We start from the raw sequence: 144,179 nt of genomic DNA, 5'->3' as shown, positions 1-144,179 counted from the left end.
GCCATATTCAAAAGTCCATCTAATTTGAAAAATGTTGATTTAGATCACTCGAAAGTTCCAAGGAAGACTTAAATGCATTGAGTAGTCACTGTGAGTTGAGAAGAAGTAAATAGATTATCAGGCAAACAGGTCATCAAAAGCTAGTGCAGAAATTCAAAAAGGACTCCTGACAGTGTTCTGAAAGAATCATGTGGTATTATACCGCTAAAAGGATAGGGAAAGATGGCTGAAGTAGAGCAAAATATTATTTTCTTTATTAAACAAAAATAAAATTGTATGAACCATAAAAGGGATATGGAGAGTTCAATTTCAATATGTACAGCTTTATTTGGATTCATTGAAAGGTGTAGTACCTCCTACAACCAGGTAAAATTGCATTCGATATTAAAATTACAGTACAGTAAACCATAAAATTTACCCATGAGACTGGAAATGACAGATCTAGAATGAGTAGGGAAAATCTGCCACAGCTGACAGAGAAAATATATGACTTGAATGTGAATTTCCTGCGTATGCAAAAGAAGGTTTACTCTGAGTCCAGGAAGCATCATGGTCTATTTATGATCATAGAAATTTGTAGGCATCTGGCTTCAGGTGAACCTCTCTGATATTTGGCATCCATATTAGTCCAGGCACAAAGCTGTATTTTATTTTCTTGCAGGGCTTTCATGATGAAATGGAAAATAGTGATTTATGATCACCCCACCACAGATCAATCCAAACACATGGATTTTGTGCTTTGTTTTATTTAAAGGGCCCGATCAGAGATTGCTGTTTTGCTTTATATTCAAAGCTTCAGGTCAGTGTTTCCCGATGTCAGTGTACGTAAGAATTCCTTGGAGTGTTTATTAAAAAGGCAAATTCAAGAGCAATTCAAAACTAATATTTCACAAAGAAAATCAGAAGAGTGATTATGACTGGGAGGGACATGAAGAAACTTTCTGAAATATGTAAAATGCAATACTTTACTACATGTGTTTTATTTCATAGTTATAATTTTTGACAAAAAATGAATACAATTTTAAAATACAAACTGTTGGGCTAGGCTGTAGGGGAAAAAGTGCCACAAGTATTGAGCCTGTTTTAATAAGGTTGGGCCTGTTGTTGACTGGAACAAACTTACCTACCAAACATCAGGCATGAGTAACAGAAAAAGGGCGACAGATTTTAACTTGCTTCTAATCTTTTTGAAAGCCCCCACTCAAGCCTATTTTTATAGCAAGCAAAATCTCTGCTGTTTTTTTTCTACAGTGATCTCAGAAACTGTTACCTTATGAAGGCATCCAAATTAGTCAAATCTTGAAGGTTTTGTCTTTGTATAGCCAATAGACCAATAATTGGGTTGAGTTACAGTTCTCAGAAGTGCATAGTTACTGTCCTCCAGAACTGGCTTTTTAAGATTTCCTCTTATCTCTTGTCCATTTACTTTTTTAAGGTCTGCTGCAAAACCGAAACAGCTCCTGTTCACATTCTAACTGAGAGAACAGTTCAGACTTAACCTCAGCAGAATGGAAGTATTTTCACACCAACTGTTACTTCACTCAGATCTCCCCATGTGGTTCTCAGAACTCTTTGGTGGGCCCAGTCACGCCAGGATTTTATTTCTTGCAGACACGAGCTTATGTTCAGTCCCTGGAGGATATAGTTTGGGTAATTCTTGCTGGCAACACTCTTCTAAAGCCTGTCATGAATCTCATTGCCCCATCTGCAGAATACACTTCCAGAGGAAAGCCGCTAAAGTACTGCAGATGACAAATGGGACATTCTCCTAAGCTAAATAGAAAAACTACCCATCACCGCCCTCCATTGCTGAGTTATACACAGTAGAAATCATGTACAATGTGAAATCTACCTTGATAAATTCCACTTGTTAACCCAGCAGAGCACCTCCAGCAATGAAAAGGGAAGGTAAAGGAGAAAAAGTGACCTCAGAACTTTTTTATGTCTCTCAGATATGAACTCTTTTGCCTTCAGATGTTAAAGTTATTAATTTCTTCCCATCTTTAACTTGGTTTGGCTCCTAGTCCTAAAATGAAAAGATGTCATTTGAGGTTTTGTGCTGGTAGATTAAAAAAAAAAAAAAATCCCTCTGCACACAACAAGCACACATATTACAACCAGACTTAGATGCCTACGAAATAGGATAGGCTGAATTGAGTCACAAAGTAATGAGTTTTCAGTTGTCTAGCCAAGCTCATGTTTGTCTCCTTATTTGCTTACTCCCTGACAAAACAGAAACATCAGAGTAACAAGAAGATATCAGAAACTAGCACTGCTTTAAAAGGAGACACTATCTTTAGTTTGCTCATTTATTCAACATATATTTATGGGATGCCTACCATATGCCAGACATTGTTCCAGGCACTGAGGATACAACAGTCATCAAGAGACCTAAAAAAGTCCTGTTCTCCTACTATATGAAATGTTTTATGATTCATAATATGAAAATAATAGTAATGATGATGAGATGAGCAATATGATACACAACAGAATAAATATGTCTTTTTTTTTTTTTTTTAAGACAGAGTCTTGCTCTGTCACCCGGGTGGCAGTGCAGTGGCAGGATCTCGGTTCACTACAAGCTCCACCCTGCTGGGTTCAAGCAATTCTCCTGCCTCAGCCTCCCAAGTAGCTGGGATTACAAGTGCATGCCACCGCGCCCAGCTAATTTTTTGTATTTTTAGTAGAGACAGGATTCACTATGTTGGCCAGGCTGGTTTCGAACTCCTGACCTCAAGTAATTCACCTGCTCGCCCTCCCAAAGTGCTATGATTACAGGCATAAGCCACTGTGCCCGGCCAAGTTTCTTTCTTTTTAAGGCTGAAAAGTATTCCATTGATGTGTATATCACATTTTGCTTATCCATTTATCTGCCAACGGACACCTGGGTTGCTTCCACATTTTAACTTTTATGAATAATGCTGTTATGAACATGGAAGTACAAATCTATCTTCGAGAACCTGTTTTGAATTCTTTTGGTTATATATCCAGAAGGAGAATTGCTGGATCATATGGTAATTCTATTTTTAAGTTTTTGAGGAACCACTATATGATTTTCCACAGAGGCCATACCATTTTACATTCCCGCCAATAGTACACCAGTGTTCTAATTTTTCCACATCCTTGGCAACACTTGTTATTTTCGGGGTTTTTTGATAGTCATCCTAATGGGTAGTAAGTGATATCTCATTGTAGTCAAACTGTGTTTTTATTATTACTGTAAATGTTAGAAGAAAATAGAGGTGACTTGTTTTAGTTTAATTTATTTAGGAGACTGGATCTTGCTCTGTCACTCAGACTGGAGTGCAGTGGCATGAGCATAGCTCACTGCAGCCTCAAACTCCTGGGCTTGAGAGATCTTGCCTCAGCCTCCCGAGTAGCTGGGATTACAGGTACAAGCCATCACATCTGCCCTGGAGGTGTCTTCTAAACACACGAGGCTAAATGAATATGGATGCAGGTCTATGGTATGTAATCACCTGTAAACACCTGTAGCTTTCACCAGTCCTTCACCAGGAGTACCTATTGAACTTTCTCAAACCCTTCAGGTAAGCCAACCAAAAATTAGTAATCTGGAGTCCCTTTCCTTCATTATACCCGCTTACCAGCTCAGGGTCCAGACAGAATCCTTTTCTTGTTCTTGTCACCCCAACAACAGACACAACATTTTACTGTCTAGAGCACAATTTTCTCCATACGTAAGTTTATTATTGAAGAGAACAATAGGAATGCAATCTGTAAAATGGGAATTTTAGGCCCAAGTGGTTAACTCACTACTTAGCTTCCAGGCTCTGAGTGGGTGGCAGAATAGGCAATTTTCAGCCTCCCGAGCTCCCCACAATAAGTCAAACTTTTTATATGTCAACAACTTCTTACCTTGAACTGTGTAATTATATCAAATCCATTTCACTTCTTACTGTCACCATTCTTCACTTATCTTTAGGAAATGACTCAAGGTACCCATCATGAATTACCTTGTGACCATCAATGTATTCCTATTGATACAAAGATAAATGACAATAATTTTCTAAAATAAAGCCTGTTGGCAAATCTAAATCTCTTTCACTTAGGACCAACTGTCTTTTTACAATAGTATTTACTGTACAAGCATGCACGTGAACAATGACTTCCTAAGGCTTTTAAATTAAATTAGAATAACATTTAAAATTCAATTCCTCAGTCACACTTTATTTCAAGTGTTCAATATCCACATGTAGCTATTGGTTGCCATGGGTATGGAAATGTTTCCATCATCACAGAAATTTCTATTTGATAGCATTGTTCTAGGGCATTCATCTTTTTATAATTTATGCAGTTTTAGAGAAATTGGAATTGTCTATTTAAATTACATGTTTTAAGGTCAATTTGATGGTATCCAACAAAGTTAGTACCAAGACATTTCTGGGGCAGTTTTTGGGGGATTTGCAGTGCCAATAGAAGAGGTAGAGTAAATCTTAAAGGGCCTTCTTAATGCATGATATTTTGCTACCAATAAACTCTAACAGTTAATGCACAGTTGTGGGCATCTTTGGATAACCACTGATCAAGTCCACCTGGGACTATTCTCTAGTTTCTTAGTAGCTGAGGCAAAGAGGTAGACATAGCGCCTGAGAGGGTGGTAGCTACAAAAGTATATATCTGAATCAAAAAGTAAATAAAAGAGCTACATGATTCCGTAACAATGGGATGGTGTACAAGGAACTGAAATTGTTTACTGATGATATGTTATTATTGTCTTTGATTCTTATTCTGAATGGTAGGACCAGGGACATTTAATAAATTTAAACAGAAACCTATGTTGATTTCTTGACAAATGATTTGGTACATAATATTTTTCCTTTTATAAACTTTTCCGTTAGTAACCTGAACATAGTTAAAAAATTCAGATAGCATCAAAATCCTTTTAATGACAAAATAACAATCTCAGTTTCCACGCCCTCTGACTCTCCAGCCCAGTTTCCTGGAGCTTTTTAATTTGCTGCTTTTGGCAGTTATTCCCAAATCCCCAAATAATATGCTATTTGGCCCTTCTTTTATTTATCAATTTTAGACATCATTCATTAACTTTCTTATTATTTTAGATGATTTTGTTATATGGAGGCAATAACTACTTTTATATCTCAAAGGATGCTAATGGGTATGTTTTCTCAGACGCTAATGGGTGTGTTTTCTCTTTTGAAATTTCTTTTCTGTTCTGTGAACTGTCTGTTTTTTCCTGGGCCTTTTTAGTCTTTTAAAAAAAATTTTTCTTTTATTTGTTTGTTTTCCCCACTGTCTGTTTATATTAGAGGCTTTTCTCAAATGTCTGAGTTAGGGTTGATTCTTCATATTTACAAGTGATCACCAAAACCTATGTGGCTTGCTGACAGCCAGCTTTTGCTTTAGGTGGATCAGACAGAGAGTCAGCTCTTGCATTAGGGGCTGCTGGAATGTCTTGTCTCCAGAGCCACTCAGTTGCTCCAAGGAAAATACATTCAGCCTTCTGCTTGGGAGTACAATTCCTGATTACAGGTGCTCTCTATAGCAGAAGGGTTTGTCCAGTTGTTCCAAATACACAATCAACCCATTATATCCAGTTCTAGGCTTCACTTCCACGTTTCCACTCTCATTCCTGCTCCACTCTTGAACCTCTCCCAAGTTCTAGGAGGCAAATGTGCTCCTTCTTAGTCATTTTTTTTCTACATTTCATAAGGTTTCAGCTTTCTCCTACTTTATCAGATATCATTATTCCTTTTCCTTTCGTCCTCCAGAAACAAAAAGAATAGAAGTTCTTTCTGTTATTGTAGGTTTCTGGAGACTTTTTTTCTTTACTAATATTCCACCCCGTGCCCTACTGCTTTTTGTTTGTTTGTTTGTTTGTTTGAGGCAGAGTCTCTGCTGCCCAGGCTGGAGTGCAGTGGTGTGATCATAGCTCACCACAGCTTTAAACTCCTGAGCTTAAAGGAATCCTGTCTCAGCCTTCAGTAGCTGAGACTACATGCATGCACCACCACACCTGGCTAATTTTTAAATTTTTTGATAGACATGGGTTGCACAGGCTGGCCTCAAACTCCTGTCCTCAAATGATTCTCCCACCATGGCCTCCCGAAGTCCCAGGGTTAAAGGCAAGAACCACCATGTCCAACCTCTTAACTAATATTTAAACATAGTCTCTGGAAAGAGAGGGTACTAGTATTTGTGGCCAGCCCACCATCTTTAAAAGTAAGTCAGTGTGATGTTTTCCAATGATAACCATCATACTATGTTAAAGAGTTTGTCTATTTAAAATTTTTCCCGATATTTTAGATTAGAGTTTTCTTTTAGACAACTAGACATGTTGGAACTACCATGGATTTTAAAGTCAAACAGACTAGTATTATAATCCTGGTTTTACTACTTATTAGCCATATAATATTGGAAAAGTTATCTAATCTCTCTAAACCTCATCCTTGTAATAGGAATAATAATATTTATCTTGAAGATATTTCATGAGAATTAAATGAAACAGGGCCTATAAAGCATATAAAACAGTACCTGGCACATAGTAGGAACTCATTATCTTTATTAAGTGTATTTGTGAGTTGTTATTACAAACAAATTGCTTTTAACTCAAATATCAACTAATCAGACTCTGTAGCTTAGATAGCACTTTTTCCAGGAAGCCTTCCTGATTTAAGATTTGGACAGAGAATGCCGTATTTGTGCTCCTGCAGCACTCGTCATTGCCTGTTATAACACCTTTCAGTCACACTGTCGTGGAATTGCTTGTTTAATTGTCTGTCTTTCCTATTAGATTGTAAATTCCATGTGAATTGGGACCTAGTCGGTATTGTTCATTTGTTATCTCCCATGTCTATCACTATGCTTGGCACAGAGTTGTACTCAATAGATACTTGTTGAATGAACAAACAATATCATTCTACTTTTATAAAAATGGCTATATTAGATTTTTTAAATATAAAGTGTATTCTGTGCTTTAAGTTTCTTCTGCAAGATGAAATTTCTTATAGTACTATTTAGAAAGATAGTAGAATAATCATCAAACAACCAATATACACAAACTTGGAGGAACAAAAAAATTGAGTATCAAAGTGACCCTGTATGAAAGGCAAATTCAGTTAAAGAAATCAACCCCTCTTTCCTCCTCCCCACCATGACCGAGCACTGAGGCTTTGTAGCTAAAGAAAATGCAACAATTCATTCAGAAATCAGTATCAATTTTGCTTTTGTTACTGCTTCAAAGTCAAGTTTCCACTTAATTGCTCTGAAATCTAAATAATTCCTCAGTCAAAAAACAAACAAATAACAGCAGCAACAACAACAACAAAAAGCCCACCACAGTCTCTGGATGGTTTCAATTTGGTGGCATTGCCTGAGGCTATAAATAGACTGCTTCTAACCCAACAAATGAGTTTCCATTTCTCTTTTTGGAATGCTTTCTTCCTTAACCCCTTAACCCCACCACTTGGATAGACCTGCCATCATCAACTAAAGGAATAGTTAGGAGAAATGGGATACCTTTGTGGTTCTTGTCTCTGAAGGAGGAGGGAAGATTCTGCTGATCCTGAATTAACTCCTAAAATACCTAGAAGAATTAAAATCTTGGATGTTCAATCTATTTCAACTTACTAATAATCACAAAGCTACTGAATGTGGTCACAGTAAGACTGAAGCCCAGTCTTTATACATTCTACCACTGTGTTTGGTGGAATCATTGAGATTGGGGCTTTGTTGTTGATACTATTGTTATTACCTTTGTTATTTTTGATTGAAAATAATCTTAGTGATCATCATTCTAAACATTTCATTTTAACAGATGAAAAAGCGGAGACCCAAAGAGCTTAAGACTTGTTAAAGGTCAATTTCAAATCTATATAATAATGAGAACAATAAGAAATCTCACTAAACAAGCTGGACACGTTGGCTCACACCTGTGGTCCCAACATTTTGGGAGGCTGAGGCAGGCAGACTACTTGAGGTCAGGAGCTCGAGACCAGCCTGGCCAACATGGCGAAACCCTGTCTTAACTAAAAATACAAAAATTAGCCAGACATGGTGGTGCACACCTGTAATCCCAGCTACTCAGAAGGCTGAGGCAGAAGCCTCCTGAACCCGGGAGGCGGAAGTTGCAGTGATGCAGTGAACTGATATCACGCCACTGCACTCCAGCTTGGGCAACAGCAAGCTTCTGTCTCAAAAAAAAAAAAAAAAAGAAAGAAATCTTACTAAATAGAAATAATAACTTCTTATAAACAGATAAAACGTAATTGTATTTGAAATATTACCTTTAAGTTATTTACGTATATTTAAATATATATGATTCAAGTACCAAAACTTGGTGCATTAGTTTAGACCATAGTTAAAATATCAGTTGGTTTATGCATACTATGGGAATTATTTGCATTCAGAAATTCTTGCTTATATATGCAGTTTAAGATGTATTTTTTTCATATAGAGAAACTATCATGAATAGAGTAGGAAGTAAACGGCTTTTCTTCAGAGGATGTCTCTATTCTTATATCTCTGTGCTTTAAGACATAGAGGCAGAGGTGGTACATGCAGCAAGTCCATTTCTGAGTTGATAAAGTTGGGGGGTGCAAGGTGTGATATGAATTTTGTTTTTCTTATAGTTGCATCATTCAAATCCTGTAGAGATATTTTGAATAGACAATGGCCTAGTGACCCTCCCAATCAATCATATCACCTGGCAGGCCATCAAAACACAATTTGTAATATGTTCACTGATAGGGTCATTTTTTTCACTCCTTTTATAAGCTAAAAGATGGTTTTGGATTAAACTTAGATTTTCTTAATTCATTAGAATCATTTCTGCTTTACCAATAGAGTGAGCTCGAATATCACTTGGGTGATTTGTACGTTTCTTGATTTTGTTTTGTTTTGAGATGAAGCCTCACTCTGTCGCTCAGGCTGGAGTGCAGTGGCACGATCTCAGCTCACTGCAACCTCCACCTCCCAAGTTCAAGTGATTCTCCTGCCTCAGCCTCCTGAGTAGCTGAGATTACAGGCACACACCACCACTCCTGGCTAATTTTTGTGTTTTTAGTAGAGATGGGGTTTCACTATGTTGGCCAGGCTGGTCTCAAACTCCTGACCTCAGGTGATATCCGCCCACCTTGGCCTCCCAAAGTGCTGGGATTGCAGTTGTGAGCCACTGTGCCCAACTCATTTATTGAATTTTTAATCAAGGGCCTGCCTATCCATGATCAAAATTTTTATATAATGATAGTTTTCAGGAAAACAGTAATTCTTACTTAACCTAATGAGTGGCTGTCTTCATAAGAAAGCTAAACATTGTGTGCAAGGGCATGAGTTTGTGAAGAGCTATTATAGAATATTATCCCAAAGGTGGCAGAAAATCAATCACTTCGTAAGTACACCAATTTGTACGGTGATTAGGCTACTGAGATGGACCTAAGCATTCATTTTTCAGTGGGACTGAAGTGTTAATGCTGAGCAATAAAGCCTCCTACTGGGTAGACTCTCGTTATCTTAGAGATGATCTTTTTAGTTTTTCAGGAAGCTGGACCTAGTTAAAATCCTCTTGTAATTTTTATTTTCGAAGGTTCATAAATAATTTCTATATCCTTTGTATTTGATTTGTCAAAAATGAATGTACAGGAATATTTTGTCTTTTCCTAGTTGAGTTAAAATTTACCAATGATATTCAGCCCTGATGTTCTCCATTTCTAACTATTAATACATATTCTGAATGGATTGTTTCAGTGAGGATATTATTTGTCGCAAATAACAAAATCCGATAACGGGGCTGAAATAATCAGAGTATTTTATTTACATAGAAACAGAAAAGTCTGGAGGGTAGGTAGACTCAGGCAGTCCAGAATGACTCTGGGCCCTATTTTTTGCAAGGTTTTACAGATCTGCCCTGCTCGATGTTGGCATCATTCTGTGACTGGCTACCTGCATGGTTTTATTGCAGCTTCCAACACCAATGCCTTTTATACTTTCTCATTCATATCAACTGTGGGTTGCAGAGAAAGGGGCAGGGAAACTGGAAAGGTAAGAATGTTTTTGCCACAAGCAGTTAGACAAGAGTCCTGACCTTTGGCTTAATTGAATGATCCTTTATCAATCACACTAGCCAGGGCATGTCATTCTCTGACTGAATAAGATTATCAGAGCCCATGTTTGCAGGGGTGGGTGGAGAGGTCAATCCCATCTAAACTCATCTTGACCACAAAATCAGGGACAGGTAGAGTGGATATTATTGAGACAACCTTAATTTTCTCCCCATTGAGCAAGTAGGAAATGAATTCATTTTATATTATTTGCATTCTAAAATCTGAGAGATGTAAGGGTAACACTAGCATTTAATATGATGGTCCCAACACTTATTTTGCTACAGTAAATTAAGAGAAGGCATTATCATTCATCTTCTTGGTAGGTTTACATAAAATTATTTCTTTTTGCTGCAACTCCATTTCTTTTTTCACTATGGAGAGAATGTTGAAATAATGAGTTGTAAAGAAAACCTAGAATCTCTTTAATTTTATTGTCATCATACTTTTCTTGCATCCAATTTAACTGGCTACAATGTAGCAGAAGTCATGACATGTGGTTGAGAACCTCTATATTTAAGGTATAGTAGCAACTACTGGTTATAGATGGTATGAATGATTGCTGTATTAGACATAGACTAGACCAAAAGAGAAATATGAAGTCCTTTTTTTTTTTTTAAATGTTTTCTAAGCTTGACATAGTGTAGTAAAAAGAGTGCAAGATTTGAAGCAGCATGCTCCCTTAAGGACATGGGCAAAGACTGGGCAAGTCATTTTACTTCTCTGAGTTTCAGAGACATAAAAATACTTAAACTACCTACTGTGCAAGAGGTTGTTGAAAGCTTAAAAGAGATAATTTATATGAATACATTTTTTAAACTGTGAAGTGCTATACAGATTTCATCATGAATTAGAAGTTAAGTATTACTATTGGAGACTGAGAGCTCCTGGCAGGTAGTACTGTTTCTTTATCTACCTTCCTTTAGTGTCCGGCAGTATCCTGCCGATATTTGTCTAGCAACAACTCTTTGTCAAATAAATAATAATGTGAAAATGATAACAATAAGGTTGATAATGGTAATTAGGAAAAATATCATATGTATTGGAAAAAATGAATTAAATAGAAGGAAGAGAGTGTATTGGATAAAAAGTTTAAAATACTCAGGAAAAAATCGAGTTCCATAATTGGAGTTAATAATCTATTGACAAAATAGTGAATGCATCCCAAATTCCATTGTGCCACTGGGCTATCCACTGTTTTAATAAAAGTTTGTTTAAAAAAAGTTTAATAAAAGCTTAGATTTTTAGAAGATTTTGCCCCTTTGGGAAATATCCCTAACTTTTAAAGGACATCAAAGAGAAATGAGATTAGCTTTAAAGCTGAATTTTCTGTAAGACACCTATACTGTTTAGCAAAAATATACCTGTATTTTCTTTTTTTTTTTTTTTTTTGAGACGGAGTCTCACTCTGTTGCCCAGGCTGGAGTGCAGTGGTGCAGTCTCAGCTCACTGCAAGCTCCACCTCCTGGGTTCACGCCATTCTCCTGCCTCAGCCTCCTGAGTAGCTGGGACTACAGGCACTGGCCACTACACCTGGCTAATTTTTGTATTTTTAGTAGAGATGGGGTTTCACCTTATTAGCCAGGATGGTCTCCATCTCCTGACCTCGTGATCCACCCGCCTTGGCCTTCCAAAGTGCTGGGATTACAGGCGTGAGCCACCACACCCAACTTAAAAATATGTCTGTGTTTTCATACTCTGGATGTGGCTAGAGAATTTACACTATGGATGAAGTTCTTATAAATCTCTAAAACAGAAATAAAAGTCTTTGCTATTTCAAGTATGCACCTGTAGTTCTATAAAAATTAATGATACTCTTCATAGGAAACATGATGCTTTAGACACATGTGTTTTTACTCTAAAACTTCTTTCTGTAACTGAATGTTGTCACATGCCCCTGATTTATTCCCATCTACAAGCACTACAAATTGTGCTAGGATGTACATAGAACCACACTTAGATATAATTCCTGCTGAATTGGGGTGGGGGGAGGAGTTACTCCCCACAAAATTCTCAGCAAAGCATCTTCTGAGAACTGCAATAGATAACCCACAAATTTCAGCTACAAATCTTGGAAACTGTACTGTTAGGAAGCAGCACTTTAACTGATGGTCTGGTATTTCCAAAAGATAATGTCACCATGACATTTTCAGTCTTTTAATATCTTTTTATTGAGTCCCTTTCGTCTCATCTTAGACCTGGAGCCACTTGAGCCAGAAGAGCTGAAATGCATTTTTGTTGTTCACTCTGTTTTTGTTTTGCCTAGCTGACTGGGCCTTCACGGGATCATCCTCCAGGTTCTAAGTGGGAGGCATCTTGCTGTCTCTGTCACTGCAACAAAAATATTGCTTATTGCAAAATAGGAAAATGTTCCCTCTGCCATGGCTCTCTCTGGAGTAGAGAAATACCTATCACTAGTCCTCCTGAGTTGAACTGCCAAGCTCATTCCAAGTCACCCTAGAAGTAATGGAGGGCAGCAAAGCTCCCAAGTGTTTATCTCCCTTACAGACTCAAATGGGTATACTTGGCCAAGATTATTACGTGTGTGTGGCATTTGCCATATATACATAGACACATGTATATATACACACATGCATATATATATACACACACACATGTATACACACACACATATGCACACATCACCCAGACATATATATGTAATATTATATATTTATGTGTGTGTGTGTGTAAGGTGTCTAGTTTACCATATAGGAGGACTATGCTAAAAACTAAAAATCACCTGTATTCAGAAAAGAACATAGTCAAACAAAGATAAACATTTTAATTGGTTATTTTCTTTCCTACTTTAGAGTTGTTCCCATGGTTGCTGATCCATAATCTCAATGTCACAATCATCCCTTTGTCATAGTTCTCTCAATTGCTCATTTCTGTCTCTTCTAGATAAATTTATTAACAAGGGTTCCAGAAAAATAGAATCAATAGAATGTGTGTGAGTGTGTGTGTATGTATGTATGTGTGTGGAGAGAGGAGAGAGAGAGTGATTGATTGATTTGTTATAAGGAATTGATTGGTTCATGCAGTTATAGAGGCTAGCAAATCCAAATCCAAGGCTGGAGACCCAGGAGAAAATTTGTAGCAGATAAAGTCGAAAGCAGTCTCCTGTAGAATTCCCTCTTGGTCAAGGAAGCTGATCTTTTTGTTCTACTAAAAGCCTTCAGCTGATTGGATGAGGCCCACCCACATTATGGAAGAAAATCTGCTTTACCCAAAGTTCACCAATTTAAATGTTAATTTTATCCAAAACAACCTCAAGTTGTCACAGAATTAACCATCACAGATATAGACAAACTGTATCTATAGATATATAGATTTATCTTTTGCACTCTCTCTTTTTCTCTTGCTTGGTCAAATAGACCTGAATCCAAATTCCTGCCCGAACAATTAAGTATTACTCCTGTCATGTTATGGAACCTCCACAAGGGTCAGTCTCCTCCTTTTTGGAATGGAGGTACCATAGCTACTCCTTAAGATTATTTTAAGGGGCCGGGCGCGGTGGCTCACGCCTGTAATCCCAGCACTCTGGGAGGCCGAGGCGGGTGGATCACGAGGTCAGGAGATTGAGACCATCCTGGCTGACACAGTGAAACTCTGTCTCTACTAAAGAATACAAAAAGTTAGCTGGGCGTGGTGGCGGGCACCTGTAGTCCCAGCTAATCGGGAGGCTGAGGCAGGAGAATGGCGTGAACCCGGGAGGCGGAGCTTGCAGTGAGCCAAGATCGCACCACTGCACTCCAGCCTGGGTGACAGAGCGAGACTCCGTCTCAAAAAAAAAAAAAGGTTATTTTAAGGGTAATTGAGGTTACACATATAAAGTACCTGGTACCATGTCTGACACATAGTAAATACTAAACAAATGGAAACATATTCATTCATTCAAGCAAATGTTTATGTAACTTGATTCTTTCTACTTCCCTCTCTCTACTGCTATCATGCTGGTCAGGTTATCCTGATCCATCCCCTCAGTACTTCTTCAGTAGCCTCCTAAATTATCTCCTCACCTGGCCCTAGGGTGATGAAAGAAAGCCTGACTGATAAATTAAGATTTAAGAGAAGCATGGATATACCTGGAAAAAGTGTTTTGGTGGGAAGTGGAAGGGACAGAGGGGAGGAAAAAAATGTCAAACAGCCAGAGTGTTCAGATGGAAATCCAGTTCTGTGAGTTTTAAAAAGTGATATTCCTTTTATTTTGCTCAACAATGTGAAAACACTCTTGATAAGAATTCTTGACACAGTGAAAGTGAAATGTGTTATTTCTTTCTTCTTTTTGCCTGCCAAAAACAAAACATACGGATTGACCTATGAGAGGAAAGCATGTCAGTTGCAAGCAGAGCACACCCCAGAGAGAAGGCACACCAGGCTCCAGGCCACTCTACTATCAAAATCAAATGTTGACTTTTAAAATACTAAAGATGAAGGTTGATATTGAATCAATATTAAAGCAGGTGGGACACCAGGATGAGGTCTCTTCCATCAAGCGCTTACTTTTTATAGTTTAGTCTAAATAGTATTTAATCCTTCTGCAAAAACCTTTGGACTCCTTAGCAAATGAAATAGGTGTACCATGGCTTAGTAACCCCAAATCTGGCATTTTAACATTTTGATGTAAAATGACAATAGGGGTGAGTCAAATGGAGGCCTTTAACTCAAATCTACAAAAAAAAAAAAAAAAAAAAGCCATTACAATGCCTGCCTGTGAGTTATGATGGGAAGTGCTGAATTTATAACCTGCAAATGCCGAATTCATAACCTGCATGTTTGCCTGCACAAAACCAATCAGTTTATGTACATTTTCCAGTGATATGTCAATTTTTTCCCAAGTAATCTGTTGGTTTGGGTCTTCCATAGGCTTAAACTCTGACAAAACATGCAACATAGATTTTTGCTACGTAGGCAGGATATTAAAAAGCTGCTTTAATATGGCAATTAGCTATTTTATTTTTCTCCTCTATCTTGACTGTTCTGGCGGGGCTTAGAGTTTAGACTGTCCTTGCCCTCTAGGAAAAGGAGAACTGGCTTCTGATTAATTAAAGCTCTGGGTTTGATGGTAAGAAGGATTACTTTTTTTCACAGAAGACTTAACAGAAATTTGTATCTCTGGTCAAAATGCAGGCAGAAAAGAGGAGGATGTGTCCCAGGCTAGAAAATATTCCCTCGGGCTGAGGTGGAGCATGGGGAAGAAGTGGAGAGCTGCAACACCCTGTAGAAGAAAGGACTGTGAAAATGTGTAGGTAGAAGGCCTCATGGGTAACCTTGTCAGGACTCCTGCACCTCACATATGGCATGAAAGCCACCAAGGATACCATGAGGGGCAGTGTTCAAATGTTCACAAATGGGAAGGTCGCTGAGCACCATCCTTCATTCCTGCAAGTGTTGCCATCATTGGCCTTGCAAGCCCTGACCTGGCTGTCTACAGCCTTGCAAGCATGGACAGTCTACACCCAGGGATCTTGTTTGTTGCTCCTTTCATTGATGTGTCATTAGCAAGCACCTCTGCAGAGGCCAGGTACCAGGAGTGATGCTTATCTGTGCCCCTAGGCTTTATAGACCTTCTCTGAGTGGGTAGCTTTCCTCTTAGCATTTCAGAACACCCACAGAGCAACAACAACAACAACAACAAAAACACTTAGGTGAAGCAACTTCAAATCCTTTGAGCTTGGATAGAAATTAATGATGACTCCATTACACAACTTAATGAAGAATTTATATTGGTCCCTTATAAATACACATACATTGTTTAGCAAACCTTATTTGGCGGCACTCTGCATAAACTGGAAACTTCTTTATTATACTTTCCTCACAGGAGAGATTTAAATAATTATTCTCACTGAACCCCTAAATAGAACATTGCAATATTTAATACCCAGAGTCTTGAGAAGAATGAACCTCTTATTTTGCCTTTAGAAATGCATTTTGTTATAGGAAACCCAGGTTTTACCTTCAACCCCCTAAGTTCTCCCTTTTCAATTAGCAAGAAATGCCAACTATAGGATGTGGAGCTCCTGAACTGTTAAATATTATAAATCAGTGCCATTATTCTGATGATTTCCAAGGGAGATGACTAAGGGAAACTGCATCAAGATATAGGAAAAGTGATACTTACTGTGTGAACTTATTTCCAACACATTCTCTTGCAGTCCTGCCATCCCTCCAACCAGTTCTTAATGGTAATGCAGCACTGGGCCCTCCTTTTATCAATGGATTACCCAGAGACAGAGACATAGGGACTCAACTCTCTAACTCAGGTGGAGATAGTTTCAGGTAATATGGCAGATTCGGCTCTGTATCCCCATCTCCTTTGGGAATACAATACATTTCCTGTTGCTTTGGAAATTCAGCATTCTCACTGGACACAAAAGAGCCAGTATTTATACTTACCCTCATTGTGTCTTCACTGCCTACCTATGCCATCCCCTACACATACATACACTCTTTTATAAAAACCATGACAAAGTTAGGACTTTCCCATTTCCTGATAAATGATAAATCCAAAGTAAATAGTCCCATAAAGCTTTTCTTCATTCAAATTGTTTGAATCTTACAGATAGGTAGAAAAAAATCACTGTATCTGAAATAGGTTTGCTATCCCTTAGAGTTTAAACAAATAATGCAGGTATTATAAATTTCCTTCAACTCTCAAGGCAAATGTCTCCAAATATCCTAAGTCCTGACACCACCATCTTTTTATTTTCAGTAAAGAGCATGTACAGTTTTCCCACCCCTGATGCTGTAACTGGCTGGCACATAAAACCCACGGGTACCTGCAGGCAACTGATTATAAAGACACCTCCTTTCCCTAATGTATTGATTCCCACTGCAATCTGCCTGCATCTACTGTACTTCCTGGAAATTGCTCTTGCAAGGATTGCTCATGACCTTGCAGAATCAATCCAGTGAACACATTTTGGTCCTACTTTACTTGACATCTCCCTTATGTTCTTCTTCCTCTTCTCATTTGACACACTCTCCCTGGGCAATCTCAGCCATACTCTGGGCTTCAGCTCTCACAGACAGAATTAGGATTTCTTAACCTGTATTTCTAGTTCCAGCAGCCTACTAAATATTTCTACCTGGGTGTCCAACAGCATCTCCCACTTAACACATCCTAACCATATTCGAATATTTTTCATTCTCCTCTCCTTATAAACTTGTTCTTGAACTCCCCACCTGGTACTGTTCATATGTCCCTTCATTGGTGGGATTAGCATGATTGGAAGAGAAAGAATGATCCCACAGGGCCAGGCATGAGCCTGGAAGAGAAGTCTATGGGGAGCAAGATAGACACCTAAATCAGGTGCATGTGCAAAGCTAGTAATAAAATGGCAAGTGAGCTCTGAATCAGAGGGACGCAGACTGACTGGATGCCAGACCCAAGGGGACCTAAAAGCACGAGTCTGAGGGCCTGGAGAATGACAGCAAGACAGGACACCTGGAAAAACTGCTTGGAAAAGGCACGATGAACTGAAACAGGCCACTGTGTACTAGAATAAAGTGCAGGAAGGGAAGGGACAGTCAGTGCTTTACAAAATACTTTCATACTTTTATTTCATCTGAGAAATAAAACTCCGTTATAGAGATAAAGACTTGAGTGAAATAATCCCATATCACAGAGTTGGAAAGCAAGGGAGTCTGATCTCAAACCCAGGCTCCTGACTTCAGGTCCTAAGTCATTTCTGCACTTGTGCTCCAGCCACATTCAGGGCAATCCAAATAAAGGTGACAATAATGGTAATCCTGAATATGACATTAATATTTCAACTGCAGCTGTATCCTTGTAATGCTCTTATTTTCTGCTCTCTCCTACCTCTACCTTTGAAGGTGTCTTTGAAGTCAAAAGAAGACAAACATTTTACTTCAGTAGCCTCTTGCTATTTGCCAGTAACACTTTTTGCATGAAAAGCAACCAAAAAGGCATAGAAAGGAGAAGCTGATACACTACTTATGGGGCCAAAACTGATTTATTTTGCCCTGGGCTGACTACTTTTATGACTCAGGTTTTTTGTCTAAAATTCCCTGATCAAAAATATAAAGTGTTCAGCACCAAAGCCAATCATCACAAAAGAAGACAGAGAATTTTTCTATTGTCTTTTAATGTGAGTCTTAAAAGTGGTCAACTTTATTATGAGGTGCTATGGTCTGAATGTTTATGTTCCTTCAAAATTCATATGTTGAAATCCCACCCCCACCACCGACCCAGTAATGATATTAGGAGGTAAGCCCTTTTGGGAGGTGATTAGGTCATGAGGACTCTGCCCTTGAAAATGGGACTACTGCCTTATAAAAGAGACCCCGGATAGCTGCCTTGCTCCTTCCACCATGTGAGGACACAGGGAGAAGACACTATCTATGAACCAGGAAACGGGTCCTCACCAGACACTGAATCTGCGGGTTCTCTGCTCTTGGACTTTCTGTCCTCCAGAACTGTGAGAAATGAATTTTGTTGTTTATAAGCCACCATCCAGTTTGTGGTATTTTGTTATAGCAGCCTGAACAGACTAAAACACGAGGTGTATTTCTTGGCAATTCAGTTTGTTTTAGAACATGATGGGCTGTGATTCTAGAATAAAATATTTGCAAAGTGGTAGTTAACAAAACAGAACAAAAAAAACAAACGAACAAAGCACCACTTTAAACAATCAAATTACAAATTGAATACAAACTAATTACCAATATTCTCCCTGATGGATGTTTGGGAAGGCAAACATAGTTTCACTGTTCTACTGCATTTCATAAATTACAATAATTTATGGTTTCCAATGTGCTTATGAAGGCAGTGATCTTTAGGAGAGCTGGCTATTATATTGCCTAGATTGTTTAAAGCTGCAGGAGAATGGGGCGAATCCATGTAATGAACAGTTCTAACTGGATATTTTTTCTTGTTATTAGAAAAAAAATGGGCTGCTAAACAGATGTCTACAGTTAAATTATATTTCTCTTACACATAAAATACATTTTTGCTTTACTTTTTTAAAATTGTAGACATTGAGTTACATTACAGATTGAAAGCATTACATTACAACAAATAGCAATAGAAACAATAGAAAACAGAGACAACAACAAAATAAATCACATACTGTAATATAGCAACTATCACTTCCCTTCCAGTCATTTTTCATATGCATATATTTTACATGGTGATAACATACAATTCCATTGAGTAGATACATCATAGCTTATTAAATTGTCCTCTTGTTTTCCATTAAGATTCCTTCTGATTGTAATTTTATCTTAATAACTGGATTTTTTAAATGCATGATTGGCATTTTAAAATGCATGATGTTGGCCAGGCGCAGTGGCTCATGCCTGTAATCCCAGCACTTTGGAAGGCCAAGGCAGGTGGATTACCTGAGGTCAAGAGTTTGAGACCAGCCTGGCCAACATGGTGAAACCTCGTCTCTACTAAAAATACAAAAAAAAAAAAAAAAAAAATAGGCTGAGGCAGGATAATCTCTTAAACCCAGGAGGCAGAGGTTGCAGTGAGCCAAGATCATGCCACTGCACTCCAGCCTGGATGACAGAGGGAGACTTCATCTCAAAAAAAAAAAAAAAAGCATGATGTCTTCAGGGGGGAAATGTGTTACCCTTATATATCCTATACAAATGTAAGCCCAAATTCATGTATTGACAATGTTTTGGATATGTACACTGATATCCTCTGTCCTACAATGTGGTTAAAGACATGTTTCCCCCACTAAGTGTCATGAATCCCGAAATGGCTCTGCTCCAAAAGATCTGGAATCCTTTGTGTTAAGTGTTGCACACAAAAAATGGCAAACACCTGCAACTGTAATATAATATGCCCTACACCGCACCTACTTATTCTACTAATTGCTTGATGAAAGGAAAATCATATTTTTAAAACCCAAATGTTTATCTCAGTGTTGCTTGGTGGTAATTAATCTGGGTTTGGAAGCCAAGCAGACCTAGGTTCAAGCTCTGATTTTACTCCTTGCTTCTACTGGACAGGGCAGCTACTGTGTTCAACTCTAGGAACACATTCACATCAGAATCTATATGAATGGCACCCCCTGGATTAGGGACCAACACTACTTTGTGTAAGTGAAAGTGTAGAGCCACTTTCCTAGACCTCAGTTGGAACACACTCCTGAAGTTGTCCAAGGCAGCTGGTGAGGCTGTGGGTAAATTACTTAATCTCTGAGCCTCAGCTTTTAAATATGTAGAACTGGAGAGTGATAATATAGTAGCTAATTTATTGGGCTGTTTTGAGAATTACAGGGGAGAACATTGTAGTAAAGCATTTAGTATAGTGCCTTAATGTAGTTAAGTCTTCAATATGTATTAACTCCTATTATAATTTTCCCAAAATGTATACTTTTCAAAAGAAGGAATTAAAAAGATTGACTATTGACTCTTTTGCATGCTTTTCCATCATATGGTTGATTTCTGTTCTTGGTTACTACATCAGTCTAATCAATTCAGAATGGAAGAACAGCATGAAAATAAATAGAATAGAATAACCATCTGCTGTGATTCTCCATCCCTGAGCCTGAAGGCTGGATCTAATTTTATCTTAAACCCAAATCACAAAATATCCATGAACTAAGCTGCTTGCAATTCAAAGGCTCTTGAGAAATCAGCTTCAGGGATCTCTTTTAGCTTGGATGGGATTCAGTGAAGCCATAGCTACAGCAGGGACTCCTTAGCTAAAGAAACAGGAGCAGTTGGGACTAGAGACTGGGTAGAGCTGGAAGCCATGCGGATCAAGTTCAGAATGCTGTGAAAGGAATCTGAAAGGCAACCATGTTCAGGAGTGGTCAGAGAAGAAGGTGAGCACAGTCACAAGGGCCTGTAGAAAAATCATTTCAAAATCTAATAAACACTACTGAGTGTCTGCTATGTGCTAATTCTTGGGAATAAGGATGACAATTCACATGAGCAATAATACCATCATTTATTCTCATGAAGTTTCCCTACTTTTGTTTGTATCTTTGGCATGGGATGGAGGTAGATTTAGTCCAAGGGAAGAGTTATCACTCAGATACAGAACTAAGGTTCCAGTCAAATCACAAGTCTTAGAGCCAGCTCAGATGCTTTCTAAAGCAATTATAGATGTCTGGGTTATCTAGCTTAATCCCTCTGGTGGCTTATAGGTCAGGAGGGAATAAGAACTACGATGGGGTCAGCTAATGTGTCTTCCCTTGCTGCTGCTTACATCCAACCCCAAAGGGATTGGGAACAGATCCAGCTATTTGAAGACTGAATGGAGGAAGTGAGGTGATAGAGGGGACATGAAAAAGAGCTGTCCAATTAGGTCCACTCCCTCAAGGAACCAGTCTGTAATGAGTCAAACTGGGCTTTCAGACCTACAAATTCAGAGAAGGATGTTTAAGAAGAGATAAAAGAATCTGAAAGTGGACAATATGCTGCAAATTAAAAGATATTTTGGACATGAACTCTTCTCCACGAGATGACAGTTTAATCACACTGAATCCTCAGCATAAAATGTAGTTTTGTCAAATAGATTTTAACCATAATTTACTTTAACCACCCTGCTGCAGTTCTGAGACAGAAGACAGCCAGCTCTGTCAGAGTAAACTCAATTTGTCCTTTACATCATCCAAATGTTCTTGTCTCAAGTGAGAATCCCCAATAACCATGCACAGATTTCTTTATAAATTACTTATCTTTTAGATGCTGTATATTTACCACTTCATCATGTTCTCTTTTAGGTTTAAGTTTGTAGGACATGACTCATGTTATATTTCTAGAAGGCCAAAGCCAAGTGAATGTTCTTCAATATAGTAACATTCAAGGTTGCAATTAATCTTACAAGCTTCATTTAAGGAAGGTATAAACCAGGCCAATAATTCATTCTAAAGTCATCAGTTTAGGCCATCAAAGTCATTTCTCATTTCAATAATAAAAAGGATTGTTTTCTGGGAAGAAATAAAAGTATATACACAAAACTTCTAATACTGATATATTCAACTCTCCTATGGAGATCTTTATACAAGTGGAAAGTTCTTGTCCTAGGTCAGGTAGAATGCTTTCACAAGTGAATTAATATTTCCACACAATGGCAGAGAGATGACATGATGTGTAAAAGAAAGCTTGATGGGCCGCAGCTGAGGAGAGTTGACATGCCAGAAGAAGAGGACAAGAAGTGAAGGACAAGAACTGGGAGAGGAGAACTCGGAGGAGGAGGACAGGAGGATGAGAACTGGAGCAGGAGAAGGGAATGACAACTGGGAGATGAGAACTGCAGGAAGAAAATGAGCAGGATAACTGGAGTACAGCTGATTTCAAGATTAGGAGCCTATTCACAGCCAGTTATCAACACAGGCATATAAAGAGGTTCCGGATTGTTTTATATGAGGATTACTTGGTTACAAGTGGCAGAAACTTGCTGAGCTTAAGATAGGCTGGGGAGGGAGGGGGTGCCTAAAGACTCAAGTGCAAGAAGAACAGTCTGGTCTCACAAAAGAATGGAACCACCTCTGGAAAAGATCTTTATCTCTCCGGACCACATAGTCTCTCATCTTTGTTTGTCTCAAGGTTCCCACTCATTTTACTCTCTATAGACTGGATTTTTCATATTTTGAAATGCACAGGCCAAACATGGCTACCGGCCCCAGCTTTGCATCATTTCCAATTCTAAGGCTGCTATAGACTCACTGAGTCTCTGCATGGCCATGCCTCTGAGTCCCAAATCCAAATCCTTCTAAGAGAGAGTCTGACTGGTTCCATTTCGGTTAGATATCCACTGGGCTGACTCCTAAGGCTGGCTTCCCATTTAGCAAGGGTTTTTAGGGCAGAATCTCTGAGAAGGAGTATTGGGGTAGGAGGAATGATTGGCAAAGGAAATGATTTAAGAAACACAATGGCAATTTCTTAGCAAATTTTCTTTGCCTCTCTTTGCCTCTCTCTGTTACATAATTACATCCACATTTTAGTTCCTTGAAACAGACAAGAAAATACTGTAAAAAGATGCAAAAATCACCTCAGAGATGTGAATACATTAATCCACTAGCACCTATTTTAAGATTATATTACCAGAGAATCAGATTAATCAGTCAATAACCTATCCAGCCAGTAACCAATAGCCTACCAAGTCCCTGAAGAGAAACTGTCAAGGACAAATAAAGCATAATTGCAGTTCAGGAGGAGAATGTATGACAGATGAAGGTTACTGGGTGCCCACAAGCCTGACCTGTTTTGGCTCATTATACATCCAAACTCCCTCCCATCCTATACCTTTGTACATGGACACATTTATCCTCTTCTTTGCTGTGCTAACTCCTATTCTCTCTACAGTACTCATGGGTTTAATTGTATCCCCCTAAAAGATACGCTGAAGACTGCTCTGCCTATGGAGTAGCTATTCTTTTGTTTCTTAACTTCTCTGATAAACTTGCTTTCACTTAAAAAAAAAAAAAAAAAGATATGTTGAAATCCTAACCCCAGGTACCTATGAATATAACCTTATTTGGAAACAGTATTTTCAGATGTGATCAAAAATTGATCAAGTTAAGATGAAGTCATACAGGATTATGGCAGGCCCTAAATCCAATGACTGGTGCCTTTACAAGGAGGGTGAGATTTGGTGACAGGAAACACACAGGAAAGAAGTCCACGTGACAATGGAGGCAGAGATGAGAGTGATGCAGCTACAAGGCAAAGGACACAAAGGATTGCCAGTAGCTACCAGAGGTGAGGAAGAGGTGGGGAGGATTTCTTCCTAGAGCCTTCAGTGGAGATTGGCCTGCTAACATTTTGACTTCAGACTTTTAAGCTCCAGAACTGTGAGAGAATATACTTCTGTTATTCTAAGCCACTCAGTTTGTGGTACTTTGTTATGACAGCCACAGGAAGCTAATACAAGTGCCATGTGTGCTCAAGTGTTGTCATCTCAGGATCTGCTTCCCAGATTATTCAAAGACTGTGTTGGTGCCCTTTCTCTGTAATACCATGCTGTGCTTCTCGCTGCCATAGCTACCATCTCTACCACAGTAGAGATGACACTGGTCTATTATTGTGTAGTTTTCTCTCGATTCTCAAGATTTTAAGGTGCCAGAAACTGTCCTTATTTTTATGTCTAGCATATAGTAGGAAATGCTCTATATGTCTAGCATATAGTAGGAAATTCACTAAGTGCTTATTAAAATAAGATGATTTTTTTTCCAAATGTATAAATCTACAATGCTCTTGTGTAAAATATTTACATCTCAAGATTTTAATACATGCACATATAGAACAAATTAAACTCACATTGTTGAATATCCACATTTACATATGCTACAGGAAGAAATTAGGAAGCCAGATAATTGAATAATTGAGTGTACCAACTTCCATTTGGTTTCCCCCCAGCCCTGGCTAAAATAAGGAGAAAATTTTGAATTTAGAAGTATGTATACTGCTTTGAGGAAGAAAAAATAGGCCTCAGGTTGGTTTTATGAATTTAACTCTCCATAGAATCCCTTTCCAGTTAAATAAATTGTAATTCATGAATTCAGAAATGTGGTACAAATGCAGATGAAGATAAATAGCACATGAGCCATTTGAGGCAGGCAGATTCACTGGGGAAATTGGAAACTATCATCAGGAGAGTTAATGGAAAGTCCACTAATCCTAATTTTTAGACAGGATAAATGGAGTTGTGTGCTTCCTATCTGATTCACTCTCACATTAGGTCTGCTTCTCTGGAGAGGATGGGGGCGCTGGTTCCATTTCCCCCTGAAGTGGAATTTTTGTGCCATTTTGAGATATCTGCTACAGTGCCATTTTGAGATATCTGCTATAAATTTGGGACGTATTTTTATTTTTCTAAATAAATCGCTAGGATATTCTCTGTATTATGTTGGAATATTAGTTCTCTGTAGTGTGAATAATCACTACTTAATGTTAGACTATTCTTCAGATAAGTGGCAGAAATTGCTAGGCTCAGGAGGTGCTGAGCAGACAGTCTCATCAACATATTAAATGACATAATTACACATTCTACAATGCATGTTACTATGGTACTTTGATAGGAAGAGTCTATTTTTATCTTTTTTTTTTACACTCGAAAGAGCTTCAACTTCTAGATTCCAAACACAGTCTCTAGAATAAGATTACACGTATAGAGGCTGAGATTCATTCTTCCATTATGTGTGTAAGTGTAAGTGTTAGTGCTCACTTAACCAAGCTTCTGAAACTTGTTACTCACATTCAGTTCATAGATCACACACAAGTGTGTGGTAAACACTGGGCTGCTTTCCCAACTGTCATTCCGTTTTTAATGACTACCCTGATACAGGCCAGGGATTGGTTTAGAAATGAATGTGAAACCCAATTCTGGTCAATGAGATGTGAGAGAAGTTTGCTGGAGTCAGGGATGCTGGGAGGAGGGGTCTTCTAAGAAACTTGTCCTTATTCCTAACAGAGAGCCATAGGAAGAGATAGTGTCTCATCTGCCTCTGGACATTGTTTGTTCTGAATGTGAGATGTAAAACTGTTGCAGCCACCATGCCACTTGAGGAAGAAAGACTCCCCAAAATGGCAGAGCAGAGAAATGGAAGAACCCGGGCCCTTGATGACATCTTTAAGCCAATGAATCAAACTAATTTGAAGCCTGCTCTACTTGGAGACTTAATAATAAGTAATAAATTTCCTTAATATTTAGGCCAGATGTTATGTTCGTTTCATCTCAAGACATTCAAAGTGCCACACCCTGCTTAAATTCCACTGTAGAAATGGCAGACCTATGATGAAATTAAAAATCTAGTAATAGCTGTGTCACTGCCTATAGTGGACATGTACTTTTCTGTCTAAAGTTTCTTTGACTTGCCTTCCTTTCCAATTTTTATTCCATGTAGTTTTCAGGCACATCCCTACCTCTGCCTTCCCTGGTGTCTGCAACCCAGGATTTGACCATTGTGGTTACCCTGGCAGCCTGGCTGCAGTGACTCAAAGTAGACCAATGATCAGTGTCACCAGAAATTTTACTCTACCTGTTGGGAAAGGGGAATCTTTTTCTGCTAGAGTTTCTAAGCTGGTAGGTTATCATCTTAGAACTGCCAGTGGCCATTTTTGCCATCACATGAAAGGAACCTGAAAGAGAATGAAGCCAACAAAGAGGAAATAAACCAAGAAAGTTCAAAAGGAGGGGAAGCATGTGTGCCATGATGCTGTCCACAACTGTGCCAGAAGCTCAGATCTACACTTGGACCTTTCAGAGGCATAAGCCCAGAAGTTTGAGTTGGTTTCTTTATTGCAATAAAAAGAATCCCAGTTAATTCAGAATTACATTGATAGCTACCATTTTCACAACATCAGTTATGTTTCAGTCACATTATGTTCATTATCTCTAGGCTCACAAGGACTCTGGAATGTAATATGTATCTCCTTTACAGATGGAAAAGCTGAATCTCAGAGGTTTCAAGTGATATGCCCAGGTCTCACCCTACTGACAAGCAGAATGGAGATAAAAATCCAAGGTCTGCTAGGCTCCAAAAGCAGTGCTCTTTGCCTTCTCATTATTGGCATTAGTAACGCTCGCATTCATTTCAGAGAGCCTATCCTTTCTTTTGAAATGTGTTTATTTTGCAAATAATAATTGATCTTTTTAGTTAAAGAAAGTGATGGGTTCAAAATTTCATTACCATGTCTTCCCTTGTTTCCCAGTATTTTTTGTACACAGATAAAGCCGCTTGATAGAACAGTTGCAATTTCTCATCTCTTAACTCTTGCTGTTCTCTTCTGCAATTTCGTCTTGTTTCTACAATATCAAATCCTAAGCATCCTTGATGATCTAGCTCAAATGTCACTCTCTTCACCCAGCCTTCTCCAATATCTCAAGGTGAAAACCACCTCTCCTTTTAACTCTTCCTTTACTGCATTCCTGCCTTTCCAATGACAATCTCGTTTTGCCTGTTAATAAAGTTATTTAGTAGTCTTTTATCCCTTAATAGAATGCAATCTCCTTAAGTAATGTGTATCTGACCCTACTTTGCATCCTCATTACTTAGCATAGTATGGTTCTATAAATGCTGAGTGAGTGAATGAATGAATGAAAGACATTTAAAGACCCATCTTCACAGCTCTAGGATTGTATCAGGGTCCTTGAACCTCATATGGCAATGAATTTGAACGAGGTAAGCATCCAATAATGAAATGACTTGAATTAGCACTTAAACCCTCAAAGAGTGAAAATAACTCTATTATGTACAATACTTGATATCTTGTTTTCCATTAGTGGCATGCATTTGTTGAGTTGTAGCCACGTTTGTATTTATATTTTTCTTATTTACTTGCATCAAACAGCTATTATAGTAAAACGTGTCTTTGAGTTCTTATTTCATGTCTTCTGTGAATCTGTTCCCTCAATGACTTTATGTCATGCCATTGTTTCCCTCTTCCCAGAAAATCTAAATGCTTTATTCTAAGAATACACTTTCTACTAACATTAGGCGTTCTAAATCAAAATCAGTTCCATTCTTAATTGATGCTGGCCTATGCCTAAACTGTTTTTGTAAAAACAATGATGTACTGTGTTTTCTAAAGTCTCTCTTCTGTTATTACACAATTTGAACTCATATTAATTTTTCTGTCCATTTTTAATAGGCTTATGGATTAGTTTTCCCATACATTTTCACTTCTAAACCATCTTTATAAATTTATGTTTAAAAATGCCCCTACTAGCTAGAGTCTAAAAGTGAGGGAGGGGCGCTTCGTTTGTCCAAATACAATCTTTGGAAGACAATTCCATATCAGATATATTCTGTGATAAATTAAAATATGCAATACTGTGTTTAAATATTTTAATATCAAAATTACGTTATAATTATTGTGTTGAGATTTTTTTTTTTTTTTTTGAGTCGGAGTCTGGCTTTGTTGCCCAGGCTGGAGTGCAGTGGCTGGATCTCAGCTCACTGCAAGCTCCGCCTCCTGGGTTTGCGCCATTCTCCTGCCTCAGCCTCCCGAGTAGCTGGGACTACAGGCACTTGCCACCTCGCCCGGCTAGTTTTTTGTATTTTTAGTAGAGACGGGGTTTCACCGTGTTAGCCAGGATGGTCTCGATCTCCTGACCTCGTGATCCGCCCGTCTCGGCCTCCCAAAGTGCTGGGGAGATATTTTAAAAAATTAATTGTAAAAGCTTAGATAAGCCATGTTACATCAGTAATCTCATGTATTTTATAGTGTCATTTTTAGGTAACGATATTTGACTAACTTTTCCTAAAATATTTGTATGTATGAGCCAATTTATGGGAGGTGACTTTAAGTTGTGTGAAAATGGACAAAATAATTGGCATGGAACAATATACTAACTAGAAAAAAAAATACCCAAAGCCAATGTTATATAACTAGTTTTTTGTAGTTTATATAACTAGTTTTTTATAGTTTATATATATGAGATTAAGTTTTCCATGATACGTGGATTAACACCACAGTGATACAGGATTGCAGTCTCTTACCTCCTTATCCTCAAAAGCAGAAGAATGAAAGTAAACTTGTAAATTATCAATAATAGGCAAGCTTACAATAAGTTGTTTGCCTGCAACATTTCCTACTTTTTTAGTTTGGAATAACAGATAATTTCTAACCAGCTACCAGTAATCAAATTCCTCCTCTTTACTTATGTATGATCCTATGCCTAAAACATGTTTTTGTGTTTTGATTTTTGGTTTTAATAAAACCTGCTTTTTTAGGATCTCTCAAGATTACTGGCTACTTAATTTGAATATACTTTACTCTCTCCTTCTCCCCTCTTTCTTCCTTTTTAAAAGAGCTTTTGACTTCTGCAGTGTGGCATTAACAAGGAAAGAAAACCTAAAGCCCTCCTAAGATTTTATCCTTTTCCTCTCCCTATTTTTTATCGCCTGAAACCCAGGATTTATTTTCTTTTCTAACAACTCATACCACCACAGTTTAAACTTGGGGAAACTGAGGCTATGCAATAGTTAGCAGGATGGCGATATTCCAATATTAGGTAATGGGATATTTGAAGCATTCTGGAGTGTTAAAGTAATTTCATATGCAACATTAACAGAAAACCTCTTCTTAAAGTAAATCCTTGAATTGGCATCTTAGGATAGCTAAATTTCAGGTACTGTAAGAGGAAACACACTAGTTCCTGGAAAGAAATAATATCTTAATTCATGTCAGTAGGAAGCCAGAATCCAAAGCTCTACTTTCTCTTTTCCACACATAACTAGTTGTGTAGATGCAGGCAAATGACTGCACATCTCCAGGTGTAAGATTTTTTCACGCCGATCTTGAAACTGGTAACACCAGGATTCCCATTCTAACTTAGCACTTCCCTAAGTCGTTGAAGTAGTAAATTTCGAAGCCTGCTTCAGGTGTCAGCAGTGATGGTTGGTTAAGTCTCTGCTTCAAGGAGCCTGTGATCTTGTTGGGCACTGTTATTTTCTGAAGAAAAGTAAAGCTACCACATCGTTTATCTTACTGGCTATAAAATGCTCAATCTATCATTGCCTCTGAACAGTTGAACATCTCTGAGTATTTCCAGAGGCAGAGTGACTGTATTGTATTTTCTTTATTAACATTATTTCAGAGAATTTAATATGTACAATTCAATATTTTTAAAAGTAAAACCACATTTTAACCAACATGTTTCTAATATACACATCAACAAATTGCACACCCACTAGAGTGTTTTATAAGTTGAATATGATGTCACTAAATATTGTGATCTAATTGCCCTCAGATACATGTTCACAATTTGTTCTTTCCTTTATAGGTATAGTGGATGCCTCCAGTGTATGTCAATTTAGCTACAGGGCTAAAGCTTCTAGTAAACAAGAGTCCCCCAGTTACTCACTGCAACTCATCTGTCTGACCCACCACCTGGATTCTGATACACAGAGGCACATGTCTACACCAACGCAGTCATATGCACCAAATGTGTGCAATACTGTTTGAAAATGCTTTACCTGATGGAAGTCTTACTCCCTATAATAAACTGGAGCATCATTACCTTTTAGGAGAAAGGAGAAATGTACATCAATGTTCTTAATCAGCCACATTTACAAAATAACACTTGAAATCCTTAAGGACAAAAAAATCTCTCAACATTTGAAGAAGATATTCCAGGATAAAATCTGATAAAGTTTCTGATAAAACTTGATCTCATGTAATCTACCCTTCAAAAATTCTCAATCCTCAGACTATCAAAGAAGCATTTTTCTGTCTACAAGTGTCCCTTGCTCATTTATTAAAAATCATAAATATAAATATTAATCAGAAATATCATTGCATGACATTGAAAAACATTTAAAAATTATGGTTATTTATACTTTTCTACCTCATATATAAGTAATATACTAAAGCTTATTTTATATTTATTTATGAAGTGCAGTTTTTCCTTGGAAAAGACACATAGCCAATTATGATTTAATGTTAATATGATGTTTTAGTAGACTATGCAAATTTCACCAATTATCTCATTATGTTTATATATAAGCAAGACAAAAAATACTACTAAGACTTCCAAGACTTTAATCTTTATAATTAAGTGCTTGCTGTTATTTTTATTCTCTTATGTATTACTATAGCACTCCTCTGCTCATCGTTATTATGACACTCATCAGCTGTGTTATAGTTGTGTGATTTTTTTATGTCTCCCCACTATAGTAGAAACATTTCATAGGCGAGGACATTATGGTATGTATTCATTGTTTTAATCTCTGTGCATTACTTGATAGAGATGGGGTGTGTGTGTGAGAGAGAGAGAGACAGAGAGAGAGAGGTGGGTATCAATTATGTTCCATGTCTTTACCTCCAAAGTGAAACGTATAATGATAATTAAGTTTGATACTTTTGATAATCACAGTTAAATAACAATGTTTTCAAATAGAAAAACCAGAAGGCACCTAGGAGAAAGGGTAACAAAATTCTCAAAATACTAAAATTGATTCCTGAAAGGATCAATTCAAATTCACATAATATGTTTACAGAGTGTTTATAGAGCAAGTAAACTGTGTAAAAGTGGAACAGGGTGCTATTAGTAATTATGTCAGGACAATAGGCTTAAACGAGAACTGTTTCGGGTAAAGCAGGATGTTACATTATTTCACCTCTAGCAAATACAGATAGCAAAAAATGCTCAATTGGCGGGGCATGGTGGCTCACGCTTGTAATCCTAGCACTTTGGGAGGCTGAGGCAGGAGGGTTGCCTGAGCTCAGGAGTTTGAAACCAGCCTGGGCAACATGGCAAAACCCTGTCTCTGCTAAAATTACAAAATACAAAAAATTAGCCAGGCGTGGTGGTGCATGTCTGTGATCCCAGCTACTCAGGAGGCTGAGGCATCAGAATCTCTTGAACCCGGGAGGCGGAGGGAGGTTGCAGTGAGCCGCTGCACTCCAGTAAGGGTGGCAGAGCAAGACTCTGTCTCAAATAAAATAAAGTAAAATAAAATAAAAGCTCAATTGATAAAACCATTAAGAAGCACTAAGAACAAGCCAAAAATGAAAAGCAATATTTTAAAATAAAATTAGTCTGATTGGGATAAAAATAAGTTATGGAGAGTCAAATAGGTACCTAAATTCTAGGCTAGGAAGGACTAAAAGCTTTGACTACTTTGGGGTAACTTACGACTTGGAGAACTAGTTCATTTGGGCACAGCAAAAGGAGAAAGGCAGAGTATTGGGTTGGTTTGGGTAATTGTCTATTCTAGATGCCCAGGGTTTAGACAACTAAGAATCCTGATGCTCTTAGATTTGACTCTCAACGAAGGTTATTTCTCTGGTAGATACTTTTCTCCTTTGAGATGGGCCTGGTTATGAGTAAGAAAGAGAAATTCCATCACCAACTCTGAAAGGACCTTTCTAAGGAAAGTTGTTGATCTTGGTATTTAAATTATTTCATTAATTGGTTTCAGTGACTTTTTTTTTTTCCTAAAAAATCAGTAGTATTTTTCAGATAGTAACTATTAAAAAAATGGTGACTTGCTTTAATACAGATGGTTGAGCTCTGGATTAGTGTTGCAGACAAGTATTGAAATGCCAATGTAATGGTTGTTGTGAGCATCAAAAAACATTTTTTTATAAGTACTTCACAAATGCACCAACTCTGTAGCACTTTTTATGTTACAGGCTGTATTAGGCCATTCTTCTACTGCTATAAAGAAATACCTGATACAGTAATTTATAAAGAAAAGAGGTTTAATTGGCTCACAGTTTTGCAGGCTTTACAGGAAGCATGGTGCTGGCATCTGCTTCTGGAGAGACCTCAGGGAGCTTTCAATCATGTTGGAAGGTGAAGGGGAAAGCCAGCATCTCACATGGCCAGAGAAGGAGCAAGAGAGGGAGAGGGCAGTTGCCACATACATCTAAACAACCAGATCTCACGAGAACTCACTCATTATTACAAGGACAGCACCAAGGAGATGGTGCTAAACCAATCATGAGAAATCTACCCTGCCAGTCACCTTCCAGCAAGCCCCACCTCCAACATTGGGGATTTCATTTCAACATGAGATTTGGGTGGGGACAAGTCCCCAGACTGTATCACAGGTAAATGCTCTAAAAGTACTAGTGAGTAATAAATCCCTTTGGTACAGTTCAGGACAGGCTTAGCTAGCACTGAATTCTAGCCTGACCAAAGCAACAACATATTACTTTTTTATAAGTTTTAAGTTTCATTTCCTGATTTGATTTTCTAAAAAGGTCTATGATCTGGGCATTACCACTTTAAAATGAGAAAACAGGTTCAGAGGCTTCTCTAAGATCCAGGGCTAGGAGGGATTTGAAGCCCTTCAAATTGCAGGGATTTGAAGCCAGTTCTGATCCTAAACTGGGCTATTTCCCTAAGCACCTCACTAAGCCATCTTTATAAAAATATAGAGTCCTGGCTGGGCATGGTGGCTGACACCCGTAATCCCAACACTTTGGCAGGCCAAGGCAGGAGGATCATTTGAGGTTAGGAGTTCAAGACCAGCCTGGTCAACATGATGAAACCCTGTCTCTACTGAAAATACAAAAATTAGCTGGGTGTAGTGGCAGGCGCCTGTAGTCCCAGCTACTCGGGAGGGTGAGTAGGGAGAACTGCTTGAACCAGGGAGGTGGAGGCTGCAGTGGGCCAAGATCACCAAGATCACGCCACTGACTTTAGTCTGGGTGACAGAGACTCCATCTCTCTCTCTCCCTCTCTCTCTCTCTATATATACATATCCCCAACTTAAAACCTGCTTTCAGTCTAAACTCTCATTATCAGCCAGTTATTTGGAATTTTGAAATTTTGAATGCCTTATCGCCTAGAAACCATGTCACGAATGCTGTTTGGGTCCCTGTGCAAGCCCATCAAAAGCTGGGCGGCCTAAGAATGTACTTAATTATAGTCATGACAGTATCAGCCTGAGTTCTAACAGTCTCAAAAATTAGGAGGCAACCAAGGCTAGAGAAAAGGAAGAAAAGCACCTCTGCCTTGTTCCTGGATGCAACTTTGGTTCTGAGAAATGTTGGAAATAGACCACGATGGGGTCAACTCCTCTTGCATGTCCCAGGGCTCCTCTTCCCAGACCTCTGTCACCTGTGCTAACATGTGGGCTCTTGTCACCACCAGGTCTCACATATCATTCATTGGGATGGTTAATTTTATGTGTCAACTTGCTTAGACACAGTACCCAGATATTTGGTCCAGCATTTTCGGAGATGTTTCTGTGAAGGTATTTTTTAGATGAAGTTAACATTTAAACCTGTAGATCTTGAGAAAAGCAAGTTACTGTCCATGATGTGAGTGAGCCTCATTCCATTGGTTGAAGGCCTTATGAGAAAAAGACTGACCTTCCCAAATGAAGAGGGAATTCCACCAGCAGACTGCCTTTGAACTTGAACTGCAACTCTTTGCTGTCTCCAGCCTGCCAGCCTTCCCTGCCTCTGATTTCTGTTTCTCTGGGGACCCTTGATTAATACACTCACTTACTCACATAAACTCATCCCAACCTGCACATGTGGGGAAGCTGATCTCAGTCTAGAGGTAGAACTAGCCTGTAATAATATATGCATGATTGATAGATATTTAACTTTTCAAAAATTCTTTTTTTTTTCCCTGAAAGAAGAGTCCCGTTAATGAAAGAATATTTCAATTTCTAAAATTTCTGAGTTAGAAAGTAACAAAAATGTAAAATTTCAAATTGTAAAATTTCTAACTGAGTTAGAAAGTTAATTAAACATCCAGACAGTTGAGAGGAATTGGAAGGTGAAGTTAGCCATGGGAATCATTATGGCTAAAGGCTAATCCAGTCTGAACATTTGACCCTTGTATTATACATTCAAACCCCCAACTTAAAAAATGAGTACTAATTTACAGTTACACCTATTAATGTTTACAGGTTACTTCTTTCTTCCTGTGGGTCAATCTTGGGTGTTTGCTGGGTTATAGAATGAAGTAAGTCCTTGTAAGCATGAGTCTCTGGTGTAGTCTTGCTTGTTTCTTTGTACTTCTTGCCTTTGTACTCCACACCCAAATGACTTACACGTCTGCTTTGGTATTTGGGCTCATTCTGTCTTCCTAGTGCATAACTTCACTGCTTCATCTCCAGCTATCAAATTCCTACCAATTCATCTGTGCCCAGGTAACTCCCGTCTTCTCCCTGAAGCTTCCTGATCTACTCCAGCCCACAGGTATCACTCTTCCCTTTGAACTACTTTAGCGCATACTGTCAGAAAACCTGGCATTTCAAACACTGCTTTTATTCTGAGTTAATATTTCATGAATCTCTTATTTTCCTTGGTTAGGCAATATGTTCTTTGAAGATAAGGGCCATATTTGATTTTTCTTTTTTTGCATTTCATAGTTTACATATGTATACACATCTTACAGTCATTTAAAACAAATATTTATTGACTCTATTTAAACAGGCTAAGGAAGATACAATTAGGAATAAAACTAGTAATGAAATGTGAATTCAGATATAAAACAAATACTTCTGCTTCTGGAATTTAAGATTGCGTGTGTATGTATCACATAGAGAGGCAAAACTTTTATAACTTAAGTAATATAAGCATGAACTCTAATGATATAAGAAGTTATTCAAGATAGATTTACGAAAAGTGGTTTGGATAGGTGACTTTTCCAGGATTTTAATCTGAAGAAGATATATCTTCATGACTAATTATTGAAAAAGTAAAGGATTAATCAAGAAATGATTCCTATAGTTGGGGTAATGAATGTCATATTCTTGCTTTATACTACACACTAAAATAAAGTTCAGATAGTTTTAACACTTATTTATTTTTTAACCAGAAGAAATAAATAAAAAAATAAATATTTAACAAACCTCTGAGAAGAATACTTTCTAAATTTGAAACACTAGAAATTAGGGGAAAATTTTCCCAAATTTAATTCTATAAAAAATGTTAAATTCTGTATATAAATTGAAAAAATCACAAAAATTTGAAAACCAATAATAAACTAGAACAAATGTCTTTACTAAATAAAACAATGGTCTATGACAATGGGTATTATGCATAGGAGAAAGGACATGAACTTTGGAGTTACAGGCTGACATAGGATAAACGTTGCTATTTGCATGCCTTTGGGTTAGTTACTTACCTGCTCTATGGCTCCTTTTTCTCATCAACAAATAAGAAATGGCAGTGTTCTCTCAGATTGCCTTTTTTTTTTTTTTTTTTAAGAAATTACTGACTACATTTTATTTTATTTTTTTCTTCCAACTTTTATTTTAGATTCAGTGGGTACATGTGCAGTTTTGTTACCTGGATGTATCACATGATGCTGAGGTTTGGATTACGAATGATCTTATCACCCAGGTACTGAGCATGATATCCAATAGTTTGTTTTTCTTTTTCTTTCTTTGAGACAGGGTCTCACTCTGTCACTCAGGTGGAGTGCAGTAGCATGATCAGGGCTCACTGCCACCTCCACTTCCCAGGCTCAAGTGATCTTCCCACCTCAGTCTCCCAAGTAGCTGAGATGACAGGCATGCCCTACCACACCCAGCTAATTCTTGTATTTTTAGTAGAGATGGGTTTTTGGCATGTTGCCCAGGCTACTCTTGAACTACTAGACTCAAGCAATCTACCTGCCTCAGCCTCCCAAAGTGTTGGGATTACAGGTGTGATCCACCATGCCCAGCCAATAGTTTGTTTTTCCAACTCTTGCCCACTTCCTTCCTCTCCTCGTAGTAATCTCCAGTTTCTACTGTTGCCAGCTTTATGTCCATGCATACCCATTGTTTAGCTTCTTCTTATAAGTGAAACCGTGCAGTATTTGGTTTTCTGTTCCTGTGTTAATTTGCTTAAGAAGATGGCCTCCAGCTATATCCGTGTTGCTGCAAAGTACATGATTTTGTTCTTTTTAATGGCTGTGTAGTATTCCATGGTATATATGTACCGCATTTTCTTTATCCAGTCCACTATTGATGGGCGCCTACATTGACTCCATGTCTTTGCTATTGTAAGTAGTGCTGTGATTAATATGTGAGTCCATGTCTGTTTAGTTGTAGGAATTGTTTTCTTTTAGATATATACGGAGTAATGAGATTGCTGGGTTAAATGGTAATTCTGTCTTAAGTTCTTTGAGATATCTCCAAAGTGTTTTCCACAGTGAATCAACTAATTTACATTCACATCAACAGTATATAAGTGTTCCCTTTTCTCTGCAACCTCAGCAGCCTCACCAGCATCTGTTGTTTTATTGATTCTTTTTTTTTTTTTGGAGACTGAGTCTCACTCTGTTGCCCAGGCTGGAGTGCAGTGGCAAAATCTCGCCTCACTGCAAGCTCCACCTCCCGGGTTCACACCATTCTCCTTCCTCAGCCTCCTGAGTAGCTGGGACTACAGGTGCTCACCACCACGCCTGGCTAATTTTTTGTATTTTTTTTTTTTTTTTTTTTTTAGTAGAGATGGGGTTTCACTATGTTAGCCAGGATGGTCTCGATCTCCTGACCTCGTGATCCACCTGCCTTGGCCTCCCAAAGTGGCCATTCTGACTGCTGTGAGATAGTATCTCGTTGTGGTTTTGATTGTATTTATCTGATGGTCAGTGATGTGGAGCACTTGTACATAGATTTGTTGGCTACTTGTATGTCTTCTTTAGAGACATGTCTGTTCGTGTCATTTGCCATTATTTAATGGGGTTGTTTTTTGCTTGTTCATTTGTTTAAGTTCCTTAGAGATTCTGGATATCAGACCTTTATCAAATGCATAGTTTGCAAATATTTTCTCCTGTTCTTTTTACTCTGTTGATAGTTTCTTTTGTATAGCAGAAACTCTTTAGTTTATTTAGATCCCACTTGTCCATTTTTGTTTCAGTTGCAACCGCTTTTGAGGACTTAATCATAAATTATTTTCCAAGGCTGATGTCCAAAGTGGTGTTTCCTAGGTTATCTTCATGGATTCTTAGAGTTTGAAATCTTACATTTAAATCTTTAATCCATCTTGAGTTGATTTTTGCATATGGCAAAAGGTAGGGATCCAATTTCATTCTTCTGCATATGGTTGCCAGCTATCCTAGCACCATTTATTAAATAGGGAGTTCTTTCCCCATTGGTTATTTTTATTGGTTTTGTCAAACACCAGATGGCTTTAGGTGTGTGGCTTTATTTCTGGGCTCTGTATTCTGTTCTATTGGTCTATGTGTCCATTTTTGTACCAATATCATGCTGTTTTTATTTTTGTAACCTTACAGTATAGTTTGAAGTTGGGTAATGTGATGCCTTTGGCTTTGTTATTTTTGCTTAGGATTGCTTTGGCTATTTGGGGCTGTTTTTTGGTTCTATATGAATTTTAGAATAGTTTTTTCTAGTTCTTCGAAAACTGACATAGATGGCTCTTATTACTTTGAGGTGTGTTCCTTTGATATCTAGTTTATTGAGGGTTTTTATCATAAAGAGATATTGGATTTTATCAAAAGTTTTTTCCACATCTATTGAGATGATCATATGTTTCTTAAAAATTCTGTTTATGTGAATCACATAAACCCTTTGTCACAGTTTATTAATAAAAATTTCAATTGTATTTTGAATTCTGTTTATGGTGAATCACATTTATTGATTTGTGTATGTTGAACCAACCTTGCATGCCAGGAATGAACACTACTTGATCATGGTGAATTAATTTTTTGATGTGCTGTTGCATTCTATTTGCTAGTATTTTGCTGAGGATTCTTTCATCTACATTCATCAGGGATATTGGAATATAGTTTTCCCTTTTCATTGTGTCTTTGCCAGATTTTGGTATTAGGTTGATGCTGTCTTTGTAAAATGAGCTAAGGAGGAGTCCCTTCTCCTCAGTCTTTTTTAATGGTTTCAGTAATATTGGGACAAACTCTTCTTTGTATGTCTGGTAGAATTTGGCTGTGAATCCATCTGGTCTGGGTTTGTTGTTGTTGTTGTTGTTTTGGTTGGTTGGTTGGTAGGTTTTTTAAATTGCAATTCAACTTTGGAACTTGATATTGGTCTGTTCAGAGTTTCAGTTTCTTCCTGATTCAATCATGGGAGATAGTATGTTTCCTAGAATTTATTTATTAACTCTAGATTTTCTAGTTTATGTGCATAAAGGTGTTCCTAATAGTCTCTGAGGATATTTTATATTTCTGTGGGATCAGTTGTAATGTCACCTTTGTCATTTCTGATTGTGCTTATTTGGATCTTCTCTCTTTTTTTCTTTATTAATCTAGCTAGTGGTCTGTCAATCTTGTTTATCCTTGCAAATGACCAATTTTTGGTTTTGTTGATTATTTTTATGGATTTTTGGGTTTCAGTTTTGTACAGGTCCACTTTGATTTTAGTCATTTCTTTTCTTCTGCTAGTGTTGGGGTTTGTTTCTATTTTTCTAGTTCCTCTGGCAGTGATGCTAGATCATTAATTTGAGATCTAACATTTTTTTTTCTTTTTTTCTTTTTCATTTTTTTTTTTAGATGGAGTCTTGCTCTATCATCCAGGCTAGAGTGCAGTGGCACAATCTCAGCTCACTGCAAGCTCCACCTCCTGGATTCACGCCATTCTCCTGCCTCAGCATTCCGAGGAGCTGGGACTACAGGTGCCCGCCACCACTCCTAGCTAATTTTTTGTATTTTTTTTTTTTTTTAGTAGAGACGGGGTTTCACCCTGTTAGCCAGAATGGTCTCGATCTCCTGACCTCATGATCCACCCACCTTGGCTTCCCAAAGTGCTGGGATTACAGGCATGAGCCACCATGCCCGGCTGAGATCTAACATTTTGATGTAGGCATTTAGTGGAATAAACTTTCCTCTTAACCCTGTTTTTACTGCATTCCAGAGATTTTGGTATGTTGTGTCTCTGTTTTCATTTATTTCAAAGAATTAATTTTCTTGTTTGCCCAAAAGTCATTCAGGAGCAAGTTAAGTGTATTTTTGTTGTAGCAAGTATCTATCATTCTTTCATTTAATTTCCATCTAATTGTGTGGTTTTGAGAGACATTCTTGGTATTGATTTGTATTTTTATTCCACTGTGGTCTGAGATTATGGCTGGTGTGTTTTCAATTTTTTAAATTTGTTGAAACTTGCTTTATGGCTGAGTATGTGGTCAATCTTGGGGTATTTTCCATGTGCAGATGAGAAGAATGTATATTCTGTAGTTAATGGTGGATTATTCTGTAGATGTCTACTAGGCCCAGTTGGTCAAGTGTCAAGTGTTTAAGTCCAGAATGTCTTTGTTAGTTTTCTGCCTAAATGATCTGTCTAATGCTGTCAATGGGGTGTGAAGGTCCCCTGCTATTACTGTGTGGCTAAATAAGTCTTTCCGTAAGTCTAGAAGTATTTGTGTTAGGAATCTGGGTGCTCCATTGTTGTGTGCATATATATTTAGGATAGTTAAGATTTCTTGCTGAATTGAACCCTTTATCATTGTGTAATACCCTTTTTTTGTTTTTTTCTACTGTCGTTGGTGTAAAGTCTGCCTTATCTGATGTAAGAATCGTCACCTCTGCTTCTTTTTGTTTTCTGTTTGCATAGTAGATCTTTCTCCAACTCTTTAAGCTCATGGTTTTTTTTTTTTTTTTTTTTTTTTTAATGTGTGAGATAGGTTTCTTGAAGACACCAGGCAGATAGTTTTTATATTTTGTTTTTAATCAAACTTGCCACTCTGTGCCTTTTAAGTAAGGTGCTTAGACCATTTACATTCAAAGTTAATACTGAAATGTGACGTTTGATCCTATCGTGAAGTTCTTAGCTGGTTGCTTTGTAGTTTATATTGTGTGGCTGCTTTATAGGGTCTGTGGGCTATGTATACAAGTGTGTTTTCATGGTAGTAGGTATCATTCTTTCATTTCCATGTTTAGAATTCCCTAAAGGATCTCTTGTAAGGCTAGTCTAGTGGTAAATAATTCCCTTAGTGCTTGTTTGTCCAGAAAATATTTTATTTCCCCTTTGCTTATGAAGCTTAGTTTGGTGGGATATGAAATTCTTGATTGGAATTTCTTTTATTTAAGAATGCTGAAAATAGGCCCCCAATCTCTCCTGGCTCATCAGGTTTCTACTGAGAAATCTGCTGTTAGCCTGATGGGGTTCCCTTTGTACATAATCTGACTTTTTTCTCTAGCTACCTTTAAGATTGTTTCTTTAGCATTGACCTTGGACTATATGGCTATATGCCATGGTGACATTTGTTTTATATAGTATCTCGCAGGCATTCTTTGGATTTCTTGTATCTGGATGTCTATCTGTCTAGCAAGATTAGGGAAATTTTCTTGAATTATTTCCTCAGATACATTTTCCAGGTTGTTTACTTTTTCTATCTCAAGAATGCCAATAATTTATTGGTTTGGTTGCTTTACATAATTCCATACTTCTTGAAGATTTTTATTTATTTTTAAAAATTCCTTTTTACTTTTTTTCTGTCTGACTGGGTTAGTTTGAAAGACTAGTCTTCAGGTTCTGAAATTCTTTCTTTGGCTTGGTCCAGTTTATTGATAAAGCCTTCAATTGTATTTTGAAATTTCTTAAGTGAATTTTTCAATTCCAGAAGCTCTAATTGATTTCTTGTTCAGATGTTTATCTCTTCCTTTATTTTCTGGATTGATTTAGATATTTTCTTTGTGTGTGTTGATTTTCAATCTTGTCTCTAATCTCATTGAGTTTCCTTGCAATTCATGCTTTGAATTCTTTATCTGTCATTTCTGAGTCTCCATTTTGGTTAGAGACTATTGCCGGAGAGCTAGTGTGATCCTTTGGTGGTGTCAGTACTCTCAGATTTTTCATGGTATCATAATTCTTATGCTGGTTCCTTCTCATCTGGAGATGCTGGCACTTCTAAATTTTGTGGTTATTTTTTTTTTGCAGGTAGGATTTTTTTTCTTTTTCTTTTTTTTTTTTAAACATATTATTGGCTTTTTTTCTTTCCCTTTGCCTTTCCCCTCTTCCCTAGGGGGTGGTGGGACTGTAGAGAATGCTGCATAGGGTCTTTTGGCTTTGCTTCTATAGACATATGCAATTCCTTTGGCAGGTTTTATATTGGGCTGTTCAGCTTGACTTTCAAGCCAGTGGATGGCACTTATAGGTAAGAGCCAGCTGTAGCCAATGTGGCTGGATATATGCTTGATTTTTGTTAACTGACACTCACTCTCTGTTGCCTCAGGCAATGGGCTGATTTGTGGAATGCACAGTAGTCTGAGCTCCAGGGAGCATGGGGGCCAGGAGAGGCAGGACTAGACCGGGCAGCTCCACCTACAGGTCCACTGATGGCAGGCACAAGTACTAGCACAGAGGGAGAATTCAGTGGGCAGTCACCAAGAGCCCAGTGGTGAGCCTCGGTGTGGAGCTGGAAAACCTCCTTGGCCCCAGATTCTCTATATGGTGTTTGGGGTGGCCTAAACTCGTAATTCAGGAGAGTGGGCATTCTACATGCCTGGAGATCTGCCTGGGCATGGAGTGAAGAGGGCCCCCCTTCACGAAGATCTCTGCACAGTATGGGTGGGGAGACTCAGGGTGCTGAACCAGCCAACCAGGTGCTCTGAATGACTGGAGATCTACCTGTGTGTAAAGGAGAGAGAGCACGCCACACCAGGTTCTCTGCACAGATGCTTTAGGCAAGTTGCTGCTCCAAATGCTTAGAGATCTGCCTGGTTTGGAGTGGAGAAGGCCTCACTGCACCATGATCTATGTCTAGGAATGAGGGGGTGCATCTCAGGCTGCTGAACCATATAGTGGGTGCTCTGAATGCCTGGAGATCTATCTGTGCCTGAAGCAGACAGGGCCTCTCTGCACTGGGATCGCTACACAGGATGGGTGGGGTGGGTCAGGCTGCTGATTCAGGTGAGCTGGTGCTTCAGGTGCCTGGAGATCTTTCTGGGCATGAGCAGAGAGAGCCCTATTGCACCATAATCTATGCTCAGGTTAGCTTTAGGGGTTGGAAAAAACAAAGTATTCTCCCTTGGTCTGGGTTGCTTGGATCCCCAGTGGAAAAGTAAGTCACAGAGAGAGGCTATAGGCTCTCTGCCTCTCTCATATACTGGGGTTTTACTCACTTTATCAGCCAGATGCTATCATGAGGGCTGTTTGTTGGTATTCTCCTCCCCATGATCTGGAGTGTCCTTCATGATTCCCATGTATTCCTACTTTGCTTCTTGAATTAAAGCTCACAGAGTTGATGTTTATGGATTATCCTGCTATTTCTAAGTGGCTGAGGCATGCTAAAAGCCTCTTAATCTACCATCCTCAGATACTCTCTAAATGAAGTAAATGTATGTGCTTGGGACAATGCCAGGCACATAGTGGTCACTTAATAAATGGTAGTTTTAAATTAATTACATAAGAATCACTCATAATAAATAAAATAAGACCTCTAGAATGCAAGCTTCCTGAGGGCAGGGGGTTTTGTCTGTTTTGTTCACTGCTGTATCCTCAGTGCCTAGAACAATGTCTAGCACATATTACAATATGTATAATAAATATTTGTTGGATGCATTAATAGGCAGACCACTGAAAACCCCAGATTAATAAGATAACCATGTAGTTATTAGTCAACAAATACCTGAAAAAGTATCCAATCTCATTGTATCAAGTAAATTAATATTAAAGCCAAATAGTATACCCACCTCCACCTTCTCACTGGTCTTCCACACAGTAATTATCTATGTTTACCAGATTGTAATTAAATGAATACTTCATGCATTGCCTGTGGTAGTACGAATCTGTATAACCCTTTTGAAAAACATGTTAGAATGAATCAAGAGCCTTAACAATGTTCATATTGCATGGATTCCATAATTTTCCTTCTCACATATATTAATAAATAATCCTGTGACTTTAGAGGCTGAGGCAGGGAGATGACTAGAGGTCAAGAGTTTGAGATCAGACTGGGCAATATAGTGAGACCCTATTTTTAAAAAAATTAAAAATTAGCTGGATGTGGTGGCATGTGCCTATAGTCTGAACTACCTGGGAGGCAGGAGAATCACTTGAGCCCAAGAGTTTGAAGTTGTAAGTGAGGCATGATTGCACCACTGCACTCCAGCAACATCCTGAATCAAAAAACAAAAAAAAAGAATTCTAAATATGAAAAAGATTGCTACACAAAGGTATATGCTATGGCATTATTTACAGTAGGAAAAAAAGCAAAAGCTACCTAAGTGCAGGAACATTGTTATAAATTATGCTACATTTATTGGACACAATATTTTACAACTATTAAAGCTGATTTTGGAAATATGATACTGGAAAAAAGGAAATACAAAATTTGTATATACACAAATGTATTCATTTATATATGATATGTATATTATTCTGTGATAGTTATGTAAAGAATAAGATGAATAGAGAAGGTAATACACAAATTGTACAAGTGGTTTTCCTTTGGACCACAGGAAATTACTATTCTGTCTTTTGCTTACCTTCTGAATTTTACAGATTTTCTTTAATGAATATATACTAATTTTATTTTTATTTATTTATTTTTTTTGAGACAGGGTCTCACTCTGTCACCAAGGCTGGAGTGCAGTGACATGATCGTGGCTCACTGCAGCCTCAACCTCCCAGGCTCAAGCAATCCTCCCACCTTAGCCTCCCAAGTAGTTGGGACTACAGGCATGTGCCACCATGCCTGGCTAATATTTTTAATTTTTTTGTAGAGACGGGGTCTTGCCATGTTGCCTAGACTCTTCTCAAACTCCTGGGCTCAAGCAATCCACCTACCTTAGCCTCCCAAAGTGCTGGTATTACAGGCATGAGCCACTGTGCTCGGGCCTATAAAGCGGTGATTTTTCAGAAAAGCTTGTTTTCTTTCTTTTTTGTTGTTGCTAAAGAGTATATGAAAGGTTTTTGGCTTGGGATCTATACAAAAGTAATATAAAAACCCCATCTAAAATATTGAAGGACATGTTATCATTGGTTAAAAAATTTAAAACACTGGTTTACCATCCCATTCTAAACTACCATATATACAAAGAAATTTTTACAACCTCTGAACTTTAAATGTACATATTTTTGTTTTCCTGTTTTCTTAATCACATGAATAATATGTTCCCTTCCAGGTGGTAAGCTGTTAAGTCAGGAGGTGTTTGTTGTTGTTATTTTTAACTACATATACCATAAAATTTTTTTCAATAAAAAAAGAAAATGAATACATTAGACTTCACATTTGTCTTCAGTGAATTTCATATTTTTTTTTAAGTTTGTGAAACATAGTTATTTATTTTATAAATAAATGTTAGAAGCACCCCAGGAGAAGGAGAAAGACTTGATTTAGGCATCTATTGCACAAGCATCTGTGAACATGAAAATTTTTTAAAATGTGGAAAAAATCACTTGAGAGTATTGTTGAAATGCATATGATAGACTATGAATTTCTGAAAATGGCCCAGTTGTCCCATAGAACTGATGTTTATGTTTTCTTTGCAATAAACATAGAAATTGACCCTCCCAGTCTCAAAATGTGAGAAACTTTCATTTGTCTTACCTGAATTGCTTTCTCAGGAAATCAACAATTAGGCCTCCCAGAGAGTATCAAGGAACTGAAACTTATCAGATCATATTTGAACAATGAGACACCAGACCCCTCACCCATCACGACTACCCACTAACCAACCACCTGCTTCCTGCTGACCAACACCTATTACTTACTCCTTCCTAATTTATGTTTTCTCACACACAGTTACATTTCTTCCATGCTACATAAACTCCTAATTTTAGTCAGTTGAGGAGATGGATTTGAGACTGATTTTCCATCTCCTTGGTTGTAGCACTCTAATAAAGTCTTCTTCCCTGCCAATACTTGTTGTCTCAGTGATTGGGTTTCTGTGTGGTCAGGAGCAAGACCTAAACTGAATCCCTAATGGATTTTGTTTTCCTGACTGGGAACATGTTGCTTGTTGCTCAGCTGCCATGGGCTGAGTTTAAGAAGTCCTCCTAAGCAGCTTCCTAACCCTTTTTTTCTAGAGGTGGGTTTCCGTCTCTCTCTCTCTGGCCCTGCCACTGCTGGCCCAACCATACTCCTGATTGCTAAAGAAGAACAGCCTTTGAAACTTGTCATGTGCATCTAGATGATCAAGTGTCTTCTGTGGGCCAAGACAGTGGGATCTTCTCCTCTCAGTTTGGGACATTCCAAAGGAATTTCCATTTGCAGACTGAACAAGCTCAACCGAGAGAGGAAAGTACGCTGACTGTTTCAGTTTGGACATCCATGGGGCTTGTTTGTTGATGCAGTAGTTGGATTGTGTTTTGGTGATTGCTTGTTAATATGCATGCATCCATATAGTTATGGGATATCAGAAATTGACAAACTATTTTTTTTCATAATATTGTTTGGCTCCAATATACTTTGGAAATCTGGAGAAGTTTGGCCTCTCCGTGGGCTTCATTTTGCTATCAAATGGGAAAACGAGATGGAGTTCCATGTGCTCAGGCTTTATGCTGCTGTTCTAAACAGAGTTGATTCTGGCTAGTACATGACATTCTTCTGTAGTGCTGTTTGTCCCAGTGTTCTTTGGAGTCTGGGGAAGTTAGGCCTTTAAAAATCAAACTGCCATGGAAGCTGCCCCAAATTTTGGTTCACAAATTTGATTTTATTTGGGGCTTCATTGAATTACCTACTGGTGCAAACAAAGTTTAGCCATGTAAACATATTTGTAGACTAGTGAGTTTGCATTTCTATCTTATCGTTAAAGTTACAAGTTATTGGATTTTTGTTTGCATAGGGTGTATACATGTTTAGATGTGTTTATGTGTATGGACACTTACTATGTTAGAGGTCATGACTACCAAATTTGGTTTATAAGTAATAGAGTACTCATAGGTTAGGTAAATAAGTCCAAGCAATTCTTAAGTTTATCTGACTTAAGTAAATATTTAATAAACAAACTGACTTTGAAATTGTTGGTAATAGAAATGTCTTTGGAATTGTCAGCATACATTTTTGTCTGGATTCATATTTTGAAGTGTCAGAATTTGTCACAGAAGGTTATAAAGCCATGAACCCAGCCAAAACAAAATGATTTTTGTTTACGTGACTTTTTTGACAAATAAGACAAAATTAATGTTGATTAATAAAAATCACTGAATCTGCTATTGACAAAAACACTCATGTATTTAAGTTTAAGTACTTACTTAGGTAAATACCTGATATTCGCAGACTGTTTAAAAATGGTTAACAAGGCTGGGTGCAGTGGCTGACGCCTGTAATCCCAGCACTTTGGGAGGCTGAGACGGGCAGATCACCTGAGGTCAGGCATTCAAGACCATCCTGGCCAACATGGTGATACCCCATCTCTACTAAAAATACAAAAAATTAGTGGGGCACAGTGGTGCGTGCCTGCAGTCCCAGCTACTTAGGAGGCTGAGGCAAGAGAATCGCTTGAACTCGGGAGGTGGAGGTTGTAGTGAGCCAAGATGGTACCACTGTACTCCAGCCTGGGCAACAGTGTGAGACTCTGTCTCAAAAAAACAAAAAGGTTACAAAAGAACTAATTTGAAATTATGACTAGCTTTGTCTAATATGTCAGTTTTCAGAAGTAATCGAGATAAACTGTTTTTCAAAATGAAAAAAATGAGTAATGTAAATGAGATAAATGCTTGTAGATGAACTTTTTGTGCAATTTAAAATGTTAAAATTACTTTTGTTGCTTATTGGATGCCTGGGTCATTTCCAATTAAGAAAGGGTTTTTATATGGGGAAATATGTTTTTTAAAATTGTGGAATGTTCTCATCTAAAAAATACTAATATCTGATAGTTCAGAATTTCATGCTTCCTAGTCCAAGAATGTCATGTGTGGTCTGTGTAAATGATGTTTTGTCCTGTTTGTCTTTGTGTCTATCTTCATCCACATACAGAGAACATAGAAAGCTGGAAAAGTTTAAATAGTAAAATATTTTTTAAAATATGATAGAAAATTAGATAAATGTGGCTAATTAACGTTGCTCATAAAGCTCATAGTCTTGATGAAGATAAAACAAGAAATGTTGTAAAATACATTGGCAGTTTGGTAATTTTTTTTTAACATAGTTAAATATGAAGCTAGATTTAGCAGGGAGCCAAATTTCACATAAATGCTTGCATTGCTTTGTTCCACACTGTATTAGCTATTCTGCATGGATAGTATTAGCATTAAATATTTACTGGTCACATTCCTGAAGTAAATTTCTTAATTGCGCAAACTGTATGGTGGTGCTGGTGGATTTAAATTTATATATCAGGAATTTGTATATCAAGAATTAAATATCCATCATGTGTTTTGTTTTTGGTTTTCTGTTTTGGAGTTTTTTTAGGCTCTGGTAACACTGTAGTCTCCAAGGTAAACTGAATGGGAGAAAAATTGGGGGTTGGTTTCCTATTTATTTGATTTTGCTCTTAATTTTTATTTATTTGTTGTTTGTTTTACTTTGGGCTTTACTTGTACATACATATATAAAATCATGTTTTTTGTTTCTAATGGAAAGCTTGTATTTGGTTCTATGAATAGTCATTTTGTTTCCTATGCATTTCCAACAATTCATCGTTTGCTCTATTTATCTAAAATTCCTAAGCTGTCTTTGTCAAGCTACCAGAAAATGACAGTGCACACCAGCTATTTAAAATTGGATTAGGTTTGCTTACCTCTGATGATCTAGGGAGCTATCAGGGCTTTAAGATCATGGCAAAAAAAAAAAAAAAAAAAATAGAAGACTTATTTTTATAAGTTCTGAATAGAAATAGTACATAATTCATTTTGTTATTTTGAAAAGTACGTGAGAATAGAAATGTTTAATGGTGTTTATTTCTAAGGTAATTCAGTTCAATCAATAATCTGAGTTGGTTTCAGGTCTTTTCCTTTAGATAATGAGGAAAACCTGTGAAACTGTGATATGAATACAAAGTTCTAATGTCAGGAAATATTGGCCTTGTCCTTAAGAAAATTACATTGAGGAGGATTTCTCTCAAATTATTTTAGTTGTGTTTATCATTATTAAAATTAAGTCAAATTCACTTGGATTAAGTAGTAATAAAAAAGTGGCACTTTCTAGTGATTTTTGATCCCATTCCTTTTATCACTGTTGAGTCTTCAGGTGTGTACTTGAAAACAAAATATGTACAAATGTTGCACTGGTTTGAAGATTCTAGTGTTGAAAATTACATAAACAGTAGTCAGTACTGTATCTAAAAACCAATCTTGGAAATGTATAATACTCTTTTTTTTTTTTTTTGAGATGGAGTCTCACTTTGTCACAAGGCTGGAGTGCAGTGGCACGATCTTGGATCACTGCAACCTCTGCCTCCCAGGTTCACGCCATTCTCCTGCCTCAGCCTCCCGAGTAGCTGGGACTACAGGCGCCCGCCATCTCGCCTGGGTAATTTTTGTATTTTTAGTAGAGATGGGGTTTCACCAGGTTGGCCAGGACGGTCTCGATCTCTTGACCTCATGATCCACCCACCTCGGCATCCCACAGTGCTGGGATTACAGGTGTGAGCCACTGCACCCTGCCAATGATACTCTTTTAAAACAGCTGAAAAGAAATGGTTGTGTGCTTGTTCTTACTTTGGTATGTTGTATAGTATTTAAATAAAAGGAGATTATCCTCATTCTGAATTTCCAAAACTGAATTTTTATTTACCGTTTTCTGGATGAAAGAAAAGCTAGTTATCTTATTTTGATAAGTTTTACATAAAACCTGTCACATTTCTTATGCTTTTGATCAGAGTTTTGTCACTAGAATACTAGCCATTAGACATATGCAAGGAGTAACCTAACCACTTTAATACAGTGGTTTGAAGTGTTGGAGGCAGTAACTATTAGATACCAAATCACAGTGTTTTCACTTGTGATATGTTAGCATGATAGGACTTTCTGCAGTATAAATATCATCTTAACTAAGCCTTAACTTCATTGTGCTAAGTTAAGGCTTTGACTCTTGGGTCTGAAAAAGGCATCAACTCCTGCTAACTCCGGAGCTTTGACACTAGTCAAAGCCTCATCTTCTGACCCTGGAGAAGGTGACAATCAGAATGAACTGCTTTCGTGAGACACAGGGCCAGAAATTTAAAAACTATTTAATCCCTCTAGGCCCAGAGACTATCATCGAAGAAGTGGGCAGTTGAGATTGTAAGGGCCAATGTTGAGATAAAGTTAGGTAAGAGTTTTTCTATAATTAAACATTAATATTGAAAGCACACTGGTGCAAGGCCAGTATCTGGGCCCCTGTGTTAGAATGACAAAGTGTTTTTGGAGCATTGATCTGTTCTTTAATAGAAAATTGTAAAAGATTATAAAAGTTTATGGAAATTATATGTTATGGTCAAACTGATTAAAATTACATTTGTTTATAAGATTTATAGAAATTAACTTTAACATTAATAATACACCATATAAAGGTAAAATTTGGTTTTCTCTTTTGAACAAAATTCCTGTGAAATATTAAGAGATGCTAAAAAGATTTTTTGTTTACCTTTTGAGTAAACTGCAGGAAAAAATGAGGGGAGAGAGACAGATTTAGTTGGCCACATGCTGTCTTCATTAGGTCTTACTGTTTGAGAAACTGAGTCTCCTGTCTATCGAAGAGGAAACATGTTTGTTTAATCATTTTGGCTAAATGACTGACTATTTTATAGTGACCTGTGATCCTCTTTTGTGATATCAAGTGTCTTAAATCTTTGATACTTGACAAATTTTCCAAAAGCAAAATTTCAAGTGCTAAATTCAGTCTTCTTCTTTTTTTTTTTTTTTTTCCTCAAGCTAACTTTTTTTGGATAGTGGGTCCTCTGAAGTCCGACAGAGACATATTACATTTATTTGGTATGTTAGAACTATACAGGAAGCATTGTCAAATGTAAGAATGTAAGGTGGTGTTTACTTTTGTTTGGGTTATAGATGTATATATAGATATGTATTGTTAATGTGTATTTCAGGATTGTATGAGATTCCTGAAATTCTGATATGCTTTAATATATGTTGTCAGTATGTCACAGAAATAACCAAATTTTCTTGTCAATTGTGTCTTTAACTATGGCCTAAAACTTTTGTTATCCACAGTTGTTTTACTTTGATTCTTCTCAAAAGCAGCTTGCAATCAGCCACAGACCAGAGAGCTTGCTTTTTTGGGAGAGTTCATGAAAAGGACTCTTGAATGCAGGTTTCTAATAACTTTGGAGGTTGTGCCATTGGACCACAGAGAAAACTTGTAGGACTTCAAATTAAAAGGTGGATGTGTTCACAAAGATTGCTAACCCAATATGCAACATAGCAGGTGTTTAGCATGGACTGAGCTAATAATGGAGGACTGAAATAAATTTTTATGGCTTTTTGTGTGTTTGTTTAAAACACCGCTGATTTATTTTGTTTTGTTTTTCAGAGTCTGGAGAACTTTTTTCCTTTTGAGCTACTCATAATTTTTAACAATTGAGTAAAGTCCTCTGAACAAAATTTGAGATGTATTTCTGTCTCTCTGCCTGATTTCTCCAGAATTCAGCAACTATTTGTGAATATTCTTAATTCATGACAATGTGGTTGCTTGCATAATTTCAGTAAAAATCTGTTTTATTTTATAATAGGACACAGTTGGAAGAACTGGCTATTTTCCCAGGGCTTTGAATGGAATGGCATGTTTTCAGATATGAGCAGATTGCTTTGAGAAATTGACTTTATAGAGCCAATGAGAATCCGTTAGAAGCAGCGGCCTCATACCTTGTCTATGCAGTTCCTTCACGGGGTTTCTGGCCTGTGGTAAGTAGAGTGTCACTTTTTTTTTTTTTTTTTTTTTTGAGATGGAGTCTCACTCTGTCGTTCAGGCTGGGGTGCAGTGGTGTGATCTTGGCTCACTGCAACCTCTGCCTCCTGGGTTCAAGTGATTCTCTTATCTCAGCCTCATGAGTAGCTGGGATTACAGGCATGTGCAACCACGTTCAGCTATTTTTTTTTTTTTTTTGGATTTTTAGTAGAGACAGGGTTTTACCCTGTTGGCCAGGCTGGTCTTAAACTCCTGACCTCAAGTGATCTGGCTGCCTCAGTCTCCCAAAGTGCTGCGAATTCAGGTGTGAGCCACTGCACTGGCCTAGAGTGTCACTTTCTGACAGGCCCAGGAACTTCAAGTTGTTTTGAGACCTCATGAAGTGAGGGATTTGCCCAATCCATGTAGGTATCTGCAGGTGCAGAGCATCCTTGGCTTGACTCAAGAGGCTATTGGAGGTTGAGTCTGAGATTCTTTGTGAGAGGTTCCAGCAAAGTCACTTTAGGAGATCTTATATTGACAGTGGTTCTTGCTGCACTTTGTGTGGGTAATCAGGTCAAGTATAGTTGGACTGAAGCTTATTTTGCAGGTAGGTTGGTCCTGCTGTGATTCATCTTTGGTAGAAATAGGGGACTAGAGAGAGAAAGATTTTGTTTCAAAAGAAAACTCTAGTATTAGATTAACATTTGACTGTTGGGTGGCCATGTGTTCACCTATGATATGGAGCTGCCTATGATAACCCTCCTCAGCATAAAGCAGCCACAGATATTGACAACCAGATTCCCCAGGATTGAGGAATTTACTAACATAAATATAAAAGGGGGACTGAAACTAGCCCAATTGTCCCACATAACTGACATTTATGGTTTCTTTGGAATAAACATAGAAAGTGACCCTCACAATTTTAAAACTTGAGAAACTTACATTTGTCTTAATCTGAGTTGTTTTCTCAGGAAACCAACTATCAGTTCTTCCACAGAGTATAAAGGAACTGAAACTTACCAGATCACCACATTTGGATAATGAGACACCAGTCCCCTCACCCATCATGACTGCCTAACCAACCACCTGCTTCCTATTGACCAACTCCTCTACCTTACCCCTTCCTAATTCCTGTTTTCCCATACACAGTTACATTTCTTCCTTGCTACGTGAACTCCTAATTTTAGTCAGTTGAGGAGATGGATATGAGACTGATCTCTCATCTCCTTGGCTGTAGCACCTAAATAAAGCCTTCTTCCCTGACAATACTCATTGTCATAGTGATTAGCTTTCTGTGTGGCAAGCAACAGGTCCTAGACCAAACTCCTGGTGTTTCATTAACATTTCCAAAGAAAGCTGAAAGAGATGTAAGGTGACTGTGGCAGTACCGGGGAACCAGCAGAAACAGCAGCTTTGTGGATATTCACAAGTAGCCCAACAGTTGCCACATAGAGCCAATAAGTACGAAACTGAAATCAGATTATTATTCAAACAAAGTTTCTATGTTTTCTATAGATCCATTGATACTTTTGGATGTTTTTATGTGTACAATTGTGTCATTTGCAAATAATCAGAGTTTATTTTTTCCTTTCCAATCATTATAAACTTTGTTTTTTGTGCCTTTTTGACTGGCTAGGATCTTCAGAACAATGTTAAATAAAAGTGGTGTTCCCAATTTTAGGGGGAAAGTTTTAAATATTTTGCCACTGAGCATAATATTTCCTGTAGACTTTTACAAATAGATACTCTCCATAACATTAGGGAAATTCCTCCTGTTTCTGGGTTGCTAGAGGAGGTTCTCTTTTTTCTTGAGTAAAAAAACTGTGACTGCATATTGAATTTTATCAAATTATTTTCCTATGTCTGTTAAAATCATTCTATTTTTGTTCGGCAAATATGATGAAGTACATTAATTTGACTTTAGATGTTAATTTTTGCAACATTGGAACAAATTTAACATTGGCTTGTGTTTTTGCTTTCCTGTAACATCTTTGTCAAGTTTTGTTATTAAGGTGATACTGACCTAATAGGAAAAGTAGGAAGTGTTCACTCTTTTTCAATTTGCTGGGAGAGTTTGGTAGGGTTGGTGTTATTTCTTCCTTAACTATCTGGAGAAACTGCCTGGTGAAGCCATTTCAGCCCAGATATTTCTTTGTGAAATGTCTTTGAATTACACAATTTCATTATTTGTCATAGTATTGTTCAGGCTTTCTATTTCTTCCTGTGTCTTTTATGGTAAATTATTTCATGGTAAATTTTCAAAAATTACTTGGATTACTTTCTAACTACCGTTCACTCATACTACAAGGTAGTTGTGTTATTCCTTTGAAATAAAGTAGGATCATTTTTTCTGTCTCTATTTAGAGTTGCCATGTCATTCGATTTTTGATGTGTGTGTGTGTATTTCCTTTTTTTGAGGAAACGAAATATTAATATGGTTCTGAATGTTAGATTCATGTAGAAAGGTCTTTCAAAGAAAGGACTTCCCCAAGTCCTATCCTATTCCCACCACTCTATCCCACTGTATCTTTCTTATTCCCTTTTTTTGTTACACAAAAGGTAGCATATTTTGTTTTTACAATTTGATTATTCTACTTAATATATTCTAAAAATCATTTCATATCAGTTGATAGAGATCTCCCTCTTCCTTTTCTATAGCTGCTCAGCACTCCATTTTGTGGATGTAACAAGTCTGCATAACCATTCTCCCATGTATGAGCTTTTTGTGTAGTTCAAATATTTTTCAATTACAAACAATGTTGCAATGTGTTTGTGTATTGTAAAAAGTGTATCCTAAGGATAATTTTCTGAAAATGGGATTGCTGGGTCAAAAGGTATTAATGAATTTATATGTAGTTTTGTTATAAATTTCCACATTTCCTTGGAAAAGGATTGTACTCATTTGTACTCCCACTAAAAATGTATGAGTGTACCTGTCTTGTCACAGTTGTGCCAATAGAATGTATTATAACACATTTTAGTTTGTGTCAGTCTGATTGGTCATAAATGGTATCTGTATGATTGTTGTCTTTTTTCCTAATTATGAATAAGATTGAATATCTTCTCCCAAATTTAAGGGCCACATTTTAGGCCATCTTTGCATTGCTATATAGGAATACCTACGGTGGATAATTTATTTTAAAATGAGGATTAATTGGTTTGTGGTTCTGCAGACTGTTACAAGCATTGCACCAATATCTGCTCAGTTTTCTGAGGTAAGGGCCTCAGGAAACTTATAATCATGATAGAAGGTGATGGTGAGCCATCATGTCATATAGCAATGGCAGGAGCAAGAGAGAGAGAAGGAAGAGATCCCAGCCTCTTTTAAACACTTGGATTTCACATGAACTGACTGAGCAAGAACTCACTCATCACCAAGGGGATGGTTCTAAGCCATTCATGAGGGATCCACCTCTGCGATCTACTCACCTCCCACCAGGGGCCACCTCCAACACTGGGGATCACGTTTCAATGTGAGATTTGGAAGGGACAAATATCCAAACCGTATAAGGCCATGTGTACATATTTTGTTTATATAAATTGACTATGTATTTTGCCCATTAATTTAACAAAGTTTTTAGTCATTTTTGCCTCAGTTTTGAACAGTTCTTTATATATTAGGGATATCAGCTTTTTGTGTTCTGTTGCAAATATTTTCTCCCAGTTTGTCAGAGAACTTTTGACTTTGTTTATAGGTAGTTTTTTTCTTGCCATGTAGTTTTTTTTAAAGCTTTTTTTGAAATCCAAGTTATTGATTTTTTAAAATTACTACTGGATTTTAGGTCATAGAAAGTATTCCTTTCTACCTGCTATAGAGAAATTTACTCATTTTTTTTTTTTTTTTTTTGGTAGCGTTTGTATGGCTTTATATTTTTTACATGTAGGTCTCCAATCCTTTTGGAGCTTGTTCCTGTGTTTGATGTGATACAAAGATATACTTTTATCAGTTGTCCCAGCAATATTATTAAGGTGATGGGCTAAAAAGTTCATCTTTGCCCCAGTGATTTGAGATGCTACCTTTACCATATATTAAATTTCCATGTGTACTTGGGTCTATGTCTTAACTCTCTATTCTGATACTGGTATGTTTGTCTAGTCATGTGCCAATTCCTCAGTGCTTAATTGTAGAGGTTAATGGTATGTTTCTTTTCTTTTCTTTTTATTTATTTATTTTTAGATGGAGTTTCGCTCTTGTTGCCCAGGCTGGAGTGCAATGGCACGATCTTGGCTGACTGCAACCTCTTCCTCCCGGGTTCCAGCGATTCTCCTGCCTCAGCCTCCTGAGTAGCTGGGATTACAGGCGCCCGCCATTACGCCCAAGTAAATTTTTTTGTATTTTTAGTAGAGATGGGGTTTTACCATGTTGGCCAGGCTGGTCTTGAACTCCTGACCTCAGGTGGTCCACCCACCTTAGCCTCCCAAGGAATTACAGGCGTGAGCCACCACATCCTGCCGGTATGTTTCAGTGAGCTTCTTTTTAATATTAAAATTGATCATTTGATTCATTTGTTATTACTTTTCCTAGATTATCTAAGTGCTCTGTTGTAGGGGAGTAGTGGCAAGTTTGCTGTTAATCAAACCTAAATATTCTGGTCATGCTTCCAAACACTAGGTGAAGATAAATTCAGGAAGTCCAGTTATGTGCCAGATATTTGCTGCTGTGTTTTGGGCAAAGGTCAGATGACGTTTCTGAAAAGGTACCTCTACAATTCCAGTGTCTTTGTGACCTGCTGCAGTGATGTTGCTGGTGATCTACAGACTGTGTTAGCCCTAGGGTTTCCTTAAAATAATGCAGTTTTGTTTTGCTGTAAGTGTTTCTTCAGGTGAAATTAACAGAAGTGAGATTCTTGGCTCAAAACGTACATGAGTATGTAATTTCATTGCTGTTGCCAAATTCTCTTCTAAATTATTGTAATTATACTAGTTGGCATTCTTACCAGCAATGGATAAGAGCTCTTGTTTTCCCACAGCTTTGCCAACAAAATACGCTGTCCTACACTTTTTAATTTTTGCCAGTCTGATGGGGGAGAAATGGCAACACTTGGCTGCAGTATTTTGCCCTCTGTAGATGCAGGATTGGGCAGCCGGGCTTCCACCCCAGAACACCCCAGTGCAAGTGCATTATGCCACACTCCCTTCACTACCTGAAGCATCCCTGCAAGAGGCCCTTTGTGTCATCTTCTAGTAGCAAATCTCAGGCAGGAATATTCCAGCCCAACAGAAAGTATCTTGTAATGACCTCAAAAGGCAAGTGGTCATAGTCTTCATTCCAGTTCTCCCAAGGATTGATTTCTTTGCAAAATTGCTTAACCTCTACTCACCTTCCAATTCACAAACCAAGAAGTACCAAAAGGGGAAGACATAATAAAGCACACAAGTTCCTGATATACCCTTGTACCAGGGAAATGACTTGACTTTCCTTGACAGAAATAAGAAGGGCTATTTCCTGACTTTTTCAAGACATCTCTGTGTACTAGGAGAAACAGCAACTACAATAACATTAAAATGGTGTTCCAGTTTACTGATTACTTTACTGGTCCAAAAGATGCCACTTGTAGAAATCCTTTTCCAGCAGCAAGTGCCAGAGAATGTCCCAGATGGGGGTGCCTCTAAGTTAAGTACTACCCTCTAAGTGAGATCTATGGATAACTCCCAAGCAGTCTGGGGAATGGAGTGTCTATGAAATCACTGGCTGATGTTGGAGGAAATGATGGAACTTCTGAGAAATTGGGTGACATGGCCTTTGCTAATGTCTGCCCTCAATGTATTTAATGCAGAGATCTGCCGGTTAACACAGACTGAGCTTTTCACCCACACCCTACCTCAAGGCTCTGGGACCTCAGATGTTCCTCTCTTCAATGAGAGTGCAGGGGAGACTTTGTTTCCTGCTAGTTGTAGCATCTTTCCTTGGTTCTCCCCATCCTACTCAGCCAGTTCCAGATCCCTGGCAGCCCTGTGTGAGCTAACTTATTTTAACCCTCTCATGCCCTGCCTGGTCACCTTCCCCAATCTTGCAAGATGCTGAGGGATCACAGCAGTATACATCTTCTTCTATAAACAGAGAATTCTGGAATGGACTCCCCCACCTAGCAAGTGAATAGCTTCCTGGGAGACTTTTTAATAATTAAAATAGTGGAGCAGAGAGGCAGGGAAGAAGACAGTGAAGTGGGAGGCTTATAGGATATAGCATGCTATAAAACCTTCTAAATTCACTGGTGACCAGGCATAGTGGCAACTTGCCTAGTTGATTTCCATTCCAATCAGTTCTTTATTACTAAGTTGAGTATCCAGTTGATAGATGAGCTGAGACCTTTAAATCATCCAAATTCTTGCCACCTGTGAAAGTTTTGTAGTCTGGCAAAAGGAACAATAAAACCAGTAACAAAATTGAGTAATTTAAATTGTTTAGACATTTTCATTATCCCCATGTCTACTTTCAAATATCTGTGTCTGGTGTATGTTAAATGATTATGCAAATGTAAAGTATAAAACTAACCAGCTAATTTTTTGGTACACGGTTTGAATCCCACAGATTAATAGTCCAGTTTCTCAAATAATAAAATACCAACACACATAAGCTAAGTACCTGGCACATAGTAACCACTCAAGTGATTTTTGGAAGAGCTAGAATTTTGTGAAAATTTTATGTATAATTTTATACATGCCTTTTCTGGGGAGAGAGTTTATCATTATTTTCAATGAACTATTACTCTGCTATCCCCACCCCAAAGGATAGCAACAACCAGGTTAGAGTATGGCATTATTTTAAATTTGTGTTAAATGTTACACATGTATTAAAGTAATAGGCCTTCCATTATATAATCTCATACTTTTCCTAAGTATATATAACATGATCTTTGCCATAATTATTAGTGACTATTCAAAACAATGAAAACAAAGATATAAGCAAATGTTAATTTAGTACATTAATAATGTTCTTGAGCATTATTATCTATTTAGCTTGAAAACATTTTTTATCCATTTTTTCTTGCCAATAAACAGTTTTCTTTTCTTAATGGTGTTACCGTCTAAGAATATTAACTTTAGAAAAAATGTAAATTTTTGCAAATATGAACCACAAAAGATTTTTAACATTTCTTTTTATGAATCATTAAACTGTTGGCAAGTACTAAGCCTATTACCATAAAATTCAGATCCTTTAGTACATAAAGTACTTATTAATTTGAAAACCAAGCTATTAAAGTAAGACGAATATGGAAATGAATTATGAGATACCTATAGGAGTTTTAGGGAAATGAATTATGAGGTACCTATAATGACAGGCAAGATAAATAGAAGAAATTATGACAAAAATCTAAAGAATGAGTGAATGTTTGACATAATACAGCTCAAGGCCATATAAATTACTTCCACCCAGAATTATTAATTTAAATTCCAAGACCTCAAGAAAATGTTGTAAAGCAGGAAAAGACATGAAGTGCCTCTCTGGACTTCATTTGATCCACAAAGAAGGACTTGGTGACAACATGGGAGTGACAGAAAGAGGGGAAAAGTGGCCATGTCATCTTGGAGTTCACAAAAGTAAGAGTGCAGTGCTGGACATTTCTGGACATACATTACAGACTAACTTCAGAAAGTTCTAGGGAGAATCAGTATATGCCAACAGCCAGAGGCACAAAGGACAAAAACGACTCATAAAGATCAAAGATCCTGAGAAATGAAATTCTGACCATATATTAAAATAACTCAAAGAGATGAGGTTGTGGGATGCGAGGGATGGACATCAGGAGAAGCTGGCATGGCTGTATAGGCAGCTCCCTAACAAGCCCAGGATTTTAAAAGACCTAAGTCAAAGATGGAGGAAAGCAAGGAAAAGCAAAGGCAAGAGCAAACAACAGTGCAAACTGTTCGGAATAGTGTCAGGGAAGTGAAAAATCAAAGTAAGCAGAAACTTGAATTAAGAAAGAGAAAAAAAGTTATCAGCCTAAAAATAACAACACTTGATAAATGTCAAGTTGTGCAAACCATGAAGTATATATTATTATTCCCTCTATTTTATAGAGGAGAAAATTAAGGGGAAAAGAGGCAATGTAGCTTCTGTGATATCATATAATGTGTAAATAGTGCAGCAGAGATTTCAAACAAGAACTTCTGTTCCCTACTCATATCTCCTTGCATGTGGAGGAACATCCTTTATCCTGGCCTTCTTCATCTCTCTCATCCTTCCACTGTGATGATGAAGGAGCAAATAACTGATTGATAAGTTTGGAAGGAGAATTTATACTAACCAGCCCCTTCCTCCTTCTCTCTTGAGAGAGAGGTGCCCCAGCAAGCACATGTCCTTAGATGCTCTCAACCTTGAGATAACTTAGAGGTTAAGGCCTTGCCTGCTGGGAGAAAATCTGCAATAGCCCAGAGATGCCTGTGACTATCTGAGAAGGTCTGTCAAATCCTGGGATGCAGCTCCAGCTCACTAGCTCCCAGACTTGTCAAATACTCCAATATCAGCTCTATCAGTCATGCAAATATGTTTGTTTCCCATCAGCCTCAACTTTATGGGTTCTATTTCTTATTTGGTTCCAAATACAGTTTCTCAAAGACTTCAACAAGCCCTTTTTTAATCTGACCTCAAGCCTGAGCTCTTAATCACTAAGCAATACCACTTTGCTATGTCTTGTGTAAGATGGATTATGGCTTACAGATAACAGAGGTAACTGCCAGGTTATTTTGTGACTACCTTTTCCAAAAAATTGAATATTTTTTTCTAAATTAGGAATGGCAAAATATGATTAAGGGAAAACTGAAAATCAAGACAAGAGATGGAAGAACAAAACACCCTGTAAATTCTTTGAATAAAGTCAAGTTCTCAGACCCAGAAAATGATATTGCAGCCTTAGGTAACCACTTACGAGTCACTGTCAGTCACAGTGGAGAAATCATGGAGTATTGGAAAACATCTCCAGAAGACTGGAGATGGGAAAGTGCCCTCAGTCTTAGTCAAAAGCCTTAGTCAAAAGGCTAAGCAATGGTAATCTCAGAAATTGCGACCCCCTAGACATCAACCCCCCAGAAACCTATAGAACAGGTCTATGAGAAAATAATATACTGAAAAACTATAGTTAAGATGAGTCCACTAAAAAAATGTAAATTGCCTAAACTCATTCTATTAACATTTCATATATGTTTTTTCATGCATTTATCAAGAAGTACTAAAAAATATAGCATATTTTATTCTATAAAATGTATTCTATAAAATAGGAGTTTATTCTATAAACTGAAGGGTCCAACTCAGTCTGACAGCAATTAAAATTTTTTCTCCCTGTTGGAGAAACCAATTTGCATAAGAATAAGAGGTTCTTCCCCCAGGCATCTTCCCCACCCAGGACTTTTGCTTTTTTTTCCTTTTCCACACTCTGTCAGCAGTTAACACAGCCCCACACTTAAGCCTTTTTTTCTTTTCTCCACTCTGTCAGGAGTTAACTTATAAGCAAGGAGTTTTCCTTTCTTGAAAGGTATCTTATTAGACTGGGACCTCAATTCACAGGACACTTGTTTCCCCTCCCTTGTTTGAGAAGGACCCAGTTCCTCAGTTTCACCTTAGCATTTGGCTTATGATAATGAGGCAACAGCCAGTCTGGCGAGGGACACCTGAGGCTTGATGAGTCTATGCACTCCCTGAGTTCTTTTGTTCCAACTGAATTCCAAGCTTCGGGTCAAAGCCCTAGGAAAGAAAACTGAATCTGAGGGATCCAGAGGCAGATGACAATAGAAGTTAAAAGGCACAGCACAAATAAGCATGACTAATTCTTGCCAATTAAGCCAAGCCTCCCATTTAATGGATAAAGGTCATGCTAGTATCCATGGCATAAGTGAGGTCTAGAGAACTCAAAGGCTACTGACACCAGAGAGAAAGGCAGCACATGGGTAAGAGCAGATATTCCCACCTCCTAGCCTCCCCCAACATTAGCATGGGTGAAAGCCATATTGGCACCCATGGGCAGCACCCTGTTGAGGTTGCTGGGACTTGGGAATGTAAGGATGAAAGAAGAAAAGAAGATGCTTTCTCCTCCTCTCCCTCATGTACCCTGGGTATTTGCTAGGAAGATAAAGGAACCAGAGATGCCAAGCTCCCCTCTCTCTAGATGAGTAGCCATTCATGTTCAGTCTGTCCTCCTTTTGAATGCATCCTGAACCCCTGGGGTTCCTTTGAAAACAAACATCTTCTTTGTCCCTTTTTCCTCCATGATCCTCTCTTCACAGATGGATAATTGTGTTTCCGTATTCCAGGACACTCCCCTCAGATGCATCCTCCAAACTGAGAAAAACTGATTTCCCAAACCTTAAACTGGTTGGCTTAGAATTGAGGTTGGGGGAAGGGAATCCAGAAGCCTGACATGCTGGCAAAAGGGTAAAAAAAATTTTTTTCTTTTTTTTAGCTAGTTGGACTTTTATCTTCTCTCTCTGTGCAAACTGGTACAATTAATGATAAGGATCACTCTTTATATTCTCTGTAAAGTTTTGATTAATGAAAAACAATTTATGAGGTTGGTCTTAAGCTCTAGCCAATCTGGTATACTTTGTGTGTCTTAATTGAGGCTTGTTGGTTTCATTTGTGAGGTCACTTTTGGTAAAGTTCAAAAGCCAGAAATATTGACTGCTTGGTATTGCCAAAGGTAATAAGAAATTTAAAAGGAATTTAAATTTTAAAATTTAAAATTCTTAAAGAGTGTGCAACTTAATTAAAAGTGAATACCCAAGTTGTAGGTATATTTAAAAGGCCTTGTTTTTCTCTTCTTGGATCTTGTTTTGCTGGAAAAAGGATTTTTGTCAGTCGACTGAATTGCTTTTCTCCTCTTTGTCTTGCCAGTCAATGCATGCATAGTAGACGCTAAGATAACTTATAATAACATGGGACTCCCTGGGAAAACAGAAAAGATGCCACAGGTTCCATTTTAGGAGAAACCTCTGTTTTCCTTATGGAACCCCAGGAATTAGAGGCAGATAGATCCCTCTCAAAATCTGTTTTTGTCTTCCAGCTATTCCTGTTTATTAAGCCATAGAAACTGCATGCTTTCCTAGTCCTGCTCTTAAAGAGCCCCATCCAGAGACCAATAATTCAATTAGGAGATTGGCAAACAAAAAATTTTATAGCTACTGGATCTTCTTCTATCTGTGTAGTTATATAGGTGTTGTGTGTGATGTCTATATAAAAAGAGCTCTAATTAATTGTCCTAAAGAAAAATAAGTGATTAGATCAAATACTTTGTTAGGGAAAAATAAAAGCTGTAGCACCTTTTACTTCATATGACTTTAATCTTTGAGAAATAAAAATAGTCTTAATGATTATTGGTAAAATGCAAATGTTGTTAAAATATAAATAGGTGGTCTAAAGTATACAGGTCAAACTAGGTTTGCTAAATGTTTTAAGGTTATAAATTGCTTATTTAGCTGTTGAGGACTGTCCCACTTGCCAGCCTCACAATTGGTAAGGCCTGGGGACATATGGAATTAACCATACCCTTAACTATCCTGGAAGAAGTCAGACTTTATTAATGCCTAGTGAATAACTAAAAAATCTTGCCAAATTTTATATTAAAGTTAAAAATTGGTAAGAGGTACCATTATAATATGTAATTGAGACTGCTGAAAATAGATTTACATGCAAAGTGTGTAAGAACAGTAAAATGTGTTTTTCGTAAAAGATTATAGGATGGCATGGAAATGTAAATTTTTGCCTAGGGTTAAAGGATTGTTTTAAATTAGGTAAGAGGAAGCCAAAGGTTTAAAAAAGTTATGGAAAGTTTCTAAAAATTAATTTTGCAAAAGAAATTCTGTGTGTGAACATTTACTAAATTCAAAAGGGTATTATATGGTTTCTCTGTAAATTGATCATTGAAATAAAAGCACAACAAGGTTTTCTTAAGTTGCTAATCTGCCCTTTAGCAAAATTTGTAAAGGGTTATAAAAGATTTATATGAATCTCACCTAATGGTCAAACTGGTTAAGACTGGATAGAATTGTCCATAGGTTTCATTTAGAAAATTGGGATGACATTAATAGTAAACTAATGTAAGGATAAAAGTTGACTTTCTCTCACTCATACAAGATTTTAATGTAATAGTAAAGAATAATGAAAGATTTACATTTGCCTTGCAGATAGACTCCTAAGGAAATGAAAGAGAAGACAGGAGACAAATTGTTTGGAAAAGCTAAGTCTGCCCTCTTAATGAGCAAAGGTTTTTGCCTAGTTTAAAAATTTTTGTGACGTAATTTTGGAAAAATAACTAACTGATGGTAATCTGGAATTCTATTTCATAGCATCAAGTGTTTTAAACCACTAATGTATTTAATAGGCTTCCCAAAATCAAATTTTGGCTTCAAGGTTGTCCTTCCTGACCCCTAGATTTTGGATGCTACAGAGGGCCCTTGAAGCATCAAAGAGGGTAGAAAGGATTACCTGATGTCTTTAGATATATGGGATTGCCAAAATGATGTTTAATCTTCAGGTTATATTTTAGTGAATAATAATAATATCTATTCCAAAATAGTATAGGATTTAAAAAATTCTAATGTCTGAGTATTTGTTATCAATCACAATTAAGGTTGTTATATTAACTTATTATAAACCACAGTGATAGCCAAACTTCTTTGTCAATTATGTTTTTGACTGTAACTACCCTGGACATTTTGTTATCCATAGACAATTGTTGTCTTATTTTGATCCTCTTTAAAAGTGGTTTATAATAAGCTATAGAACTTTGACAGGTGCTCTCAAATGCAGGTTTCTGATAACTTTGTAAATTGTGACATTGGAATAAAGGAAAACCAGGACTCATGAAGAACTGAAATGTTTAGAAATATCAGTACAAGAGTTAACTGAATTAACTAAACTAATAGAAAACTGAAGTAATCTTTTTTAAAACTTTTGCTTAAAACATTGCTGATCTTTGTTTTGTTTTTCAGACTATTTTATTTTGAGCTATTTACAGTCTTTAATAATTGAGTAAGGTAGACTCCTGTGAACAAAATTTGGAGCATATTTGTTTCTCTTTGCATGGTTCCTATAGAATTTGGAAACTATCTGTGAGTATTCTTATGACAATATGGTTATTTTCATCAGTGCAATAAGAATCTATTTTCTTTTGCAATAGGATGCAATTGGAGAAGCTGGTTGTTTTGCCAAGGCTTTGATTGGAAGGGTATACTTCCCTTTAAGGAATAAAGCTCGACTTGCAGAGCTGATAAAAGCCCCTTGGGGAAACCGGCCTCATACCTTGTCTACACAGTCCCCATGCAAGGTTATTAATCTGTAGTGAGTAAAGAATGTCACTTTCTAATAGGCCCAAAAACCGCATATTCTTGGGATCCCAAGAGGAGAATAATTCACTCAACTCATAGGAATTTGAGGGTACAAACCCCTGGCTGGGCTTGGTTTTTAAAAGTCCTATCTGAGATTCCTGGTGGAACAAAGTTCTATCAAAGCCAGTTTTAAAAGACTGTAAAAATAGTTATTCTTGCTGCACTTTATGCAAGTAATAAGGCCAAGTATAAGACTAAAGTTTATTTTGCAAACAACTCAGTCCTATTATAATTTTTTAACAAAAATGAGGACTGAGAAATTGTGTTTCAAGACTTACTATACATTTGTCATTAAATTGTAGACTCATTAGTTAAGTTTTTCACCTACATTTTAAACTAACCCTGCTTATTCCTGTGAACCAACCAGCAATCTCCAACTGCAGCTCAGAAGAAACAAAAAGAGATGGGTAGTATAAAAATCTGGATCAATATTCTAGTTCTGGGCAATTATCCTGCAATTCCTGCCAGGTGATGGAGGTGAATGGGGTGCCCATAACCTGGAGGTTTCTTGTTTTGGGAAAATAAGACCAAGGGAGCTCACCAAAGCCAAGCGCCATGCACCCAAATCTTAGCAGGCAAAACTATAGCCACCAGTTATCTGGGCATGCTGGTAGCCTTGGAATTTTTAAGCTGTCCTTACCTTTACCTTTTGTTTTGTTTTGATACATGTCTTCTAATAACCTGGTTTGTCTCTTCTTGCCTTTAGGCCATTGAACTCCAAACAATCATGCAACCAGAGCCTCAGCTGATGGCCCTCTTTCACCAGGGACCCTTAGATAGGCCTCTGAGGGAGAGCTGACGCTGTTATTCAAAAACAGCACCCCCTGTCAGCAGAAAGCAGTTAAGATAAATCATCATCCTTATCCTTATTCTAACGGCTGTTAGATGTACTTCTTTAGATGGGGGAATGATAGAGGCAGGAGACAGCCAAATGCCTAGGCAGATAAGGAAGGGTACCCAGAGAACCTCCGACCCACCAGGTCATTGTGCACAGTGGGCTTGCCTAACCATGCCTATGGTGAAAACTTCTGTCCCTTAACACATGTGCAGTAAGGGAAATCAATCAATGTGCAGTGGCTCAGACTAAGGGCCCACATGAACACTGGAAGAATGGGGTGGAGCCACCAGGAATCCGCACCTTATGCAGGGAAGGGACCTGGCCTCTTCAGCTCGTGTGTAGTGGCCTGGTATTCAATTTGTGAGGTAGAAACCTGCGTGCAGGACCCGTCTTTTTTATAGAGAGCTTTCCTTTCACTTAATGAACTGTGCCCTCTTCACCTTTCAATGGGTTCACCTGCCTAATTTTTCCTAGTTATAAGACAAGAACCGGGATTTGGCTGAACTAAAGAGCAAATAAATCATACATCACCAGACTCTGATTGTGCTACTTTGCATATGTTATGACATGCATGGATAAATTTCTGTTAGAATTGCCATGGTAGGGAATTCATAAGCAGCTGGAAGGATGGTACTGATCAGTGGTTATCAAACTTTAGTATGAAGGACTTGTTAAAACATAGATTGCTAGGTCCCATTTCCAGAGATTCTGATTTAGTAGGTCTGCAGAGGATCCCAAGAATTTGCATTATTAACAAGTTCTCAGGTGATACTGATGCTGCTGGTCCAGAGGCCACACTTTGAGAACCACTGGTCCAGATTATCTCCAACTTTCATTCTAACGCTAAGATTCTATGTTTCAATAATCATCTTAATAATTCTGTGTTTCAATAATCATCTTTTTCATGAGAGACAGATCTCTACTCTCTTGGGTCAAGACCTTAACACAGGAAATTTTAAAAAATCATATCACTGAGGAATATAGTTTAATCACTTAAGCCACTGTATCTACTTTTCCCTCACTTCTTTCTTAAAATGCTGTTTTCCCCCCCTTTTTAAAAAAATTCTGGGTTTTCCCTTTTTTAAACAGTTAAAATGCTTTATTTTATAACTGGTTAGAGGAAAAACAAAACTACTTTTTCTTTGCCTCATTTCTTCATCATTATACAATTTTGGACACTGTTATTATTGTTATCTCCCAGGAAATTACATTGAAAAACATACCTAATGCTATAAAGTAAATTATCAGTAATATGTAATGAGAATATTGTTACAGTGCTTTAAAACTCTGGAAAGATGAATTTTTTGGCTTAAGGTGAATATGGGAGTGGGTGTTTGATGATGAAAAGATGGTGTGTGTGTGTGTGTGTGTGTGTGTGTGTGAACATTCCACAAAAGTGTAACGTTTCATCCTTAGTTGCTTCAGATTACTTTACCATACTATTTTTTTAAACATTTTCATTATTTGGATTTACAGCACCCCAGAGGTCTTTAGCTATTCCAAGAGGTGTCATGCAATTCTGAAAAGTTCCTCAGAATAACATTTTAAGTTACTTCAATTGAAAAAAATACATATTTGCTATACAGACATTTTCTAGTCTGGTAAAAGAGACAAAGATAAATGTTCACACTTGAAATATACAAAATATCTGGAAATTGCTTATAGGGTATTTAAACTTCCATTCAATGCTAGTTCCCAAATGAATTACAAAGTGTTCTATACCAGCATCTTGGCATCTAAATCAACATAAAACACCTGACACATTTTGAAATGAAAGAAGAAATTCACATTTTCAAGCAATTCTCAATTATCTCATTAATAGATCATCTGAAATAGCTGAAAGCCCTAATAATTATTTTTCTTTAATTTGAGACTGTGTTTTTGTACTTACAGGTGAAGAACTGTTTTCCTGATGTCCTAAGAATTTTATTCAATTAATGTTATAGGTGCCACTAGAGGAGCTGGAAGGTGTTCCTGGCCTTTTGCAGAAGAAAGCTTTCTTCTCAAATCAATGCAAAATCTCTTTTCTCTTCTAACTATCCCAGAGCTGGGGGGAGGAAGCAGAGAGAATGTGGATTTGAAAGCACTTCTTGACCTTTAGGTAAAAAGAAATAGCTTAGGTATTAACATTATAATTACACCAATTAGATGCTAACTTTATTTGATTTTCGAAAAATAATCAGGCCCCTGCTAATTGTGCGTATACAGAAAGAAATGAGAGTCCGCATTCTTTGTAAACACTAAGTACACTTTTTTGTTCTCTATCAATGAGCAGTAGGCAGCATGTGGATCTCAGATATCTGAAGACAGGGCATATGGGCTGATTAAATGGGGTGTTAGGAAAGATCTGAATTCAGGTTAGCACTGCTAACCCTCTGTTCCTCCAGTCCACTCCCTGTAACCAGCTCCCCACTGACTTCATTACGGCCACCCAAGTTCTTCCTACTCCAGTGTTTCTCAACACTTTAAACCAATGCCAACTTTTCATAAATATAAACATCTTATTCACACTTTCCCCAGAAATTTTAACACATTCTTTAGGACTAGGGGAGTAGAAACTTCAGTTAGGAATCTCTATATTTTCTTTGTAACCCAGCAGCAAAAACAATGTCGTTGTGTTTTGTTTTCTGGAATTGCCATTATAAAAACAATAGTTTTGTTATGTTTTTATAAATAAAACTAAATTATAAAATTGAACATGTCTTCTCAAATTTTTCACTTGCCTCTAACCATCCCCCACTTCCCAGAGATTCTAGTATTTCTCTTAAGGGCCCACTCCTGAAGTTAAAAATTATTGCTCTAATTTCTACATCATGACCGGGACCTGCTGTATAACTTGTGGGGCCTAGTTCAAAATGAATATGCAAGGTCCCTGTTCAAACATTATTAAGGATATCAAGATGGCTACAGTGGAGGATTAAACCAAGGCTGGGACCTTTCTAAGCTTGGAGTCCTGGGTGACTGCACAGAATACATGCCACAAAGCTGTCTCTGATCGTGACTTTTTAGCTTCTGCTATTCCTCTGATAGACTTTCTCTGTGTGTTTCCTAATTCTGATTCCCAAGAGCAAGGATCTGATTGGCTAAGATAAGCATTTCATTCCAGAAGTTTTACTGGTTGCTGGCAGGCATATTCATTGGAGAGGTCCCTTGGTCAGTCAACTATGTCAGAACCACGCAGTTGTGTGTGATCAAGGTGGGGGATTTAAATGAGAGTAGAGAATGGGTCTACTACTACAGTACATGGTCACCAATGTAGCCACGATAGTGGACAGGGCAGTTTTCTTAGGAGTGGACATGGGTAGACAGGCAATCACTGACGCTGAATACAAAATATAAATATATGCATTTCCAATTTGAGCCTGATGTCTGTGTGAAATGGAGTAATAATATTTCAGAGGCTAGTTAGGAGCGATAGATGAGATAGTGGCCTAAACAAATGGATGTGAAACCCCAAGAAATCATTATTACCATTGCAACAAAGGGAGTGCAAACATAGTGGAACCTGATTTGATATCTCAAATAGTCCAGCACTCAAAAATAGGCTGGTAACACATAGGCTGACAGGGTGTTGTCTTGTGGTGCATGCTCAGGATGACTATTGCTGTGAACTAAGCAACACAGATTCCATGTTCTGAAGACAAACAGACACAAGGGATTGTGTCTTTGTTCATATGTACAAAGAAAATTGGCACTAGAACTGGATGAGAGCCAAGGGACAGTCTGTTTAATAGGTTGTGGCTTGTGATAGTCCTAATCTGTTGATGAAATAATGTGTTTCCTTCTGGAAAAAAGGAATTTTCTAACGTTCCCCTAAGAAAGGTTTCAGCTGCTCTCAGCTCTGTCAGGGACTAGGAGTGATCGTCCTGTTCTGGGTTATTATCACTCTGATCACACCAATTCCTCTTCTGGGCTTAAAAAACTCATTCTCTTTCTCTATCTCTCTCTCTGGAGGATTCTTGTCGAACCTGTGATATCTTTCTAGTTTAACTACTGGATCTAGTCATGGGTTTTTTACCCCCAGGCTCCCCTTTTTGTCGTCTTTTATCCTCCTCTTTCCTTTGTCCCATTTAAATTAAATTTTACAATTTTTTTTTTTTTTTTGAGACGGAGTTTCGCTCTGTCGCCCGGGCTGGAGTGCAGTGGCCGGATCTCAGCTCACTGCAAGCTCCGCCTCCCGGGTTTACGCCATTCTCCTGCCTCAGCCTCCCGAGTAGCTGGGACTACAGGCGCCCGCCACCTCGCCCGGCTAGTTTTTTGTATTTTTTAGTAGAGACGGGGGTTTCACCATGTTAGCCAGGATGGTCTCGATCTTCTGACCTCGTGATCTGCCCGTCTCGGCCTCCCAAAGTGCTGGGATTACAGGCTTGAGCCACCGCGCCCGGCCTAAATTTTACAATTTATATAAAATTTAAGTTGGTCATAGTAAAGATTTTGAAACATTTGGGATTTTGAATTCCAATAGTGTTATCAGTAGCTTTTAAAGGTTAGGATTTTCCTTTTGTATGTGTCATGAGTCCATATGTGTGAGACTGTGACACTGTGTGTATGTATTTAAAGAATATTTAAATGTATAACAGTAAAAGAAAAAGTACAAATTGCAAATATCAAGACATATGTCAAATAGAAACTTCCAAAACAGTCCTATGTGACAAATAACACAAACTAAATTAATTATTAAGAAGAATCTTTTGTATTACTCAGTTCATAGAAATAATCAGGAAAGTAAAAGTCTAAAAAGCAGTGGTTTGAAGAAAAGCAGGAAGCCTTCCACAGAGCATTTTGAGTAGGTGAATGAAGGTTATTAGTTAAGCTGGGGATGCCTGCTTTCCTTGCTCCAGCAGTCACAGACAGAGTGGGCATGCCTCTGCATAATCCTATTACGTACAGGGTGCTGCCTTCCTGGTGACTTACATTTGCCAGAAACACTACACTTCAAACACATACCATATACGCAGTTACAACAGGTTTCCAAAGATTGATGGCCGCCTCCAAGTGAAAAGATTCCACTAGCTACCCTCTAAATACTCATATGAAGAATGTGTGTTTGTGTGTGTGCCACTGTGTTCATGTACTTAGCCAGCATAATGTAGAAGATTGGTTTCTTAACACCTGATTCTAGGCAGAAGCAATTTCTGTCAAGAATGTCAGCCACTTTTTAAAAAATAGCATCAAGCCACTGCACAAATACAAAATCACATACTGGGGGAAAATAAAATTATATACCTCCTTAGAATATTACTCTTTCCCTTTCATCCTTCAAAAATCAATTTGGATTTTTAACTTTCCATCCTGGTCCAATACTGTACAACAAAGAAAGAATATATAAGAAAAGTCAGATTTCAGAAATGTGGTAAGGAGTGGATGGAAATGCCTTCAATAATTCTTAGTGAGGGTGTAGGAGGACTTTTGGCTCACAGATGTTCCAGTGCTCTAAGGGGTTCATTGGGAGAGAATATCGCCATAGGTTTGAAAAACTGTTAATCCCACGAAGAAAAAAATTTAAATATATCTACTATTAAGAGAATTGGTATCTAATCTTACTCACCATTGTAGGTGAAATCTCAGAGTCATATTTTAACTGTTAGTCAAGCAAGAGTGAAAAGAAATCTATTTTCTGTATGTCCAGATTTCAACCAATGGAATTTTGAGTACTTTCAAGGTCTTCCCATGTGAATTTTGCACAGAATTGGTAGAAGCCTGATTTCTGATGATCAGCTTTATTTTGGACTATGGCTAATGTGACCAGATGTTTCATTTTCCTGGCACAGTCTTGATTTGTGCTTGGTATGTTGGTAACTCACTGGATTTAGCATTAGTACAGATGGCTTTTTTTCTAAAAAAAAATTAATGATACATTATTAACAGCTGCATTAAAATAAGCCAGGATGAGTTTGATAGGCCTCTATTTTGTATTTCAGCTTCTGACATAGTCTCATCTAGTAGCATGTAAAATACATGTGTAGTGTCAGGGTTCACACTTAATGCATGGAAAACGCTGAGGGATGAACCGTAATAACTCATCTATCTTTGGCTGATCCTTCCAGATGAAACAAAATTAATACCTTCTGTATCAGCTATTTATTGCTGCATACTAAACCACCCAAATTTAGCAGCTTAACTAAACAAGACATAAGGTCACAGGATATTAAAGATAATGGAACAATAAATTCTATCTCTTGATGGAGGAGTGACAACATTACTGCAGAAGAGCATTTACACAGAAAGGCTTCATGGGAGACTATTATTATAATGATCTACTATACTTTCTTTTTTTTTTTTTTTTTTTTGATGTTGAGATGGAGTCTCACTCTGTCACCCAAGCTGGAGTGCAGTGGCATGATCTCGGCTCACTGCAAGCTCCGCCTCCTGGGTTAAAGCCATCTCCTGCCTCAGCCTGTCAAGTAGCTGGGACTACAGGTGCCTGCCACCATGCCTGGCCAATTTTTTGTATTTTTTAATAGAGACGGGGTTTCACCGTGTTAGCCAGGATGGTCTCGATCTCCTGACCTCATGATCCACCCACCTTGGCCGCCCAAAGTGCTGGGATTACAGGCATGAGCCACCACACCCAGCCTACACTTTCATTTAAAGGATAGCATGCCTGGCTCTCGCTGATGAAATGTATACGCTTGGATACAAGTAGCTGGGGACGCCCAACTCCTTCTGCTCTCTAGTGGTGGAGGGAGAAGTACTTGATACTGTTAGCTGTATCAGTCGCTTGATGTACTAGCTGGTTGTGCCTTGGTCTACACTGAGGCCTGTGAGATGCCCGAAGCTCCCAGGCCTATATCCTGCAGGGCTGATGGAAAACATGGGCAATAATAAATGTATTATTTATTGGTGGGGATGGAGCATGTGTGGAAAATAGAGGCTGAACAGTTCTATATGCTTTCCTCTTTTGCAAGGAATCATTTAAGAACAATGACCTTTTTGAAAGTTCATGACTATGATGAATGTGTTACTTTCATAAGATACTTGTTAACATTAACTACCAACCATTGGTGCCACAGTGATGTTATAAATTATCTAGACACTAGATGATATAAATATCTGAAGTATCTACCAAAAAAATTAATAATGCCCAAAGATGATGATTTAACATATGAAGCTATACATGATGAGTTTACATAAGACTTCATAAAGCATGACTTTTCATTTAGATCAAATAACTCTTTCACTCAAATATCGAAGTTTTTTGTGCACATATGAGAAATAAAGCATTAATTGTTAATATGTTGGTTCTGGTACTAGAAAAAGAAGTGCAAATAATTTTATAATACCATATATCAGTATTATCAGATACTTCAATAGAAAATCAGTTAATTCCACTAATAACTCAATGTTTTTTCATCGAATTCATGGAATTAAAGTGTTTTGCCATTTCATTCTATTAAAAATAAATCTCATTATAGTGAATGACAAATCATTTTCAAAGTTTATCATTAAAGATAAAATTTATTGCTTTTGCAGTGAAAATACAAATATAAATTTTAATGAATATAATATCATGAAAAAATAGTATTTTTACTAAATTAAGAAATCTATACATCAGAAATGTACTTTAATTTCTTTGTCAATGCTGATGTCAAGAATAATTTAGCATCATAGCATGCAATTTCTCCCTTAGCTACCCATCATAAATTGAATTTTTAAATGTTTGTCTCTTTAAATAATTAATTTCTAAGTCAATCTAATGTCCTACCATAGTATTGGTCACCTTTTAGAAAATAAGTCTTCTCTATTAATTATAGTTCTATTGTGTTCAAAATCAGACATCACATCATCAACAGACTATGTGAATAAAACTTCAGCTTTTGAGCCTGTTAGCAAATTATAGTTAATAAAAATGAAATTTGTGTCCTGGCACAGTGGCTCATGCCTGTAATCCCAGCACTTTGGGAGGCCAAGGCAGGTGGATTGCCTGAGCTCATGAGTTTGAGACCAGCCTGAGCAACATGGTGAAACCCTGTCTCTACTAAAATACAAGTTAGCTGGGTGTGGCAGCATGTGCCTGTAGCCCCAGCTACTTGGGAGGCTGAAGCAGGAGAATTGCTTGAGCCCATGAGACAGAGGTTGCAGTGAGGTGAGATGGTGTCACTGCACTTCAGACTGCATGACAGAGTGAATCTGTCTCAAAAAATAAAAATAAAATAAAATAAAATGTGTAAACAGAATACACTGAAATATATTCTATGAACAAAAGAGGACAAATTAAACCAAGAGAGTTCAATGTACTATATATGATTTTGAAATTATACAATTGTACTTTCAAATGCCTTGACTTTTGCAAAGAATCTTGATGCAGCATAACTTTTATTATATAAATGTCTATTTTGCAATAGGATGAAATAAAATTAAGAAGACCTATGATATTTCAGTATATAAATTTAGCAAAACACTTGAATAATGAAAAAACTTATTGTGAGTTTTGTCTTATAAACATATTTGTTGAAGAAAGATACTCTAAATGGAGACAAACATACAATGCTTGTGGAAATATTTAGACATTTAACATAAAATTAGAATTGACATTGCCCTTCATTTGACAGAATTTTATCTGAATTTACATTACAACAGCACCAGAAGATAACATTTTCCCTATTAAAAAGATTATGGTCTATAGTAAAGGAACCAACTGAAAATGCAATTAACCGTAATTTGAAACTTGAAGACAATTTCAGGCATTTTTATGGGAAAAAAGACTAAATATTTAAACAAAATACTATTAATAAAGAGAATTAGAGAAATTATATAAGCACACAAGTATTGTTACCTGCTTTTTAAATTTTTAATGTTCAGGTAATTGATATAAAGAAGTTCTTTAAAAGGTTTATTTAATGTATACTAGTGTAATAGTAATATTTTATTTGATTTATGAATGTATGAAGCTATAATAACAATTATAAATACCATAAATAAATAAAATAATTTATTTTTGATTATATGTTATAAATGTATTATGTGTATGCAATATATTTAATAAATGTATTTTGGTTAAATATTAATATAGTATTGGTTATATTTAATATGTATTTATTAAATACATTTTATAAACATTTATTTGAAAATATTTTAAGTATATGTTTTATAGATCTACCTATATAATAAACCAATTTCTTCTCCAATAAATAAATGCTATAAAAATGATATACTTTTAATTATTTTTATTGATTCCTTTAAAAGTAAAACATATCTTATATTTTGATAATTAATTAGTCACTTTATCTATAGTTCTTTTCTCATTTGGTCCTGGCCATCTCAAGTCCACCTCTTTCCCTCTATATCCTTCACAAAACAATTTTATATCCTATAAAAATCAGCCTCTATTTCAGGATATTACTAATAGATTGGTTTTTTGGGAACCTTGCCATTCTTCATATTTATAATCTGACAAACCCAAAGTTCTCCAGCTTCAAGTGTTAGTGTAAGTAGCTTCAAGTGTTAGAAAGCATGAAATTATCTCCACGGTCAAAATGATGTGAAGTCTTAAAGTTCCAAAGAAATAACAATTATGCAAAGCAATGACCATCATTTGCAGTTCTATGTATCATTATTTTTTCTTCACTTTCTGAGATAAGAAACATCAGACTTTTTTTTTTTTTGGACATGGGCATCAATTTAACACTGATAAAAATCTGACAACTGCAAATATGTATCATCAGTGTTTACAATATATTTGATTCATATAGCAGCTTCCAAAGAGCTCAAAGCGATTTCACGTACACATGTTATTTATCCTCATCATCATAGTAAAACAGATTTTAAAGCCCAGTGTGCCTATTCTATTGAAATTAAGTCTGATGCTTCTTGTACTTTTCCAGAAAAGCATGTCTAGTTATCTAAAACACTTTTACACATTTTGATCATTTACCCTGGAAAAATATTAATTTCAATGTCAGAATTACCCAGAGAGCTTAGTATACAAAATGGCAGATACACTTATAACCTTTTCTCAAACATCTCTAATTGTCTGCATACCTCACTAATATTGGCTAACTAATACATTTATTTTTGACATTTGGGACTAAGTGCCTTACTTATTTCTGTTCAATGTATTCATTAATTGAAAAAATACTTATTCAGGATTTCTAGTACTTAGTTTTGTTCAATATATTCACTAATTGAAGAAATATTTATTCAGGACTTCCATTATATGAGCATTGGCCTTTGTGGTACAAAGACACAACATGAATCTGAAACTGAATTTAATCTAGAAAGATTTATTAATACAATCTTATGAGAAAAGCAAGACATCTACTGTGATAGCTATAGTATTGGTTAGAAACGGAAAAGAGAGCAGATGAGTATGGATGAAAGGTTGTGGAAGTTCAGATGAAATGCTTACTCACTCCAGCTTGAGATATTAATCAGAAATAAAACTCGCGATTTTCCTCCCTCCCTACCCTATCCCTGTACTTACCTCCGTATCACTTCGAAGGATTTGGGGCATACAAACAACAGAAGACACAATTCAAAATATTCTAAACAGTAAGGGGATTTTTCACTTCACAAAACAAATTGAGGTAGGGAGGGTCCAGAAGTGATTAATTCCATCCCCAGTATCCTTGGCATTCCTTTATCTCATCACTCTGCCTTTCTCCCACTACTCTGTATGCATACCAACATGGTCCCAAGATCATTACCGGGCAACTTCAGGCTTCCCATTTTTTCTTTTACCACTGTCCGAAGGCAGGAACAAGGCTCTCTGTCTGCCTTATGCTTATTTATAAGAACTAATAAATCTTTCTCAGACGTCTTCCTTCCCAGTAGGTGTAGGTGTCCCCTCATATCTCACTAGCCAGAATGATGTCACGTGACCCTTTCCAAGCCAATCACTGGTAATGATTAAAGAGTTATCATTATAAGTTTAGACTAATATTAATTCCTTTTCCCTGAGAATGGAGTTATGCAACAAAAGGTGAATAACTGAACAAATGTGGGTCTCTTCCCATAAGAAAGAGATGGAAGTAAGAGATAGGCCACCAATAATACTGTTTCTTACACCACTCTAAGTTTACTGCTTTTCCTAACTTTCTTACTTTGTTTCTTGGTACCACCAATCTCTCCTTTACTTAATGTGCTCAAAATCCTAAAATGGTTTTTTGACAAGACTTTCTGTTGCTCTCACATCTTTTTTTTTTTTTTTTTCCTTTCCGAGACGGAGTCTCACTCTGTTGCCCAGGCTGGAGTGCAGTGGCGCAATCTCAGCTCACTGCAAGCTCCGCCTCCCGGGTTCCCGCCATTCTCCTGTCTCAGCCTCCCGTGTAGCTGGGACTACAGGCGCCCGCCACCTCGCCCGGCTAGTTTTTTGTGTTTTTTTTTAGTAGAGACAGGGTTTCACCGTGTTAGCCAGGATGGTCTCGATCTCCTGACCTCGTGATCCGCCCATCTTGGCCTCCCAAAGTGCTGGGATTACAGGCTTGAGCCACCGCGCCAGGCCTCTCACATCTTATTACCAAGCATAATATAGGTTACTCCTATGTCTTGAAAAGGCCCAGTTCCAGTTCTCATCTTCACATGCCTGTAATGTTGTAAAAGTCTCCTAGAGGGAGAATATTAATTAATTATCCAAACCAGGACACTTCTGAGATGAAAATAATGTGCTATTAATAATTATGTAAGGAGAATAGGTATACCTTATAACCAACCTAGCAAAACTGAAGGTATGCTTATCCCATCCCAACTCATCTTTTTTGTGTCCAGGTTTTACATTCTTCAATTCAAGTTTATACTGTCACTAAATTTGTTTTCTGGAACCCAGCCCTGATCCTGTCACATACACCTGTGCAAAAGCTTTTAATCGCTTCCCTATACATGCTGGATTATCCCAGGATTTAGGGTTTTCCCACAGTATGTTCTCAAATTAAATTTTCCTGGCTTGTCTCTCATTATTTCCCAAAATATAAAGAAAATCTTGGCTATATACTACCATTCAATGAAAACAGGTTACCTGTAATTCTTTAAGTGCGCCCATCCTGTCCTCACTTTACATGCTTGTTAATGTGGTCCCATCCATTTGTAATGCCTTTCCCTTCAATGTCAGCATTATATCCATCATTTAAGGCCATTGCATATGTTCCCTCTCCTTAACAAATCAGGTGTAATTTTGTACAGTCCTTATGATTATGGCTATGATAATCAGGCTCTCAGAACAAAAATCAGAATTTGTGACCTCTCATGGATTCTGACAATGGGATGGACCTAAAACTGACTGTATCGAGGCTTTTATTATGGGTGCATTTGCTGATTTTTCTTACTAGATGATAGGTTCATCAGTGGTAGTAAATGGGTCTTACCTGTCTTCAGATGGCATATTGTTTTATATGTCCCAGCTTCTCCTTAAATATGTTTACATACATTTCCTAATAAAGAAGTTATTATGGTAACATAGCTATTACACATCTCTTTAGTTGATTTAAATATCTATTTCAAGATGAAAATAATAACAGTGTTTGTTGGGAGGAGTGAAAACTGAGTAGATAGGAGACACTGGTAGGACAAACTTCTTCTACATACCCTTTGATAATTCTTGATGTTTGGATTATTTGTGTGTATTGCTATATTAATAACTTAAAAGTTTAGAAATATTATTAGAAAATGTGTCTTTTAATAAAGAGTTTACATTTAATTTTTCTTTTTAAATAAAAAAAAACAGTATGTAGTTCAGTCCCACATCTTCTTGGGAATTCTGCATACAGAATTTATGAGCATTGGCAGCTTACTAACAGAGTGGGAAAAAGAAACCAATACTCTAATAAACATCTTTAATCCAAAATCTTTTCAAGATTCTCCTTAAAAAAAATCAACTTCATCTTGTTTTGACTGAGATTACATGACCACAAGAAAAGGGGCACCATTGAGAGTGTCAAAAGGCATCAACAGGGCTGGGCGTGGTGGCTCACGCCTGTAATCCCAGCACTTTGGGAGGCTGAGCCAGGCGGATCACGAGGTCAGGAGATCGAGACCATCCTGGCCAACATGGTGAAACCCTGTCTCTACTAAAAATACAAAAATTAGCTAGGTGTGGTGGCACATGCCTGTAATTCCAGCTACTCGGGAGACTGAGGCAGGAGAATCGCTTGAACCAGGGAGTCAGAGATTGCAGTGATCCGAGATCACGCCACTGCATTCCAGCCTGGTGACAGAGCAAGATTCCGTCAAAAAAAAAAAAAAAAAAAAAAGGCATCAACAACTTCCATTTCCTTATTTCTTTCTACATTTTGTTTTTGAGGTTTAGCAATTCTTACTGATCTAGTTCATTTGCTTTAACTACCCAAAGATTTCCCATTAACAAACCATAATCTTTCCATGTAATGACAAATTTCATGTGTCAACTTCACTGGGCCACAGGGTGCTCAGATTAAACATTATATCCGGGTGTGTCTGTAACGGTATTTCCAGATGACATTAGCATTTGAATTGGTGAGCTCGGTGGAGGAGATTGCCCAATGTGAGTGAGCACGATCCAATTCATTCAGGACCTGAATAAAACAGAGGCAGAGAAAGGAGAAATTGGTCCCTGTTTTCTGACTCATTGCTTGAGTTGGGACATCTCATCTTATCTTCTTCCCTGGGACTGGAAGTTACACCGTTGGCTCCCCTGGTTCTCAGGTCTTCAGACTCAGACCGAATTACACTACCAGATTTCCTCAGGCTCCATAATTGCCTGAGCTAATTCCTCATAATAGTTCCAGTCTTCCCCTCCTCTCTTTCTCTCGCTCTCTCTCTCGCTACACACACACACACACACACACACACACACACACACTCATACACTTGGTGTCTTTAAAGAGTTGATGAAAAATGCACACTATGAAAAAACTATGCATGGATTTCAAATTTTTATAACATTTCTGAACAGGATCTAGTTTGAGACACTAAGAAAGATATGACATCAGTTTGAAAAGGGTCCCTATCAGAGCAACATGAATTCTGCTAAAACTGAAGCAAGAAAAAAACCATCAAATACATGATGAAGCTTGGGTAGAAGAAGGGTGAAAGCAATAATACTTTACTAAAAGTTTATGGAGACAATGCACCAGGGAAATCAGCAGTTTACAAATGAACTACTCATTCTAAGAAGGGACAACTCAGAAATGAAGCCACACACCTACAACCACCTAATCTTCAACAAAGTTGACGATAACAAGCAATGGGGAAAGGACTCCTTATTCAGTAAATGGTGCTGGGATAACTGGCTAGCCATATGCAGAAGATTAGAACTGGACCCATTCCTTTTGCCATATACAAAAATCAACTCAAGACAGATTAAAGACTTAAATATAAAACGTAAAACTAGAAAAACCCTAGGAAAAAACCTAGGCAATACCATTCTGGGCATAGGCTTTGGCAAAGATTTTATGATGAAGACTCCAAAAGCAATTGCAACAAAAACAAAAATTGACAAGCGGGACCTCATTAAACTAAAGAACTTCTGCACAGCAAAAGGAACCATCAACGAAGCAAACAGACAACCTACAGAATGGGAGAAAATACTTGCAAACTATGCATCCAACAAAAGTCTGATATCTATAATCAGAGGAACTTAAACAAATTAACAAGCAAAAAAAAATCACTAAAAAATGGGCAAAACACATAAACAGACACTTCTCAGAAAAACACATACAGTGACCAACATGCATCTGAAAAAAATGCTCAACATCACTAATCATTAGAGAAATGCAAATCAAAACCACAATGAGATACCATCTCACACTTGTCAGAATGGCTATTACCAAAAAAATCAAAAAACAACAGATGCTGGCAAGTTAGCAGATAAAAGGGAACATTTGTACACTTTCGGTGGGAATGTAAATTAGTTCAGCCATTGTAGAAAGCAGTTTGGACATTTCTTAAAGAACTTAAAACAGAACTACGATTTGACCCAGCAATCTCATTACTGAGTACATACCCAAAGGAATATAAATTGTTCTACCATAGAGACATATGCCTTGTATGTTCATCACAGCACTATTCACAATAGCAAAGACGTGAAATCAACCTAGATGCCCATCAAGTGGGTAAAGATAATGTAGTACATGTACATTATGGAATACCACATAGCCATAAAAAACTGAAGTCATGTCCTTTGCAGCAATATGGATGCAGCTGGAGGCCATTATCCTAAGTGAATTAACACAGTAACAGAAAACCAAATACCACATGTTATTTTTTATAAGTGGGTGGATACAAAGAAGGTAACAATAGACACAATGGACTACTTGAGGGTGAAGGGTGAAAGGAGAGTGACGATCAAAAAATTACCTATTATGTACTATGCTTATTGCCTGGGTGACAAAATAATCTGTACAACAAATCCCTGTAACACACAGTTTACCCACGCAACAAATCTGCACATATATCCCCTGAACCTAAAATAAAAGTTGGAAAGAAAAAGAAGAAATCAGTCGATGTTGAAGATAAAACCTGCAAAGGAAGAGCATCCACATCAATTTGCAAGGGAAAAATTTATCTTGCTCATGCCCTAATTGAAGAAGACCAGTGATTAACAGTAGAAATAGCCAACACCATAGATGTCTCAATTGGTTCAGCTCACACATTTCTGACTGAAAAATTAAAGTCAAGCAAACTTTCCACTCAACACATGCCAAATTTGTTGTGCCCACATCAGCTGCAGAAAAGAGCAGAGTTTTCAATGACAATTTTAAATAAGTGGGATCAAGATCCTGAAGCCTTTCTTTGAGGAATTGTAACAAGAGATGAAATATAGCTTTACAAGTGCAATACTGAAGGTAAATCACAGTCAGAGTGATGGCTACTGAGAGGCTGAAGTGGTCCAGTCAAAGCAAAGCACACCAGTCAAGCACAAAAGTCATGGCAACAGTTTTTGGTGTGCTCAAGGCATTTTGCTTGTTGACTTGCTAGAGGGCCAAAGAACAATAATGTCTGATTATGTGAGGGCTTTGAAACAGCCAAGGTTTTAGCAGAAAAGTGCCAGAGTCCTTCTCCACCATGACAATGCTCCTGCTCATTCCCCTCTTCAAACAAGAGTAATTTCGTGACTGTTTCAATGAGAAATCACTAGGCATCCACCTTACAGTCCTGATTTGGTTCCCTCTGACTTCTTTTTGTTTCCGTGTCTTAAAAAAATCTCTAAAGGGCACCAATTTTTCTTAAGGTAATAGTGTATAAAAAAGACTTTGAATTCCCACAACTCTCAGTTCTTAAAGGATGGACTAAATGACTGGTATTGCTGCTTATAAGAGTGTCTTGAACTTGAAAGAGTTTATGTTGAGAAATAGTTTATATTTTTTATTTTTATCTTTTAATTCCATTTTTCAATGAACTTTTGAGGTGTGTGTGTGTGTGTGTGTGTGTGTGTGTGTGTGCCTATGCCTTTCATTTTGTTTCTCTGGAGAACCCTGACTAAATACAGTCCATTAGCTTACTGATGGATAGCAAGCTTATTTCCTCTTCCCCCTGTTAATAAACAATGTTACAATGAATAACCTAGTGTATGTCCCCCTGTGCACATGTGGATCTGCAGGATTGAAAGGCAAGTGCACGGCTAAACTGACAGCAAGAAGTAGAGAATGCATACGTCAGTTCCAACTGTTTTCTTTTCAGGTCCTTCACTTACCTACAGAAATACATATTTTCATTTATACTGAATTGTCATGGGAAGGCAGGAAGGCTTTTCCTCCTACTGTGCCTCAAGAGAGTGCAGACTTGCATATAGTGTCAAATGAACACCCCACAGCCTTCTGTTGACCTTGTAAGAGTCAGGGCTGTTCACACATAGTCTGCCATCCTCCCACATCTGGCTTTGCTGCCCAACCTGCACACTTCAGTGAGTGTTTTTACATCTTTTTTGAAAAAGAAAAAAGTTATGGGAGCAAATACTAGAGTTTGCTATGCTTTAGCTAGTTAAATGGAGCATAGTCTAGCAAGAAGGGTCAGATCAAATATGTTGGAAATGTGCCACTGACTTTCCTTGTGACCACGGGAAAGTCATTTTGCCTTTTTGTTTTTCCATTTCCTCATTCATAAAAAGAAAGGACTCTTGTTCATCTTCCTGTTAATTTAACAAATACCTAAAAGTATGAACTAAAGATACTTAACACTTATTTAGAATTGAGAGACTAGTCATGTGCATGTATATGAACTTTGACTATCAAAGGCCATTTTGCCAACCCCAGATTCTGGAAGCAACAGTATGATTTGTGTGACAGCAATTCCATTGCTATTCCTAACTTGTGCAGTCTTGCAAAGTATTTGAAAAAAAATTATATTTCTTTCAGTGACACTTATGTTAACCTTCAAATCTTGCTTAGGTTAGTAGTTTTTGGTCATATCTATACATATTTCTTATTCTTGATAAAGACTAAAGTTGTGGTAATTTTACATATCAAACTAAGAGTTTCACGGACTAAGATTATTTTCAGTTATAGAAATAGGACCTCCTAAATACTCATTTCAAACAAGAAAAGTAAATCATTACACATTTCTAATACTTAAAACCAGAGATGACTTCTTTAAATTTTATCAGATTTTGAGAAGCCACTCTTGATTATGGAAAATATAAAATTTCTCACCTTAGTTCTCAGAAAATTCAGTATCCATGAGTGTTTAAAAATATAAAATTTGTTATTTAATACTATAATTCCCAAATAAAGTTTAGATAGGTTCAGGCCAAATTCTTTTTGGTAGAAGTTGAGTACCTAGCTTCAAGGAAGTAGCACCTAAATAATTTTGGTTATTAACACCTTAAACAAACTAGCTTATTAGATTAGCTAGCTAGGATTGGGACACTTCTGTAAAGGAAACTAGAAGAGGAGGTCCAGAGCCCCCAAAACTATTTGAGAACAGTAGTAGAGATTGGGGTGTTATAAAAAGAAGGTATACAGCAAAGAGAAGGCAGCAGGTGAAGGGGGACCTCTGGGAAGGAGAGATGAAGATCTGAAGGAAGGGAAATGGTGGTAATGACAAACTTTGCTAACTTTTAAATTTCATTACTTTAGAGAACAGAATTCTAGGAGCTACAGAGGAAGGTCTTACAGTCCAAGCACCAGAACACCTAAGCAAGTTACATGTCTTCTCTGAAGAGCTGCTGATAAAATCTGGGAGAAGGGCCCAGTCATATGGCTATTCCACTTTGCAGTCTATGAAGTCCCTAGAATAAGAATAACCCCAGAAAGAGGAGAGCAGACAACAGAGATCCCAGACAATAGAAAACCATCATCTAGGCTTTATCTTTTTTGTTGCAAATATCTCTTCAATTGAACCATAAACCTTCATAAAGTTAATAGATAAATCGGAACTTTGGAGGGATATGATGGCAGGGACATGTAGCTTTTCTTTGTTTGAAGTGCCACAGAATTATTAAACTAAAATATTAGCTATTTCGAGGCATGGGTGTGTAGGAAGATATTTTTTTCTCACTCAACTCATGCGTATTTTATGGTATAGATTTTTTTTTTAAGTGAAGTAGCTTAAGTAAACCTCTGATCAATTAGTGACCTGGGAATAATTACTGTTTTCCACCCCATGTCTTTCTCTACCCTCATTAAATATAAATATGTCTTAAAATATTACAATAACACTTCTGTGTTGTAATTCCAAGACAACCACAAATTGGCATCCTTCCTTCTTATACCTTGTTCACACCCAAATATTGCACAGACCTTTTAATACAGAAGATTGTGGACTGCTGTCATGAGACTATAGGATTGATATTCTTAATTTTTCTACTGCTCAGTTGAATTGCAGTTTACAAATTAGCTGATCTTTGACTTTCAAGGATTTTACATTTATAGACTCAAGCATTACAAGTGACACCAAAGGTCCTTAAAATGTAGTAATTTATCATTTCATTAAGATTCACATTTGAAAGCATACACCTTGAGGCGGATATGGGAGTGCCATGCCACTATCTGAACTGTGTGGTTTCCTGCTCATTGTCATGTATTCAACTTTTGGAACAAGTCCGTAGTGAATGGAAAGTCTGGCATAGGTATGAATTTAAAACAATGTAAAAGGGTTGAGACTAGCCCTTTCCCCTCTTTCCCATCCTCCTCTTTCTCTTTCTTTATCCTTCTTGATGCTTTTAAGCATAACATAAAGGTATCCCACAAGGAAAATTTTATAAATCTGTTAGTGACTTTATATTTTACCCTACTAAGAAACATTTGCACTTGAGCAAGGAAAAGTGAAGAGTATTGTTAACTGAAAAGAAAAATTCCTAATGGGGTAGAATTTAAAGTCCACTTTTACATAGGTTGTGGGAGTCATTTTATGGTAAATGGTAATACAAATGGTGAAAAAGTTTATCATGGCCATATTGCCCTTATAAAGTGTGTGAAATTTGTTATAGGAAATAATTATTTCTTGCTAAAAGTACAACTGTCTTTTAAGTCAGTGGTTTCCAAGCATGACTGTACATCACAATCTCCTATGAAATTTTTTAAAAACTACAGATTCTATGTCCCAAATCAGTATCCTGTTTTCTGAACCTTGCAGCCAGAAAGTTATTGTCTTCACAACATTTACCAGAGTTTTGTAAATTATTGGGTTTTTTTAATCTTCTGTTTTTGTTTTTTTACATAATCATCTTTTGGCTTTGCTGAATTATTTTCCTTTTTTTTTTTTTTTGTCTTTCTTTGGTTTAATTTTCCTACACTTTTCTAACTTCTTAGCTCATTAATTTTCAGCCTCTCATTTTTTTGAATGATATGAATTTTAGGTCATTAAATTTTCCTCTGAGTTTCACCTTATCTATGTCCTGTAAGTTTTAAAACATAGTATTTTCAGGTGACTGATGAGATGGTCAAATAGAAACAGCTCCGGTCTGCAGCTCCCAGCGACATCAATGGAGAAGGAGGGTGATTTCTGCATTTCCAACTGAGATACCTGATTCATCTCATCGGGATTGGTTAGACACTGCGTGCAGCCCACAGAGGGCGAGCCAAAGCAGTGTGGGGCGTTGCCTTACTCAGAAAGCACAAGGGGTCAGGAAACTCCCTCACCTAGCCAAGGGAAGCCTTGAGGTACTGTGCATGAGGAATGGTGCATTCTGACCCAGGTACTATACTTTTCCCACTATCTTCACAACCTGCAGACCAGGAGATTCCCTTGGGTGCCTATACCACCAGGACCCTGGGTTTCAAGCACAAAACTGGGCAGCCGTTTGGGCATACAGTGAGCTAGCTGCAGAAGTTTTTTTTTTTTCATACCCCAGTGGCTCCTGGAACACCAACAAGACAGAACCATTCACTTCCCTGGGAAATGGGCTGAAGTCAGGGAGCCAAGTGGTCTGGCTAAGCAAATCCCACTCCCACAAAGCCCAGCAAGCTAAGATCCACTGGCTTGAAATTCTCACCACCAGCACAGCAGTCTGAAGTTGACCTGGGATGTTGGAGCTTGGTCAGGGGAGGGGTGTCCACCATTACTGAGGCTTGAGTAGGCAGTTTTCCCCTCACAGTGTAAACAAAGCCACTGGAAGTTTGAACTGGGCAAAGCTCACCACAACTCAGCAAAGCTGCTCTAGCCAGACTACCTCTCTAGATTTCTCCTCTCTGGGCAGGGCATCTCTGAAAGAAAGGCAGCAACCCCAGTCAGGGGCTAATAGATCAAACTCCCATTTCCCTGGGCCAGAGCACCTGGGGGGAAGGGCAGCTGTGGGTACAGCTTCAACAGACTTAAACGTTCCTGCCTGCTGGCTCTGAAGTGAGCAGTGAATCCCCCAGCACAGTGCTCAAGCTCTCCTAAGGGACAGACTGCCTCCTCAAGTGGGTCCCTGACCCCATGCCTCCTGACTGGAGGACACCTCCCAGCAGGAGTCAACAAACACTTCATACAGGAGAGCTCTGGCTGGCATCTGGCAAGTGCCCCTCTGGGATGAAGCTTCCAGAGGAAGGAACAGGCAGCAATCTTTGCTGTTCTGCAGCCTCCACTGGGGAGGCAAACAGCCAGGCAAACAGGGTCTGGAGTGGACCTACAGCAAACTCCAGCAGACCTGCAGTTGAGGAGCCTGACTGTTAGAAGGAAAATTAACAAACAGAAATGAATAGTATCAACATCAACAACAACAAAAAATGTCCACAAAAAACCCCATCCGAAGGTCACCAGCGTCAAAGACCAAGGGTAGATAAATCCATGAAGATTAGGAAAACCCAGCACAAAACGGCTGAAAATTGCAAAAAATCAGGATGCCTCCTCTCCTTCAAGGGATCATAACTCCTTGCCAGCAAGGGAACAAAACAGTATGGAGAATAAGTTTCATGATTTGACAGAAGTAGGCTTCAGAAAGTGGGTAATAACATACTCCTCTGAGCTAAAGGCACATGTCCTAACCCAATGCAAGGAAGCTAAGAACCTTGAAAAAAGTTAGATGAATTGCTAACTAGAATCATCAGTTTAGAGAAGAACATAAATGACCTGATGGATCTGGAAAAACACAGCACAAGAACTTCATGAAGCATACACAAGTATCAAAAGATGAATCAATCAGGCAGAAGAAAAGATATCAGAGATTGAAAATCAACTTAATGAAATAAAGTGTGAAGACAAGATTAGATAAAAAAAGAATGAAAAGCAACAAACAAAACCTCCAAGAAATATGGGACTATGTGAAAAGACCAAACCTATGTTTGACTGGTGTACCCGAAAGTGATAGGGAGAATGGAACCAAGTTGGAAGACACTCTCAGGAGATTATCCAAGAGAACTTCCCCAACCTAGCAAGACAGGCCAACATTCAAATTCAGGAAATACAGAAAACACCACAAAGACAATCCTCAAGTAGAGTAATCCCAAGACACATAATCTTCAGATTCGCCAAGGTTGAAATGAAGGGAAAAATGTTAACGGCAGCCAGAGAGAAAGGTTGGGTCACCTACAAAGGGAAGCCATCAGACTAACAGCAGATCTCTCTACAGAAACCCTACAAGCCAGAAGAGCATAGTTGTCAACATTCAACATTCTTAAAGAAAAGAATTTTCAACCCAGAATTTCATATCCAGTCAAACTAAGCTTCATAAATGAAGGAGAAATAAAATCCTTTACAGACAAGCAAATGCTGAGACATTTTGTCATCACCAGGCCTGCTTTACAAGAGCAAGGAAGCACTAAGGAGACCCATCTCACATGCAGAGACACACATAGGCTCAAAATAAAGGGATGGAGGAAGATCTACCAAGCAAAAGAAAAAAAAAAAAAAAAGCAGGGGTTGCAATCCTAGTCTCTAATAAAACAGACTTTAAACCATCAAAGATCAAAAGACACAAAGAAGGCCATTACATAATGGTAAAGGGATCAATTCATCAGGAAGAGGTAACTATCCTAAATATATATGCACCCAATACAGGAGCACCCAGATTCATAAAGCAAGTCCTTAGAGACTTACAAAGAGACTTAGACTCCCACACAATAATAATGGGAGACTTTAACACCCCACTGTCAACATTAGAAAGACCAACGAGACAGAAAGTTAACAAGGATATCCAGGAATTGAACGCAACTCTGCACCAAGTGGACCTAATAGACATGTGCAGAACTCTCCATCCCAAATCAACAGAATATACATTCTTCTCACCACCACATCGCACTTATTCCAAAATTGACCACATGGTTGGAAGTAAAGCACTCCTCAGCAAATGTAAAATAACAGAAATTATAACAAACTGTTTCTCAGACCACAGTGCAATCAAACTAGAACTCAGGACTAAGAAACTCAATCAAAACCGCTCAACTACGTGGAAACTGAACGACCTGCTCCTGAATGACTGCTGGGTACATAATGAAATGAAGGCAGAAATAAAGATGTTCTTTGAAACCAATGAGAACAAAGATACAACATACCAGAATCTCTGGGACACATTTAAAGCAGTGTGGAGAGGGAAATTTATAGCACTAAATGCCCACAAGAGAAAGCAGGAAAGATGTAAAATTGACACTGTAACATCACAATTAAAAGAACTAGAGAAGCAAGAACAAACACATTCAAAAGCTAGCAGAAGGCAAGAAATAACTAAGATCAGAGAAGAACTGAAGGAGAGAGAGACACAAAAAACCCTCCAAAAAATCAGTGAATCCAGGAGCTGGTTTTTTGAAAAGATCAACAAAATTGATAGACCGCTAGGAAGACTAACAAAGAAGAAAAGAGAGAAGAATCAAATAGACACAATAGAAAATGATAAAGGGGATATCACCACCAACCCCACAGAAATACAAACTACCATCAGAGAATACTATAAACACCTCTACACAAATAAACTAGAAAACCTAGAAGAAATGGATAATTTCCTGGACACTTACACTCTCCCAAAACTAAACCAGGAAGAAGTTGAATCCCTGAATAGACCAATAGCAGGCCCTGAAATTGAGGCAATAATTAATAGCCTACCAACCAAAAAAAGTCCAGGACCAGACGGATTCACAGCCAAATTCTACTGGAGTACAGGGAGGAGTTGGTACCATTCCTTCTGAAACTATTCCAATCAATAGAAAAAGAGGGAATCCTCCCTAACTCATTTTATGAGGCCAACATCATCCTGATACCAAAGCCTGGCAGAGACACAACAAAAAAAGAGAATTTTAGACCAATATCCCTGATGAACATCAATGCAAAAATCCTCAATAAAATACTGGCAAATCAAACCCAGCAGCACATCAAAAACCTTATCCACCATGATCAAGTGGGCTTCATCCCTGGGATGCAAGGCTGGTTCAACATATGCAAATCAATAAACATAATCCAGCATATAAACAGAACCAAAGACAAAAACCACATGATTATCTCAATAGATGCAGAAAAGGCCTTTGACAAAATTCAACAGCCGTTCATGCTAAAAACTCTCAAAAAATTCGGTATTGATGAAATGTTATCTCAAAATGATAAGAGCTATTTATGACAAACCCACAGCCAATATCATACTGAATGGACAAAAACTGGAAGCATTCCCTTTGAAAACTGGCACAAGACAGGAATGCCCTCTCTCACTACTCCTATTCAACATATTCATCATCACTGGTCATTAGAGAAATGCAAATCAAAACCACAATGAGATACCATCATACGCCAGTTAGAATCCTTAAAAAGTCAGGAAACAACAGATGCTGGAGAGGATGTGGACAAATAGGAATGTTTTTACACCGTTGGTGGGAGTGTAAATTAGTTCAACCATTGTGGAAAACAGTGTGGCGATTCATCAAGGATCTAGAACAGGAAATACCATTTGACGCAGGAATCCCATTACTGGGTATATACCCAAAGGATTATAAATCATTCTACTATAAAGACACATGCACACATATGTTTACTGCAGCACTATTCACAATAACAAAGACTTGGAACCAACCCAAATGCCCATCAATGATAGACTGGATAAAGAAAATATGGTACATATATGCCATGTTAATACTATGCAGCCGTAAAAAAGGATGAGTTCATGCCCTTTTCAGGACATGGATAAATCTGGAAACCATCATTCACAACAAACTAACACAGAAACAGAAAACCAAACACTACATGCTCTCACTCATAAGTGGGAGTTGAACAATGACAACACATGGACACAGGAAGGGGAACATCACATATCAGGGCCTGTCAGGGGTTGGGGGTAGGGGAGGGATAGTATTAGGAGAAATACCTGACATAGATGACCAGTTGTGGGTGCAGCAAACCACCATGGCATGTGTATACCTGTGTAACAAACCTGCATGTTCTTCTGCACATGTATTCCGGAACTTAAAGTATAATTTTAAAAAGCAAAACAAAAGTAGTATTTTTAATATCACTCAGTTAAAATTATTTTCTAATTTTCATAGATTTTTCTATTCAGTTTGTAATCATGTGTTTCTTAATATTCAAATACATAGGAACATTATTGCTGTCTTTTTGATTTCCATTGCAAATTTATTTGCATTGTGGTTCACGATCATGCATGGTATGGAGCTAGTCTTTTATAATTTGCTTTACAATGTTTACAAACTTGTTTTTAACTATGGTACACATTTTAAAAATAATTCTCTTCTGGTAATTCTAATACCTAAGGTCTTTCTAGTTTGTTTCTTCTATCTAGTATTTTGTAGTTTTACTCATATAGCTCTGTTTCCTTGTGTGCTTTTTAAAATTTTAGTTTTTACTGTGAGCTTTACATTTTTTTCCTGAAAAAATCATTTGTGGAACGTTCATAAGGCCTATGATAAAATATATTTTTAGAGAAGATTTTCTTTTGTTTTCCCACATGTCTTTACCAGTCCAGGACCACTTTAAAGTAAATTTGAGACTGAGATATTTTTGGACTATTCAGGTGATAAAAATTCGGCTGCAAATCTACAGGAAAGCAGGAAAACAAGCTTACAGTTGTGAATTCTCAGAAACTTCTTTTTTCCCGTTCTGGACTACGCCAAAGGTAATTTCCTTTGTGGTCTCTGGTGGTGGTGATGGTAAGATGGTGGGCCAGTTTTACTTCAAGGTTACTCCTATACTGAGGTGGGAGTCCTTTGGGGCCTTGGGTTTATGGAGATACATCTTCTATTCAACTCCCTAATTTGATGGACCGTAGGAATTGGGTTTCTGTTCCCTGAAATTTTGATTCATTTAAAACAAAAGCTCACATCCTCAGTTTTTTGAATCTTTTATGAATATAAGCCGCTTTGGATTTCAGTTTACCACCGTTAATTCTCATTTTCAGTTAAATTTTAACCGTACTATTTTGTCAGCTATTAACTGATTTTAAGATAACTTAAAAACAACTTACAGTGTTTTTTATTTGTTTTTCAGTAGGAGAATTTACTCAAATAACCTAATATACCATCTGACTCCAAACAGGATTCCTCAGCTTTATTCTTGGAGCTTGGCCTCTTCACAGAACAGACGACATGGCCGTCAGCCCATCTTCATCATGACAAGAGCACAAAGATCTGGCCTCACCTTAGCTCCAGTCTAGCAAATATCCCTGGGATAGACTCCAATGACCCCAGTGTAGATGAAATCACTGTAGCTGTAAGATAAGGTATTGTACCAGTGGCAGACTGTTACTAGAAGAAGGAAAGAAAGGATGCTAAGGAGACCAAAGCAGTAGAGTCTGCTACGCAAACACTGTTTTATTGAATCCTTACACCACCACCAAAAGATAGGCATTCACTCTCTTTCACCTGAAGAAAACAGTAGATTGGGGAGTGTCTTAGTCCATTTTGTGTTGCTACAACAGAATACCTGAGGCTGCGTAATTTATGAAGAAAAAATATGTATTCAGCTTATGATTCTGCAGACTGGAAAGTTCAAAAGCATGGTGCCGTAACTGGCCAGCTTCTGGTGAGGGCCACCTGCTGCATCGAAACATGGCAGAGAAGCAGAAAAGTGATCAGGCACATGCAAAGAGAACAGTTGGTGAGAGAAGTAGCAAGAGAGACTCTAGGAAGTTGAACTTGCTTTTATAACAACCTGCCATCTAACAACTCATCTATTCCCACAAGAGCAAAAACTCACTGATCCTGAGGGAGGGAGTTAATCAATTAGGGGGAATCCTTCCTTATGACCCAAACATCTCCCACTAGTGCCACCTCCCAACACTGCTACATCAAATTTCAGCATGAGTTTTGGTGGAGACAAACTGTATCCAAACCATAGCATTGGCTAAGAAGTTTGTCCAATTTCACATACTAGGAAAGGCCAGAGTCAATTCAAACCTGAGTCTGCTGGATTCCATACTCCATGTTCCTAAGGACTGCACTCTCCTACAAGTTACTCATCATTTAACTGGCCACTCACCTACTATGTCTCTCATGGAACAGGATTTGGGGTATGGTACTTCTATTCAATGGAAGAGAAAATGTGAGAATGTGGTGCAGTCCAAGTGGGGAGCTCAAGGGTTAGTGGTACCTTGGTGGAGATGTTGAGATAGAATGAGGGAGATGTCACCAGACAAATATAAGCACACTTTGCGTACTTTGCATTTCTACCAAGGTGGGCCTGCTGCCCTATTTAGAGCTTGAGAATAAAAGTAAATCTAACACAAATAAAGCCAGACTTTTTGGGCTGCCTTACATTTACTCTTAGGCCATTAGATCCAAAAAGAAAAAGGCACACACATAACTCCAAAAAACATTAAAAGAATTAAAGGCTTTTACTGAAGTTTCAAGAGGCAGAAGTAGCATATAGTTGCATGCACAGCACGTACAGCACAGCAAGGTTTCTACACAGGATCTTTAGAGCTTTTCCTCTCTCAAAAGTTCTATTTCTCATGGAAATTGCTCAAAGCTGCTCTCAACCACCAGCTGTCGAGTTCCAACTCATGTCCCCTTTTCTTTCTCTGTGTACCTTTAGATTCCTCACTGACCCTGGAACTTCCTTCCCAAGTAGCTTAAGCCTATCTTAAATACAACCTTATATTCTACTTGTTTTGGCTTTAAAAATCATTTTCTTCCCACAGTTCATTATAGTGATTAGTCCAGCAAAGGCCTAGTGGTCAAAGAGCCCAAACAAAGGATTCAGGAGCCAGGAGAGAGGAGAGGTTTGCACATACTTTTCAAGTTCCCTTTTTTGCTTTCTCCTATGTTATACATATATTATGGACTTTCAAGAATGGAAAATGAATCTAAGTAGCACTGAGTATGAGGTGAGGACTAACCTTAAACAAATCCTATGGTAAATGATCTTATGAGCAAATACATTTTATTTTCTCTGTAGACACCAAAACCACTTTTTGTTGGGTAGGAATCCCATGTGTGCCTTAGGATAGAACTGTTCTTTGTCCTTCAATGTCTTTGTCTGTTCCCAGTGATAATGGCCCTGTAAAACACTATAGCTAATCTAATATTGCATGGTTTCTTAAGCCTTGGATCCTTTATGACCAGCTGCCATGTAAGGTGATTCAGTATCTACCTACCAAGTAATTTCAGGAGAACTGCCGATGATGCAATGACTTGCAGACACGCACAGTTTAAGTCAACTGCCTCTCAGGAATAAATCAAACTGATAACTGACCTGGCAGTTTTTCATTTTGAATTTCCATTTTATTCACCAGAAGTAGCCTTTGGGGAAAGCTTCAAACGCTTTTGAAATGAAAGCAAACTAAATTGTTTCTTTTGCAAAAGATAATACCTGACTTTATTGGTTCAAAAAGAAATTGGTTGGATTAATTTCCAAATTATTTGTCTTGGTCTTTGTTTTATTATTGCCTAAGTTTATCCCTTAAGAAGTAAACATCCTTCAACAGTCACAAATGAGCTTACAAAAGACAAAAACAAAAAACAAAACAAAACAAAAAAAAACCCCAGCAAACAAAACATAAAATGAGACAAACTCATTTAGATAAAATCATCTTTCACTGTACCCTCCAGTATACCAAGCACTCAAATAATCTCTATGGTTACCCACTTTTCATGACTCCTGTTATTACGAGTTACACTATCACACATAAACCTGTCTTTCCCCTCACCAGCCTCTGTACGCCTTACTCAGGGAAGAGAGGGGCAGTATCTGCCCCACAGAAGATTCTTAATACCATATTTCGTTAATTGTATGATACATATATGACTTAGTATTTTAATAACTCTTAAACAAAAATGCTTCTTCCAGTAAATAGCATGTCACACCTTAAAAGGCAGCATTTTTTTCTTAGTGGCATAAAAATTAATCATGTATTTTATAGTTGATAGTTTCTTATATCCAACAAAATATGGTGCTGAATTGTACCTGATGAGTGATTATTCATCAAGATTTGGGGTAAACTCTTAACGCATTTTAGTTAAAAATAAAAAGTAGGTAATCAAATGATAAAAATTTAGAACATGTATTAAGAAAGAAATTTGCTAAAAGCTAAGAAATCAGAGTTATAATTTAAATAACACACGTTTATTGAGCATTTAATATTTACCCATCACTGTTCTTGATGCTAAGGATATAGCAGTGAACAAAAAAATCCTTGTGGACTTACATCATAGAAGGGAAAATAGGTAATAAATAAATGTATGATAAGTCAGTTGATAATAAGTGCTACAAAATAAAACAAAGCAGGAATAAAGTTAGGGAGAAAAGTGGAGGGTGATTGCTATTTCAGATGAGATCATTAGGGTGGTCTTCTCTGAAGAGCGGACATTTGCATAGAGAAGCAAGGATGTGAGTTATGTGTCTTCTGTGAGTAGAACATTCTGGAAAAGGGCAGAGAAGGGAAGTAGACTATTCCAGAAAAAGAGGACACCTGCTGGGAGTGTTTGAGAACAGAATGAAGGCTAGTATGCTGCAGCCAGTGGGTATGCGTGGGAGTTCTGGGAGATGAGGCCAAAGAGGTAGCAGAGCCCCTATCATATAGGACCCTAGAGGTCACTGTAAGGATTTGACTTTTACCTTCAACCATGTGGGAGGCTACTAAGAGTTCTGAACAGAGGGCCGGGTGCAGTGGCTCATACCTGTAATCCCAGCACTTTGGGAGACCGAGATGGGCATATCACCTGAGGTTGGGAGTTGGAGACCGGCCTGACCAACACGGAGAAACCCGGTATCTACTAAAAATATAAAATTAGCCAGGGGTGGTGGCACATGCCTGTAATCTCAGCTACTTGGGAGGCTGAGGCAGGAAAATCACTTGAACCCGGGAGGTGGAGGTTGCAGTGAGCCAAAATCGTGCCATTGCACTCCAGCCTGGGCAACAAGAGCAAAAGTATGTCTCAAAAAAAAAAAATGTTTTGAACAGAGGAGTGACAGAGCCTGAGTTGTGTTGTGCGGAGAGGGTGGGGGGAGTGTAGGAGAGGGGTTGATAAGAATGGGAACATAAAGATCAGTAAGTAGGCCACTACAGTAATACAGGTGAGAGGTGGTAGTGGCAATAGGGTGGTAGTGTTACAGAAGTGCTGGAAAGCGAAGAGCTTGATCCCTTTAAATGATGGGGAAGCGGGAAGGGAAGTACTGGGTAGAGACAAGCGTGGTCCCTGGCTAGGGCTCCACCCCCACAGACCTAGGTGAGGACAGGCATTTCCTGGACAAATGTTGCATTTCCCAAGATCACCCTGGCCTGCCACGCCCTCATCTTGTGCCTATGAAAACCCCCAAGACCCTGGAAGGCACACATACAGGCGGCTGGATGTTGAGAGGAGCACATCAGCGGAGGAACACAGGCGGTTAGACTTCGAGAGGAATGCACCAACAGGCACCGGCACTCCCACAGGCCAGCGACCAGCAGAAGCAGAACAACCTGGAGTTTGGCTGGCAGTTGGAGGAGAGCCCAGGCCACTGAATGGCCCAACACCAGGGGCAAACCTTCCCACTCCCTCCCCTTCTGACTTCCCCTGAGCTACATCCACTCAATAAAACCTTGCACTCATTCTCCAAACCCAGGTGTGATCCGATTCTCCCAGTACACCAAGGCAAGAACTGGCGATACAGAAAGCCCTCTGTCCTTTCAACAAGGTAGAAGTTAATTGAGCTGGTTAACACAAGCCACCTATAGATGGCAAAACTAAAAGAGCAAAACTAAAAGAGCACCCTGTAACACAGGGGCTTCAGGAGCTGTAAATATTCACCCCTAGACACTGCCATGGTATCGGAGCCCCACAGCCTGCCGCTCTGTATGCTCCCCTGAAGGTTTGAGCAGCAGGTCACTGAGGAAGCGGGTCACACCCCCACTGCATGCCCTGTGAGCGTACAAGGGAACCTTTCTTGTTTCAGTAGCATGGAAGTGGTGGTACTCTGGATAAATTTCAAAGGTAGACCTGTCTAGATTAACTGGTAAACTGAATGTGGAGTATAGAAGAAATAGATTAAGAAAGATGGCAAGGTTTTTACCTGAGCAACTTGTAAGTGGAGTTGTCAGTTACTACAACAGGAAAGATTGTGAAAAGAAAATAGTTTGAAAAAGAGAAAACCAAGAGTTAATTTTGAATGTATTAAACTAGGGATGTCTATTAGTATTGAAGAGAAGATTCTGAGAAATGAGTCTATACTTCAGGAAAGATATAAAACATGGAAATATAAATTGGGAGTTATTAACATATATGTCAAATTTTAGGAGATACAAAATATCTAGAGCTCTAGAGCAAGGGCAGAGAGAGACAAGGGGAAGGAAGACAGAACTCTGGGGCAATCCAACCAAAACAATCAGTGGGATGAGGAAGAACCAGCAAAGAAAATGGAGAGGAGCAGTCAGGGAGGTGGGATAGGAACCAAGACAAAGTGTCATCCAAGATGTCAACCAGAAGAAGTGTTTTGGAGCAATGGACTAACAACTTGGCCAAATTCTGCTGATGTAGGCTGAGATGTGCCATTTTATTTGGCAGCAAGGAGGTCATTGATGACCCTTACAAGAGATGATTCAGTGGAGTATAAGCACAAAAACCTAGTTCTTTAAAGGGTTAAAGCAAGAACAGAAGGAGAAATGAAAATAAAAACAAAAAACAGTATTAGTAATATGAACAACTCTTTTTTTTTTTTTTTTTTTGAGACAGAGTCTCACTCTGTCACCCAGGCTGGAGTACAGTCAGTGGCACGATCTTGGCTCACTGCAACCTCCGCCTCCCAGGTTCAAGTGATTCTCCAGCCTCAGCCTCCCCAGTAGCTGGGACTACAGGTGCACACCACCATGTCCAGATAATTTTTGTATTTTTATTAGAGATGGGTTTTCACAATATTGGCGAGGCTGGTCTCTAACTCCTGATCTCAGGTGATCCACCTGCCTTGGCCTCCCAAAGGGCTGGGATTACAGGTGTGAGCCACCCTGCCTGGCCATAAACAACTCTTTCTAAAAAGATACAGATATGCTATATATATACAGATATGGGATCCAGGAGAGCTTTTGCTGTTTTTTTTTTTTTTTTTTTTTTTTTTTAAAGATAAGATATATAGCATGTTTGTACTCACTCACGATGAGTCCCTTTCTGGGATCCCTTCTTTGTAGCCTCTCTAAATTAATTACTTAATAGAATTGGGAGAGAAGTACGCAATTGAGATCCAAATTTAGCATTCTTTCTAAGTTGAAATTTGAAAGTAATATTATTTACACTTTTACTAATGATTGTCTCAAAGGGACCTATAGAATCAGCTTTTAAAAATATTTTGACCTGCTTTGTTTGGGGGAAAATTGTATTTTCACATACTTTTAATTACAAATAGAATATAAAAGAGTGTCTTGTATCACCAAAATGTATATTTCAATATTAAATCACATTAATGGAAAAATAAGATTTTATTCTGAAAAGAAATAATCCTATCACTATGCTTCTCTTTTCAATATCAGAGCTGACAGATAAGCAAGTCTCATTAGAAACAGATAAGTGTTTCCTGACATCTGTTATAGTAGATGGCTGACAGTAACTCTAAACACATTGACTCTATTTATTGGAGAAGAGCTGGACTGAATTAAAGAGGATTCTAGCTCAGTGGCTCTCTGCCCTGGCTGCACATTTGATTTCCCCATGCCTGTGACCCACCCCCAGAGATCTTGATTTATTTGATCTGCATCGGGAAGCAGGCATGGGTATGTTTCAAAACATTTCCAGGTAATTTTAATGTGCAGCTGAAGCTGAGAACTACTGCCTAGCATTTAAGCTTTTCTTAAGGTAAAGAACTCAGCTGTAATGAAAAGGCTTGAAATTTGATCTAAATCTCAAAAACAGAACACAGGAAATAGCCACCTCCACTTGAAGTGATCTCAAACCACGGAATTCTCATCTACCATGAAGAGAACACTCCCATAATTTTGCTTGTGTGACAGGTAGCTCCATGCGCTGCCACTGAAGATGGCAGGGTAGCGACAGGCCATCTCGGTAAGCCCAGGTCCTTTCTCTTCTCCCCTGTGTGACGGTTACTGAAGGTCCCAGAGCCATCAAAATCAAATTGGTTTTTAAGTTGTGATTCCTTTACATACTTGTATAGATACAAGTCCTAACCAGATATAGACTTGTAAATAGCTTCTTTCATCGTGTGGGTTGTCTTTTTCACTGTCTTGATTGTATCCTTTGAAGCATAAACATTTTTAATTTTAATGAAATCCTGTTTATGTATTTTTTAATTTTGTTAAAAATCTTGAAAAGGAATAAAGTTGAAAGATTCACACTTCCTTATTTCAAAACTTATTACATTGCTAGAGTAATGAAGATGGTGTGGTACTGGAATAAAGATAGACCCAACACTGCTCCCCCAAAAACAATAAAATGAGATTTGGTTTACCAAATACTTATTATTCTTCAGTGTCAAATAAGACTAGATAAGTAGACCAATTAAACAGAATAGAAAGTCCAATAGGTGGATTGGGCTTGATATAAGATATACTGGAGTCAGCTTCTACCAGCTCCTGAGATGGTTGTTATAATCATTAAAAGATTGAGATTGACATGTGGTTCCCTGAGGCCTGTATGCAGATTCAATTCAAAGCTAACGATTTTCCTCTTAACTGAATTTTTCATTTTTATCACTCAAAACTTTGAGAAGGTAGAAGGCTTGCCTCATATTTACCCAATATTATATAGTACATAATTAATGAATTGAATGAGTATATTAACTGCCTCTCAACTTACAGGACTTGGAAATAATTTTTGCCTTCTTGAATTTTATTTGCTTAAATTTGGGATTCAAAATGTTTCACACATAAAACATTTGCTTTAAAATCTCTGGATTAAAAGGTATGAGATTGGCTGAGTGCAGTGGCTCATACCTGTAATCTCAAACTCAGGAAGTGGAGGCAAGAGGATGGCTTGGCCCAGGAGTTCAAGGCTGCAGTGAGCTCAGATTGTACCACTGCACTCCAGCCTGGGTAACAGGTTGAGACTTTGTCTCTTTTAAAAAAAAAAAATAATAATGATGTAAGACTGGATAACTATGAAATAAAGTAATTTGATTTTCTGCTTATATATTCTGTTCAATCTGCCATAGCCAACAGAGCATGATGAGGTTACGGGAAGATACACCTTTAACTGCCTCAGCCTCCGGTAGGGGGAGGGGAACAGGAGGTGTCATGGTTTCCATATTTCTACCTCAACTGGGGCAAGGGATCTGCTTTCAGTGCAAGTTCCAGCTACAAAAATGCTCTTTTAGCCAAAGGATGTTTCAAAACCTTCTATCCTTCCAACCCCCAAGGATAGCAAAGAGTACCGATCACAGACAGATGGAAAACACTCAATTCAGAGAGAGGTTATACCACAGATTCCTGCAAACAGAGAGAAAAGTCTTTTGGGAACTTAGGGATAGCAGATATTTTTTAAGAGAGAAAGAACTTAGCAATACAATAGAGAGTTTGTACTTGAAAAGAAATTTGCACAAGTGCACAAAGAAAAGTAAAAGTTAGCTTCTGAATATGAAACCGTATCTCCCAGTGTGGCTCCATAAGAATATGCTGAAGATCAACAGGTCTTGTTACAGCTTGAGGGACCATGGAGTTTGGGCCACACTAGGGCAGAGACTATTCCCTAAATTCACCAAGTCTCAGAGAGAAGGAAATATGAAGTTTGTGGCAAACACCACTGACATTTATTTGAGTTTCATTGTTAGGTTAAGAATTTAGTGACATATACAGAACATACATAATATGAGTGGATTCATCCTTTATAAAGGATTCAATTAATCCTTTATAAAGTTCAGAGTAAGGAGAATTTTTTGTCATAGATCAGGGATTATTTTTTAGAAAATTTTTTAGAGACAGGGTCCTACTCTGTTGCCTAGGCTGGAATGAAGTGGTGCATAGATCAGAGATTCTTTTTTAAAAAATTATTATTTTTTTAAGTTCAAGGTACCTGTACAGAGAAATAAGAATGCTTTTACACTGTTGGTAGGAATGTAAATTACTTCAACCATTGTGGAAGACAGTGTGGTGATTCCTCAAAGATTTAGAACTGGATATACTATTTGACCCAGCAATCCCATTACTGGGTATATACCCAAAGGAATATAAATCATTCTACTGTAAAGACATATGCACACGTATGTTCATTGCAGCACTATTCACAATAGTAAAGATGTGGAATCAACCCAAATGCCTATCAATGATAGACTGGATAAAGAAAATGTGGTACACATACACCATGGAATACCATGCAGCCATAAAAAGGAATGAGATCATGTTCTTAGCAGGGACATAGATAGAGTTTGAAGCCATTATCCTGAGCAAACTAATGCAGGAACAGAAAATCAAAGACATGAAATCAACCCAAATGTCTGTCAATGATAAATTGGATAAAGAAAATGTGGTACATATTCACCATGGAATACTATGCAGCCATAAAAAGGAGTGATACCATGTCCTTTGCAGGAACATGGATAGAGTTAGAAGCCATTATCCTCAGCAAATTAATGCAGGAACAGAAAACTAAATATGACATGTTCTCACTTGTAAGTGGGAGCTGAACAATGAGAACACATGGACACACGGAGGGGAACAACACTTAGAGATTCTTATCTGTAGTCCCGTGGATAGACTTGAAGGGTATCTTTGGGTCAAAGCTAAAATTCTCTGCAAAATTTCATGTGCATATAGGGGATTCATCACTTTCTTTAGACCCTTAAAGATATCTGTGATTCTAAAAAGTAAAGAACCGGTACTTTGGATAAATATCAGAATTGGTCTACCTCATTCATCTAGTCAAGATTCTAGTGTACAGAGCAAGAAAATCCACATATAAAACAGCCCACATATAAAAATATGCATGAACAGGGATGTTTCTGTCTGAATGGCCTACATATTACACAATTTTTGTGGGGAAGAAAACACACAACAAAGTATAGTATAGAGAAATTTTTTCAAAATTATTGTACTCAAAAAGTGTCCACTGATTTTGAATCTTTTATTTGCAAGCATGTGCATCCAGTTCCTATTCAATAACAAAATCCCTTCATCTCTAAATTCAGACTTCATCTGTAAATACAGTTCTGAGAAAGGACAGACGAAAAGGAAGAAAGTAACAGAAATAAGGAACATTTAAGTGGCTTCTAGGTCTATGGCCTTGTTTCATTAGATTCTGGGCACCAATCCCAGTATTTATTTTCACACTTATACAAGTAACACAACTACCACAAGCCTGAATGTGATACTGAAGCCTGTGACATTGAACAGTGCAGTGAGTTACACCCTAGGGAAGGTAGGAGACAAAAGAACAGCTGACAATTCTCCTTGAAGACAAGAGAGCTTCACAAACAGCTCTGTGAATCCTAGAATTAACATTATTTCCATTCCACTCTTGCGAAAGTATATGAAAGTAAGGAAAAGTTTGGAAAAAAAGGACAATAGAGAGGAAGAAAGGTAGGGGTATGTGTGCGTGTGCGTGTGTGTGTGTGTAAAGGCCAAGTAACAAGGGAAGAAGCAAGAACAAGCAAGTTATCAAAAAGAAGCATAAGTGTGCTTAGGGAAGTAGATGGCACTTTACCAAGTATCAAACACAATCCCTGCTTTCTGTGACAATGTAGGATAAAGTTACTTGGCCAGTGTCTGATTAGATACCAGTTTGCTTATGGACAGTGTATTTAGGATGATCCACTTTTAATATATGCCCCTGTGGCCTCTGAGCAAGTGAGGCAATATGTATGTATGGTGGGGGGTATACATGAAGGCACTGGGGACTACTGTTGAGTCAGTTGCTGCCTGAAATGCCACTGGGAGTGGGAGAAAAGGAGGACGGCTGAGAATGGCTGCTAGTAGTGTGCAGTGATTTATTCATCTGTTGGGCTAGGTGCTGTAGATACACTGATGAATAAGTTGCAGAGGGTCCCCACCCTCAGGTAGATGAAGTTCACACTGAGCCAAGAGAGTGTGGGAGTACCTGCGGTTAAAACAAAATAAAAACTAAATGTGATGGTAAATTGTATGTGTCGACTTGGCTAACACAGGGTGCTCATATATTTGGTTGAATATTATTCTGGATGTTTCTGTAAGGGTGTTTTTAGATGAACTCTACATTTAACTTAGTGGACTTTGAGTAAAACAGATTGTCCTCCAAAATGTGGGTGGGCCTTCAGTTGAAAGCCTGAATAGCACAAAGATTGACCTCTCCTGACCAAGAGAGAATTCTGGAGTAGATAGATGGCCTTTAGATTCAAACTGTAACATCAGCTCTTTCCTGGGTCTCCAACCTGCTGGCACACCCTGAAGACCTGGACTTGCCAGCCTCTATAATCATTATATACATGTGTTTGTGTGTATGTACACACACACACACACACACACACACACACACATCCTACTTGTTCCATTTCTCTGGAGAACCCCCCAACTACTACAATAAACTAAACTAAAGCAGATATGAGATTATACTTCTGATGCTATGCAGGAGACTTTACAAATTTTTCATTTAATCTTCTAGAAGGAGCCAGACTCTCCTGTAGTTGCCACTGTTAGGGTTTAATGGAGAGACTATGAATGCACTACTTTCTCTACTTTCTGAGGGTGCCAAGGTGGTAACAGTGAGCCATTTGTCTTTCAAGGAACTGCTGACTCATTTCAGGACATGAGGGCATTTCTTAGAGCAGCTATTATTAGGTTTTCAAGGCTATATGCTAGTGCTAGAGCAATAGTTCCTCCAAGAAATGTTCTCATGGATTGTTTTATTTTGTTTTCACCTACCATGGATTGATACCTAGCATAAACTGTTTACCATGGATTGTTTTATTTTTTTAAAGATCATTATATGTTTTATTAGAGAGAGAATAATAATCTTCCAGATTTGGGAGCTCAGAAATTCTGATGAAAAAGAGTGTTCTAGCTAGAAATTCAGAGAATTTACATGGTCTGGTATTTTTTCTGCTAATGAGGGCCAACTTTATGGCAGACACTGTACAAGGGGCTGAGGAAATTATAAAGAATACAGTGTTCAATGAGCATAAAACTTTCTTAGAGAAGAAAATATGTGGACACTCAAATATTAAAATATATTTCAAGAGTTTAAAAATTATGTAACACAGAAATATAAGTCAATACACTTAGCATCACATGATTCTCAGGTGAGCATTTTGGAAAATAAGATCAATAGAAGGTCAGAAAAAGCTGTAGAGCTCATGGAGAAAATGGAATTTAACCAGAGCCTTAAATGGAACCTGTAGTATCATGGGATGACCTTTACATGGAGGCAGACATATAGGATAGGTAGACATATAGGACAGGTAGACATAGAGCCTTTCAATTTAATATGACTTGGAAGAGTGAAGACACACACACATACACATATACATACAGTTTTAAAAAATATGACTGTCAAAATGTGGCAGAAGTAGATGGAAAACTAGGTCAGTAGAGAAAAGTTATCTTAGTTCCTGGCTTGAATATAAACAACACTTTACATTAAAAGAATATTTTGATATATTCTTCTATTTTTCTTCTGGTTTCTCTGATACCACTATGATTAAGGATGAATGGATGATCACTCATAAATAAAATGTTAGGAACATTTTATTTTTTGTAAATTGCCATGGAATATTAAGCAAGTTTTTGTCTGGAGTCATAAATTATTACTTTCCCTAGCAATATTCTCAAGTCATTGTTACAGATGATATGCAATTTGTAGGCAGTTTAAATATTTTAAAACACTAATATTGTTAATCTTCAATTGCCTTTTGTTAAATCCTGCTGGCCCCAGGTACAAGGAATAAAATCTTCTATTTTTTAGATAGAATAAAATCTTCTATCTTATAGCCAATGCCCTCTGGAGCATTCACTAGGAGAAAATGTAAGACAAAAACATTTTAAAGTTAAAATAATAAAAATAATAATAAATGAATGATACAAGATAAAGTAAATTAAACAAAAGGAGCCAAAACAAGTCAAGATAAAAGAAGTCTATAAACAAAATTTTTACATTTAATGCATTGTGTTAGGAAACCACAAAGTGTCTTTAAGAAACTTCGAGATGGTTGGATGTAGCAATCATGATATTTTTCTGTTACCTTACCAAAGCATCTCAACTGGGAGCTGCTCTAAAGCCAGAAGAGTTTAATTTCTATTTTTGAAAGCTTTTTCAATAATTAAGTCACCTTTTCCCGTGAGAGAAAGGATGTTCATATAAGTTTAGTGTATGGTATTTCTATAGATTCCAAAGAAGGCATTGGTCACATTCAATAAACAAATTATCTTCTGAAAAAATAGCACGATTCTTCTTATCACAGTTGATATAACCACAGATCATACTTTTGTATCAACTCAACCTTCAGATGTTCTTTTCCTAAAAATGTGCACACCTCCTACATTTTCTGTTTGCTCTTGTATCCTAAGCTTACTCCCTAGGGTATGTATTATTAGTGCACTGTTTTTCTCTCTCTCCTTGGCTTTTTCTGGTTGAAATATTTAAGCTGTTTGGAACTATGAAATTCCCTTAGGATATAAACTATTGATCTCCTGTTAGATCATGAAGGTGACTCTTAAGCACCTTCTCCTAGAACTTTTCAAGAAACACTGCATATGAAGGGAAGTTTACATGTCCTGGCACAAATTAGAAGCCTAACAGTGGACCATATTCTAATAAGAATCATTGGTGACATTAATTCTTAGACTGTGGAAACATTGTTCAATTACCATGAGTTCTGATTTTAGTTTTTAAGTGCCCAAAGCATGAATTTCTAGTCGCTGAGCCTGTGAGTCAGCATTAAAGTGTTTGAGGTCTATTCTTAATTAACACATTTTATCCTGTGCTATCCTACAGACCTGGCAGGATTCATATGCATCCCAAAATGCCTTTGATCCTTCAGACCTGCCCTGCCTCATGTAAACTAATTGAGGTGTTATCTTTTTGCCAAAAGTTGATAACATCACTTAACAAAACTTGTTTTCCATTATGCAGAGAGGGTGTGATTTTTTTCTCCTAGGTTACAAGGTCTAAGTTTGATTTTTTTGAAAAAAGATTTCCAATTTAGAGCTCAGAAAAAGATAAATGCTTCCTGGGGTTTTTGGTTATGAGAAATTAAAAAAGGAAGGAGAGGCCTTCATTATAGGTCTGATAAAGAAACACTGATGTTTAGTCACAGGCTTCCTAGGACACTGGAGAAAGCAAAAGAAACATTCTGTCTATCAAGTGAACCTCAAATAACTATCACCATCTATCAGATGAATTTGGACTTGAGACTACCTAAGGTTTTCTACTAACTTGAAACTATTATGATTATAACAGCATGGTAACTTCATACTCTCTAATCTTGTGATGCTGACTCTAATGATCCTGTGCTTATTCATGTTCTCTCCCTATATTTCCCTTTTTTATCTCATTTGAAAAATATAATCATAAATAACACCTTCCCAGGAAATTTCATTATCCATCTCCCTGCCCCCAACAAACCCCCAACTTTTTAACAGAAACCATTGATGCCACAAATTCTCTGGGGACTTTATGAACATTCCTCAATGTCCTGTGTCCTTTGCCAGGAATCTACACATTGACTTAAAGAAGTAGGTTAGACTTCTGCTTTGAGTTAGGATGTAGAATAATGCAAAAGACCTTTGTTCTCATAGTATCTACAATAAAAGACCTAGATAAAATAAAAACCATTGTTTTCTAAGGAGCTAGTGAAGAGTAAGGGCAGTAAAGAAGCCTTGATAAATTATGTTCCAGAGAGAAATGAGCAGAAAATGGCAGCAGCTTCCACACCTGGATGGGGACACCTTCTGAGAATGAGAAGAAATAACCAGGCCTTCCCTGAATGACTGGGGTGAAGGACACAGTAGGAGGAGTCTGGAGTCTGAAAGAACCCAATCCAGTAAGTCTATTCATCCAGGCTTCCTCACAGTGAGAGAATAGCAATAGAGGAGGGATATATAAAAAATGTGAAGAAGCAGGAAAACATGATAATCAGGAAAAGCTGAGAGTAAGTAAAAACAGACCCAGAGATAACCTAGTTATTGAAATCAGTAGACAAAAACTTTACAACAATAATTATGTTTGTCAAAGAATTTACAGAAAAATGCATATTATGGATGAAGAAAGAGACCTTTCTCTTGATTTTCTATAAAAAATGGAAACCCTATGAAACAACAAAATGAAAATTCTAAAACTTTAAAATGCAATATTAGAAGTCAAAATTTATTGGATGGGCTTAACAGCAGATTCAATATTGCAGGAAAAAAAATGGATGAGTGAACTTGAAGACAAGTCAATAAAAATGACCTAAATTGAAATAAGAATATTTTTTAAAAACCAACAGAATATCCATAACAATGAGATAATATCCAACAGTCAAATATAACTGGAGTCCCAGAAGGAGAGAGAAGAGAGTGTGTTAGGAAAAATTTTGAAGTAATTTTTTTCATAGCCAAGAAGTGTTCATTTCACAATGGTGTTTCTCTCTTCTACTTTCCCCTGGGCTAGAACTCAGATAGGTATATGGGCAGTGCTGTCAGTTTGAGCATGGCTGGTCCTGAATTACAGTAATTAAATGAAAGTAAGCTTGTTCTACATTAAAGGTGTAGTAACCTCTAATTCCATGGAAGACAATGAACCAGTAAGTTCCATGCAATTATAACTACTGTATAGTTCTATTTTTAGTTCAAAACATGATAAAATCCTGAATCTCTGGGAGAAAAAAGTCTAAAACAATCCTTCCCTTTATAAAAATTTTAAACCAAATTTATAAACAACCCCTCTTCTTCTACATGGCATTTAAAAAATACACACAAACTACAGAAGGAAAGAGAGCAGTTATGTAGCAAGTGAATATGGATAGGCTTCCTTTTAATAAGCTATTGTCAAATCTTAATATATAATGAAATGCAAGCGACCAGGTATGGAGAGGTTGTTAAGGAGCAGGAATTCATCTATGAAATGCAATGATGAATGTGATTGCATTGGATGAGGTTAAAACACTAACACTAGGTCAGCCAAGATTTCAAAAAATGGTGGTGAGCAGCTTTTTTTTCCCTTACTAGGTTTGGTGGTTTGGGGGTAAGGGTTGTGGGAAATGTTGTATCTACACCCTCAGAAGTCGAGTGGGGAGCAGTTACTATTGACTGCTACTGAAATTCATATTTCATTCCATAGTTCACATGTCCCAGCTTGTCAGTCAGTATGTAATAATTCTTTGACACAGTCACCTCACTTTCTATGTGTTTGAAATTTTCTAGTTATAAATGTTGTCATTATTATTTTGGAATAAATACTCTTGTTTGATGGAGGAAAAGTGATGATATTAATTGATGTGATCAGTAACTTTAGGTGATCTAGATACAAGAACCAGAAAAAAAAAAAAAAAAGAAAACCAGTTTTGCAGATTGTTAAGGATAGTGACAAGCCACAAAGACTTAGAGCCTACATAGCTCTCTTGTAGCATCCACTTTAGAGTGAAAATAAAAGAGGAAAAGTACAAGCAGGGTGGAGAAAAGGGTCAGAGACCAGAGTGGGAGTGGGGAACTGTGCAGGATTGGGAATGAATTGATTTAACTGAATGACTACAGTGCCGTGCAGAAAAGAGTAAGGTTAAAATTAACCAGAAAAGGAAAAAAAAAAAAAAATACTAGTAAAATTCTGGGAGTTACTTGTGAGTAAGTTCCATGTAAGGTTACTTTCAGCTCATATTTTAATAATAGCCACCTGCTTCTCATTCTGAAAAGCTTCTAAGACCACATTCCATCATTTTTCTCTCTAGGACTCTTGGACTCCCTGAAGAAACAGTCTTTGCTTTTTGAAAAGCTATAGTGAACAAATCTCCTTTTACTTTCAAGCTGAGATAAGAAAGGATCAAAAAGAGTAAGATTCCTTCCCTTCTGTGACCCCATCTCCTTTTCCTAGCTAGTATTCACAATCACATTTCTAATTCTAAAGTCATAAGCATGCATCCATATTAGCATCTTTTCATTATCTTAGTTCAATTTTGAAAACTAGAATTCTATTCTAGCAAGATAATGCAAGATTGGAAATCTTATATTAGTTATTTGGCCAAAGAACAGTCCGAAAATAAATTATCTCTTTTTCTAGGAACATTGACAATCCTGAAAGGGTTAATTAATTTTACCTCAGATCACACATTTTTCAAGATCCTGCTTGACTCTCCATGGGCTCAAAATAAGATGTGAATTAAGTTTGAAGGAGCCATAGTAAAACAACTTTTAAAGTGATGACTCACTCAACTTGGGCAACAATTATATTTTGTTAAAAGCATATAAATACAATATCCAACATTGTTATCACACACAGAAAAAGTGCTAGTCATATATTACATTGCAAGAACTGATAGAAAAAAATTAGGAAGCATAATAAAGGTCTTAAGAATTTCCTTCCTTTTTAGTCAGATTATTAATGACCTGGGAAAGTAAAGTGATTTAAGAAGAAAATCTTGCTGAGTACCAGCTGCTGCTGAAGTCAACTAATTACAACATTCCACTTGATATCACACTGGATACACATGCAAGAACAAGAAGGGCTTCAACACTTTACAATTAGACTTTCAAATTATCTTCTGTAAGACTCAGCTGTAAGCAAAAGTTATTTCATGCATAAATGACACTGAGAAACAAATTTCCAGCTAGGTTTCATACAACCAATTTCGACATCCTCCTTGATGTCTCACAGACACTGAATCTAGTTCTCCCAGTGAAAAGACTGGGCTGTCCTTTAAAAGAGTAATCGCTACTGTCAATTTAATAAATAGTCCTCCCACTAAATCGTGAGCACCTCTTAGGCAGGAACCAGGTGTTTTACTTTAGTATCCACAGGTCTTAGCATAGATCCTACCATCTGGTAGATAAATGCTTAGTAAATATTAGTTGAATGGATATCAAGGAGGGTGCAATCACCAGCATGTTGTGTTTAAAGGTTGGTGCCCCATGATTCCTGAACCTTTCATGATAAGTCTCTTCTTTGGACTAAAACACGAATGGCACTCTCCTGAAAGACATAAAAGTAGATTTGATCAAATGGAAAGACCTCCCCTGTTCTTGGGTAAAACAACTCAACTTTATAAAGATATCAACTCTTTCTAAGTTAATTCACAAATTTATAGCAGTTGCAATACAATACTAACAAGATTCATGGAGTTGGACATGTTGATACTAAAGTTCGTATGGAAAACAAATTATAAGAACACTCAGAAAAGCACTGAAAAAGAAAAACTATGAGAGGAAACTAGCCTCTATGATTTAAACATTGTGATACTGGTAAATGAATAGACAGACTGAAGGAAAAGATGAACAGATCCAAGTACATATGGAAATGTAGTATATGATACATGTGCATCTTGAATTATTAGAGCAATGATAAACTTTTATTTTTACATTTATTTATTTATTTATTTTTGAGACAGAGTTTCACTCTTTTACACAGGCTGAAGAGCAATGGTGTAATCTTGGCTCACTACAACCTCTGCCTCCCAAGTTCAAGTGATTCTCCTTCCTCAGCCTCCTGTGTAGCTGGGACTACAGGTGTGTACCACCATGCCTGGCTAATTGTTCGTATTTTTAGTAGAGATAGGGTTTTGCCACATTGGCCAGGCTGGTCTTGAACTCCTGGCCTCAAGTGATCTGCCCACCTCAACCTCCCAAAGTGCTGGGTTTACAGACCTGAGCCACTGTGCCCAGCCAGAGCAATGATAAACTTTTAAATAAATATGCCATTTGGCAAAAGATGAAATTAGAGTCATACTTCACTCTGCATATAGTAATAAACTCCAAATATATCAGGCAAAAAGATGGATGAGTCATGTTTTTGTTTTGTTTTGTTTTGTTGTTGTTTTGTTGTTGTTGTTTCTGTTTGTTTTTGAGGCGGAGTTTCACTCTTGTTGCCCAGGCTGGAGAGCAATGGCATGATCTCAGCTCACTGCAACCCCTCCCTCCTGGATTCAAGTGATTCTCCTGCTTCAGCCTCCAGAGTAGCTGGGATTACAGGCGCCTGCCACCATGCATCGCTAATTTTGTATTTTTAGTAGAGGCAACGTTTCTCCATGTTGGTCAGGCTGGTCTTGAACTCCCAACTTCAGGTGATCTGCCCACCTTGGCCTCCCAAAGTGCTGGGATTACAGGCTTGAGCCACTGTGCCCAGCCCAGATGAGTCGCTTTCTAACCATAGAGTAGGAAAAGGCTTTCTAAATATGACTCAAAAGTCAGAGCAATTCTGAAACTAAGTTTATGCACCCTAAGATTGAGATAATCATAAATATATTTCAAATAATGAGATCCAGATTTCTCACAGTGACAGGAATTACAAATAAGGATGGGGAAGATTCCTTTGATGTTAGATACAAATCAGAGGTAGCATAATACTAGTTTTTTAATAGTATGCAGATATAGAAATACAAATATGTATGTGTACATATACATATAAAGGTATGTAAATATGTGGTGTGTATTTGCCCGCTAGAAGGGTCCTGAAGTAATAGCACTCATATCTTGGTTTTTAAACATCAACATCTAATAAAAAGAACCAGGGCTCTTTGGACAAATTTCTGATTCCAAAGCTAGGGCAGGTATATTACAAGATGAGCTTGGAACATCTTGTGGTACCAAAAAGAAAAAGTGATTTAAAAAAAAAAAAAAGTAGAAGCATGTTAAAAGGACAAAAGAACCTTCTTGAGGGAGCTCAATTATTTATTGAAAAATAAATAACAGTAATGGATTATAGCCCACAGAAAAAAGTTAACTGCCTCTTGTTCATACCAATGTAAGTAAATAATATACAAATAAATGAGGAAGAAGGGATAACTCTTCTTTATAATAAAATTCTATTTTGTAAATGTGAAAATAATTAATGAAGTAGACACACCGAGGAATAATTGGCAAGTACCACAGTAACAATTGTAGGCAAGAATCATTTGATGGTTGCTAAAATTAGAGGACAAAGATGAGAAGCATGATATTTGCATAGTCTCCAAATATCTCTCTACAAGATACTTATTTTTTTTTTCTATGGTGTATGCTCCATAATGCCCCCTTTTCTATTATACTTTAAGTTCTAGGGTGCATGTGCATAACATGCAGGTTTGTTACATGTGTATACATGTGCCATGGTGGTTTGCTGCACCCATCAACTCATCATTTACATTAGGTATTTCTCCTAATACTATCCCTCCCCCAGACCCCCACCATCCAACAGGCCCTGGTGTGTGATGTTCCCTGTCCTGTGTCCAAGTGATTTCATTGTTCAATTCTCACCTATAAGTGAGAACATGCAGAGTATGGTTTTCTGTCCTTGTGATAGTTTGCTGAGAATGATGGTTTCCAGCTTCTGTGTCCCTGCAAAGGACATGAACTCATCCTTTTTTATGGCTGCCTAGTATTACACGGTGTATATGCGCCACATTTCCTTAATCCAGTCTATCACTGATGGACATTTGGGTTGGTTCCAAGTCTTTGCTATTGTGAATAGTGCTGCAATAAACATATGTGTGCATGTGTCTTTATAGTAGAATGGTTTATAATCCTTTGGGTATATACCCAGTAATGGGATCGCTGGGTCAAATGGTACTTCTAGTTTTAGATCCTTGAGGAATCACCACACTGTCTTCCACAATAGTTGAACTAATTTACACTCCCACCAACAGTGTAAAAGTGTTCCTAGTTCTCCACATCCTCTCCAGCATCTGTTGTTTCCTGACTTTTTAACGATCACCATCCTAACTGGCATGAGATAGTATCTCATTGTGGTTTTGATTTGCATTTCTCTGATGACCAGTGATGATGAGCATTTTTTCATGTTTCTGTTGGCTGCATAAATATCTTCTTTTGAGAAGAGTCTTTTCACATCCTTTGCCCACTTTTTGATTTTTTTTTTTTTTCTTGTAAATTGGCTTAAGTTCTTTGTAGATTCTGGATATTAGCCCTTTGTCAGATGGGTAGATTGCAAAAAATTTCTCCTTTTCTGTAGGTTGCCTGTTCACTCTGATAGTAGTTTCTTTTGCTATGCAGAGGTTCTTTAGTTTAATTAGATCCCATTTGTCTATTTTGGCTTTTGTTGCCATTGCTTTTTGTGTTTTATTCATGAAGTCCTTGCCCATGCCTATGCCCTGAATGGTATTGCCTAGGTTTTCTTCTAGGGATTTTATGGTTTTAGGTCTAACATTTAAGTCTTTGATCCATCTTGAATTAATTTTTGTATAAGGAGTAAGGAAGGGATCCAGTTTCAGCTTTCTACATATGGCTAGCCAGTTTTCCCGGCACCATTTACTAAATAGGGAATCCTTTCCTCATGTCTTGTTTTTGTCAGTTTTGTCAAAGACCAGATGGTTGTAGATGCATGGTGTTATTTCTGAGGCCTGTGTTCTGTTCCATTGGTCTATATCTCTGTTTTGGTACCAGTACCACGCTGTTGTGGTTACTGTAGCCTTGTAGTATAGTTTGAAGTTAGGTGGTGTGATGCCTCCAGCTTTGTTCTTTTGGCTTAGGATTGCCTTGGCAATGCGGGCTCTTTTTCGGATCCATATGAACTTTAAAGTAGGTTTTTCCAATTCTTTGAAAAAAATCATCGGTAGCTTGATGGGGATAGCATTTAATCTATAAATTACCTTGGGCAGTATGGCCATTTTCATGATATTGATTCTTAATATCCATGAGCATGAAATGTTTTTCCATTTGTTTGTGTCCTTTTCTATTTCGTTGAGCAGTGGTTTATAGTACTCCTTGAAGAGGTCCTTCACAACCCTTTTAAGTTGGATTCCTAGGTATTTTATTATCTTTGTAGCAATTGTGAATGGGAGTTCATTCATGATTTGACTCTCTGTTTGTCTGTTATTGGTGTACAGAAAGGCTTGTGATTTCTGCACATTGATTTTATATCCTGAGACTTTGTTGAAGATTCTTATCAGGTTAAGGAGATTTGGGGCTGAGATGATGGGGTTTTCTAAATATACAATTATGTCATTTGCAAACAGGGACAATTTGACTTCCTCTTTTCCTAATTGAATACCACTTATTTCTTTCTCTTTCCTGATTGCCCTGGCCACAACTTCCAATGCTATGTTGAATAGGAGTAGTGAGAGAGGGCATCCTTGTCTTGTGCTGGTTTTCAAAAGGAATGCTTCCAGGTTTTGCCCATTCAGTATGATATTGGCTGTGGGTTTGCCATAAATACCTCTTATTATTTTGAGATATGTTCCATCAATACCTAGTTTATTGAGAATTTTAGCATGAAGGGCTGTTGAATTTTGTCGAAGGCCTTTCCTGCCTCTATTGAGATAATTATGTGTTTTTTGTTGTCATTGGTTCTGTTTCTGTGATGTATTATGTTTATTCATTTGCGTATGTTGAACCAGCCTTTCATCCCAGGAATGAAACCAACTTGATTGTCATGGATAAGCTTTTTGATGTGCTGCTGGGCTCGGTTTGCCAGTATTTTATTGAGGATTTTCGCATCAAAGTTCATCAGGGATATTGGTCTAAAATTCTCTTTTTTTTGTTGTATCTCTGCCAGGTTTTGGGATCAGGATGATGCTGGCCTCATAAAATGAGTTAGGGAGGGTTCCCTCTTTTTCTGTTGATTGGAATAGTTTCAGAAGGAATGGTACCAACTCCTCTTTGTACCTCTGGTAGAATTCGGCTATGAATCTATCTGGTCCTGGGCTTATTTTAGTTGGTAGGCTGTTAATTATTGTCTCAATTTCAGACCCTGTTGTTGGTCTATTCAGAGATTCAACTTCTTCCTGGTTTAGTCTTGGGAGGGTGTATGTGTCCAGGAATTTATCCATTTCTTCTAGATTTTCTAGTTTATTTGGGTAGAGGTGTTTGTAGTATTCTCTGATGGCAGTTTGTATTTCTGTGGGATGGGTGGTGATATCCCCTTTATCACTTTTTATTGCATCTATTTGATTCTTCCCTCTTTTCTTCTTTATTAGTCTTGCTAGTGGTCTATCAGTTCTGTTGATCTTTTCAAAAAACCAGCACCTGGATTCATTGATTTTTTGAAGGGTTTTTTGTGCCTCTATCTCCTTCAGTTCTGCTCTGATCTTAGTTATTTCTTGCCTTTGGCTAGCTTTTGAAATTGTTTGCTGTTGCTTCTCTAGTTCATTTAACTGTGATGTTAGGGTGTCAATTTTAGATCTTTCCTGCTTTCTCTTGTGTGCATTTAGTGCTATAAATTTCCCTCTACACACTGCTTTAAATGTGTCCCAGAGATTCTGCTATGTTGTGACTTTGTTCTCATTGGTTTCAAAGAACATCTTTATTTCTGCCTTCATTTCGTTATTTATCCCGTAGTCATTCAGGAGTGGATTGTTTAGTTTCCACGTAGTTGTGAGGTTCTGAGTGAGTTTCTTAGTCCTGAGTCCTAATTTAATTGTACTGTGGTCTGAGAGACCGTTTGTTGTGATTTCTGTTCTTTCACATTTGCTGAGGAGTGCTTTACTTCCAATTATGTGGTCAATTTTAGAATAAGTGTGATGTGGTGCTGAGAAGAATGTATATTCTATTGATTTGAGGCGGAGAGTTCTGTAGATGTCTATTAGGTCTGATTGGTGCAAAGCTGAGTTCAATTCCTGGATATCTCTGTTTACCTTCTGTCGTGTTGATCTGTCTAATATTGACAGTGGGGTGTTAAAGTCTCTCATTATTCTTGTGTGGGAGTCTAAGTCTCTTTGTAGGTCTCTAAGGACTTGCTTTTTGAGTCTGGTGCTCCTGTACTGGGTGCATATATATTTAGGATAGTTAGCTTTTCTTGTTGAATTGATCTCTTTACCATTATGTAATGACCTTCTTTGTCTCTTTTGATCTTTGTTGGTTTAAAGTCTGTTTTATCAGAGACTAGGATTGCAACACCTGTTTTTTTTTTTTTTTTTCAATTTTTTTTTTTTTTTTTGCTTTCCATTTGCTTGGCAGATCTTCCTTCATCCCTTTATTTTGAGCCTATGTGTGTATCTGCATGTGAGATGGGTGTCTTGAATTTAGCACACTGATGGGTCTTGACTCTTTATACAATTTGTCAGTCTGTGTCTCTTAATTGGGGCATTTAGCCCATTTACATTTTAAGTTAATATTCTGTGAATTTGATCCTGTCATTATGATGACAGCTGGTTATTTTGCCCATTAATTGATACAGTTTCCTCATAGCATCGATGGTCTTTACAATACGGCATGTTTTTGCAGTGGCCAGTACCGGTTGTTCCCTTCCATGTTTAGTGCTTCCTTCAGGAGCTCTTGTAAGACAGGCCTGGTGGTGACAAATCTCTCAGCATTTGCTTGTCTGTAAAGGATGTTATTTCTCCTTCACTTATGAAGCTTAGTTTGGCTGGATATGAAATTCTGGGTTGAAAATTCTTTTCTTTAAGAATGTTGAACATTGGCCCCTACTCTCTTCTGGTTTATAGGGTTTCTGCAGAGAGATCCACTGTTCGTCTGATGGCTTCCCTTTTTGGGTAACCCAACGTTTCATTCTCACTGCCCTTAACATTTTTTACTTCATTTCAACCCTGGTAAATCTGATGCTTATGTGTCTTGGGGTTGCTCTACTTGAGGAGTATCTTCGTGGTGTCCTTTGTATTTCCTGAATTTGAATGTTGGCCTCCCTTGCTAAGTTGGGGAAGTTCTCCCAGAAAATCTCCTGAAGCTTGTTTTCTAACTTGGTTCCATTCTCCTCATCACTTTCAGGTACACCAATCAAATATAAATTTAGTCTTTTCACATAGTCCCATATTTCTTGGAGGCTTTGTACATTTTTTTTTTACTCTTTTTTCTCTAAACTTATCTTCTTGTTTTATTTCATTAATTTGATCTTCAGTCACTGATATCATTTCTTCCACTTGATCAAATCAGCTATTGAAGCTTGTGCATGCATCATGAAGTTCTCATGCCATGGTTTTAAGCTCCATCAGGTCATTTAAAATCTTCTCTACACTGTTTATTCTAGTTAGCCACTCGTCTAACCTGTTTCCAAGGTTTTTAGCTTCCTTGCGATGGGTTAGAACATGCTCCTTTGGGTTGGAGAAGTTTGTTATTACAGACCTTCTGAAGTCTACTTCTGTCAACTCGTCAAAGTGATTCTCCATCCAACTTTGTTCCCTTGCTGGCGAGGAGGTGCAATCCTTTGGAGGAGAAGAGGCACTCTGGTTTTCAGAATTTTCAGCTTTTCTGCTCTGGTTTCTCCCCATCTTTGTGGTTTTATCTACCTTTGGTCTTTGATGTTGGTGACCTACAGATAGGGTTTTGGTGTAGATGTGCTTTTTGTTGATGTTGATACTATTCCTTTCTGTTTGTTAGTTTTCCTTCTAACAGTCAGTCCCTCGGCTGCAGGTCTGTTGGAGTTTGCTGGGGGTCCACTACAGACCCTGTTTGCCTGGGTATTACCAGCGGAAGCTGCAGAACAGCAAATATTGCAGAACAGCAAATATTGCTGCCTCATCCTTCCTCTGGAAGCTTCGTTCCAGAGGGGCACCCGCCTGTATGAAGTGTCTGTTGGCCCCTACTGGGAGGTGTCTCCCAGTTAGGCTACAGGGGGGTCAGGGACCCACTTGATGAGACAGTCTGTCCATTCTCAGAGCTGAAATGTCATGCTGGGAGAACCACTGCTCTCTTCGGAGCTGTCAGAGAGGAATGTTTAAGTCTGCAGAAGTTTCTGCTGCCTTTTGTTCAGCAATGCCCTGCCCACAGAGGTGGAGTGAGTAGAGGCAGTAGGCCTTGCTGAGCTGTGGTGGGGTCCACCCAGTTCGAGCTTCCCAGCTATTTTGTTTACCTACCCAAGCCTCAGCAATGGCAGATGCCCCTCCCCCCACCAGGCTGCAGCCTCACAGGTTGATCTCAGACTGCTGCGCTAGCAGTGAGTAAGGCACTGTGGGTGTGCAACCTGCTAAATCAGGCACAGGAGAGAATCTCTTGGTCTGCTGGTTGCTAAGACCATGGGAAAAGCGCAGTATTTGGGCAAAAGTGTCCCGTTTCTCCAGGTATAGTCTGTCACGGCTTCCCTTGGCTAGGAAAGGGAAATCCCCTGACCCCTTTCACTTCCCGGGTGAGGCAACACCCTCGGCTCACCCTCTGTGGGCTGCACCAACTGTCCAACCAGTCCCAATGAGATGAATCAGGTTCCTCAGCTGGAAATGCAGAAATCGCCCATCTTCTGTGTCAATCACGCTGGGAGCTGTAGACTGGAGCTGTTCCTATTCAGCCATCTTGGATGACAGTTACAAGATACTTATTAATTACAACAGGAAAAATAGTAACTTTACAGTGGAGAAATTTGGTATACACCAACTGAGCTAAGTGATCACGGTTAAAGTCACTACTCATTATGTTATATTTGACAGAAAGTACTTCCTGAGATGATACACTGAGAAGAATACAACATTACTTCTGTGGTATTCTTGAGAAAATTATATAACCTGAATTTAATCATGAGGAAATATCGAGCTGTTAACATTCTGAATTTAATCATGAGGAAATATGTAAGCTATTAACATTTAGATAAGCTTGCTAAAGAATATATGGATACTTTTGGTACTATTTTTGCCACTTTTTGGTAAATCTATTAGTATTTCAAAATAAAAAAAATTTAAAAGGAGTAAATGAAGACCAAAAATGATACATTATGAATATATTAATGGCAACAAATGAAAATGCTATCTGGGAGGTATAATATGAAAAGTTACTATGAGTTACTCCACACTGTAGTTTAATAGAGTCTATCAGTTATCAAAAGAGCAGAGCTCTGAGAAAATTGGACACTGGATAAGTACATTTTGGCTTGGGTGAGGATAGGAAGGGAGAAAGGTTTCAGTGTGCTTATCTCATTAAGGCTATAAAATGGGAGATTTGTAGCTTCAGGGGTGAGCAGGAGGACCTGAAGGCAGGATGAAAAAGAGGAAAAATGCAAAAGAGAGAAGGGAAGAGAGAGCGCAGAATATACTTAGCCAGTGACCTGCTTAAGAGAGTTAGCCCAGCAAACACTGGGTCTTGCCCTACACACAAATTCAGCTCTGAAGTTTCCAACATCATTTAAAAATTATTTTAATTAGAAAATAACTCAAAAACTATAAAATAATGAACACCTTCACATTCAAATGGTACTAGTTACAAGTGGCCATCACCTGTTAATCATGGGATTTAGAGACAGCAGTTTCTCCAATTATTTGCATACTTTTCAATTCAACAAATACGTTTAAGTGTCTAACTGTGGGTCAAGCTAGTGCTCCATCTGCATTGCTTTTGATATATCTATAATACTAGTTATTAATCATTAAGATTGACCCTTTAGCAAGTCATTCCAAATTAGTAAAACTTAATGTGAATTGTTTGGCCTAAATCTGCTTCCCTATACATTTTAAGCTCGTCCTAAAGATTTCTCCATACAGAGTGAACTGTAACCTAACTTGATGCATAAGCAAACTGCAACCTACTCTTACAGCCAAATATAATAGCCAAATCTCAGCTAACCACAGGCAGCCAACTGCTTAAAGCAGGTTTGCTATGGCAAACTCCAAGCTGTAACCAATCCAGCTGTTTCTGTCCCTCCCTTTTGTTTCCTGCACATCACTTTCCTTTTTCCATTCATAAATGTTATTTGACCATGTGGCAGCCCTGGAGTCACTCTGAACCTATTCTGGTTCTGGGAACTCTCTGATTTGTGAATTATTCTTTGCTCATTTAAACTCTGTTAAATTTATCTAAAGTTTTTCTTTTAGCTGAATAAATGACACTTTTCTCTAATGAGGTAAAAATACTGCTGGCATAATTATTTCTAACACAGATTTGAAATCTAGATATAAAAAGGGGCATCTTGCATTCTCAAAAGGGTTAATAACTATAAATAATAATAGCCACTATTTATTGAGCACTTATTATGTGCCAGGCACTCACCATGTGCTTTTCATGCAGTATCTCATTTAAAGTTTGTTAAACAGCATTGTTGTGCTGTTCAGAGATTAGGAAATGGAGACAGAGTTCAAGTAACTGCCCATCAAATAACCCCAAATCTGTTTAACATCAGAGTCCTCAAATATAGTCATCATGCCAGATCTTTCAAGCCCACAACAGGGTTCTCTCCTTTGCTATTGCTTTATTTCACCACCCACTGTTGTCTTATGACCATCACATAACAAGAGTAACTCCAGACTCTCAGTATCCTGCCAGGAGAAGAGCAGGAGATAGTTATTTTCCTTATCTGGATGGCTTACTTCTCTTTGTGATCTTATTTTGCACCTTATACATTCCAGAACTCAGTTCATTCGCTGTATTCTTTATAGGAAAAGACAGAACATAATGGGAAAAAGCATTTCTAAGATTCTACCTAAAGATTTCTGAAACTGAAAAAGATTATGTCTTTTAGCAGAAGGCTTATCTTTAAAGTTTTGTTATTATCAACCTTTAACTAGTCTCCAGATTTATAATTGCTCTATCCATAATCTAAGGAATCCCTACCGTGCTGGATTCTCAAGAGGTGAACGTTCTAATCACCCAGGGGTTAGGGATGACTTCAAGGAACTTAGTTTCTTTTCTCATTTCTGCCCCTTTGGCAATTCCCTTCACCTCTCCGATCTTTCTCTCCTTTGTCACTTTCTGGGATACATGAGATCTGCCAAAGAGAAGTCGCGTTACTCTATCCAGAGCCATTTTCTTAATTCACAGATTGCAGAAGAGAAATTCAAAGTTGAAAATTGTTCAGACCCAAGAAAAATACATAAACAAGCAGCTAGTGTAGACACCAGAGGAAACAAAATGCTATGCTTGGAAGAACTCCTCGATACCTTATTCAATAAAAATATCCTGTCCTCCCAAATTATTTCTTTAAAACAAATGAGCCCACTCATTCCTAAATGGTGTTGCTGTGGTGACCCTATACCATAGCTTTCAACCCCCAGCTGTGTGGCCAGTCTCTATTAAACCATGCCTAGTATGTGCTCCCCAAGGGAATGTCCAGATTTTCCAGAAAAAAACAGCAGTGGCTCTAGAACCTGAGGAGCTCTTCCAAAGATAGCAATGAGGCAACTTAAGTGCTACCAAAAGAATTCCTCAATGGCCAGGCTCCACAGGGAAACATCTGAGACCTAATACTCAAGCCATGTGGCATATGTCTTCTATGTTTTTCAGGCCGTTCAGACCCCAGATTCCAAGAAGTTGAAAAACATGGGACTTTCATGGAAATTCTGTACAATTACTCATAGATGATGTTCTGCCACACATACTTGTACGTGTGACATAAGTCTGTACTTAGGAAATATAGTTTTTAAGAGCCTGTCATTGCTGTGGATTTAGTTGTAAGGAGCTGTGAAGAAACTTTAGGCTGACCCTGATAGAGGGGAAGGAACAAAAGAAGACAGGAGAGGGTATGAGAGAATCGGAGGAAGAAAAAAAATTAGGAGGCAGAACAAAAGAGAAAAAAGTGAGAAAGAAGAGATGTTCAAGTCATACATTTCTTATGGTGCGAAGGCATACATGATGTGGAAAAGATTCCAGAACAACTTTGTTATAAATGCAAAAATAGAATCGCCCATTTCTGGGTTAAGAATACATTTCTTCCAGGAAGAGTTTTTGTTTTGTGTTTTGTTTTATTCTTTTTTTTTTTCGCCCGGACTGGAGTGCAGTGGCCGGATCTCAGCTCACTGCAAGCTCCGCCTCCTGGGTTTACGCCATTCTCCTGCCTCAGCCTCCCGAGTAGCTGGGACTACAGGCGCCCGCCACCTCACCCGGCTAGTTTTTGTATTTTTAGTAGAGACGGGGTTTCACCGTGTTAGCCAGGATGGTCTCGATCTCCTGACCTCGTGATCCGCCCGCCTCGGCCTCCCAAAGTGCTGGGATTACAGGCTTGAGCCACCGCGCCCGGCCGTTTTGTTTTATTCTTAACCTAAGTCCCTTGACCCTTAAGTGGCTCATTGTATAAGCTGTGGAGAGTTCATTAATCCCTTGAAATTACCTACGAAAAGTGGCATGTGCAAATCTATGCATGTGTGGCAGTCTATGGTTATATCAATTTTTCAAATAGTTTTTTTTTTCTTTTGCCCAGAGGAAGTTAAAAACAGTGCACAAAAAAGAATTTATTTGTAGTTTACCTTGGATCACCACCTGAAGTTCTGAGTTCACTTAACTGTAAAAGGATTCATTACTCTATTCCTGAGAAAATTAATCCATGAATCTCAGACCTGGAAAAAATTGAAATGCTATGTGTCCCATTTCTTTGCCTTCAGAAAGAACTATGGCCTAAAATAAGTGAAAATATATTCATTTTTCAAACTCTGCAGAGCAGATTGCCAAACCTTTTTTGGTAGCCTATTCATCTGTCACATTTCGCACCATAAGGAAGTTCTTCTTTATGTCAAGCCTAACTCCCTCATGCTGCAAAATAATTTGGTCTCATATGTTTAACAATGTAGCATTTTTGGACACTGTTATTATATCAATCCTCAGCTTTCTCCCAGTAGTTTTGACTCTTCCATGAGTCATTCTCAAAACTATAAATCATCTTCACTGGCTTTCCTTTGAATTATTTCCCATTTATGCTTTTCTCTAAATCCAGAAGTGAGGATACTGGAAAGAGATTGATAGAACCCTCAGTTGATTGGTCGACTTCCCTATGGTCATTGACTTACCACAGCCTATATGACACATAATAATAAGGTGCCAGAAAATAAGAACTATAGGATTGCCCTGTGAGGGTGAAATTATAAAATTAATATAAAACAGCCCAGATTAAGACAGATTTAATGGGGGAAAAATCCAGAACCAACAGGATGGTCATTTGATTAAAGATCATATACTCTGAGAAAGATGGTGTCTCTCAGAAGAGGTGTTGATCAACCACGAAAGCTTGAAAAGGGAAAATCAGAGTCAGATCTTGGCAATGCCCACTCAAACAATATCCAGAGAAGAGAGTGTTAGTCAGGTTATTCTGACACCTGGCCACAATGGTCTCCTTGTGGAGATTGCTACAGTAGCTCTGAAATCTTGCTGTCATTACACCAACCACAGAACCTACTGGGGATCTGGCTGCCCTTGTCACTTGCCTATAAGAAGCAGAGGTGCTATTCAGACCAACATGACTTTCTGGTCTCTGGCAGGTATATTTTTCATAGAAAGTTAACAAATTGGTATTCTTTTAGCACCCAATTTGTGTCAGCCTGCTCTATATTTAATCAACTCTATCATCAAAGAAAACAACTTTCTGCATCTGTAAGACAGAGTTAGACCTAGGGCAGAGGTGAATGTCACCTCCTAGAGCCTTATCATTGCTTCTTCCCTGAATGCTTTATTTAAACTTGAGTTCTTCCTACTTTTCTTTAGGCAAAAGGAAGGCTGGATAATTCCTAAAGTTTCCAGAAGTTCTAAGACTCTGTTTTCTTAATATCACAAATTAGTTTCTTTTTTTTTTTTAAACACATTTAGTCAGTCCATTATTATTTATGTATGTGCAATTCTGTATTTCTCCCACTTGGTCGTGCTTTATAAAAATCTCTCATTTTATATATGCCAGTTTTTAATTCTAATCCTAATTCCGGTTCACCATATTGGCCACTCAATCCCTCATTTTACTGTCTAGCTAAGTGTCATGGGAAAATAAATGAATGAATGAGAATTGTCTCCTTTATATCATTTGTCAACAGAAGATTGATAATATTCTTCGGTGTGGTCTACATGGGGAGGCCAAAGTCTGATTTATTTGAGGTGACAAGTAGTAGTCACTCTTTGGAGACTGCTGGATGGTCTGTTGTTAACTTGACATCATGCATTCCCTCCTATGTGATGTAGATGTGTATGGAAATCCATTGCTTAGAATGTTGTTTTTGGTGTGATTGCATGTTAGAATTTGCCAGTGAAAACAACTGATGTAAGATTGGGAAGGCAGAGGGAGAAGCCATTATTCCCAAGAACAATGGTTGTGGGGACCAGATGTGTTGGTAAACAGGTTCCTTAGGCTTCTTCAGAGTGCCTGTTTTGCTGCTTCAGACTGCTCTATTGCTGGAAGCTTTTCTAGAGAGTCTTGGGAAGTTCATCCATTTCCCCCCAAAATTTAGAGGACATAAATTTCAGGTTAGAGTAACTGTTTCCCTAGCCTCTCACCTATACAGCCTCCCTAACCCTCACTCCTCAACTCTGTCCATATCCTGGAGGCCCTAATTCCTCTGTGAAACTACTTTAATCCCATCATACATGCCACAACCTAACTAATTCAGATACCAGGTAATGATGTACCTATATTTTTCCAGTTTACTGAAGAAGTTATATGTGACAAATTCAAAAGTCTTGTGAAGTCAGGAAAGATTTTACCTATTATTTTGCATTGTGCCCTAGCCAGACATTTTGTTATAAAAGTTTAAACCAACAGAACTTGTTCTCTACAAATTAATGATGATAATTCCTTATATTTCAGCCCTCTTCAGGGTGCTTATTAACTGATTTTGGTATCTCTCTGAATCATACACTTTGTGATATGATTTCTATTAGCCTTGCTCTACTCCACAATCAAATACGAGAAAATTGACCTGGAGGTTAAATCCTGAAAGGAAGGTAAACATAAAGTCTATTGGTTATATCACATGTTTACTTGAGTAAAAGAAAATGTTTTCTTTATTGAACTTTAGCATTTTCTTCCTAACATTGGCAAGTGTAGATAATTAATATTAGCTTCTAAACAGGTATCCAACTCAGAACTCTTCATTGATGGTCCATCCCTAGCACAGTGTCTTTAACTCATTGGCTGTGAAGAAGAAAAAGGAATATGACACTAGCAGGCATCATGTCTATTTAAACAAAGTCACCCTGAAAGAAATGCTATAACTCACACATGAAACCTAAAAGCATTCACCAAAATGTCTTAAGTGAATAAAACATTAAGATTTTCATGAGACATGGAGCTGGGTGCAAAGAATAGGCCATCATTACTCTTACTCTCTATCAAGAAGTTAGTTAACTAGCACAGAAGAAGAACATAATTAAGAGCACTTCCGTTATCCAGGGTCTGATGGACTTCACCTGCAATAACAATTTGGAGACGTTTGCCAAGCAATCCATATACTTCTAACCAGTGACATGCCCAGTGTATCTGATACTCAGAAAAGATCATTTTTCAATAACCTCTTCCTCTGTATGACAAATTATTTTCAGCAAGAACTATAACTAAAATAATGTCCTGAAAAAAAACACAAGGAAAATTTTTCTGTCTTAAACTTCTTATACATAATAATATAATAATACATAAATAAATGTTACAGTATTAAAAAGGAAAAAGTAATGGATTACTTTCTCAATGTTCTTGACTTAAAAGAAAAGGAAAATGTACTTATATATTGGTTTGTTATAGCAATGAATAATTAACATCACAATTTCTCTTTTTGAGTCTCAGTTTTCAATAATTTTAAAATTCTAAGTACAAATAACTCCAAGTGGTCACATAAAATGACAGAGGTAAAATAACTCAACCTTCATTTAATTATACCTACAATTCTTATTTTAAATTCAGAGTTTTGACACAGGAATGTGTAAAGATACAAACTGTGGCCAAGGGACCTCCAATGATTCCAAACTATTACAAACTTTCTTTTGAAACAAATACATTGTAGCTGAATCCCACATGTCACGGGCCAACCTCACATATGGAAATTCTCTAATTAACTTGCATGTGAAATACAATATTCATTAAAAAATAAGTTTTATAAAAGGAGCTAATTTCAAGTATATATATAAAATTAAAACACAACAGTAATTTCTCTACTTGTTAAATCTGAGGCCAACAAAAGATATTTTTCAGGGAAGAGTATTTTTCCCACTGAGGGTATTTAGACTTGTGGGCCACATTGATAATAAAAATGGACCAACTCTTAATTGGTTTTATTATTGTTTTTACCTTCTCTATGGACAATGTACCCCTTATTGCCTCTATCTCAGGTAGATTGATCCCAATGATTCAACTTTCAGTATGCTACTTCCTCCAACTTGATGAAGTTGGATTGCAGTCTTGATGGATCACATTTTTCTTACAGTAATTTAAAAACAATCCCTGTACTTTCAACCATAGATCAAATATGGTTATGTACTTTTTTCACAGAAGTCTACTGCACAAACTTTCTTTACTCAGGACTTATATTGGCAAAGTTCTCAGAACACAACCTGAATACTTGGCCTGGGATGGCCAGCTCAATAAGATCTCTATTTAGAGAGTCTTGCTTCTATCTTCATTCATTTCTCTCCCTGCCAAGGTTATGTCGGTGAATGACTTCCCCAAAGGTATCCTTCCTCTTGTTTCATGATATCACTGAACCTAACATGCAAAGGCTTAAGCCTTCATTGTGTCTGCTTGCTCTCAACGTTGTAGGTTTTCCTTCCAAAGGAGATACATGGGGGTCAAGTTTATTCTTTGTTGCCTCTTTCCAGAGACATGCCATGTTTTTATTATTTCATCTTCTTTATTTCTTTATACACTTCTTATGGACTTACGAGACATCATTAAAAAGTCTTTACTTATAAAGTAATGATACTTTAATGATAAAGTAATTTCCCACTTTTCATCCCTGATGTTCTTGGACCATATTTTCGCCTTTAGGAAAGTTTTAGACTGTAATGTGTTCTGGCTGAGAAAAAGAATTTTAAGTCTTTTTTTCTTTTTTTTTTTTTCTTTTCTTTGCCTTTCTGTTACCTAGATGTCTTTCCAAGTAAAAGTATTTAGCAATGAAAACAGTTTTGAGGCCATGAAATGTAAAGCCCATACAAGTCCATGCAGGCTTCAATTCATTGATTTACTGTTTGTTGTAAGTACAGTTTATTTACATGTATGACTTACTGTTTGCGTAAACATCTATTATATAAACATGTATTGTGCCAATATATTATTAGAGATTCAAATGTGTCAGAAACTTGATAGGTGTTGGAGATAAGAGTAATGAACAAGGCAGGAAATTGTTTCTGGCTTCATGTAGCTAACAATCTATAAGTGACTTAATGTTACACTCTTAATATTACTTATAGGATTACCCAACTCCTGAAGTGATCTCAGGAAGCACATCTGCAAAGCCTCTCATAAAAGACTGATTCAACCAAAGATTTCATGATCTATGAGTGCATTTAGTTAGAACACAGGGTGACTGGAGGCAATATTTCATAGCAATTAAGATTTCAGGTTACAGAGCCAGGCAGTCCTGGGTCAAATTTTGGCTTTCTTCACTGGGTGGCAGTAAACCTTGGCAATTGAATGGACTTCTCTGTCCCTTACTTTTCCCAAGGTCAAACGAGATTTAAAAATAGTACATATATAAAAGGGTTGTGAGGATTAAATAAAATATAAGTACTTAGCACATAGTAAATGACTGATAAAGTCAGCCATTATTATTATTAGTTTTCATTAGTATTTTCTACTTAAATATTTAAGTAAAAGACTCAGTAGCTGAATATGAGAAACAAAATGTAAGACCATTGAGCCTTTAAAGTTCAAAATCAATGTGCTAATACTTTGGAGTTGTATTGGATGTTGGAGTAGTTTATAAATGTATCAGTCAGAATCCAGGCAGGAAAACAGAACCCATGCTACATATTTCAAATAGAGAGGATTCCCTAAAAAGGTGTTGGCAGGATTAGAAGGGGGAAAGGAAAGAGTGGGGGTTTCTGGAGATCAGGAAGCTGTTGATGTGCCCTCAGCTAGTGCACACTAGGTTGTACCTGCTGCCTTGCTGCTGAAGACGCTGACACTGTCAGTACTGAAACCACCGTGACTGGGGCTGAAACTGCCAGTGAGGCACCACTGTTGCCAGTATTGAACTACTTACAAGGATGTGCTGCTGGGAAACCTACCATCACCCTTCTGCCACTCTCAGAAACTACCAGCAACTGTTAGTCCCTGCCAATGAGTGGAAGCCAGAAATGGAAATTTTTCTTCTTTCTGCCTTCTGGTCTCCCACCAGTGTCTCCCACTGAAAAAAACCTAATGGGAAGGCAGCTGGCAAGGGAGCCTGGGAAATGTAGGTTTCAGACCATCATCCCCAGTGGCACAAAACAAATAGAGAATGGCAGATATGGAGCCAAGGGACAATAGGTAAATAACACAGAAAATCAAACATACTCAGATCTATCATCAAATCAAAGGTGAAGAGTCATCAAGATAATTTAAGCAACTTGAAGTTGGAAGATAAAAATACTTATATTTTCTTTTCTGCCCACTTTTGATTGCTTTGGCATTTGATTTTGTTTTAGCTATGTTTCATATTTATCCTGGCACAAACTCCACCATAGAGTTTATTAAAGGTTTTACACCCTGATTTTTTTTTTTTTTTTTTTTTTTTTGAGATGGAGTTTCGCTCTGTCGCCCAGGCTGGAGTGCAGTGGCCGGATCTCAGCTCACTGCAAACTCCGCCTCCCGGGTTTACGCCATTCTCCTGCCTCAGCCTCCTGAGTAGCTGGGACTACAGGCGCCCGCCACCACGCCCCGGCTAGTTTTCTGTATTTTTTAGTAGAGACGGGGTTTCACCGTGTTAGCCAGGATGGTCTCGATCTCCTGACCTCGTGATCCGCCTGTCTCGGCCTCCCAAAGTGCTGGGATTACAGGCTTTACACCCTGATTTTTTTAAAGGGGTTAAAAAGTATTTTAAAATGAAACAATTCTAACGTTCTGAATATAATTTTAAAATGCCACTTTATCCTTCCTACTAATCAGTGCTGCCAGATTGCTGTTTTGGTAATGTGCACTGCAGAGATGTTGATATTATCTTACTGTCTGGGTCACAAGCAGGGTGTGGAGCTTCTGAATAGCTTCCCTAGCAAATAAAAACCATGCCAAGAAACTAATAATGGGTAATGATTATTGTCCAAAAGACATAGAAAGTAGCTTTTCAGAAAACATGACCAGTGGAAAGCCAGTACAGCATCATTATACAGTCAGGAAAGAAAACAATAGTCATGATTTCTCCTATTTAGTTCTTAAATAATTTTTGGACTCAAAAATCTAAAAAATCACATAAGAAGAATATTCATTCAGATGTTCAACAGCTACTACATATACATTATCAAAAGTGTTTCCTGATATTAGGTTTGAAATATCTAGTTCTACTAGTTAAAATCTGTGTTAATGAAACTAAGATCAGAGTTAATTCTTACTTGGGCTGGTTACTTTGCATGAGAAACAGTGTTCCAGGATCAGGTACAGGTGGATATAATAGAATTTGGACATGGACATGGATAGATCATCTGAAAAGGAGTTAGCACATAAATAGAAGCCAGTGACTATTTATGTAGTATCATTTGAAGGACTTCATGGTGAGACCCTCATAAAATCTGTCTCATTCTCTTATCCCTTCTCAGTGTGACTGTTATTATCCTAATGAATAATAACCTGCTTTCTCTTCAACCTCTTTAGAGTGGTCCATATCAAATAATACCTTCATGAAGTCTGGATACTGGCCATATAAGAAACAGGTAGAAGCCTTGGGGTGGTTATGTCAGGGATCCTAAGACTGAAGAAAGGGGTGGAATGGAGAGATTGAAAGCATTAATTGAAAATTATGCCTTCAGGGCATCTCACCAAATCATATATTATTTGAAAGGCAATACGATGTTCTAGGAAGAACACAGGCCCTGGCATCACTCAGATGGGAACTTAAATATGTTTTTCCACTTCTCTGAACTGAGGAATAATATAGGTAAAATCACCCAACACGAGCATACTTTCAATAAAAGGCTGCATTTGGTTTTGATTATGTACACATAAACATCAAGTGCACCATCAGTCATTATGACATCAGTCGATTTTGTGAAGATAAAAAATGCAGATACACCAGCGGGGCATGAAGTTTCTCCTCCATAAAGCACTGGAGCAGTATTTACCCATGTTTGTACAGCTGGCCCCAAAGCTGCCTGTCTGTCTGTGGAGTGGGGAACCAGCTGAGAGCAGGCCTAATCTTACAACTCCAGGGAGCAACTAGCAGCAGAGGACACAAACCTCAGAATTCACCAAAGAAAATTCTGCCATTTGTTCTGCTGGGATTTTATAATCTTTGATCAAAGTGATAATCTGAAAGATTTGGACTAAGTTTCTTATCTTTTAAATTGATAAATACTTAAAAAGAACATAGGAACAGGAATGAAAAAGCCTTGTTCTGTCCTCTCTGTGCTTCCATGGGGAGCTGTTTGAACTCTTTATGATGTAACAGGCCCCTCACACTGAATATCCAGGAAGACTTCTCAAAGCCGGTGAGATCTGAGCACAGACTTGAATGGTAAGAAAGGGCCAGTTATGGGATGGTCTGGAGAAAGAGCTGATAAGGTAGAGGAAAGAGCAAGTACAAAGGCCTCGAGGTAGGAGCAAGGTCACAGTGTCCAAGAAATGAAAAGAAGGTCAGTGGGATGAGGACATGGTGAGCTACAGGGAGAATGATTTGAGCTGAGGTCCGAAAGCAGGCAGGGGCTTGATGATGGCGGGCCTTGGGTTTTGTTCCAGGATAAGTGGCAAACCACTGGAAGGTCTGAGGCACACAGAGGCCATAATCTGAATACTTGTTTAAGAGACTGTTCTGGTAACTCTAAGAGTGTAGGGAGGAGTGGAAGCAGGGAGGTTGCTTAAGGATCACCACAGTTTAGGCAAGAAATGACAGTGGTAGCAGTGGAGAGAAAGAGAAGGGGACAAATTCTATTTATTGTAGGAGGATCAGTAGAACTAGTTGGTGAAGCAGCTGTGTGCGATGATAGACGGCTGCTCCAATACAGGTGTGTGGCAGGCAGAACGTTGGGTTTAACCAGTCTTGGAGTTTCCCCAGGTGAATACAATGAAGGGATGAGGTGCAAGGGGAGAGGCTTTTGTAAGAGAGTGATTTTAGAAAAAGAAAGCAAGCTTAGAATCTTAGGAATGAAGTGAGGATACAGGTGGTTAGGTGATGGAGAGTAAAAAACTCAATGAGGTCAATGGATTGAAGGTCTCTCTTGTCAGTCATTAAAATGAAGATGCTAGAATAATTACTATAGTCATGTTTTTCGAACATTTATATTTGTGATTCATAACAGGGAGTAACTTTACATTGTAAGGCAGTATACAGTTTTTAAGAATAATACCTACATTATCTTTGGGAATATATTCCACAATATTTCAAAGCCCCAGTTTCCTCATTTGGACAATAGGACAAAAAATTCCTACATTACAGAGCCATGGTTTGTATTCAGTTGGCACACAAAGATAAAGCCTTCAGTGCAGTACTGGGTACAGTTGCAGTGGTGTACTGCTCAGGGAAGGGCAGCTATCATTGTCTCTATCCCCCTTCCCCATTCAAACTCTCTGGGCCTCAGTTCCCTTATTTTTAAAATGAGGCTGGGGAGAAGATTGGACTGTCATATTATTTCCAACTCTAACATTCTATGGGTGTCCCTTGATTTGTACTTAACTGCAACATCTATGGAAATTAGAATGTGATTGTGCTTTTGAGATCATTCTCCCGTCTGGTGATTTGGTGAAGGTAAAGAGTTCAAACACAAAACTAAGATCACATTTTAGTGTCCAGGATACCCCTGTTCTCAATAAATTATATTTAAAAATATTTCAGTGGGTTAAAGAGGACCTTGGGAATCATTTAGACCATTTTTTATTCTTAAGAAATAAGGCAACCCCTACGTACAGTCAGATCCCAAGACAGGCCATATACCAGCAGATCCTATGTGTCTATTTCAAAGACTTTTTGCTGCTGTCTGCTGATTGGCAGTCCAGGGCAATATCCCATCTTTTAGAGGCCAAGGACAGACCTCTGGGAATAGGTCAGTCATTTCCAGAAGTTGCATTAACCTTTCAGGCACCATTTAGTGGATTAATGTTTTCACACACTAAATGGTACCCCCGTGGTCTATTCAGATAAGATGCAGCATATAAGGAGAAATTGGACTAAAGACTGTTTCTTAGGAAAAGAAAGATGTGTAATATTTGCATTTGTCTTTATAGTATTTCTCTAAGGACCTCCTGATGCCATAGAATCCCATTATGATTCTGGTATCAAGAGACAGGAATAAAAGCTGCAAAATCACAGTAAGAAGTATTTAGGAGATACAATGTATCATGTGGTCTAACAGGATAATTTATAACAAGGGTGAGGATTAGCCTTATTTCACAAATGTAAACATAAAAGATAGACATGTTCAGTGACCAAAAGATGTAATTTCTTCAAGTAATCAATGAGGTATTTTCAATAGCTGTCATGTGAGTACTTTCTATGTGCCAGACATACTCCAAATGCTTCACACAGTTCAATTATTTACTCTTTATGAAAACCTTATGGTTTTACTATTATCATACCTGTATTAGAGAGAAGCAAAGAATGCACAGAGAGGTGAAGTGACTTGCTTATATAGCTAGCAGATGATAAAGTTAGGAGTTAAATTCACAGTCTAGCCTTAGAGCCTGGCCTCTTAACCATGCACTGTAGTCATTTTTTCCAAACGTTTGTGGTCACGATTTATAATAGGAAGTAACTTTATATTGTGAGCCAGTAGAAAGAGTTTTAAAAAATAATACTTGTCCTAACAACATGGAACACATTTCAGTATTTTTCATTTTATTTGATTCCATCTCATTTTTAATAAATGCTGCTTGAGACACACTGAATTACATTTATTACCTATTCTATTAATGAGCTGTGGCCTTCAGTTTTCCAAATTCTGCTGCACTATATTATGCTGTGTGCTATTTAGCATACTCTAGCTCCCCAAATAAAGGGGAGGCCTGGGATTGGGAAGGATCCTGTACTGGAAAGGAATGGAATCTGAAATTCCCTTCTCTCATTTCCTGCCCATCCTCCAACCTGCACCTGTTCCCAGTTAAACAATCAGCAGAAGAATGTCAAGAAGAAGAAAAATTATTGATTTGCCAGAATGTCCTAATTCCTCCTCTGTTGTTTTCTTTCTTCTGTTATGCCATCCAAATTATGCCTGGACCATTTTAATACAGAATAAGACACATCACTCAAAAATCCAATTCCCCTGAGCCCTAGAATAATGGCATTTTTTACTAATGAAACATGCAAGCTACTGTCAGGTCCATTAATAGTCTCAATTTTTAATCTCTTAGATAATGGAACATTGTTTCCATGGCAGCAACTTCCAGCTGTTGGGAGATCTCAGGCTTTCAGTTGTGTGACAATTAGGGTGAAGCATTGCTGAGAATTTCCGGTGTTTCTGTATCTTCATTATGCAGCATTCAGTATTTTTAAAAGCACTGATTATCATGATGTATTAGTTTAAAGAGCCTGATATGTTGGTACCTATCCTGTGAAAAGATAGTAATTTCCCACAGCCTATCACCAGGAGCTGCCTGACATATCTGGAGTGATGATCTGGATATGATCATTATCTCCAGTGTTTGGCTTATAAATTAATAAAAGTCTGGGTAAATTCAATTACAGATAGTCTATATTCCAGGACTCATGATTTTTAATGAGGACAAAATCCAAGGATCTAACAACAAGACCAGGAAGGCCTTCTTCATCTTTGGCATCCTTATATCAGAAGGCTACAAAGAACATGTGGAACCCAGTTAGTTTGATGGAAATTAACAAGCTTTTTGGAATAAGTATTGCTACAGAAAGAGAAAAAATATATAGCTGAAGAATGGGAGAAAGACATTGAGAGAGACAAAACCAAATTCAAATACTGAGTTATGATCAGCTACCATTCCACTGATCATATGATGTACAAAAGATCATTAAGTTCTAACTTCACTAATTTGAAGAATACAACTGGTTTTTTTCTATAAAGAAAGGTAGGGGTGAGGAAGAAGAAGGAAGGGAGAGAGATAATACAGAATATAGGTATGATTATCACCATTTCTCAAATATGAGAAAACACATCTAGAACTCAAATATTGCTTACATAAATTAAAGCATTCATACACAACACCCAATGAGGAAAGTTATTAATGGCCCTGTTTATTGATGAGATGACAGAAATTCAGGGACATTATGGCAAAATCAATGCTCCCTGTAAACCAAACCTATTTCCTTTTCCTCTTGGAGCTAGACTACACTTCTTTCTCTGCCTTGCAATTAAATAAAACCACATAGTTTATTGGCCAGTAGAACATACGCAGAAGCAATGAGGTCTCTCCTCCCATCTGTTTACTGGATATTTATATGCAAGATGACCTTGTGAGACACAGACTAAAGATGGAGAGGTGTCTGTCAGTTTGGTTTTCTAAATAGCTGTGTGAAGCAATTCCCCCTGCAGACCATATTGTAATGTGGCAGGAACAATTAATACACTTTTACTGGGTTAACTCATTGACATTTTTATTTGGAGATTTTTGTTGAAAACCAACAGCAGTGATAATTATCCTGCCCAATACAGGAATTGATACCTTTGATGCAGGGAGCTGCTGTAACACAAACCTAAAATATGTGACATTAGCAAAGAAACTAATATCAGGTGCCAGGAGGATGGTAATCAATGTTATATTGTGGCAAAACATTCAGAAAATGGCAGTAACTTGGAAAACAGACCATGTCCCTACTGAAGTGGCCATTCTGAATGAATTGTTTGGAAACAAAATGAATGAATTAGTGTGTGTTGGTTACCTTGACTGAAAGTGGCATGGGAGTGCAAGAAAAAGATGTTCTTAATAGAGAACTGGCCAGTTTCTAAAAGTTTGGTCTCAGTTGGAAAACTAACTGCTTCTACATCTTAATTTAAGATTTAAGGATTTGAGATTAAGACAGCTGTTGAGTCAGAGAAACCTTTAAAACCCAGTTCTGCAACAAAATGAAATTAAGAATGTGGCCTTCTCTTTCAAGATTAATAGCCTCAAAATATCGACCATTAGTTGGGAGAAATAGCACTGGGAAGGATAGAGAGGAAGCCAATAAATAAAATAAATGTGAGAATCATATCCAATAAAGAATTTATGGTAGGTTACTGGCATGTGGAATAACTGGAAAATTGCATCAGTAGCCTACTTTGTTTGTTTGTTTTTTCTTTTTTTTCTTTTTTCTTTTTTTGAGACGGAGTCTTGCTCTGTCACCCAGGCTGCAATGCAGTGGCACGATCTCAGCTCACTACAAGCTCCACCTCCTGGGTTCATGCCATTCTCCTGCCTCAGCCTCCCGAGTAGCTGGGACTACAGGCACCTGCCACCAGGCCCGGCTAATTTTTTTGTATTTTTAATAGAGACGGGGTTTCATCGTGTTAGCCAGGATGGTCTCAATCTCCTGACCTCGTGAGCTGCCAGCCTCAGCCTCCCAAAGTGCTGGGATTACAGGCGTGAGCCACTGCGCCTGGCCGCCTACTTAGTTTTTAAGAGCATTATATTACCAAATAAGCTAGGAGCATGGACTTAGCAAATTTCTAACTGTGACTTAAAAATAATTCTTGAACCTTCAATCTTACACATTCAGGGATTTCTATAGCTTCCAACAAGGGCATACCAAATGCTATTGCAGATGTGGCCAAGGAAGAGGGGTATAAAAGAAAGAACCTCCTAGAGAATGGATCTAGGGGCCACAGAGTTCCTACCAGAGAGCAGAATCAAGTCTAAACAGGAGCTAATCAGAAACTTCTCACATTTCCAAGGCAGGGAAACTTCACAATGCTTGACCTGCAGGATTTCCTCACTGCTCTGCACCAGTGACTGCTGTGTCTTTCATTCTTCTCACGATGTTTATTGTGACTTTCCTCCCCTTGCTCCATCATTGTATGGTGTCTTTAGAGTTCAAAAGTCACCACACCATGAAGTCCCACATCTTGACCTCCACATCAGCCTGAGATCCTAGACTTTGAGCTGAATGGGGTGGCTGTAGGACTTTGAACTGTGTAGCTTGAGGAGGATGTCAGTGTGTTCTATGTAAGGAAGGAAGAGTATAACGGATATTTGGTGACCAAATGGGGGTGACATGGCAGAGACAATGTTATGTTTTTACCAAACTTATTTTCTTTTCTTCCTGTGCATAGAGTCCAGCTGCCTTCACAGTTAACACAGTCATTCAACTGACTCCTAACCAAAGGAATGTAGGCATAATTGAAGTGTGTGCCACATCCAGAACTTGCCCACAAAATCCAGGGCACTATTTCCTGTCCTCTCCCTAGCTGCTAGTTGTATGTCAACACCAGGGAAAACTTGAGAGATACATGTATTTTCAATGTGTAAATTATTGACCTGAGTCCTTGGAAGATCTTATGGAGAAGAACTCTCACTCCACACCCCTAACTGACACCTAAACCACACTGGACTAAATAAGCATGTTTACAGCAGCTTTATTTATAATACCCCAAATGGGAAGCAGCCAAGATGTTCTTCAACAAGTGAACAGATAAACAAACTGTGGTATATCCATATAAAAGAATACTACTCAGCAATAAAAAGGCATGAGCCATCAAACCATGTGAAGACATGGATGAATCTTAAATGTATATTACTGAGAGAAAGAAGCCAGTCTGAAAAGACCAGCCTGTATCTTTCCATTTATATGACATTCTGAAAAGGAGAAAACTATACAGATGGTAAAAAGATCACTGGTTTCCAGGGATTCAGGAAGGGGTGGATTAGGACAAAGTGAAATAATTAAAGCACATGGGATGTTTTAGGACAGTAAAACTATTCTTTATGATATTTAATGGTGGATACATGACATAATGCATTTGAGAAAACCCATAGAATTTTAGAGTATAAAGTGTGAACCTTACTGTATGCAAATTTAAAAGAAATCATTTAAAGTTGAAGGATCCCAGTATGGAATATAGACTGTGACCCCCCCCCCCCAAAAATCTAATTTTATTACAAAGTTATGAAATAACCTCATCAACAAGGAAAAAGAAAAAGGTACTAACTTATGTGATTTTGTCTTTTAAGACTAAAGGCAGAAGGACCTATACTTAAGCACTGCTCTACAGTTGATAAAGTTATCCCACAGGGATATAAGTTAGTAATTTGAAAATCAGTATATGTGGAATATAACAATTATCTCAGTAGATGTCAGGTGGTAAAAGCCAGATTTCTCACAGGTGAAATGAAAGGTCATAGATAAGCAAGAGGAGAAGTCTAGAACAATCCATGGGGTAATAGATTAGAGTTGGAGACATCAATATGAAATCATGTTTAGCTTAATATTTATTTGGTTGGTGACATATAAAAATATTTATAGATATGTGTATATAATCAGATTAGTGTATACCCATATGTAGGTATTTCCTTGCTGTGCCAGCTGACAGTGCATACAAGCAATGACATTCCAATAGCATTGAGTAAAACTGGTATCCAGATACTAGTTTCCAATATCATTCTCCAATAAAATGAACCAGGGATAGCTGCAGAGAAGGCTGATTCTAGGATTGGGGCAGGAAATGTTTAAGATGAGCCTGGAACATCTGTATTACCAGAACATAGGAAACGTCCCAAAAAACAAAAAAACAAATCAATGAGATTATATTAAAAGTGCACAGAAGACAATTGAAGGAGCTCTCAATTGTCAAAGTTGGAACAATTCAACCAATAAAATAAATATAGTATTATATCACATCTCAAAGTAAAAAGTAATTATCTATGAGTCCATATGTATATAAAATATTTGAATAAATAAATAAATGAGGGAGAAGAGAGAAATCTCCCATGTAGAAGAATTCCAAATAATCTATGTAGAGGGATGTACAAAGTGACTTTCTTCCAAAGAGTACAATATGTAAGATGGTTTAAAAAAAAAGTGTGAGCTGGGCGTGGTAGCTCACGCCTGTAGTCCCAGCACTTTGGGAGGCCGAAGCAGGCAGATCACGAGGTCAGGAGATCGAGACCATCCTGGCTAACACGATGAAACCCCGTCTCTACCAAAAATACAAAAAATTAGCCGGGCCTGGTGGCAGGTGCCTGTAGTCCCAGCTACTCGGGAGGCTGAGGCAGGAGAATGGCGTGAACCCCAGAGGCAGAGCTTGCAGTGAGCTCAGATCGTGCCACTGCATTCCAGCCTGGGCAACAGAGTGAGACTCTGTCTCAAAAAACAAAAAAACAAAAATAAAAACAAAAAAAAGCATGACTATAGTGGAAAAACTTGGCAGACACTACCCTGGCCAGAGAGTTAAGGTCAACATTAACAGTGTTAATCATGTTGATAGCATGTATCCTTAATAGGATGTGAGTGGTTTACCTCGGTGTCTTCCCCCAAAACCGTAACCCCAGCTTAACCATGAGAACATCAGACAAATCCCAACTGAGGAGCACTCTACAAAATTCTTGACCAATACTCCTCAGTGCTGTCAAGGTCATTAAAAACAAGGAAAGTCTGAAAAATTTGCACAACCAAGAGGAGCCTAAGGAGTCATAACAAATAAATACAACGTGGTATTCTGGATGAGAACCTGGAACAGAAAAAAGATATTAGGAAAAAACTAAGAAAACCTGAATACAGTATTGACTTTCATAAATACTAATATATCAGTATCAGTTTAGTAATTGTGACAAATGTGCCATATTAACTTAAGACATTAATAATAAGGTAAACTGTCTCTGGGTATGTGGGAATTTTCTGTACTATCTGCAATGTTTTGTAAATAAAATCTTTTCTAAAATTTAAGATTTAATTTTTAAGCTTAAAAAAATAAGTATAATATACTATTATGATTTATTCTTTTGTTAACTTTTCCCCAAGCTTGGGAAATTGATGGGGCTGGATTAGAGGGTTTATAAGGTTACTTCTAAGTTTCTATGATTCTGTGATACAAAGCTATCAAGAAATTTATCTCAAACAAACAAAAAAAGAACCCCTAATGATATTGGCATTAAGAGATGGTCCGGTTTCTCAGCAAATAGCCCAGTAATCTTACTATTATTATTTTTCAATTCACCATTTATCCAACACTTAGAAAAAAACCTAACAGTTAATTTTCATATTTTTTCTCAGCAATAATCAATATGCAATGTTTCCCAAATCTTTCCTCACAAAATCACTACAAGAGCAAAAAGCCATTTTCTGATATAGAGTGTTTACTGAAAATGAACTAGCACAGCATGCTCTCCTCTGGAGAGCAATGGTATACATACTCAAGTCAATTCATTAGGACATGGGGCTGATGATGAAAGCATGTAACAAAGGAACTGCTGTGGCTTCACATTAGCAAATGTGATGATTAGTGGTGGGCTAACCCTTTGGGAACACCAAGTATGAGGAAGGGAAGAGAAAGAAAAAGTTTTCCATTTCTTCTCTAAGATGAGAGCTACCATTTCCTCTTGCTGTATTGCACACAATGGGTGGAGAAGAGGCAGGGGGTGAGAACGCTGAAGGTTCTCAGTCAGTGGTTGTAGGAGATGCTAATCTGCAGCAAGAAGACACAGTGGGTGAAAGATTACTGAGTAGTTGTATCTGACATGAAACATGTCACATATTTTATCACTCGAATAACAACAGAGCGTAGCTCATAACTGACTTATAAAATAGCCTCTGTGGCACCATGTGGGTGAAGAGGATTCAGTGCATTCATGTTTGTATCACTCTTGCTTCTGGCAGAAAGGGAGAGGGGTTTTCTTCTATTTTTTTAAAACTTGTGACTTTAATACCTACATCTTTTTGTTAAAATTTTCAAGGAGGGATTTAAGAAAAGCAGAGAAAAGACTGAGTTGAAATCAGAAGAATCTTGTTTGATTTATGCTTTCCGATTTTTAATATTTCAAATAAGCAACACACGTTATTGAACACTTCTATGTTCCTGTTATATACTCTACTGTTTGGAGATTATAAGCATGTAAAACAAGGTCCACTACTGTGAAGTAACTTGACCTTAGTCTAACAGCACAGCCAGAGCAGGTAGGCAGACAAGGAAAATGAGAGAACATTGAAGGACCTGCCTGTTTGGAAATATCGGAGCATTCAGAGATCAGAGATGAGCAAAGCTAACAGAAAGGAAGACCAGTAATAATTAAAAGGTGATTTCTAAAATATGTTTGAAGCATGCATTTTTGTTGTTTATGAGTGCTTGACAAGAATTATGCAGCAAAGGACATCTTTAACAATGGGTTAAATGTAACCTCGCCAAAAGGACCTACTCAGCTGGAAGGACATGCCAATAAGACCATGGTCAGAAAGAACACACATTTATAAGCAGCCAATTCCAAACATTTTGACTCCAAAGGAAAGTCACAACATCCCTTGTCTTGTCTCCTCTGGGTCCCTGTGAGGTCATTGAGAGTTATCTAGGAATGGGTACCCCAAAATCTATTTTCCCCTCAGTCCTCCCATAGCATCTCAGCTACTTTCAGCTATTGCTTGTTGTTGTCAAAACTATGGAAAGCTATTCCTGGATCCATTATGAGAGCATTTGTGGAGCATTTACAAGACTAAACAGATTCTTCTCTGGCCAATATTCATCATCTTTCAGGACTGATGTATTATTTTGCAAAACAAAAACAAAACCTTCTCACCAGTGATAATGAAGAAGAGAAGTTAAAGGAATAAAGAAAATGTTATACTATAATATGTCTAGTATACGTAGGTTTGTGGGGCCAAAGTACTTGAAAATGGCTGTCAAATAGGTATTTATTAAATGGGTTTTTATTTAGTCTTCCTGAATAAACATCACATTTACGCTATCTCTTAAGAAAGAAAAGTCTTGTTCTTCTACAGAAGTACATAAGTTATTTTCAGTTTCAATTCTATCAGAATTGTCAAAAACTCTTTATTAAGGGAGTTCTGATGAGTGAGATGTCACACTATTTAGATACTTTTTTTATAACTTAGTTCTTTTGAGCCATTGCCACTGTCTTGCCTGCTTGCTGTCCGGAATATTTTCATTTCTTCAGTAAATGCTTCATATTTTAGTCCTATACTAGAAATATTTTAACAAAAGGCATTGTTATGAGAGGATATGAAATGGTTTCCAAAATAGAAGGTTTTAAAGATTCTACTTTATGCAGATAAAATGTCCCAAATGTCATTTCCATGATGTTATAATGAATACACTGAACTCTTACTGTTAAATATAGACTCCTAGTCCCCAGTGAAGACCTGCCTATTTGTGGCAGTACAGTGAAGGAATATGCACGTGCCCTGGGAGGTCTCAGTAACCACGTTGGAGTTGTAACACTTGTTTCAGGTGCTCTTTTCAAAGAAAGGAGACCCTTTTCCAGAAGTGGCCCTCTCTGTATTGACAAATCATTCTGCTGGAAGGAGGCAGGGGACAGTTTTGCACCCTGTCCCTCAAACACTCATTTCATTCCAGGACCACTTTATTTTTGTTTGTGCCACAATAACAAGGCAAATGGTTGATACAGGAATAATGTGTTTTCCATAATGAGATAATTCCCTTGTTTAAATCATATTGGTTTGCTACTAGGCTTTTCTATTAAAGAAATAGATTGGAATTTTATTCATGTTTGTTTACATTTAGTTGTTTCTGAGATTGTGCAAAGACTGAGATTTTCTTCTTTCACCTTCATAGGCAGAGATTTAAAATAACACACATGTATAATTTAGTGAGATTAGCAAAGATGATGAGCGAAGACAAATCTCAAACCTGAAGGTATTTCTCAAATACACTGATCATTCATTTATCCAATAAATATTTATGCCAGGCAATATTTTAGAGAAATGAAACTGAATAAAGTATAGTTCCTGCCCCTGCTCTCAAGAAACTTACCAGTAGGCAAAAAAGACAAATATATGAACAATTAACTATGATATGCTATGATCAATTCTCTCACACAGGCACAGACAAATTACCCATAATTGCAAAATTTAACTGGTACAATCTTAGTCTACTCCTGCTGCTAGAACAAAATACCACACTCTGGTTAACTTATAAAAAATAGAAATTTGTTTCTCACGGTTCTGGAGTCTGGGAAGTCTAAGATCAAGGTTCTGGCTGATTTGGTGTCCAGTGAAAGCTCCCTCTCTGCTTCCGAGATGGTGCCTTATTGCTGCGTCCTCACGTGGTGGAAGGCTGAACACGAAAGGATAATGCTGTGTGATGCCTTTTTAATAAGGCACTGATCCCATCCATGAGTGTGGAGCCCTGATAACCTGATCACTTCCTAAAGTCCCCACCTTTTAATACACTCACATTGGCAATTGTTTCAACTTATGAAGTTTTGAGGGGGACACATTCAATCTATAGCACACACTGAACCCCGTGGGCATGGCCACTCAGCACACTGGCATCTAGGCTGTGCTAGTCACAGGTTATTTGCATTCTTTGTACATGGAAGTGCAACACTTATTGGTTTATTAAATGGATGGAGGTCAATGTCTCTATTAGGGATTGTTAATTCATAAAAAAATCTGTTGAGCCTGGCAAAATAAAAATTATGAGTGTAAATACTATTTAGCCCCAGAGCCAAGTTGTTTTCATAGTCTGAGAGTTGCTAATGAGATAGTTAAGTGTAGGAGGAAAGAGTCATCACATTAGGTTAAAAAGTACATAGCATTCCCTGACCTTGATGGTTATGACACACAGATGTGCCTAATGAGTTTAGAGCAGCAAGAGCCGGGAGCTTCCTGATTCTGCCAAGGACTAATACTTTTCCACAAGGCAGGGGTGAAGAATAACCACTGCTTTTCAGATTCGTGCTTTTATAATCATCTGAAGTGTTTTTAAGTTAACATTCCTGTTATGGACTGTGTTGTGTCCACCAAAATTTATATGTTTGAAACTCTAACCTCCAGTACCTCAGAATGTGTCGGTATTTAGAGATAGGCCCTGTAAAGAGTTCACTAAAAGTGAAAATAAGGTCATTTGGGTGGGTCCTCATTCAATCTGACTGGTGTCCTTATAAGAAAAGGGAATTAGAACACATAGGGAAACATCACAGGTGCACAGGCACAGAGAGGGAGCACGTAAAGAAGCAGCAGGAAGGTGGCTATCCACAAACTCAGGAGAGAGGTCTCCGGAGGAACTCGACCTGCTGCCAACTATTCTTGGACTCCTAGCCTCTAGAACTCTGGGCAAATGAATTTCTGTTGTTTAAACCACCCAATTCTTGGTAGTTTGTTATGGCAGCCCTAGCAAACTAATACAACTCTGCACTCACCTCCCATGCCCCCAACCAACAGAATATTCTGATTCAGTTGGGGCTGAGCAGGCACAAATTGAAGTTTTGAAAGCACATAGGTAAGTCTGATGCCAGCACTCCCAAGACTACACCTTTAAAAAAGCAACTACTGGCTGAGTGCCATGGCTCATGCCTGTAGTTTCAGTGCTTTGGGAAGCCAAGGCAGGAGGATTGTTTGAGGCCAGGAGTTCAAGACCAGCATGGGCAACATAGCAGGGTCTCTCCAAAAAAAGTTTTAAAATTAGCCAGGTGTGGTGTCACATGCCTGTAGTCCTGTTACTTGGGAGGTCAAGGAATATGGATCACTTAAAGCTTGGAGTTTCAGGCTGCAGTGAACTATGTTTGTACCACTGCACCCAAGCCCCCAACTGATCAGGACCATATCTCATTAAAACAAAACAAAACCCAAAAATCAAACAAACAAAAATCACAACTACCAAAAAGAATTACATGTGTTTTGATATTAAGATCTCCTTCCTGTTGCATACATTACCTGTCCTCTGCATGCAAACTCAACTAATGCTGCCGCTTTCATATGCAGAGGTTTGAGATCAAAGATACCTGCTTAGACCTGACCCCAGTCATTACAATGCCAGAGGAGAGTAAAGGAACAGGGGGTGGGAAAGGATGCTACCTGGATTCTCATGTATCGGCACAGGCACCCTGAACACTCCCGCAATGTGACCCTGGAATCCAAATCTCATAGGCACTGCTGCTCTGAAGTTACTTCCATTTGGTTGTGCCTTTCTCCTGGGGGCTCCTTTCAGTTCTCTGACGGGGTTGTAGTTAAGTTTATCAAGCCCTGCTGGAGAAAAATCACTTCCATTACTGGAGCAGTTCCTGTGGAAAAAAGTCTTTTTTTTATTTTTTTATTTTTAGTAGACCAGGGTTTTCACAATATATTACTGATATAAATCTGACACTAATGATATAAACATGTCCCAAGGCACCTGAGTACTCAGTAACAGGGTGAGCCCTCAAGTAAAACTGTGAGACTAGAGAAGTTTATCTTCTAGGTTTTAGCCTCTTCTGTTTTCCCATTATCTCAGATCACTCGGAGACACAACACCTTGTCTGCATTTTATTGACACTTGATTTGGGGGAAGTTCCCCTAACATTCATTTATTCAGTCATTCAATCAACAAATACTTAGCATGTTTCCCCTTTGTAGCTGCTAGACAAGGGACTAAGTGCTGTGGATACAATAATATTTTTTGCTCTTAAAGAGATTATGGTCTGGGGAGAGGGATGGAAGAAATTAATCAAATACTCCTACCAGAGAGGATACAATTCCACATAAATGAAAGGGAATCAGGTCAGAAATAGGGACTATGAGGGAGCAACCCAGAAACCAACCAAAGGAACTTTCCCAGGAAAAGGAGAAAAAGTCCCAACCCAGGCTCACACATAGATGGATGTGACTAGTCAAGAAGCTTCAGCTGGGGGCCTGCAGCAGCAAGGGTGGCAGACACAGCTTGGAAAGGTGAGCCCTGAGTAGGAGGTAGAGCCAGACAAGGCAGGGGTTATGCCAGGGAGCTGGGGAGGGGATGGCTCCCTTTTTATTTAATAATCTGGTTAATGGGGAAAAAAATCAGTGCACTGTTTGGACTCCAATGAGATCATTAATAGCCATAATAGATTTACTATCCAAGTCAATTTCAAATTCCTATTGTGAGTGGTGATAGAACCTGGCTTGTTGAGCACAGAAACAGACTATTTGAAATTAGCACCAAAGCACGATAGGTTTTTCTTTCTTAAATTAGTTATCCACATGGACTATTTTTATTGTATCAGATGTCACCAGGATGACATCCTTGTATGCAGCATCCAAATGTAATATTTTTTAACCAAATTTACTAACTGGAAATTTTCATACAAAGTATTTGGAGATGCAATTTATCTGAAATAGCAATACTGAAAGTGAATTTGTTCTATAGAGGGCTTTTGTAGAGGACTTGTCTGTACATGCCTGGTTTACCTCCCCCTAGAAGATGAAAACAATGTCTAATCCTGGCATAGGAAATGTTTTGGGGCTTACTATACCCCACTGCCAACTCTTCTCTTGGAAAGCAAAACTATACATTTCCATACAAACAACAGCCAGTTAGCAGGCATAAATGCTTAGTGGGAAATTAGCTTAGAGTGGGTGAG

This window comes from Trachypithecus francoisi, unplaced genomic scaffold (assembly GCF_009764315.1).
Source record: "Trachypithecus francoisi isolate TF-2019V2 unplaced genomic scaffold, Tfra_2.0 Lachesis_group15, whole genome shotgun sequence".
Taxonomy (NCBI): Eukaryota; Metazoa; Chordata; class Mammalia; order Primates; family Cercopithecidae; genus Trachypithecus; species Trachypithecus francoisi.
This window is presented reverse-complemented; position numbering follows the sequence as displayed.